Here is a 144,179-nt window from a genome sequence, read left to right on the forward strand (position 1 = left end):
TGGTTGAACGCAGTACTATTTTTTAGCGGAAGCCGATTGACATTTTATAATGTTGAGATGAAATGAAAAGCGATCAGGGTAGACCTGCAAAAATGAACGTGGTCCAACTGCAGCAATAAAAACTATATTACTCAAAATGGTATCCACATTCAGAACTGCACAATTTGTTATTCTTCAAGAGATTAGTAAGTAAATTTTAAAAAAATTATACTTTTATTAAATTAAGGTAAAAAAATTATGTAGTGAATAGAGTTGTAACGTTGCCAAACAGAGGGATGTCCAAACCTTTTCTTTTATCAACAAGCTTCAGTATCGGCCCAGTGTAACATAGCATGTACAAAAAGAGTGAGACTGGCAAGGTTGGATATTGAGGTATTTCCAAAACCACTGTGGGTAGCTTTGACTGTGTGGATACCTAAAGCAAAGCAACCACAGTTACTGCTTTTATTCCCAGACCCCAAGGTGGCAATTACAGTATGAGATGCATTTTTGCATAAAGTTTACAGACATTGAGACAAGTTACCTCTTCGGACACCAAATACACACTCAATAGGCACTGTTAATGTACACACTCAGAACTACTTTCTAGAGTTTGAGTCCTCTCACTCAGTGGAGGAACTATGTAATTGAGCTCATTGGTCAAAGAAAACCATCACTATATGGTACAATCCTGTACTTAAATCAAAGCTTTCCTCTCAGTTACCCTGTATAAAAATGGGAAAAGTTGGGGCATTCATTTCCAATAGAAAAATGGGTTGATGCCCTGGTTACGCTATTAAAAGGTATCACCTTGTACGAATCATTTTGAGATCACTTACAAAAATTGTATAGATGGTATCTTACCTGTACAATTACCAATTATGTCACCTTTATGCTGAAGAAACATTGGAATCAATGTTGTATTTCTTGTGTTCTTGTCCCAAAGTGGCCCCTATATGGATATTGGTATTTGTAAGATAATTAAAGAAAGTGTTAACAGGAATAGCACCCTTTCCAGCATCTATGCAGGTGACAAAGCCAATATATTTTGGAAAATACTAGGCTATATCTTACTGGCAGTCAAAGTAGCCATAGTGAGACAGTGGAAACAAGATGCTCCACAGTGGGCCACTGTCCCGCGCATAATAAGTTTTATTAACAAATGGCTTTCTGGTCTCGTTCAAATAATAACAGGCGAGGCACACAAGAAAACAGTCAGCCTTTTCTTTGGCACGGGCTGAACAACTATTCTAAATTCCCCGTTACTTATTTTAAGATGGTCAATGCTACACTCGCATGAGGGGTATAGACATATCTTCAAACACAAGAAGCCACGGAGAAGGATGGATATATTATCATATTTGTTTCTGTTTATGTATGTGAATGTATTGTTTTCTTAAAATACTGGTTTGTACCTAAAGATTTTTTTTTGTGTATTCCTGCACAGGGTGGGGGGAGGTGAAAACTCAATTGTAAATTAAAGGAGTACTTCTTTATGCATGTATATTGGAACTTGTAGCACATATTAATAAAATATATAAACATTAAAACACATTTAATAACCTCTTGGTTTACATAATAAGTTCCAAAAGACAATTGTACTTGCCTTGTTGGTGTTAGATACAAAAATGTAAAAGTAACATTCTCTAAAGTAAAACTTATTCCAAAATGCCATTTGTTTTTTTAATTTCTTTTAGATGTTAACATGATCATGAGAAGCCAGCATTAAATTAGAACTTTTAAATTATATATAATATTAAATGCATTGAAACAAACATTTCAAAGCATTGCACATTTCACCTCTTTGATACTGCAGGGATTAGTACATTTTATACAATTGATAAAAAAAGTTAAAAAGATTATTCAAACCATTTCATTTAACTGAAGAATATTAATTTAAATAAATACTGTCCTATTTTAAAACTGTTGAAATTTGAAAGAAGCTGTGATTAATAATAAAAATAATAATGTTCAGGAAGATTTTGTTACATAATTAATTTGTAGCTGATACGCATAATCCCATTTGATGTACGTAAGGAATGTAACTTAAATTTTATCTTTTTTTTTTTTTATTTATTTCCACGGAAGCGTTTACAAGTTTGTGTGCAGAAAGTGATGGTGAGGACTTGCTTCAAGGGAAAGAGACAATGGAAAAGGTGTTAGGACAGAAACCAGAAAGAAGCTTGTGAGGTTGATTAGGAAAACAGATGCTTTGAGGAAAGGGTGAGAAGGGAAAGGACGCCCCTGTGATTGCCAAGGACAATAGAGTTCTTTATTTTACTATAATGTTGTGGTTTCTTCCATTTTAAAATATTTCCTGTTTCTCATACAAACCAGATTATGCATATTCAATTCTTATTCATGGATTCCAAGTTCCCATTATTTTTTTTTTAATTGGCTAACAGGAGTAAAGTAACCACTGGATAGCAGGGATTTTTTTCCTAATACTTTATTTTTTACATTAACTGTACAAAAGTACATTTTACAATTTCGATTTCTGTTTACATAGAAGTATACACTATGTTATTACAATACATCTGAATTAACTTTGTATCTTTTCTGTTGCATATACTGTTTTGTCCCTAGCCTCTTCCAAACTGGCAGTAACCAAACAAGATGAAAGAAAGTGACTTCACTGTTGTGGTATTCTCTATTATTATGTTGAATGGAATGCAGTTCTAGTGTAGACAAATAACATAAATTAAGATTAACTATTGCAGCAGTTAAACAAATTAGAAACTCCGTTATATTTAATATGAATCAATAATATAGTAACCTCTTCATTGCCCTTGATAGGTCGTTTCCGCCAGTAATTGTTTTGAAAATATTTGCTAATGTGTATGGTATTCGATAACATTTAAATAAAATCGTGTTGAATGTTTCCATATAATTTATACTCCCAGTAACATTGGTGGTGGTGTACATCACCTCTTCCCAGTCTTGCAATTTTTCACTACAGCTAGTTATTTCAATTTACATCCCAGTTTTGGTGGTTTATTTATTTACATAGTATGTTATGGCAAATGGATCCTGTTCTAGCCTGGTACAGTGTCTGTGGTGTGTTCTTTGAATAAGCATGAATGCTTCACTGAGAAGCTAATGGTGAATTTAATTTGGTACATACTTAACTCTGTCCCACCATTACAATTAGCACTTGTCTCCAATAACGTAAAATAAATAGTCTGTCATGTTAGATAAGCCGTACTAGTTTCGAATTATACAAGAAAATATTACCCTGTAAACATTTTAGACTAGCTTTTTCTGAACCATTACACATTTTTGGTACATTTACTATTTACATGGAAATCATCCACTTCAAGCTTCCACATGCTTTGGTGTACAGGGTTGTCTGATAAATCTGTAATCTTCACAGCACGCAAAACAGGTTCAGGGCTGCAAGACAGCACAGACCCCATTACCATTACATATTTTCCTTTCTCGAGAAAGGGCTTGCCTTTAGGTACCTTGTCTGCCCCACACACAGTGAAGGTGTGAGTGTCATCAGTTATACGGATTGTGGTGCCACGATCTGGCCGCACCTCAGTTACACGTCCCTGCATCCACACCAGCCCAACCTCAACATCTTGTCCATGTGGGCCATCCATCCAAAAAGAGGAAGTGTCTCCAGATTTTTTTTTGCATTCCCTTAAGCACCCCGCTAGCATTTTCATTGGGGGCAAGTTCAAATGGCAGCCTCCAGATGGCCGACTGCTTACAGTTTCCTCCATAGGGCCAATTAAGAACTGCCAAAACCAGAGTTGAGAAAAGTAGTTTTATTTTCTTTTTCCACAGAGTTTATGTGATTACTGCTCGTTGTTACATCTCTATTAGACACATCTGGAAACCTGGAAGGAGAGGTAAAGGGACAGAGAAGTGATATTTAAAAATACAGTACTAAAAACGTTATAAACATATAGCAAGTTTTACAGCAATACAGTGAATCAAAACACATTTTAACAGTAAAAAAAAAAACATTTTAAAGTAAAAATGCAAAATATAACGTAAGGATTACGCATAAGGTAACAGTTTAGGTTTCCAGCTTATCCTATTGCACTATGCTAAATACGATGATAAAATATATCAGTTACGTGGAAGCTTAACACTAATACCGGAAATCAAATTACTACTGCAAGTGTCCAGAACTATCACCATATACTAGGTTAATATATTTTAATATTAAAGTCTGTATATTGTTTTAATTATTTGTATCCAATTACCTACAATACAGTGGCCCTTTAAAGCAGTTTTCTGACCCTGGCAGTAGCAGTAAAGTAAAACAGAATGCATATTAAAGTTCCCTTAAACATGTTAGAGCCTCATGCCAGTCTGACAAAGCATATGTTCTTCAGTATTACATAAATGCAGGAATGCACACATTAGATTATGCTTCTTAGTGACAAGAAGGCCTCTGCCATTCTATAAAAAAAAAAAAAGTTGGAAAACAATACTTTAGAACAAGCTACATTGTCACCACAAGATGAGCTCAACAGAGTTGGTCATATTTATGTTAGAAGTATGAAAAGAAATCTACTAAAACATCATACTGTACAGAACACATGACAAAAAGTCAGACTATATTTTTTTTAGTTCAACATCTTTTTATTGCACACATACAGAGTACATAGATATACAACAGATGTCTGCCTTGCCAGAACCTGGATCCTCGACATAGAAGAGTTAACACTATTACTTCGTAGTGGCCGAAGACAGACAACCAGGCACATAACAGTGGAAAATATACAGTTATAAAATCATCTCAGCACAAACAATGTGCATATTGTTTACTGAAGTGCAAAAAAAGTGTAACAAAATAAAACAAGTTAAAATATAACAAAATCGCAGCAGCCCTAAGTAGATCAAGAAACCTTACACAAATTCACTTCAATATGTGACACAGTACACATCACACGGATGTCCCAATCTATACCTCACTCAATTACCCCGAGCCGACATACTGACCCCAAGCCATCCACCACAGTTTGTTCTCGGCCCCAGTGCCCCTGGATGTATGGACCAAGTTTTCCATCACTTTTATTCTATCCATCTCTTCCACCTATTCCCCGAGTGCGGGAGGAGACACCTGCTTCCAGTGTCTAGTTATAACCCCCTTCGCGGCATTAAGCATGTGAATCGTCAATTACCTCTTATAATGACCTAAGGATCTAGAAGTGTGGTGCAGTAAGATTGAAGCTGGCTTTGCATCAGCAACCTCCCTCACGGCCCCAAACATCCACACCATACATGCAGATAAGTCCCACACTTCGACATACACCTCCAGCATCTATCTGACCTGGAGGGAAATATTCGATGGATATCCGCCCGATACCATCCAGTAAGGAGCTTAAATGCCGTCTCCTGACTGGCTACGGATACAGAACACTTCTGTGTAATAAGAAAAATCTTATCTCCCTCTTCCTGTGTGAATTCAATCCCCAAGTCCCTTTCCCAGAGCCCCATATAGTATGGCACCCTATCCAAAGTCCCTCCGGTGAGTACCTTGTGTATGACAGATATGGGACCCATTGCAGACCATATTATTTTGTGTGTAATCCAAACTGCTGTCCCAATGTTACCAAATATCCATCATCTTGTACAGATCAAGCATAGCAATTTCTTTATATAACTTTGTAACTCCACAGAATCATTGGCTAATGCTAACAAGGACCAGTAGAACTGGATACAGATACTACATATTCCTTATTATTTCCCGTGGCATGTGTCCTGTACGTACACAATGCATTAGTTGATAACAAGCAAGTAAGCAGAGTAATATAATGAACGAAGATGAACAACAATAGATACGATTCTCAACCTCACTGGCATAAAGACTTTTTTCAGGTCACAAAAAGGAACACAAGTTTGGGTGCCAAAGGGTTATGAATATTTCAGTGCTCATGTGCATAAACACCTGTTCCAATTACATGTTTGAAACATCATATCCTTCAGTCATCCTCAGTCTTCTCTAAACTGGCAATTCTTAGTGACACAAAATTACGAGCTATCTTTTGTTAAAATCATCACCCTGGCAACCTGTGAAAATTTCTGATCAATAGGATGTTACACCAAGTTCAACGTTTATTAGCTCTACCTTTGAAACAGACTTTACACCGGGGATCTCATAAAAAACTGAAACTGTTTAAATGCTTTCACAAACAAAATTCAGAGGTAACATAGTACAAACAGCATAATTTTTCATCTATTTTAAGTGTATAAATGGGTCATGTGGCTAGGCTTGCCTATGGGACAAAAATTATTTCTTCTTCCCCATAAGCACACAAACAGGGTCTTGTGTGTATGGAATAATTACTACACTGGGTCCAGCAGAAAAAAATGGAGCTCCACTGCTTGTTCAGGTAGATGAAATTGTATTAATACAGTTTAGACCAATGCTAAAACTGACCTAATTAACAACTAGTTTGTTGGTTTTACCTGTTGAAATAAACCTTTAATGTAGAGTTGTATTACTGGCGTGGAAACAAGGGTCATAATCAGAAACAAAGACATTTTCATTAGGCCATACAGAAAGAGGAGCAAGTATAAACCGAATCGAATAGTCAACAATTATAATGGCATGTGTTTTTTTGAGTTTAAATAGCCCTTTAAACATTGCGTAGGCTAAATGTTTTTTCTTTTGCTAAATCCTATAATTTCACCAATTCAAGCACGGCTTCTTCTTACTATAAGCACACCTAAGCACTAGAACTTACAGACTACGCATGAAACAATAATAGTTCTGCTTCTACATACTATTAATATATATCTACTGCAAAAATAAATTGGGCTTGCTGCTAAAAATACTTAAAATCTATGCCTTAGAGTCTGGGTAAAGCGGACGATAAACATTTGTTTGATGGGGTATGGATGGTCAGGTGGTGGGAGTGGTGTTTAGGGTATGCTTGATCCCCACCTAGGTTTGCACACTTTTCCTCACCGTACTGTTATACAGCTAGTACCAAACCATCAGCCCAGCTCACTTTCTGCAGCATATCATATGTTTAATTTCCAGCTCTCATATGGGATGTTCCAACATCTAAGTAGTAACAGTCTACAGTATGGTGAGCATTTGTGTCCTGTAGCAGAAAATATATAGTTCATAGTGGGCTCTTTGGACAGGAGTGCCCAAAAGCATGTTTGTCTTGAGCAAATGCCTAAACTATTGCTAATACACACCGTCTAATACGTGATCAGAGGAGCAAGTGTATTGAGTTGTTGGGATCTTCTGCCTTGTCCTCAAAATCAATCTTGATCCTTTTACACTAATAATGTTGTAGAGATTATTTCCAAACTTTTGAAATTATATTTTATGGAAGGTCTGAGCACCCTAGGAAGCCCATGTGAGCCCTGAACATGGTTAAACAAGTAACCATTTATCAAATTGTCTTCTGAATGCATTTTGAGGTAGATATTTTACAATTCTGTAGGATATTTACATACATCCTGACCCTGGTGAGAAGTGGCAACTGTAAGGTATACATAACAATGCACTTCAGGCATTGACAATAGTACCGTATTTGCTCGATTATAAGACGACCCTGATTATAAGACGACCCCCCAAAATCTAAATATTAATTTAGGAAAAAAACAAAAAGCCTGAATATAAGACTACCCTATAGGAAAAAAAGTTTTACTAGTAAATATTAATTCATGTAAACAATATTTTCATATTTAATACAAGCTATGATTGAGAAAAATATATTTTTTTTATTTCCTTTTATTTGCCAACCTGCCCCCCCCAGTTATGCACATCTGCCCCCAGGGTTGCCACTCTGCCCCCAGAAATGCCTTATACCCCCTATTTGCCACTCTGCCCCATGATGTGCCTTTTAACCCTCTATATGCCACTCTGCCTCCAGAAATGTCTTATACCCTCCTATATGCCACTCTGCCCCATGATATGCCTTTTAATCCCCTATATGCCAGAGTGGCATATAGGGGGTTAAAAGGCATATCATGGGGCAGAGTGGCATATAGGGGGTTAAAAGGCATTTCTGGAGGTGTATATATATATATATATATATATATATATATATATAAACTGCTAACAGCAATCACACTCCTATCAAGCCAAGGCAGCCAGTACATGCTGGAACCTGAGGATGATAGGAGTGTGAGTACAGCCTCCCTATGCCATGCTACCACCACCCTTACACATCAATACTAACACACACTCATTCACAAACCTTTAAATACTCATTCATTCCATTAATCTCACACACACACACACACACACACACACACACAAACCCCCCACCCCCTTACCTGAACTGCAGATCTCTCACTCGAAGACTTCTGCAGGGGGCCCGGCTGTGAGTGCAACTTCTCTGGCCCCGCCCCCAGAGGAAGGAGGGGGTAGACAGAGTTATGTGACACTCTTCTAGCTTCCTATTCTCCTGCTGCTCGCGACCTCGATTATAAGATGAGGGGTATTTTTCAGAGCATTTGCTCTGAAAAAAACCTTGTCTTATAATCGAGCAAATACGGTATTTACAAATTGACTACTGTAACAACCTGGACTAGTAAACCTCTTACAAGGACTCGGACCGTTAACAATGGTTAGACTGAGAACACTAACCTGGATACTGGCAGTTGGAATTGGCTTCTTGCATAACAAGATCATTGATGTAGACACAACAAGAAACTGGATATGGTCACATGAGGTAGTTGTATACTGTGGGGATCACCTTAGAGTCAGTAGTGTATATTAACTGACACTCCAAAACCTTGGAGCATATCCTCCCTATGGGGAAGGACCAGACAGGGCCTAGCGACAACGATGATCAGCCATCCCTGTTCTAAAGAGACTCTTAAGAGGAAATTATGCCAAAAAAGACACTGACTGGAGGAAGACCACACCTGGAGGACATGTCAGCCATGCCAGAAGCGGATCAGCACAGAGATAGCCGTTTAGGTTTATGGTGACCGCTAGCCTCCTTATCAGAGTCACGGATACCAACATGCAATCTGTAAATAAACTGCATCTGCTTTAAAAGCATAGTTATTTCCTTGTAGTAGCAGTGTGTTAACATATCAATAGTGTCATTGTACTTCTTGCTATTACTAGGTCATTGTTGGCAGAGTCGGTGACAATTCCATAGTTGGGGTGTGCTACACACATTCTCCTTCATCAATCTGGAATATTAACTTCCTGAAAATTAACAATTTTTTCCCATTTAGGTTTCTAATAGTTTGTTAATTTATCTTACATATGTACTTCATTCTACCCCTACCAGCCTGCAATCCCCAACATATGCTTTATTCATCTGAAAGTCTTCTTGACCGTTACTGTTCACATTGCTATAATTATATTTACTTTTTTTGTTACTTACGTTTTTATGCTTTAACTGGGTTCCCAGGCATTCCGAACTTATATACTTTTTCCTTGGGGCGCAACTAGCCTCAGTAGCTGAAAAGCAAGGAAATAAAACCAGGGTTAAGCAGTGAAAAATTCATACAATATTTCCCCTAATGACAAGTGTCTAAATTTACCTCATACGAGGAGTTTGGCAATGAAAGAGGTAGAGAGGTAACTTCCAATAAATGTACTTCTCCAAAAGTAAAATATCAAAAATGAAAAACCTGATTTTGTTTACCACTTCAAAACAGGTAATGTCTATAGTGACTTATATGGATTTGGCATTTATGTTACATACAAAACACAATTATCTCATGGGTAAACACATAATACTGACATTTTAATGAAGAGGACAAAGGAACAGCCCCATGCAGACAATATTTGGAGACCTATTTAAGACAATACTTAGAAATACTTTCTTACTAATTATACTTCAGAAATTTTGGTACAAAATCTGTCGCAACCTCATAACGTTGTATTAAGATTTCAGCAAGCCCAAATATAAAAAAAAAAAAAAAAAAATCTTGAAAAAAAAAAAAAATTAGATACAGAAAATAAAAGGCTGTAATCCAACGAAATAACGGATGTCGTCAATTCAGAAAGAAACGGTTTTATACAAAACAAAATATGGAATGTCATTTGGAGGCAAAAACTTGATGATATTTTCACATTTTGTGGACAAAGTGTGATTGCCTACATAAAATGTGGATGCACAAGAGATGCTGAACCTCGCAATAACATTATGGTATTACAAATCATAAGGCACCAGACCAAGATGGGTTTTCAAATATGCACAACAATGTTTTCAAAACCTAGCTGATCCTATTTTAGGCTAAAACAACATTACCTAAAAAATGGTAAAGCTTACACTTCACTTGAGAATCATGCGAACATTGTTATTTGCCACAGGTATCTCAAGATTTCCACAACTAGATTGGCTTCTATTCCGCCCTCCATGTAGGGTAACAATAAGGTAAGTTTTGTGTTGAATATACAACACCTTTCAATAACAGTAGAAAATTCATACGCCTAATCCACTTATTACCACGCAGCAAAATAGTAATATTTTATGTGGTGATTCATATGCACAAGCAAAAGAAATAGCAGCCCTGCTGAGGTTGCATCCTAAATTAAGTAAAGTGTCTTTCTTTAGACATACAGCCTTCAACAAAACATACTTCAGCAATACTGGAATATTGATCAAAGCACAGTTTAGTTTAAAAATATTTAGGGCATCTAATGCTGACATAAAAGAACACAATTCAAGACCTAATAAACAGGGACACTGAAGGGACCTGAAAAAGCAATATATTTATTTGAAAACATTATCTAAATTCCAAGACAAATGATAGCATATTTACAAATACCTTCAGGCAAGACACTATGGTAGAACAAACACAGAACTAACACAGCTATCCCTTCAGATGAGGCAGACTTTCAGCTTGTTATGCTCAAATTCCTAATTTTCATTCAGAGCATATAGGTGTAATTAAACAAAATCTACGACCCTATCATAAACTATGATATGCAATAAGGATTTGAGCAAGTGACCTCAGCCAGTCTTAAGGCAAAGGAGCCAACAAGCAGGTGACTAGGCCAAGGCTTGACAAACCTCAGGTGCCAGGTCACCATGGGGACAACAAATCATTTCCTGGCACCTAGGGTTTGGCAAGGGTGCCAATGTTGTCAAATCAGCTGATCCCTCTTCCCCCGGACCAGTCGTACCACCCTTAGTACAAGTAAGCTAGCGACTTCATTTCCCAGGGCTCAGATTCAAAGCAGCGTGTGAGGACTGCAAGGGACACCTTGTATAATAATAGCAAATAATCATATTTTCCTACTGATTATCCCACTTTTACAAGTTTGTATCAGAATTGCTCTATACATCAGCCAAACAATGGGGGGGGGGTCAAAGACAATGTTTCTTGCAGCACTAGGCACTAAAGAAGAGTCTATCAAAGAGTACAGCTCTCTACTTTCTTATGTTTAGCCCACATAAATAGGCTGCTTTAGATCGGGACAATATAGGTTTAAATATGATTGGGTTCATTTACAAGTTGATCACATTCCATGAAAAGTATTCTATTTTTAAATAGAGTGGGTCCATGTTCAAGAGTTGCAATAATACTTATTTGGAAAATGTTCTTGGTTTTTTAAAATTTATTTAACATATTTTCATTTAAACGATGATGTGGGGGGTTTTAGGTGGGGGAGGTTTAGCTCAAGGTGCCTCGTGCTTCCAGTTCATCAAAAAAATCATGAACAAAGTGCTCCAAAGTGTAGGGATACATTGGGTACCAGGTCCTCAATCTTTACCTTCTGGGGGCTGCACTCCCCACAAGGTGATATGCAGCCACTTCCTTCTCTCCTAGACCAAAGTCTTAAGAGGGCTGAATGTTTTAGGAACCCCTCGAAGAGGGACCCACTAAAATCATAAAGGAAATATTGTGGCCAATAGGCTACCCCCAAACAACAATGTGCTAAGTAAATTATGTAGCCCCTCCCCATGGCATAAAAATTCCCGTCCACCCATTAGCCAACCAGATGCTAGGGCCTAGATGCATTGAAGAGTCCAAAGTGCTGCACAGTGGTCTTACCGGCATAGCATGTGCTGTGTGTGGGTGTGCAGGTGGTCCATGAGGACCAAATTGGAGGACTCTATAAGCACCTCGTGCTTTCAAGAACCCACTCGGCGTTAAGGACAGAGGACAAAGCTTTCCCTCTCTCACAAGTACTCACTTTATATTTGCCAAAAGGCAAAGATGCAATGTATTTATCTTATGTATTTTAATTTAGACACAAATGAGGATATGCTATCTGATAACACATCTTAAAAAGATACTGATGTTACTTCAAAGCACATTAATCCTCGTGGACGGTAATGGTGAATAGTTTGCGGACTGGAAAAACAATTATTGAAGACAATCTCCCTGGGAATTGCAGCATTAAATTATGTTTAAGCCCATATTAAAATATTCTAAAATGAATTCAGTAAATTCCTAATCGACAGGCTCCAAAGAGCTGGTAAGACACTGAACGGCATTAATTAGCATCTGGGAGAATGCATCTGAATTTTAGAGACATTTGTAACAAAAGAAGTAAGTAATTATTCAAACCAAACTGAGCTACAAAGAAACTGTTCACCAACTGATTATAACTATATGTTAGAGTTACAGAATATAGTTACTATATGTGGGAGCGGTGACGTACAATGTGATTGAAGTAAAAGGTTGAATTGTTATATAAGATCTTTTAAATATAGGACTATTAATAGAAGAGACATTTTCACTTCTGGAAATCTACAACTTCTACTTAATGTAGGTTAAGGTTAAATATTTCTCAATGTTATACACTGATCTAATCTAGGTTCCCATCCCTGGTGCCAAAAATAACATTTGTCTGATGGATTTATAATCCAGGTGCTTCTGGCATTATAAAACTAGCATACAGTCATCAGGTGAGAGTTCTATTTCTGTAAACAAAAGGGGTTAGTATAAGCATTATTAACCCCTTAATGACAAGACTTTCTTACTCGTAGTACATTTTGGGACAAAGGCTCTTAACATTTTTCAGTGTTGCTGTTTAGCTGTAATTTTCTTCTCTCATTATATATTGTTTTTTTCCAAGACAAACAGGGCTTTCTTTAGATACCATTATTTTTATCATATCATCTAATTTACTATTAAAAAATGATAAAATGTGGTGATTTTTTCACTTATTTTGAAAGATCTTTCATTTCTCTGCAAAAAGTAATGAAAAAAAACTGCTAAATAGAGTCTATTTGTCCTGATTTTAGAAATGCCCAATGTTTTTTTTTTTTTTTGCTTTTTGCCATTTTTTTCCCCCAAAGCTGGTCATTCTGCCCCATGTGCTATTTTGGGTATCTTTGAAGCTGGCCAATGCAATTTACCCCATCAAACCATATATTTTTGATAATTAGACACTCCAGGGTATTTCACATGCTGGTACTTTAACCCTTTCCACGCACTAATTTACCACCAGCCTTTGTCAAACTTTATGGTAGTAAAAAAAAATATTTCACACACGTTGTACTCCATGTATAAATTCACCACTCCTGGTATATGTCATTGCCAAACAACAACCCAATATGTGTTCAGCAGTGATACCCCACATACCTAACATTAGTGAGTTCAATTAACGTTTTGCATATGTGTAAAATCACTTTGAAAATGGTATACTTAACAAGAAGCAAATGTAAAAAAAACAGCTAAGGTCCATGTGAGCAAAAAAAAAACATGGATACCAAAGTGAAGATTTTACAAGTAATATCATCCAAAGAATGATATTAATCAGATGGCTTTGATATGCAACAGGTGGGCCACCATCAGAAATCTTGGAGCCCAGTCAATGCTAAACACCCGGGCCCCGATGCCTCTCCCATTAGTCCGCTCCATGTCCCTCCCACTGTTCCATCTATCACTTCACCGTAAAATCATCCCACAACATATTGTATGAGAATGGGAGGAAGCCTAGGGTGGTGCAGTATTCCTTTAAGTCCCCCTTCAACCAACATGCAAACATGTACACAAATCCTCTCTTGCTCCTCCTCTCCCTCCCAGGTACCACTAACTCTAGTCTCACCCTTAACACTCCAACACCATACACTGACACAATAACATCATATGCTGACGTTTCCAACACCATACACTCATGCACTAACACCATAACATAACAGACACATGTTATCATACGCTCACAAACATTAACATCTTACAGTAATACCCACACAGTAACACCATATACTCGTGCATCGGCATGCTAACTCCATACATCAGCACACACACAGCACCATATGCACACACACTAACGCCACACAACACACAGCCACTATAAATATATTTATGTGTGTGTATACAGATATATATATATATATACACTCACTGGCCACTTTTAGGTACACTTTTTCAATTGCTTGGTAACACAAATAGCTAATCAGCCAATAACATGACAGCAACGCAATGCATTTAGGCATGTAGACGTGGTCAAGACAACTTGTTGAAGTTCAAGCCGAGCATCAGAATGGGGAAGAAAGGGGATCTAAGTGACTTTGAACGTGGCATGGTCCAACCAGGTATTAGCAAGGTGTACCTAATAAAGTGGTAAGTGCGTGTATATATACACACACACACACATATTATATACACTCACTGGCCACTTTATTAGGTACACCTTGCTACTATCGGGTTGGACCCCCCTTTTGCCTTCAGAACTGCTTTCATTCTTTGTGAAGGTACTGGAAACATTCCCAGAAATTTTGGCCCACATGAACGATGGCATCACGCAGTTGCAGCAGATTTGTCGGCTGCATATCCATGATGCGAATGTCCCGTTTCACCACATCCCAAAAGTGCTCTATTGGATTGAGAGCTGGTGACTGTGGAGGCCATTGGAGTACAATGAACTCATTATCATGTTCAAGAAACCGGTTTGAGATGATGTGAGCTTTGTGACATGGTGCATTATCCTGCTGGAAGTAGCCATCATAAGATGGGTACACTGTGGTCATAAATGGATGGACATGGTCAGTAATAATACTCAGGTAGGCTGTCACGTTAAAACAATGCTCAATTGTTACTAAGGGGCCCAATGTGTGCCAAGAAAATGTCCCCCACACCATTACACCACAACCAGCCTGAACCGTTGATACAAGGCAGGATGGATCCACACTTTCATGTTGTTTATGACAAAGTTTGACCCTCCCTTCTGAATGTTGCAGCTGTAATCGAGACTCATCGCACCAGGCAACGTTCTTCCAGTATTCCATTGTCCAATTTTGGTGAGCCTGTGCAAATTGTAGTCTCAGTTTCCTGTTCTTAGCTGACAGAAGTGGCACCCAGTGTGGTCTTCTGCTGCTGTAGCCCATCTGCTTCAAGGTTCGACGTATTGTGTGTTGAGAGATGGTATTCTGCATACCTTGGTTGCAAAGAGTGGTTTGCGTTACTGTTGCCTTTATATCATCTCAAACCAGTCTGCCCATTCTCCTCTGACATCAACAAAGCATTTTTGTCCACACAACTGCCACTCACGGGATATTTTCTCTTTTTTTTTCGGACTATGCCCTGTAAACCTTAGAGATAATTGTTCGTGAAAATCCCTGTAGATCAGCAGTTTCTGAAAGCCTGTCTGGCACCAACAACCATGCCACGTTCAAAGTCACTTAAATCCCTTTTCTTCCCCGTTATCATGGTATAAACTTCAGCAAGTTGTCTTTATTTAAAATTATTTAACCCCTTAACGTCCATTGCCGGGTCAGGCACGTCATGCAAAACGGTCACTTAACGACCTATGACGTGCCTGACACGTCATGAGACTTAAGCTTAGAAAGTGATCAACGATCAGGTCTCCCACAGAGTGATCCTGTAGGCTGAAACCGCGATTGCAGGAAAACCTGCAATAGCGTTTTCAGCTGCCACAGGCAGCTTCAGGAAAGGGGGTTAGTGTTGATTGGGTCCCCACACAAGTGTGGGGAGCTGACACAACACCCCGCTGCTGCCTGATCGCTCCATGAGAGCGACAGGGCAGCGTTAACCCATTCAATGCCGCGGCATTTTAGGGGTTAATTCCCGTTTTGTACAGGGCTCTGCTGCTGGTGGTCTGCCTGGTCTGCCTGGAAGCCCAGACAGGCCAGCAACAGCAAAAATTAGCCCCCCACAAGCCCTTTGATGACTCCTGTAGGCATGGAAGCCTACAGCAGTCATCAGAGAGACTCCCCCTGCAATGGCTGATCTATAGACCAGCAATTGCGTCCCAGCTGCCAGGGGCAGCTTCAGGGACAGGGGGACAGTGCTCTTCGGTCTCCACATGAGTGTGGGGACCTGACACAACACCCCCCTGCTGCCTGATCGCTCCATGAGAGCGACAGTGCAGCGTTAACCCCTTCAATGCCGCGGCATTTAGGGGTTAATTCCCGTTTTGTAAGGGGCTCTGCTGCTGGTGCCAGGCAGACCAGCAACAGCAAAAACGAGCCCCCACAAGCCCTTTGATGATTCCTATAGGCATGGAAGCCTACAGCAGTCATCAGACTCCCCCCTGCAATGGCTGGTCTATAGACCAGAAATTGCTTCCCAGCTGCCAGAGGCAGCTTCAGGGACAGGGGGAGAGGGTTCTTTGGTCTCCACATGAATGTGGAGACCAGCCCCAACACCCCCCTGCTGCCTGATCGCTCCATGAGAGCGACAGTGCAGCGTTAACCCCTTCAATTCCACAATTGTGTATAACACATTCGTGGCAATGCAGGGGTTAACATTTGTCCCCACAAGCTTGTGGGGACTAAATATCAGTCAATGCTGTGCTCCAATGGAACATCAGCATTGAAAGCGTTACAAAATATATATATCTATCAAAAAAATAATAATAATAAAAAAAAAAACAACAAAAAACAGCACTGACCTGAAAGTCCAGGGTGCTTCCTGGTCAAATGCTGTGAGTTTTGTAAGTGGGCTGATGATGATCAGATCACTCCTAACCAACTGTTAGTTTAAAAAAAAATCCTGGCTCCTAGCTTTTTTAGCTGGCGCCTAGATTCACAGCAAATTTGTCAAGCCCTGCTGTAATGCCTCGGTGTCGAGGCATTCAGCAACACCGAGATCGGCATGATGGGCCATGTCTGGCCCCTCCCTGGGGCGTCAACATCCGCCATACCTTGTATGGCGGTGGACGCCCGTTTTAAAAGCGTTTAGGAGGCGATCAACAATCACCTCCTAAACTTCAATGGTGTCGCTGGAATGCCTCGATCAGGAGGCATCCAACGACACCAAATACTTACCCCAGGGCGGGCTGTGACCACTCCAGAGAGCGGTCACAGCCGCAGCTGCACGCAGTCTTCGCCATCCGCAAGATGGCGGCGGCCCGCAAAAAAAATAATAAAGTTGAAAAAGTTCGCTTAGACGGTCTCCAGACCCTCTAGAGAACTCTGGCTCCACTTGCAGGTTGAATACAGGTACTGCATTCAACCATACAAGTCAATGGAGCCCGGCTTTCTAATCACTATGTGATTAGTAAAATATTTAAATAAAAATAAAAAACATGGTAACATTTAAAAATTATTATGCATCAGAGGATCCAGTTCCAGCAAAATGTAAAAAAAAAAGTCCAAAAAGAGTAAAATAAATAAAATTAAAAAAAAAAAATTATTATTATGAGCAAGTGCTAAAATTAGCGCTGTATCATCCCAAAAATCCTGACATGGAAAAATTTAAATAAAAGCATTTCAAATACCCAAGGGTGTCTAATTTAAAAAAATGAATGGTTTGATGGGGTAAATTGGAGTGGCCGGGCTCAAAGATAGGGCATAGGCACAGACTGACCGAAATGGGGGGGGGGAGCGCACTTCCAAAATGTGGCATTTTAACCCCAAACACCAGACAAACCCATACATGTGGAGTATTACTGAACTCGGGAGATGTTCCTGAACACATATTAGGGTGTTGTTTGATAGTGACGTATACCTGGAGCTATAAATTTATACCCAAAGTACAATTTGTGTGAAAAAAAAAAAATAAAAATACTACCACAAAGTGTGGCAAAGGCTGGTGGTAGAATCTGATGCATGTAAAGGGTTAAATACTACCATTTTAAGTACCTTGGGGTGTCTAGTTTTCAAAAAGAAAGAATTCTTACCTGGGAATTCCTTTTCCTTGTCCATTTCCAAGGTGGCACATGAGAAGAAGGCTCCGCCTACCAGGTAGGGCAGGAAACACTACAAAAAAAGGAGACCTCCCCCTTCCTCCCCAGTGTGGTTAAAAAGAAAGACTCAGACAAATAAAAGCCAAACAAAGAAAATTTAATGGGTGGGAGAAAAAGTGTGCCACCTTGGAAATGGACAAGGAAAAGGAATTCCCAGGTAAGAATTCTTTCTTTCCCTTGCCATTCCAGGTGGCACATGAGAAGAATTAGCAAGATAGGGGGGAAGGATTCCAGTCTGTAGGACACGCCGACCAAATTGAGACTCGTCTGAGAGGTGAAGATTCAGCCTGTAGTACCTTACGAACGTATGAATCGACCTCCAGGTCGCTGCCTTACAAATAAGAGACGGAGACACCCCGGAGAGTTCAGCCCAGGAAGTCGAGACGGATCTGGTCGAGTGAGCCTTCAGGCCGGAGGGAGGTACTGCAGTCCGGCAGAATCCTGAGAAAAGGTTCTACTCTGGAGAGAGCCTGGAGCTCGCTCACCCTCCTAGCAGAAGTGAGGGCTACTAGGAGGACAACCTTGTAGGTGAGCAGCTTTAGAGAGGTATCCTCTAGAGGCTCGAAGGGAGACGTGGTGAGCTGATGCAACACCAGGTTAAGGTCCCAGGGCGGGACCGACGGACGGAGCCTAGGGCGAAGTCTACACATTCCCTTAGAAAATCTGGAGATCCAAGGATGGGAAGCCAGATTGAAGTCCAAGAAGTTGCTGAGAGCTGAGATCTGGACCTTGATAGTAGCAGGTTGGAATCCTTTATCAAAGCCATCTTGAAAAAAACGCAGCACCTCACAGATAGATGGAGAGGATACTTCGTGCACATTGCACCAGACGATGAATGTTTCCCAAACCTTCTGGTACTTGGTGGTCGTAGAATTCTTGCGGCTGGAGAGAATGGTGCTCACCACTGGTGCAGCTAAGCCTTTAGAGGTCAGGATCTCCCTTTCAGAAGCCATGCGGAGAGGTTGAATCGGGAGGGATCTGGGTGGAGAACAGGACCTTGAACGAGAAGATCCTTGACCTGAGGAAGAAGCATGGGTTTGTCTATGGACAAGGTGGTAAGGTCCGAGAACCAAATTCTTCGAGGCCAGAAAGGAACAACCAGGATGACTTTTTGAGGGTTTTCCCGAATTTTCCGGAGCACTCTGGAGATAAGGGGAAGCGGAGGAAAAACGTATGCGAGATCGAAATCCCAGGCCTGCGAGAGTGCTTCCAGGCCTCGGGGACGGCCGACTGGTGAAAGAGAGAAAAACTCCTTTACCTGAGTGTTCAGATGCGTGGCCATCAGGTCTATCTGGGGAGTGCCCCATTTCTTTGTGATGAAGGTGAAGACCCTTTTGTTTAAGGACCATTCTCCCGGAGGTACTGAGTTCCTGCTGAGGTAATCCGCCTCCTGATTCAGTGATCTCCTTAAAACCCAGGAGGGAAACACCTACTTGAAAAAAGGCAATATACAATCCTTAGGCACAGGCAGGCACAAAAAAGGAGTAGAAAATGCAATAATACAGCACAGGAACGAGAGCAAGGAAAGATCTTACCCATTCTGGCGTTTTTATAGAGGCATTTAGGCGCCCAGGCCCGGAAAACGTCACATCCGGAAATTCCCCGTCAATTGACCTCTCGTGACCCCGGACGCAGCCGGGAGTAATGCAGAGAGGAAAATAATGAACAACGGGTGCCGTGAAACCGGCACAGCCGGCTATAAAGTCCCGCTCGCAGCGCCTCCGGAGCGCTCTCCTGCCGTGCCTCACGCTGAGGATTCCTCCTCCCCGGGACGGAGAGAACCGGAGCCCGGGGATGCACCTCCCAGTGAGCCTCCTGGGCTGTGGGCAGCATATACCGAGGACTGAGCCTCGAGTAACCGCGAGGACCGCGGAGTTACAGCCTCCGAGGCTGCCGCATCACCCTGGATCCACCGGGATCACTATCGGGGATCGGAGAGAAGGACGCCCCCCGGGGCTCCAAGAAAACAAAAAAGAAGAGGGAAGGTAAGCTAAAGCCTAACCGCTACCTGAGTAGGGCAGGAAACAACACTGGGGAGGAAGGGGGAGGTCTCCTTTTTTTGTAGTGTTTCCTGCCCTACCTGGTAGGCGGAGCCTTCTTCTCATGTGCCACCTGGAATGGCAAGGGAAATATATGGTTTTATGAGGTAAATTGTAGTGGCCAGGCTCAAAGATAGGGCATAGGCACAGACTGACCAAAATAGGGGGAAAAAAGCGCACTTCCCAAATGTGGCCTTTTAACCCCAAACAGCAGTCAAACCCATGCATGGGTGGTATCACTGTACTCGAGAGATGTTGTTGAACACATATTAGGGTGTTGTTTGATAGTGACGTATACCTGGAGCTATAAATGTATACCCAAAGTACAATTTGTATAAAAAAAAACACTAACACAAAGTGTGGCAAAGGCTGGTGGTAGAATCTCATGCAAGGAAAGGGTTAAAATACTAGCATTTGAAATACCTTGGGGTGTCTAGTTTTCAAAAATATATGGTTTGATGGGGCAAATTGAATTAGCCGGCTTCAAAGATGGTCCTATTAGGACATGGGGGCAGAATGACCAGATGTAAAAGTTCCAAGTTAAAAAATGTGCACTTCCTAAATGTGGCGTTTTACCTCCCAAACAACCCAACAAACCCATGCATGGGGGGTATGACTGTACTCAGGAGATGTTGCTGAACACATATTGGGGTGTTGTTTGAAAGTGATGTATTCCAGGAGCTGTAAATCCATACCTAAAGAGCAATTTTAGCGATAAAAAACACAAAATAAATTACTACCACAAAGTTTGACAAAGACTGGTGGTAGAATTAGTGCATGGAAAGAGTTAAAATTCTAGCATTTGAAATACCTTGGGGTGTCTATTTTTCAAAAATATATGATTTGATGGGGTAAATTGCATTGGCAGGCTTCAAAGATACCTGAAATGGCACATGGGGGGAAGAATTACCAGATTTGGGAAAAATGGTTTTGCAATAGTAAAACGCTACCTGTACTTATTGCCCCATAACGTGCAGAAAAAAGCAAAAAAACATAAAAACATTGGGTATTTCTAAACTCAGGACAAATAGCAGAATATATTTATTAGGTTTTTTCATTAGCTTTTTTGGATGAGTAAAAGATGTTTGGGGTAAAAGTCAGAATATTATTTTTTTATGGAAAATTAGATAATATGATTAAAACAATGGTATCCCTTCTTGTCCTGAAAAAAACAACATATAATTTGCGTGGGTTCACTAAATGAGTGAGGAGAAAATTACATCTAAACACGAACACCGCAAAAGTGTTAAAACAGCCTCGGTCCCAATGGTACAAAAGGTAAAACACAGCCTGATCTTTAAGGGGTTAATGAACAAACTGGATGTTAAAAACAAACAGGAGAAAAAACTGAGAAAAATGCATTTCTTGTTTTTAGGGTAAATCAAACTTTATTGATTTTTCAAAAGTTTTGGGGAGGGATACAAAAAGGAAAAGGAAGGAGGGAGGGGGATAAGGTACATTGCAATAAAGTACATTACAGGACAATACAGCATTCAACACAATAGCGAGCCTGAGAGGACCCGGGAAGCAACAACAAGCCCCGGAACCCCGCACAAACTAGTGGTGACAAAAAACACAGGCAGTCATGGAGAACCCACAATGTGAGAAGGCGCCCACCAACAGCAGAGGTGGCGCACACAGAGAGTCTGCGATGGAGCTCCCTACACTGGAAGCAAAGGTGACTAGGGCTACAACTAACGATTATTTTAATAATCGATTAGTTGGCCGATTATTTTTTCGATTAATCGGATAAAAAAATACATTATTTTAAATTGAAGAAAAATTGCAATAAAAAATGTACAATTTACACTTTCATCTCTTTATTGCAATGGCCTCTCTCTATTCACCTTCTTATTTTACTGACATAATAATAAAAGCTACAAGAACCCAAATACAGTGTTTCTCAAACTAGGTTTTAATACAAAGTTATTAGTAAATATTAATTCATATGTTAACTATTTTTCATATTTAATAAAAACTGAAAAAAAAGCCTTGTTTAAATTTTTTTATTTACCAAACTGCCCCCAGTTATGCACATCTGACCCCCAGCTTGCCACCCTGCCCCCATATATGCCTTATACCTCTTATATGCCAGAGATTCCACTGTGCCCCCTGATATGCCTTATACTCCTTATATGCCAGTGATATGCAACTGAGCCCCCTGATATACCTTTTACCCCCAGATTTGTTTTATGCCCCCCTGATATGCCTAATATCGATATGTCTTATACCCCCTATATGCCACTGAGCCCCCTGATATACCTTTTACCCCCAGATATGTTTATGCCCCCCTGATATGCCTAATATCCATATGCCTTATACCCCCTATATGCCCTAAAAATTCATAATACCCCCCATACACCACTATAACTCACCCATACACCACTCTGGCTCCTCCCCCTCCCATACACCACTCTGGCTCCTCCCCCCCTCATACTCCACTCTGGCTCCTCCCCCCCTCATACTCCACTCTGCCTCCTCCCCCTCCCATACACCACTCTGCCTCCTCCCCCGCCCATACATCACTTTGGCTCCTCCCCTCCCATACATCACTTTGCCTCCTCCCCCTCCCATACATCACTTTGCCTCCTCCCCCTCCCATATACCACTCTGCCTCCTCCCCTCCCATTCATCACTTTGGCTCCTCCCCTTCCTATACTCCACTCTGCCTCCTCCCATACACCACTCTGGCTACTCCCCCTCCCAAAGACCACTCTGGGGAAAACAAACGGAAGGGGCAACAGGGAGGACCAAGGAAAAACAAGGGAGAGAAGGAAAAGAAAAAAAAAAAAAAAAAAGAAAAAAAAAGGGAAGAAAGAAAAGGAGAAGAGACAGAAAAGCAGCGGAGAGGACAAGAGAGAAGAAGCAAAGGAATCAGATAAGTAGAGAACGAGCCAAGGGACCAGACACAAAGTCCAACCAATAGAACCAAGTCTTTTGGTATCTCTCAGTCGCAGAGAGGTGGAGCTCCTCAAATACCCGGGTCCGTTCCACCCGGAGAATCCATTCCTTAAGAGTAGGCGGGTCAGGGCTACCCCAATGCAAGGGGATCAGCGCCTTAGCCGCAGTGAGGAGATGGCGGAGGACCGACTTCCGGAACCAAGATGCGGAGTACTGCATGTGGAAAAGAAGAAAAAATTCCGGAGTGAACGGAATGGCCCTATCCGTAAAGTGATGCAGCTGAAGGTGAATGGAGTTCCAAAAGGGGACGATACGCGGGCAGAGCCACCACAGATGGAGAAGAGAGCCCGGGACCGCGGCACATCTCCAGCAGGTGTTTGGAACATCCGGGCGATAAGCGGAAAGGACCGAAGCAGACCGATACCAAAGGGCCAGCAATTTATAAGACATTTCTTGGTCAGTGTTACTCCTGGAGCAACGGTGAGTAAGAACACAGACCTTCTCCCACTGCTCGGTGGACAAGACAACCTGTAGGTCAGACTCCCAACGCCCCATAAAGGGGGGAGAGCCAGAGCCGAAGGCCTCAAGAAGTAGGCCATAGAGACGGGATATGCTATGGGGTGGAAGGGAGGGTGCCACACAAAGGTCCTCAAACTTAGTCAAGTCCCGTAACACATTATGTTTTTGAACCAAGGACCAATAGAAACTTCGTAGCTGAGCGTGATGGAGCACATCAGTAAGGGAAGGAGGAGAGCGCGTAGCAAGCTGAGTCAGCGGTTTGACACCCGCAGCAGTCAGGTAAGAGCGGATGTCGGACCTCACCGTAGGGGAGGAGGAAGGAAAGAGGGGGGCGCACATCCCAGGAGGGAAATCGGGGTTACTGCGAATGGACGTCAGGGGAGAGGGAATGGTGGATAACCTAGTCTGTCGCACAATGGAAAGCCATGTGTCCAATGTAGCGCGGATGAAAGGATGGGGCAACGCAGCACCCCGGGACGTCTGGGGCGAGAGCCAGGGCAACACAGCAACAGGAAGGCCCAACAAGGCGGACTCAATCCCCACCCATTGCTTATGACTAGGATGATGAGACCATTCTAAAATTCGGAGTAAGTGACAGGCCCTATAGTAAGAGCAGGGGCAAGGTAAAGCTAATCCGCCCTGAGACTTAGGGAGGATCAAAGTAGAGAAGCGGATCCGGGGGGTCCGCGAGTTCCACACAAAACGCAGAAGCGTCGACTTAAGAGTGGCAAAGAAGGTAGGGGGAACAGCGATAGGGAGGGTCTGGAACAGGTACAGTAAATGGGGCATGATGTTCATTTTAACAATATTAATCTTACCAACCCAGGAGTCCGACAACCGCCTCCAAGACCGAAGATCAGCGGTAACGGCAGCGAGAAGAGGTAAAAAATTATAGGCATAGAGTTGGGAGAAGTCAGGGGAGAGCCAAACCCCTAAGTATTTAAGTTTCGCGCCGCACCAAGCAAAAGGAAAGGAGGACCGCAGGGGGGACGAGACATCCTGGGGGAGAGTGACATTAAGAATCTCCGACTTGGAGTTATTAATTTTAAAATTGGTGAGCGTACCATAGGCCAAAAATTCCCGGACAATGTTAGGGAGGGAGACTGAAGGACAGGTGACCACAAACAAAAGGTCGTCAGCATAGCTTAATACTTTATGGTGAGCACCCCCTACGCGAAGACCGCTAACGTCAGGATTCAGCCTAATAGCCTGGAGGAGCGGCTCCAGGGCAAGCACAAAGAGAAGAGGAGAAAGCGGACAACCCTGACGGGTCCCGTTACGAATACAAAAAGGGTCGGAGAGGGTGCCATTAACGCGAACACGAGCCGTGGGGATAGTATACAGGGAGTTCACCCAGGTAAGTAGCCCAGGACCAAAGCCCATATGAGCGAGGGTGGACATCAAAAAGCCCCAGTCCACCCTGTCGAATGCCTTTTCCGCATCAGTGGACAGCAGGATGGCTGGGGTGGAGGTGTGCCTAGCATAATGCATGAGAGATAAGGCCCTGATAGTGCTATCTCTAGCTTCCCTGCCCGGAATGAATCCGGTTTGATCGGCATGAACCAGTAAAGGCATAAGAGGCTTCATTCTGTTGGCCAGGATCTTGGCAAAGAGTTTCAAGTCGGCATTCAGCAAAGAGATAGGGCGATAGCTACAGCATAATGCGGGGTCCTTACCATCTTTAGGAATCACGGCAATCGTGGCTGCCAAAGTATGTTCATGGATACGACCGCCGTCCAAAATGGAGTTGAAGGCCCTCACAAAGTGCGGACCAAAAAGCTCCTGGAACACGGCGTAATACCGCAAAGGGAACCCATCAGGGCCAGGGCATTTACCAGATTGAGAGGAGCGGAGGGCCAGCGTAAATTCCGACAAGGTAATCGGGGAATCCAGAGGAGAAGATTCCTCCGACGTCAACTTCCTACCAATTGTCCTCTCCAGATAGGAGCGGACCGGGGAGACAGCAGTGGGAGAGCGCGGAGCGCCGGCGTCCAAACGAAGGTTGTACAAGCCCTCATAATAGTCCCTAAAGCACTTGGCAACGTCCGCAGGGAGAGACCTAGCGACGCCATCAGAAGAGCGGATCTTGGAAACATAGGTAGATTTCCGACTAGCACGAAGAGCCCTAGCCAAATATTTACCCGGCTTGTTGCCATGTTCGTAAAACAAGGCCCTGGTTTTGAGAAAGGAATGTTGCATATTATAATTAAGAAGAGAGGCCAATTCACCCCACAGGGCCAGGAGGCGTTGGAGGTCATCACCCGACAATGAGGATTTGTGGGCTTGTTCAGCCACTGCTATTTGCTCATAAAGCTCCTCAATCCTCTTCGCCTCACGGCGGCGACGATGGGAACAGGCACTGATAAGGTGACCCCGAACCACACATTTGTGTGCCTCCCACACGGTCAGTAAAGTCAGCAAAGTTGTCAGCAAAGTAGCCCTCAAGGACGCGAGAAGTCTCCTCACAAAACGATAAGTCCGTGAGAACAGACTCATTAAGACGCCAGGAACGTCCCGAAGGGCGGGTCAGAGAAGAGGAAAGAGAAAGAGAGAGAGAGGGGCATGATCGGACCACGTAGTGACCCCGATAGCGGAGCCACAGAGAAGCAGGGCAAACTGACACGGAACGAAAAAATAATCAATTCTAGAGTAAGTGCAATGCGCCGTAGAAAAGAAAGTGTAGTCCTTAACAGCAGGATGAAGAGCCCTCCAGCAATCAATCAGTTTGCAGTCCATGAGAAGAGAGAGAATCTTTCGCAAGACATGACGAGGAGTGCGCGTGGATCCCGTGGAGGTGTCAAACGCAGGGTGCAGAGCCACATTAAAGTCCCCCCCCCAAAACCAGTAAACCCTCTTGGAAAAGGTCAAGTTCGCGCAGGACCATAAGAAGGGCAAGTATGGAAGTAGGTCGGTGGTATGGAAGAGGAACACCGTGATTCCCAACCACGCAACGGCCCTCGTGGACAAAAAAATAATCCAGCATTGGTGGTCCTAGCATGTTGAGTGCATCCTCAAGGGAAACCAAGGGGCACATGTAAAAAATTCATCAAGCAAGCCCAGCAAATAGAAACCTGGTCATGTTACAGAACTAGAAAATCTACAAGAGAATATCAGGTGATCCATTTGTTAGCAGATGTGCCATATGGTCATACTGCAAGACAATGATCCAAAATACACAAGCAAGTTCTGGGCCGCGCTACCTATAGGCAAGGTACGTGGGGCCAGTCCAGTCTGCTGCATTGCAGGCTCCCTTATGCAGATTTGTTGAAGTAGCAGAGTGGGCTGTATGCAGAGTGGGGTATGTTAGTGTGTGAAAATGTTTCTTTGGGTATGTTATTGCATGTGTGTGGATGTGTTGGTGTGAATGCTGAGTGTCTGGATGTGTGGGGAGAAGGGGTTAATGAGAAAAGGGAGAGAGAGAGAGATTGGATGAGAGAAATAGGAGAGATGAGATAAAGAAAAAAGCTAATGAGGAAAAGGGGATCAAAGAAAAGGGGGAGAGATAAAACAGAAAGGGGTGCTAGGAAGTTCCATGGATGCAATCTTGGTGCTGGGGAAAGTCCTGTGTGTGCAATCTGGGTGCAAGGGCTGGCCTTTGGGGTGTGCAACCTGTGATCTATGCTTGCAATGTAGGTGCTGTCAATGTGTGGGGGGGGTGAATTTTTGCCTAGGATGAGAAAAATCCTTGCACTAGCCCAGAGCAAGTCTATAACAGAATGGTTTAAAAACAAGAGACTAAATGTCTTGCAATAGCCAGACCTATACCCTGTTGAGATGTTTTGGCAGGTCCTGAGTTAAAACAGCTCTACTTGGCAGAGTAAGCCAAAATTCCGCCACAACAACGTGGGGCACTGACCAAACTAAAGGAAAGCAGTTACTGCTGCTAAAGGTGGCACAACCAGGTTTTGAGGCTAGGGAACAATCATTTTGACACACGGGCATTTGGTTTTGAATGGCATCTAAATTTTGTGTTTGTTTATCTAATATTAGGTTTTGGATTGACTACCAAAATATACTGCACATCAATGCATAAAATTGACAGATATTAGCAATTATTTTTTCACATAAGTAGATATGTCTGTGTACACATGCGTTTGGAGGTAGACAAATAATGCAAGAAAGGGCAAAAACCAAAACAATGCATTTAAGACATATATTGGATAATACGCTTCACCCATTACACTAAGCGCATTATGAACATAGACAGACGCAATCTATATGAGGTGGTTTTAACAGACAAATAAAGGGTGTTTGTAGTTTATCTCAAGCAGTTCTAAGAGGTAACGATGTTTCCCTTGTACTGCTACAGCTATTTGTTTACATTTATGTGTTGGTGTTATGTGTAGTTAAGCCTTGTTTTAAAGAAACAAAATCTCATCTACCGGTTGAAGTTATCACAATATTTACATGAGCTACATCTGTTTGTAGACCTTCCAGATTTTCCACATAATGGAAGAGCCCAGCACTGAGTAGAAATGAATACACTAATTGCAGAAGGCTATATAGTCAACATTTTGCACCAATTTTGTAGGTTTAGAGTGTTATGTGGCTGATCTGAGAACCTAAATGTTTTGCGCATGTGGCATGAAATGGTAGTACGTCACAATGTTGTACCAAACATACAATATATCAGGCTAAACACAAAAAGGCCAATTAAGGGCTGGATGTTACTTTTAAGATAGAGTTTGGAGAGAGTTTGACATAGTAAGTACTCTGTAGCAGGCTTTTCACATTGTGGTAATGTAGCAAAGCTTTCTTTGCTTTAACAATGTTGCTAAAATGCCTCGATCTTGAGGCGTTCAGCGACAACGAACACCCACCCTAGGACCTCAGGAGAGTAGTCACAACCACCACTGCGAAAGATTTTGCCACTCGCAAGATGGCAGTACATCCTTTAAAAAAAAATTAATTTCTCCAGACCCTCCTGAGAACAAGGGCTCCTCTTGCAGGTTGAAAACGGGTAAAACGTAAAAAAAAAAAAAAAAAATAAAATAAAGTTTATTATGAGCAAGTGCTAAAATTAGCACTCTGCCTTCCCAAAGATCCTGACAAGGAAAGAGTTAAAATACTAGCATTTACATGGGTGGTATCACTGTACTCAAGAAATGTTGCTAAACACATATTGGGATGTTTGACAGTGCCATATACCAGGAGTGGTAAATTTAGACCTGAAGTACAATGTATGCGGGAAAAAAAAAACACAAAAATAATAGTACCACAAATTTTAACAATGGCTAGTGGTAAAATTAGTGCATGGAAAGGGTTAAAATATATCCTGGGGTGCCTAGTTTGCAAAAATATATGGTTTGATTGGGTAAATTTAACTGACCGGCTTCAAAGATGTCCCAAATAAGACATGGTGGCAGAACAACCATATGTTAAAAAAACGTGCATTTCCCAAATGTGGCAATTTACCTCCTAAACAACCCAACAAACCCATGTACTCGGGAGATGTTGCTGAACACATTTTGGGGTGTTGTATGACCATGGCATATACCAGGAGCTGTACATCCATACCTGAAGTACAATTTGTGTAGGGCTGCAACTAACGATTATTTTCAGAATTGATTAGTAGGCCAATTATTAATTTCGATTAATGGGATAAAAAAATTAATGTACATTTTTCATTTATTTAAAATAATTTAATTAACAAACAGGATGTTAAAAACAAACATCAGAATAAAAAAACTGATAAAAATGCATTTCTTGGTTTTATTTCCCAACCTGCTCCCCCCCCCCGTTATGCACATGCCACGCTGCCTCCCCCACATATGCCTTATATAGCTTATATGCCTTATACTCCCAGATATGCCTCTGTGCCCCCTGATATGCCTTACACCCCCAGATATGCCTTATACCCCCAGATATGCCACTCCATTCTCCCCAGATATGCCTTATACCCCAGATATGCCACTCCATCCTCCCCAGATATGCCTTATACCCCCAGATATGCCACTCCGTCTCCCCAGATATGCCTTATACCCCCAGATATCCCATAGTGCCCTCATAGATTCACAGACTCGTTCACAGCACACCGACACAATAATTTCAGAAATAAATCCAGGATTAATCTTCACTGCCCCCGGGATTTAGATTCCCCTTAGTTTCCCTCTCATTACCTCTAACTGCACCTTAAGTTAACTTTATTAAATGAATGAAATGAACCCTCAGTCCTCCGCATTAAATTAACCCTAAAGACCCCATCAACCATAGCTGCCCCTAAATTAACCCTAAAGACCCCATCAACCATAGCTGCCCCTAAATTAACCCTACAGACCCCATCAACCATAGCTGCCCCTAAATTAACCCTAATTACCCCATCAACCATAGCTGCCCCTAAATTAACCCTAATTACCCCATCAACCATAGCTGCCCCTAAATTAACCCTAATTACCCCATTAACCATAACTGCCCCTAAGTTAACCTCCTGCCACCTCCCCTGACTTTCAGAAACCCAAATATTAATGTTATACTCACAGTTAGATGAGTACCCGGGCCATGTGGACGCTATAGGAAAGGGGCGGGGCCAATCTTGAGTGTGACTGCAGGGAGAGACTGGAAGAAAGGGGCGTGGCCAATTGTCACAGTGACTGCAGGGAGGAACTGTAAGTAGTAACTGCTGTGAGTCTTACTGAATGAAACGGATTATAAAACGACGGGTATTTTTCAGAGCATTTGCTCTGAAAAAACCCTAATTTTATATTTGATAAAAATCGATTCAACTAATCGATAATGAAATTTGTTGGCAATGATTTTCATTATCGATTATATCGATTAGTTGTTGCAGCCCTAAATTTGTGTGATAAAAACACAAAATAAATTATTACCACAAAGTTTGACAAAGAGTGGTAGTAGAATTAGTGCATGGAAAGTTAAAATACCCGCGCTTGAAATACCTTGGGGTGCCTAGTTTTCAAAAATATATGGTTTGATGAGGTAAATTGCATTGGACCCCTTCAAAGATACCCAAAATAGCACATGGGCAGAATTACCAGATTTGGAAAAAAAAATGGTTATGAAATAGCAAAATGATACTTGTACTTACTGCCCAATAACTTGAAGAAAAACACATAAAAACATTGGGTACTGTGCAGACCCTGCTGGGATATCTGATCTCTCCGATTAGGCACAGATCACAGACACTGCATAGAGATCACAGGGCGATCGGTGCAGGGAGGAGAGTGAGAAACCATGGTTCTCACTCTTATCCCATGCTGAAAAACGAGACAAAGAAAAAAAAATTGTTAGTGGTTGGGGAATAAAAAATACAATAAATAATAATTTAAGAAAAACAATAAAGTGAGCTAAGTGAAGTCATTGTGACATCACTGGCATTAATAACATGTTCAAGAGGTCCCTAAGGGGACTTCTAACCATACTACACTAATAACAGTACATTTAAAAAATAAAAGAAAAGAAAAATCCCTTACATCCCATTGCCTTAACACAACATCTAAAAAGTATAACCCTCCTGCCCCCGTTCACAATATAATCCGATATCATCTAACTATGGTATCAAAAGAAAGCTCATTCTCTCCTTGAAAAAACAATATATAGTTTATATGGGTATACTATTCACAGGAAAGGAGAATAATCGCTGACCGACATACCGGGCTTTGAGGTACCAAAAACCTCATAGTTCCACAGGACCTGCCCAGCACCCAGATTGGATGCATACGACTTATGTTTGCCCCACACTACACATCCATGTTAACACACACATTCATACTCTGCTTGCTGTTAAAAAAAAAAATACATAAAGGTTTGGTAATTCGGGCAAATAAATAGGTTGTGTATCATGATGCCAATTTACTATCTTGAAAAGCACAGGTGTCAGGGTCTGCACCTGGCATATCGAATATTTTGCATTATTTGACGTTTTGTATTCCCAGGATTTATGTGTCCCCTCCAGGACTGATAAAGTAAACATAAGTGCTTCAAACTATGCCAGGGTCACCTAATGATCCAGGAAACACCATTGGTTATGCGAGAGAGGTGACAGCTGCCTTTTGTGGGGACGTTCTAAACAGCATATTGGGGATGATGGGATGATGGGATGATTGGCTGCAATATTCAGCACTATCAATAGGTGTCAGTATACTTTTTACACTCATGGTAAATCACAGTATGTTCTTTTTGGTAGTTCTTGATACTAAGTTGCAACGAATACATTGCAAAAAGAAGCTGCAAATGTTTAACTATTTATTTGCTGAAATATATACAGTTTTATAACGGAATCATGGTAAATTATATAGAAATAATAGAAACATTTTAAGTAATCAACATATTGATATAATATGGTACATGTATGTACAAACACCATATTTTACCTGTTTTGATTGGCACAATATGGGAATATATATTATTATTATTTTTATATGGGGATTATGGGTGGAATATTATAGTTACACATGCTAAGGAACACATTTGACCCATTTCTGATAAGAATATGGCTATAAATATTTTTTTACATGGGGATTATGGGTGGAATATTATAGTTACACATGCTAAGGAACATATTTAACCCATTTCTGATAAGAATATGGCTATAATTATTTTTTTTACATGGGGATTATGGGTGGAATATTATAGTTTCACATGCTAAGGAACATATTTGACCCATTTCTGATAAGAATATGGCTATAAATATTTTTTTACATGGGGATTATGGGTGGAATATTATAGTTACACATGCTAAGGAACACATTTGACCCATTTCTGATAAGAATATGGCTATAAATATTTTTTTACATGGGGAATATGGGTGGAATATTATAGTTACACATGCTAAGGAACATATTTGACCCATTTCTGATAAGAATATGGCTATAAATATTTTTTTACATGGGGAATATGGGTGGAATATTATAGTTACACATGCTAATGAACATATTTGACCCATTTCTGACAAGAATATGGGAGTATTATTATTTTTATATGGGGATTATGGGTGGAATATTATAGTTTCACATGCTAAGGAACACATTTGACCCATTTCTGATAACAATATGGGTATAATTATTTTTTTACATGGGGAATATGGGTGGAATATTATTGTTACACATGCTAAGGAACATATTTGACCCATTTCTGATAAGAATATGGCTATAAATATTTTTTTACATGGGGAATATGGGTGGAATATTATAGTTACACATGCTAAGGAACACATTTGACCCATTTCTGATAAGAATATGGCTATAAATATTTTTTTACATGGGGATTATGGGTGGAATATTATAGTTACACATGCTAAGGAACACATTTGACCCATTTCTGATAAGAATATGGCTATAAATATTTTTTTACATGGGGAATATGGGTGGAATATTATAGTTACACATGCTAAGGAACATATTTGACCCATTTCTGATAAGAATATGGCTATACATATTTTTTTACATGGGGAATATGGGTGGAATATTATAGTTACACATGCTAAGGAACATATTTGACCCATTTCTGATAAGAATATGGCTATAAATATTTTTTTACATGGGGAATATGGGTGGAATATTATAGTTACACATGCTAATGAACATATTTGACCCATTTCTGACAAGAATATGGGTATAATTATTATTTTTATATGGGGATTATGGGTGGAATATTATAGTTTCACATGCTAAGGAACACATTTGACCCATTTCTGATAACAATATGGGTATAATTATTTTTTTACATGGGGAATATGGGTGGAATATTATTGTTACACATGCTAAGGAACATATTTGACCCATTTCTGATAAGAATATGGCTATAAATATTTTTTTACATGGGGATTATGGGTGGAATATTATAGTTACACATGCTAAGGAACACATTTGACCCATTTCTGATAAGAATATGGCTATAAATATTTTTTTACATGGGGAATATGGGTGGAATATTATAGTTACACATGCTAAGGAACATATTTGACCCATTTCTGATAAGAATATGGCTATAAATATTTTTTTACATGGGGAATATGGGTGGAATATTATAGTTACACATGCTAATGAACATATTTGACCCATTTCTGACAAGAATATGGGAGTATTATTATTTTTATATGGGGATTATGGGTGGAATATTATAGTTACACATGCTAAGGAACATATTTGACCCATTTCTGATAAGAATATGGCTATAAATATATATTATAGTTACACATGCTAAGGAACATATTTGACCCATTTCTGATAAGAATATGGCTATAAATATTTTTTTACATGGGGAATATGGGTGGAATATTATAGTTACACATGCTAATGAACATATTTGACCCATTTCTGACAAGAATATGGGAGTATTATTATTTTTATATGGGGATTATGGGTGGAATATTATAGTTTCACATGCTAAGGAACACATTTGACCCATTTCTGATAACAATATGGGTATAATTATTTTTTTACATGGGGAATATGGGTGGAATATTATTGTTACACATGCTAAGGAACATATTTGACCCATTTCTGATAAAAATATGGCTATAAATATTTTTTTACATGGGGATTATGGGTGGAATATTATAGTTACACATGCTAAGGAACATATTTGACCCATTTCTGACAAGAATATGGCTATAAATATTTTTTTACATGGGGATTATGGGTGGAATATTATAGTTACACATGCTTAGGAACATATTTGACCAATTTCTGATAAGAATATGGGAGTATTATTATTTTTATATGGGGATTATGGGTGGAATATTATAGTTTCACATGCTAAGGAACACAGTTGACCCATTTCTGATAACAATATGGGTATAATTATTTTTTTACATGGGGATTATGGGTGGAATATTATAGTTACACATGCTAAGGAACATATCTGACCCATTTCTGACAAGAATATGGCTATAAATATTTTTTTACATGGGGATTATGGGTGGAATATTATAGTTACATATGCTAAGGAACATATTTGACCCATTTCTGATAAGAATATGGCTATAAATATTTTTTTACATGGGGAATATGGGTGGAATATTATAGTTACACATGCTAAGGAACACATTTGACCCATTTCTGATAAGAATATGGGTATAATTATTTTTTTACATGGGGATTATGGGTGGAATATTATAGTTACACATGCTAAGGAACATATTTGACCCATGTCTGATAAGAATATGGGTATAATTATTTTTTTACATGGGGATTATGGGTGGAATATTATAGTTACACATGCTAAGTAACATATTTGACCCATTTTTGATAAGAATATGGGAGTATTATTAACTATAATATTCCACCCATAATCCCCATGTAAAAATAATAAAATGCCCATATTCTTATCAAAAATGGGTCAAATTTGTTCCTTGGCATCTGCAACCATGATATTCCACCCATATTCCCCATGTAAAAAATATTATACCCATATTCTTATCAGAAATGGGTGAAATATGTTCCTTAGCATGTGTAACTATAATATTCCACCCATATTCCCCATGTAAAAATAATAACACTCCTATATTCCTATCGGAAAAAGGTCAAATGTGTTCCTTGGCTTGTGTAACTATAATATTCCACCCATAATCCCCCCGTAAAAAAATAATTATACCCATATTCTTGTCAGAAATGGGACGAATATGTTACTTAGCATTTGTAACTATAATATTCCACCCATAATCCCCATGTAAAAAAATTATTATACCCATATTCTTATCCGAAACGGGTCAAATATGTTCCTTATCATGTGTAACTATAATATTTCACCCATAATCCCCATGTAAAAAAATAATTATACCCATATTCTTATCAGAAATGGGTCAAATATGTTACTTAGCATTTGTAACTATAATATTCCACCCATAATCCCCATGTAAAAAAATAATTATACCCATATTCTTATCAGAAATGGGTCAAATATGTTACTTAGCATGTGTATCTATAATATTCCACCCATATTCCCCATGTAAAAAATATTTATAGCCATATTCTTATCAAAAACAGGTCAAATATGTTCCTTAGCATGTGTAACTATAATATTCCACCCATAATCCCCATGTAAAAAAATAATTATACCCATATTCTTATCAGAAATGGGTCAAATATGTTACTTAGCATTTGTAACTATAATATTCCACCCATATTCCCCATGTAAAAAAATAATTATACCCATATTCTTATCCGAAACGGATCAAATATGTTCCTTAGCATGTGTAACTCTAATATTCCACCCATAATCCCCATGTAAAAATAATAATACTCCCATATTCCTGTCAGAAAAAGGTCAAATTTGTTCCTTGGCATCTGTAACCATGATATTCAACCCATAATCCCCATGCAAAAATAATAATAATATTCCCATATTATTATCAGAAATGGGTCAAATGTGTTCCTTGGAATGTGAAACTATAATATTCAACCCATAATCCCCATATAAAAATAATAATACTCCCATATTCTTATCAAAAATGGGTCAAATATGTTCCTTAGCATGTGTAACTATAATATTCCACCCATAATCCCCATGTAAAAAAATAATTATACCCATATTCTTATCAGAAATGGGTCAAATATGTTCCTTAGCATGTGTAACTATAATATTCCACCCATAATCCCCATGTAAAAAAAACATTTATAGCCATATTCTTATCAAAAACAGGTCAAATGTGTTCCTTAGCATGTGTAAATATAATATTCCACCCATAATCCCCATGTAAAAAAATGAGTATACCCAGATTCCTATCCGAAACAGGTCAAATTTGTTCCTTGGCATCTGTAACCATGATATTCCACCCATAATCCCCATGTAAAAATAATAATATTCCCATATTCTTATCAGAAATGGATCAAATGTGTTCCTTGGCATGTGAAACTCTAATATTCCACCCATAATCCCCATGTAAAAAAATTAGTATAGCCATATTCTTATCAGAAATGGGTGAAATATGTTCCTTAGCATGTGTAACTATAATATTCCACCCATATTCCCCATGTAAAAAATATTTATAGCCATATTCTTATAAAAAACAGGTCAAATATGTTCCTTAGCATGTATAACTATAATATTCCACCCATAATCCCCATGTAAAAAAATAATTATACCCATATTCTTATCAGAAACGGGTCAAATATGTTCCTTAGCATGTGTAACTATAATATTCCACCCATAATCCCCATGTAAAAAAAATATTACTCCCATATTCCTGTCAGAAAACGGTCAAATTTGTTCCTTGGCATCTGTATTTATGATATTCAACCCATAATCCCCATGTAAAAATAATAATACTCCCATATTCTTATCAGAAATGGGTCAAATATGTTCCTTAACATGTGTAACTATAATATTCCACCCATATTCCCCATATAAAAATAATAATACTCCCATATTCCTTTCAGAAAAAGGTCAAATTTGTTCCTTGGCATGTGTAACTATAATATTCCACCCATATTCCCCATGCAAAAATAATAATATTCCCATATTCTTATCAGAAACGGGTCAAATTTGTTCCTTGGCATCTGTAACCATGATATTCAACCCATAATCCCCATGCAAAAATAATATTCCCATATTCTTATCAGAAATGGGTCAAATGTTCCTTGGCATGTGAAACTATAATATTCTATCCATAATCCACATATAAAAATAATAATACTCCCATATTCTTATCAGAAATGGGTTAAATATGTTCCTTAGCATGTGGAACTATAATATTCCACCCATAATCCCCATGTAAAAAAATATTTATAGCCATATTCTTATCAAAAACAGGTCAAATGTGTTGCTTAGCATGTGTAACTATAATATTCCACCCATAATCCCCATGTAAAAAAATGAGTATACCCATATTCTTATCCGAAACAGGTCAAATTTGTTCCTTGGCATCTGTAACCATGATATTCAACCCATAATCCCCATGTAAAAATAATAATATTCCCATATTCTTATCAGAAATGGGTCAAATGTGTTCCTTGGCATGTGAAACTCAAATATTCCACCCATAATCCCCATATAAAAATAATAATAATATATATTCCCATATTGTGCCAATCAAAACAGGTAAAATATGGTGTTTGCACACACATGTACCATATTATATCAATATGTTGATTACTTAAAATGTTTCTATTATTTCTATAGAATTTACCATGATTCCGTTATAAAACTGTATATATTTCAGCAAGTAAACAGTTAAACATTTGCAGCTTCTTTTTGCAATGTATTTGTTGCAAATTAGTATCAAGAACTACCAAAAAGAACATACTGTGATTTACCATGAGTGTAAAAAGTATACTGACACCTATTGATAGTGCTGAATATTGCAGCCAATCATCCCATCATCCCATCATCCCCAATATGCTGTTTAGTACGTCCCCCTTTTGTGTGCATTGGCACTTTTTTTGCTGATGTTATCTTTGCATTCAAAGGAAACAACACGTTACACAAAATGGAGTAAGAGCACTGAGAATAAAGTATCGCATCTCACTATTTATCTTTGGAAAAATCCATCGCGATCCCATAGAGGATGATATATGAGTAATCACACGGAGTGCCATAACAATGCTAAAGAACAGAGAGGAAACCATTGACGACTTCGGTTTTCATTTCAAAGTATTCTAATCTCTAATTTTCTATTTTTATATCAGGTAGATTTTTCTGCTGTGATCGATAAGAGCGGGTTACGGGACTGGAAATGAATGACGTTATTAAAGGTTGACCTGCTGCTTTGGTTTCGTTTGCAAAAACTTAATGAAAGTGAGAATCACAACGTTTTAGGTTAAAGAAAACACAGTTGTCCAAAATACCTCGCTGGTGCAGGTTTCTCTCAGTGACAGAGCATTGGCAGAGTCTGCTGTGCCGCTCTCGTGTTATAAAAGTTTGCACAACAGAACTGCTGCCGGCTGCGTCACTTCCCGTTAGGTAGCTTACTATGCGTGTGCACTGAACCGGAAGCGATTCTAGCGGCAATCGACTAGACTTGCGCGTAGCGGGGTAGTAGGAGAGGGAGAGTTACGGTAAATGCAGGCAGATATGATGTTCCTAGGGATACGTTAGAGGGACCTGGGGCAGAAGTTCCTTTAGGGACTAATGCCCAGCCATGGCGGATAGGAGACGGAATTCATGCTCAGATATGGGCATCCAGTTATGTTTACATGTTTGTTAATGTGCATTGTGCAGTTGCTGTCTGGCTGTGATTCGAGGCATAACGTGATGTTTGATATCATTACACAAAAGTTCCTCACATTAATTTGACTTCACTGAGAAGGAGCTAGATAAGCGAAACAGTCGCCAAGAAAAAGGTAGTAGGGGTTAATACAGAGAGGGAACACAAATGGAGTACAAGGCAGGACAAAAGCTCTGCTCGTGTAAGTGCCGGCAACATTATGCAGGAGCCAAAGTCATGTGACCTGGCTGCATTATTCCAAACTGTCCTGTTTCCCTTGTGACAGTCCCAATTTATGGCCATTGTCCTGCCCAGTTGCCTCGTTGACTCTGTTCTGCAGTGGGGATCACTGGCGAGAATCAAGCATCTCCTGCCCAGGTAGCTGCAGGACAGACCTCAATTGTATCTTACACATGGCCACCTGGGGATACTCCATGACAAGTGTTCCAGTTTGGACACTTGAGACATTGTGGGTATGCTGCTGAGTGTCTGCCAGCAGGCAGCACCTAGAAAGGAGGCAGCACTGTATAGAGTAGGGGTGTCCAAGTTTTTTCTGTGGTGGGCCACTTCATCAGAATTGTATACGTGCGAGGGCCACACTAATTTTTAATTGTGGGAAAATATGGCCTTTAATAAAATATGCAGATTAAAATAAAGTAAATGACACAAAACCTTTGCTTTTCCGCTCACTGATTTCTGGGCCTAGAACGTTTTGAAACTACAAATTCAGGATTCTGGATAAGTAAAATAGTTCTTTTTATTCTAGGTATGCACCAAAATGAAAATTCTGGACCAGAACTGAAAATTTAGGGTTCACCTAGCTGAAACTAAAAATTACCCCCCACATTTAAAAATAATAAAAAATCCCACACTTAAAAATAAGTTACACACCAAAATTGTACAAAAAATTGTATATATATATTATGATAACAGCAATCTCAGGCATGCCCAGATTCCAGCATGTTCTGGTTGGCTGAGCATGATAGGAGTGTGATTGCTCTCAACAATCATATATAAATTAATATTGTTATTGTATTTTTTGTCCAATGTTGGTGTGTTAACCACACTTATTAAAAGTAAGTAACACACCACAATCGGACAAAAAAAATTCAACAATATGACTTGGCATGATAGTGCTCAATCACACTCCTATCATACCCAGGCAACCAGTAAATGCTGGAACCTAGGCATGATGGGACTGTGATTGATGTTAGCAATCACACGCCTATCATGCCAAGTCAGCCAGTACATGCTGAAACCTGGCTAGCTGCCCCCAGTATGGGGTCTGCACATCACTTACAGCCACCCTGTACCATGCCCCCCCACTTACACATCCATGCTATCACACACACACATTCATTCATTCACAGATTTATTCCCTCAATCATGCACACTCATTCAAACACCCTCCCCCACCCCTTACCTGCACTGCAGCTCTCTAGATGCCGCTCACAAACTTCAGCAGGGGATGGGCTCTGCGTTCTCTTGTACTGCACAGAGGAAGGAGGAATGGAGCAGAGTCATGTGATAACACGTTCATTCACGTGACTGTGCTGGGTTCTGCTTCCTATGTGCAGTACAAAAGACCCTCCCACAGGTAAGCAGCAGGGCTCTTGTGATCCCGGTTGTCCTGGCTGCCGATCTCACTGGCTATGTATAAGAACTGGTTAACATGTCTAGCCAGTGAAAACCTAGCTTCCAGAAAGAATAAGAAATTATTTTCTGCCACTGAGGCCTGGCACGTGGGGTTTGTTGAGCCCTGCCATAAGGCAATGCTGAACATTACACAAGGCCAAACACCAGATAAGGTTTAAGGTTTTTACAGCAGACAAAATGGGCAAAATAGATGCACCGAATGGTTCTTATGTTAGATTCTGTTTCTGTATGTGTCTGTAAGCATTGCAGAGTTTTATCTCTGGAGAAGTAAAAATTAAATAGTTCAGTAAGTAAAATGCCAGGAAACGGATGACCAAACACACAGGACAGGTTCTGCCACACAGACACCCAAGCACACACACCAGGACAGGTTCTGCCACACCGACACCCAAACACACATACCGGAACAGACTATGTCGTACAGACATCCAAACACACATAAACCCAAACACTCACACCAGAACAGGCTCTGCAACCCAAGCACACACACACCAGGACAGGCGCTGCCACACCCAAACACACACATACCAGGACAGGCTCTGACACCCAAGCGCACACACACACCAGGACAGGCTCTGCCACACCCAAACACACACATACCAGGACAGGCTGTGCTACACAGACACCCACACACCAGGTGAGGCTCTGCCACATCAACACCCAAACACGCGCACCAGGGCAGACTCTGACACCCAAGCACATACACAAGGACAGGCTCTCCCAGTCCCCATTTGTGTATTTATGCCTCTACTCAGTCCCTGACAGAGGTCGGATAATAACACTCTCAAGAGAGTGGAAGCTGTTAAAGCTGCAAAAGAGGGGACCAACTACATATTAATGTCTATGTTTTTAGAATGCAATGTCATAAAGGTCCCTGTTGGTGTAATGGTCAGGTGTAATGATCATTATTTGTATAATGACAAATAATACCCTTACCATAGTTAGCTAAGATCTATCTATATCAGCTTTGTAGTGCAAACGATAAAACAGAGAAATTATCTTCAAAACATGTCAAAATATATCATGATGTAAATGCAGGGTATTATTAATCCGTTATCAGGTATGAATTAATGGCATAAGGACCTGATACAACAGGTGAAACAGCACATTGCCTAAACATCCCAGATTCATCATTAGTTCATCATTTATATTATAAACCGTCATATGTCATATTCCCCCCACCAAAAAAAGGATCTTCTGTGTCTAAGAATACAGAATTCTCCTCTATTTAGAAAAACACAATTCTATTTACCATGTTTTGTTTCTGGTCTCCAACTTGTGATGTTGGTATAATACAAGTTCAATGAAAAAATTACCGTATTTGCTCGATTATAAGACGACCCTGATTATAAGACGACCCCCCAAAATCTGAATATTAATTTAGGAAAAAAAGAAAAAGCCTGAATATAAGACGACCCTAAAGGAAAAAAGTTTTACCAGTAAATGTTAATTCATGTAAACTATTTTTTTTAATAAAAGCTATGATTGAGAAAAATATTTTTTTTTTGTTTTTATTTCTTGTATTTTCCAACCTGTCCCCCAGTTACGCACATCTGCCCCCAGGCTTGCCACACCAATATGGCACTGTGGCCCATGATATGCCTTTTAACCCTCTATATGCCACTGTGCCCCATGGTATGCCTTTTGACCCCCTATGTGCCACTCTGCCTCCAGAAATGCCTTATACCCCTATATCCCATTCTGGCATTTAGGGGGTTAAAATGCATATTATGGGGCAGAGTGGCATATAGGGAGGTATAAGGCATTCCAGGAGGCAGAGTGGCATTAAGGGAGTTAAAAGGCATTATATAGAGCACTCTGCCTCCAGAAATGCCTTATACCCCTATATGCCACTCTGGCATTTAGGGGGTTAAAAGGCATATTATGGGGCAGAGTGGCATATAGGGAGGTATAAGGCATTTCAGGAGGCAGAGTGCACTATTAAATGCCCCCTTAACGCCACTCTGCCTCCTGAAATGCCTTATACCTCCCTATATGCCACTCTGCCCCATAATATGCCTTTTAACCCCCTAAGTGCCAGAGTGGCATATAGGGGTGTAAGGCATTCCAGAAATGCCCTACACACACACACACACACACACACACACACACACACACACACACACACTTACTTACTTACCGGTTCTTCCAATTTCCTGCTGTATTGCCGGGGCAGCGGGTTGACGTCTCATTCCGCGGCAGCCGGAAGGAGGTGGAGTTGGCAGCGGGGGTTTGTATGCGTCCGTCGCAAATACCTTCCCCGGCTGTCAGAGATCAGGAACTCTTGAACTCTGATCTCTGACAGTCGGGGAAGGTATTTGCGACGGACGCATACAAACCCCCGCTGCCAACTTCACCTCCGGAAGCACCGGTAAGTGTGTGTGTGTGTGGGGGCGACGACAGGAGGATCCAGGTCCCCTGCAGCGTGTGCGGGGGATCTGGATCTTAGTCTCCTAATCAGACCTCTATTTGAGGTCTGATTAGAAGACGACCCCGATTATAAGACGCGGGGTATTTTTCAGAGCATTTGCTCTGAAAAAAACCTCGTCTTATAATCGAGCAAATACGGTATTTCCCTCCAGCAGAAGTTGTCTACACGAATCGCGTAGAGCTCTACACGCTTCCTGGATTGAGCACCGGGGACTCAGAAGCACCAGTAAGTTGAGGGGGGGGCATAGCACAGGAGGATCCAGGTAAACTTCATCTGAGTCCCCGGTGCTTAGTCCGGGCAGCGTGTAGAGCTCTCGGCGAATCGCATAGAGCTCTACACGCTGCCCGGACTAAGCACCGGGGACTCAGAAGCACCGGTAAGTGGGGGGGGGGTATAGCTGCAGGGGATCTGGATCTTAATCTCATAGTCAGACCTATTTGAGGTATGATTATAAGACGAGCAAATACGGTAACAATTTCTTTACTTTGAAACAATATTTTTATTTGCAGATCTGAGGAACAGTCATGTGGCCACATGCACTCCCACCTATGGATGCCTCCTTTGGGGTATTGAAAGAAACAGATTGGATTTAATGGAGCTGGTAAATTGTTTTGGGGTTCAGGTGGCCTTAGTTTCATACCAAAGGTGATATATCTCCTATACCAGATAAGGAAGAGTTATTACGTATATTGCTAATCAGGATTCTGTTCAGATGCATAAATATGTGCTACAGTTTATCTTGGAGAAATTTACAGATTTCACTTTCACATTTTATGTGATGTGAACATTAATGCAGGAATCATTATTATTTATTGTTTTATATAGCGCCATCAAATTTCGTAGCACTGTACAATGGGTAGACAGGACATAACAAGTAGCATGTAACATAACAAATTGACTTACAGAGACAACAGGTGAGGAGGGCCCTGCTCAAAGGAGCTTACATATCTGTTCATTAATTCAGGTACTCATTCTGTTCAGGTATTTTTTTTGTGGCCTTTCATTTATTACATCTATTTTACCTGTGTGCTGAAGCTAAGGGTTGTTATATGATGAAGACACCATATATGCTGGTGTGATTTGCATTGTGTAAATAGTCGCAACATCTCAAATCAAACCAAACAAGACATTTTAATGGTGTCTGTGGTACAGAACAGGCAACATCTTAACTTACAATATTAGTGTTTGTCAGGCCTGTTTATGATAAAGAACAAAGTGAGACAAAAAGGGGAAATTGTAAAACCACAAAGAATATTAACAGAAAATATCTGTACCCCTCTTATAAGACTGTTTGGGAATCTACTCCACCATTGTTGCTATATTCTTTTAGGTATTAGTCATTGGGATTACCTGAGACCATCATTTATTCAGCTACAGTTAAATAAATTACTCTTACCGTTTAGGGACAATTTTTAGTATGCGGATGATTAATTAGATGCAGGAAAGTAGTCCTTAGTGCATTACAAGACAAGTGCATGAGGACTCATGAATGAGATGCCAAATTAGGGGTCTAGTTCAGTGTGCGCACTCCCTTCTGGGAGAATCTATCAAGCACTGGAATGGTGGAACCTGTTAAAACAAGTCACTTTTATGGCACTTTAGTTTTCTGCAGGTGGTGGGACATCCCGGTGTAGTCCGAGTATGGTGCAGTGTGGTAGTATCAGCACTCAACCTATAGTAGGTCTATCTTAGTATTCTGAGGATGATGACCCCACCATTGCTTAGAAGAGATACTTTTCCCCCCAAGGGTTTTCTAATGCACCCACCAGCCTTACCCAATACCAAGAACAATCCAAAAATGGTTCATTTTTAAATTATTTTTTAAATAAATACATCTACACATACCAGGACAGATTACACTTTCCATGTCATGAGAGCTCTCCATTAAACCCCAGACAGCACATAATTCAATTCAATGTTGTCAGCAAAATGGTTTCCTACCGACATGTTCCATCTATATATCTCATTTTGTACAGTATTAAAGAAAAGAAAAAAAAAAAAGGCAAATATATTGACTGACAGAATTTATTGCACGAAAGGTTCCCTGTAAAATTGGGAATGGTTAATATAGTACAGTGCATGTTATGGAAAAATTATTTACAAAACAACTCGGAAGACTGATCTACATATTATTACAGAACTCAGCTAAATAATTTAAAATACAGAACAAACATCTTTTTCCACAGCAAACCAGGAAGATCAGAAAAAAAACCACATGGTTTCAGTTTATGTTTTGAGAGATATTTAAGACATATAATGGTTTGATATCACAACTTTGGTCTAACACACTTTTTTTCTATTTTTGTAAAAGTAGATTTAGAATTGGCGTTTAAAATCCATTGTGAGTCACAGATAAAAAAGCGAAGCAAAGTATTTGCTTTACTGTATGTAAATTAGAAGCCTAATCTTATGTCTGGTCTACAGAAAATCCTATGCCTCGCCAGGTTTTTTTGTTTGTTGTTTTTTTCATCTGTAATACAGCACATGTCGACAGATTTTTTTTACATTTTTTTCTAAAAAGCCCCTTTTTGTTAAAACTTATGATAAAACGCGAAGTAAGGGGTGGTCACAAATTAGCTTGAAAATCTGTTAATGGTGTTCTGTTTTAACAGACTGTAGAAAATGTTTAAATATGCAGTGCCTTTAATATATAAAATACAGTTGCTTACTCCATTTGATTCTGCAATGAAATAAAAACCAAAATATCGGTTTCCTTCATTTGTTTTAGCGCAGTATTTACAATTTTGTACAAAAGTTTTGGGTATATACATATCAATGCAAAATAGAAAACGAACACCGTTGCATGCTTGTTAGACTTCTGTGTAAACGGTCTGCATTTTAATAAAATCATGCAGCTCTGATTTCTGCAACACAGCATATATTTAAAGTTCTGATTTAAACTTTTTCCAGTTTTTTTCTTTGTATCAACAAAAAATGTCCCAGGAGCCTGACATCCATGGTTTCAGTGAAGATATTACCCAGTATTTTTCTTTCTGCATAATAACCAATAGTGAAACCTACATCCTCCTACTAGCTGCTCCTGGTCACCATATACTATCCTCAGTACCTTCAAACTTCAAAGCATTTTACACTTAGCCTCCCACTGATGTGAATCAAGCCAAAGCAAATATTTTATTGTGAAGCAGAGTTTTCTAACTGTTCAGCTTGCATAAAATGAGCACTTTTTAAAAAGTATTAAAGAAAGAACGTGGTTGCCCAGCTTGAGGCCTCTGGCCTGGATTTAGCCCTCAAGATTTTGTTTTGCTGCATTTTTCATATTGCTTCTGAAATGTTTGCTATTATAACTTCTTTTGAAACGGTAAAATCCAGCAATGTAAAAAAAAAAAAAAAAGTTACATTGTTTAAGCCAACGTTGACATATTTGTTATTTTTCCCCATACACTGCTAATTACAAAAAACAAAAAGACAAAAAAAGATCTCCAAATTCTCCAGGATCAAAAGGGATGGTGCGACAAATCTAAGTAATATGTATATTTTTTTGTGGAGTCTTCTTTCATCTTCTTAGTTCCATACAAAGACAACTTGTAGATGTTTCTTTTGTGATTATCTTATTTCAAAATCTCTGCGATGGGGGATAGAAATCTTGCAGATACAGTGTGTACTACTTGGCTTCAGAAAAGTGGCGGTAGAGGTTTGATACATAAATGCAATGTACACTTTTTACATTTTTCTTTTTTTTTTTTTTTTTTACCCCATTCCATTTACAGAAGAATTTGTGCAACATATGGAGAGTGGGTGCTTGCAACGGCAGCCAACAAAGGAAGATCACTCGATTCAATTCTGGGGGGAAAAATCAAGACATAAAACGTCAGTCGAAATGAACTTTGCCAATCATTTTACTGAAAATGGTTATACAAATAAAGTTGCACTATTCATAACTAGCGGCAATAAAACCCTTCACTAGGGGAACTGACTTCTAGACATCACAACAGGAAATATGGAGTAAACAGTAGAACGATTAGTGCTCTTACCCTAGAACCTCACTGAGCTCCTTGACGTGTACTCTGGTCTGCCCTTTAAGATATTCTGACAACATCTTGCTTTTAAAGTAGAGTTCCTGCAGCCGATCTTCCAAATGCATGATGCACTAGGGGAAAAGGAAAGCACTGTCAATTCTGAAACATGGAGTGTAAACCATTTTTTATCTTTTTAGTTTTAAATACCGTATTTGCTCGATTATAAGACGACCCTGATTATAAGACGACCCCCCAAAATCTGAATATTAACTTAGGAAAAAAAAGAAAAAGCCTGAATATAAGACGACCCTAAAGGAAAAAAGTTTTACCAGTAAATGTTAATTCATATAAACTATTTTTTTTAATAAAAGCTATGATTGAGAAAAATATTTTTTTTGTTTTTATTTCCTTATATTTTCCAACCTGTCCCCCAGTTACGCACATCTGCCCCCAGGCTTGCCACTCCAATATGGCACTGTGGCCCATGATATGCCTTTTAACCCTCTATATGCCACTGTGCCCCATGGTATGCCTTTTGACCCCCTATGTGCCACTCTGCCTCCAGAAATGCCTTATACCCCTATATCCCATTCTGGCATTTAGGGGGTTAAAATGCATATTATGGGACAGAGTGGCATATAGGGAGGTATAAGGCATTCCAGGAGGCAGAGTGGCATTAAGGGAGTTAAAAGGCATTGTATAGAGCACTCTGCCTCCAGAAATGCCTTATACCCCTATATGCCACTCTGGCATTTAGGGGTTAAAAGGCATATTATGGGTCAGAGTGGCATATAGGGAGGTATAAGGCATTTCAGGAGGCAGAGTGCTCTATTAAATGCCCCCTTAACGCCACTCTGCCTCCTGAAATGCCTTATACCTCCCTATATGCCACTCTGACCCATAATATGCCTTTTAACCCCCTAAGTGCCAGAGTGGCATATAGGGGTATAAGGCATTCCAGAAATGCCCTATGCCCCCGTTTAACACACACACTTACCGGAGCTTCCAATTTCCTGCTGTATAGCCGGGGCAGCGGGTTGACGTCTCCTTCCGCTGCAGCCGGAAGGAGGTGGAGTTGGCAGCGGGGGTTTGTCTGTGTCCGTCGCGCATACCTTCCCCGGCTGTCAGAGTGCGGGGAACTCTGATCTCTGACAGTCGGGGAAGGTATGCGCGACGGACGCAGACAACGCCCGCTGCTAGCCACACCTCCTTCCGGCTGCAGCGGACGTTGTCTACGCTGCCCTGGCAATACAGCAGGAAGCACCGGTAAGTGTGTGTGTGGGGGTGTTAAATGGGGGGGAGACGGGAGGATCCAGGTCCCCTGCAGCGGTGCGGGGGATCTGGATCTTAGTCTCATAATCAGACCTCTATTTGAGGTCTGATTAGAAGACGACCCCGATTAGAAGACGAGGGGTATTTTTCAGAGGAATGTCCGTGGAATGTCACATTGTGATTAGAAAGCTGGACCCCGGTTTAATGCAGTACCTGTAGTCAATCTGCAAGTGGAGCCAGAGTTCTCAGGAGGGTCTGAGGAGACCCTTTTGGAAACTTCCCCAACTCATTTATTTTTTGAAAGAACGCACCACTATCTTGCGAGTGGCAAAGTCACTCGCAGTGGCGTTGGTGACAGCACGTCCTGGGGTGGGTGTTCAGTGTTGCTAAATGCCTCACCATCGAGGCATTTCAGCAACACCATTGAAGTTTAGGAGGTGATCGTTGATTGCCTCCTAAACTCTTTTTAATCGGGCTGAACTCACTAATAGGCAATTCAGATGCTAGAATTATTGTTCTATAGTACACTATATGACCAAGGGTATATGGACGCCCCTCCTAATTATAGGCGTTTCTGCCACACCCATAGCTAACAACTATATAAAACCAAGCACATAGAAATGCCACCTCCATAGAAAAACATTGGCTAGTAGAATGAGTAATACTGAAGAGCTCAGTGACTTGAAATGTGGCACTGGCAAAGCATCACTCATTAGGGGCTTCCATGCCCGATCAGCTGCGCACAAGCCGAAGATTACTACGGAATGCCAAATGTTGACTGGAGTGGTGTAAAGCACACAACCACTGGACTCCAAAATGCTGCAGCTTATCAGGTACATTAAATTATGTGGATACTCACAAAGTTTGCAGACAAATTGTGTCTGTACAGCTGGAGAGTGGAATGAAGTAAACTGGAGACAAGACTGGATACCAGCACCTCCTTGCCAAGTTTGTTATCTGTTGTCCGTCTCTGGCTACTGGCCACTTGTACTGTCCATTTATCCACGTCTGCAAGAATGCAGACAGCCTCCGCAATGGGCTCATCCAATACTGGATGCTTTAAAACAAACAAAAAAAATAGTATGGGTAGAAACTGTACAACATTCTATGTCCAATTTCTTTAACTACTCATTTGTTTTCCATTCCTATAAAAACACATATTTACTATATTGTTCTGGGAGTTGAAGCTCAGTGGTAACGTGAATAAAAAGACATCCTGGTGCAAAGCTTTAAGTGTGTCCGTATTGCCATAGCATCCTATGGAATTACCCTGCTGATAAGAGCATTCTGTTGGTAGCTATGGTGATGTTTCAAAATCTGCAAATATTAAATCACCATACTTCTCGTACACAACACACACTCATATCAGCCTAGCCTTACAAAAAAGCATGTAAACAGTGAATGAATGAGCATACCGAGCCATATTAACAAATTCTTTAAACTCCGCAATAAAAATAAAAAAACTAAACTGGAAAACCGTATTGTACATTAAGTGTTTCCTTGCTTATCAGCATAGTATTAAAACCTTTTTCTAATTCCGTTCTATTAAATTTCGTGTAACATCTACCTGTACGGCATGCGACAAATCCGACACCAGGCACTGCCTTAGCTTGTCCTCACTCCCTATCCCTTGCAGAACAAAGTCTGGTACATAGGATGAGCAGTAGCCAGCTAACAATGATCTCCCAAAATTGGCAATGTTGGGTTTCACAGCATTCACTTCAACCAGTTTTGACCTGCAAGATCAATAATGTTAGGACATTTGTTATACACACACAAGTGATTAGTGGGACTTAAATGTCAAATGAAAAGATACATTTGTCCTGTATTTTTATTTAATTTTCAGATCTTTCTGAAGTGGATAGTCTCCCATTAAATCAGCAACGGAAGGCAACTCAACAGCAGACACAACAAGCTAATATATATATATATTTGAAAAACAAAACGCTGTCAAAATACAATCCCGATCTGGAGAGCAAACAGACACTGACGATTAAGTCCAAGTAGGGGGAAACACGTCAGGTGTCTGATGTTAATTGTATTGCTCTCCATGAATTCACTTTTTCTGTTAACCTACAAATAAATGAAGAATTGTATTTACCACATTGTATCTTATTGGAACGTGAATTGGCAACGTTTGTCTTTCTTTATTCTGCTTTCTCTCGGAAACACATGGATGTCTCAGTCTCTTCCGTCTTGCCTCCTGACCTGTTATATATACATTAGTGTTTTCCCTATGCTGTCAGTGTAGAGACTAGCAGTGGTTTTCTTAGCGTGATGAACGACACGCACCATTGAGATATGCTGGGTTTTTGTGAGAGAGGCGTTTATAGGTTGCTTATTATATTCTTTCTAGTACATTGTCATTGAGTCACTGTGAATTTATAAAATTAAAGACTAAGAGCAATCAACAGCATTTTCTGGTTCCTCATCTGCACACCTTTCTAACGTAAACATATAAATTATATGTTCTTACCCTGGAAAAGCAACTTCTTCCTCCTCCATCCAATCTTCATGCTCAGCCCCATAATAGTTTATGGTTGGTCTGTGGACCTCTTGGCCCGTGTCCTCACTTTCACTGTCACCCAAGGCACTGTCTGAACTCTCGTTCCGTGGAATGTCCCAGTCAGTGCCCACGGCAGCTTGAGAACTCTGTTTATCCCCATGGGGGACAGATGCAGAGACTTTGTCTCTTTGGTCCTGCTCAGCAAAACAGTTTTTACAGAGATTTGGTGGAGCAAAATTAATTAAACTGCAAGTACTTGTGTTATCATTTGTGCACAGTCCATTAGAAAATCCTAAACTGCTGTCACTATTTGATCTGTCTTTGACATCTTCTTGTGGAATATCTTCGATAATCCGTGCTTCAATCGACTCATCAAAATATTCATCAAACACGCTAAGGTTTTCTGTATGGAACAGGTTCCAGTTCTGAAATTTGCTTGTGACTCTATGAAGTTTTTCACTTGACCCATCACTGTTTCTTTGGTCCTCGCTACTTTGTTTTATTTCACCTTGTTGTGCAACAGGAAACCTTTTCTGTTCTTGCTCTGGGTTCAATTTGTGCTTAGAAATCTGATTCACTACTGCTTGGCTTTTAATCTCTAAATCTGAGTCAGGTGACATGGAGTCACCAATCAAAAATGTCACCTTGTTCAGAGGATGGCCTGAACCACAAGGCATCGATGCTGAAGGGGTCTTGTCTGGTGGCTTTTTTTCTACAGATGTTTCATTGCATTTCATTCCTTTGACAGCCAAGCTTTCAAGACCAAGTAGTCCCTCTCCCTTTTCTGCCTTTACTCCTGGCGCAATGCCTGCTACAGACATTACATATTTATCAGCTGGAGCTGCCCCTGTGCTAACCACTGTCTCTATTTTGGGGTTCAAGTAAGATCTTGACTTGTTCTTGTACAGTTCTGTGATCGGTGTTTCTTCGGGACAAAGTTCAAGAGGAGGCATCTGACTTTCTTCCGATAAAAGTGCTTCTGTAAATTCTTTAGATGTGCTTTGCACATCAATATTTTCTGGTACTGAAGTTTTGCTATTTTGTGTATCCGTAAGTGGGCAATGACAACACTGGCATGTATTTCCACATGTCTGTGTTTCATCCACGTCCCTGTTTAGCAAACATCCCTTGTTTTTGTGCATTGTTATGAGTACATAGTCAGATTCCTCTATCTCTCCTTTCTGAAGCATAGTGGTGATGACTGTCCCAGGCATTACAATGGCCTCATCTTCTCCACTTTCCAGAAGATGTGTCTCTTGGAGTTCAGAACACCGTATAAAATAGGTAAGAATATAGAGTAACCGTTGTACAAGGTCTTGCCGTTTGCCAATGACCACTGTTCGTGCTGACCGAACAGGAGATCCAATTGCTCCGTATAGGTCACCTATAATAATAGATATAAGTTAAAATGATGGCAACTACACGGATGCGATCAAACACAAATTGTATTAATGTTTGCTTTCTATATAGCTATTACAATGCTATTCGAACAACGCGGTTATGTTTAGTTCTCAGTTTTGTTCATTCTCCATAATTTACAATAGGTGGCAGCAAACCTACATGGATGCAAATCATCCGCCACACCCCACAAAACTTACTTATCTGTAACTTAGTGTCAAGTTAGTTAAAATGATGCATATCATAAAGCCATACTTCATTATAAAACCAAAAGATAGATGCATGTAGACAAAACCCCACATTATAAATTGGAGCATATTTTAAAAAAAAAAATAAAAAAAAAAAAATGTTAGCGTTTAAGAATAATGTTTGCCAGGATGCAATTCTGGCTTTCAGTATATCCCTGTGTCAATACAGGCTGTTCCGCTCAATTAACCACTAGGCCCTCGCAACAGTTAACCACTAGGCCCTCGCAATAGTTAACCACTAGGCCCTCACACTACTTGTGCCAGTTTTGGGAGAAATTGGCTGCTGTTAACCATCATGCTCCCCCCCTTAGCAAAGGCAGAAACGGGTAACAACCCAAATACTGTACAGCTGATGTGCTGAGTGTCATGGAAGTTATAGCACCTCAACATCTGTGAAGTTACCCAAGGACCGTACAGAAAAATGACTGTGCTAACATGAATAGTAACACTAAAATGGGCACTGGAAGGAGAGTTTGCGGGTAAACTGCTGTGAGATGAACCACCGTAACTTCACTATGCCTTATAACGTCCCCCATCTGCTGCCAGCAAGCCCCCCCCAAGTTAGATGGTACCAGCAAATTGTAAACATCAAATAAAAGAAAACTGTATATATATATTTTTTTTTCTTTTACATACCAGCACTTCCAGATTATGTGCAATGCATATGTACCATGTTCGCGAATGCACGCACATACACTTCTGTGTGGCCTCAGGCTTTACTGTATATGAGAGAACATGGATTATCTTACCCAGTTGTGCCCAGAGAGGGTTATACGGGTGAGTCTTTGCCAGCATGTCCACACTTTGTGATGAATGCTTCTCCAAGAAGATTTTAATGGGTGGTTGTCCATTGGGCATAACCGTAGGGACCCAAGCCAAGTGATTTGTGAGAACAGCGGTAAGAAGAGCTGGAAGAAACCTGTAGAACAAAAAGACAGTGTGTTAAATAGCATCAGTGAGTTCTTAAGGGAGTTAACCTTCAGAAAGAGTTTAAGTCAAACACCAAACCTCACCATAAAGTGGAAGGTAAGACCTGCTGCTTGACTTTACAGACAGACCGCTCTCTGCAGCATAAAGTTTTCATTTACAAAATATTTACAAAAAATATTATTTGTGCGGTTACCCAAAGAAAAGCTAACAATGCAAGTCATTGTGTAGCTAATAAATGGTGTAAAATAAATAATTTGCCCATTCTGTGTAATATATATTTGGTTTAAAAAAAAACAAAAAAACAAAAAAAAAAAAAAAAACACAGGTCCTTCCGATTAATGTGTTAAATACATTTAGCCAAAAACAAAGCACACAATTAGTTAATATTTGGCTAACAGGCACCCCAGGCTACATTTAGTACTGTTAACAAATGGATTACCTTATGAAAGTGCATTATGGGCGTAAAGGAGAAAAATATTAAGCAAAAATAGTAGATGGAGCATGGCACATATACGTGAAATAAGACTGTTAATGAGTTTTCAGATTTTCCTGCTATTTAATGTGCCACAAAAAATACACATTTGTTTGGTTACTTTCAACAGCGGGTACTAAATAATACAATACTCCATAGAGATGACAACTCCTGCACCTGCAAGTGGGCAAGAGGACCGGCATTTTTGTACTTAAGTATTTGATTGACAGGTCAATGTCCCTGATCATGGAATTACTCCAATGGGGGTTTTTACTGTAAAACATACTTAATGTGTGTTACTTTTTAAAGTATGTCAGATGATCCAAATCACAAGCCCCATGATGGCATAACTGGGCCAGCAGCAATCTGGATTATATCTGATACATTTATATGTCTAAATTGGGAAGCAGGTACTCTGTAAACACAGTGCATGTGACACTGACAGTAAGCTTATTTATATATCCCACAGAATTCTTCATCACTTCACAGCTCCCATGACTGTTCCTTTTGATTATGATGTTGAGTGGCATGAAAGCTCCAGGTTAACATAAATAGCTTTTCAAGTTGTTTTTTGTTATGCCATACTATATAGAGGCATTTTGCACAGATAAGTTGTTTCAAGATATTTCCGGTTAGTTTTCTAGATTTTCCATAACATTCAAAAATGGAATAAAACAGGTAATATTTTATTTATATAGAACCAACAACTTATGTTGTCAGGATATGACAGAACTAGAACTGACAGACTAAGTCCAAACGGTGCCACTTTAGCATTTGCTCTACTGGCTTTTGGGCTTTACAATCTGAAGCAGCTCTGGTGCCACTTTAATGTTGGCAGCCATTATTGTCCTTTTAAAACAATGTTACCGTTGGCAGCAAAGAGACTGCAGCTACCAACACCACAACCAAACCAGCTTCTTCCCTGTTCCTCTGCCCGACCCGTTACAGAGGGCTATGCCATTATGGACCAGCTACTTACAAAATGTGACTGTCCAACTACGAAGTCTTGTAGTTGAGAAGGAGCTCTCAACTCTGTGGCAGACCTGTGCTTTAAATCATTATTTCCTATATTTCCTATTTAATAAGTGCTATGTGTTCCCAAATTGGGGGAGTTTAGTTGAAAATGCAGCCTTCTGGCTTTGACTTGTCTCGATGGGGTCCCATTTTTCAAACACAGCAGCTGAACGCAGTTCTGAAGAATGCTAGCGCACATGCGCCCTGTTAAAGTGGCACACAAACATGGTGCACCCATGAGCATTGCCATGGATCACCTGTGGGTATGAGAAGTTCCAATTGGTAATCATATAAACGATATGATGGTCACTATTACATTTTAAAATGTCATTCACATAGTGGGTTTTCGAGTTTTATTTATTTTTTAAAATAATTTAAGGTCACAATAGCTGGACAAAGTACTCTGGACTTTGGTTTGCATTTACCACGTTGAACATTTGTGAAACCTCCAATGTTGGAATTACTCCCATATCTACAAATATTCTTGTTTGAGACAATTTTGACAGAATTTGTTCATTTAAAGGGCACCTCATGCAAAACTAGCAAGGGTGCAGAATTAACTAGTGGACAGGTGGAGGAATTGGTGTTTCTGAACAATACCCTGAAAATCTATAATGCTGGGTTACAAAGAATGGTTTTACCTAAATAAGTAGACAATTTTATCTGTGGCTAGACGCCCTAGTTAGTGTGACCTAGTTAGTTTAAAATGAACAATTCTGATGCGTGGTTTAGGTGGTGACCTCAGCACAGCAACCAACAGATTGTCCCAATGGATTTGGATAATTCCGTTGTGTTGCTATGATGATAAAGCAACTTTTTGAATTTTATGTATGATATATTTATTAATAAAAATGTGATGCAATGGAGTAAGGGAAGTTAAAGGTTGATGGAATAATGTTTGCATTACTATATGTTTAATGTTAATTTGTAAGAATTCCTGTCATACGCTTAAGCACAGATGTTTACTGTACAAAGTCCAAACTGACCACAGGCAAAGTATTTTTTAGTATGCAAGCGGTAACTGCTATGCTAAAACACATTAGAACTGCTTCTAACGGAGGCAAAAGAGAAATCCAATGCACAGGCTTTATATTGCCTATAGGCAAGCTACAGAGATTGGGTCAAGGACCTTGTGCTTTAATGTTATTTGAGCCCCCCCCCCAAAAAAGATTTTTCTTTACTCTAAACTTTGAAGAAACTGGAAATGTCCAATACAAGGGTGTTTTTGTAGATACTTTGCGTGAACTTCAGTCACCATGTTATTTTACTGATTAAGTAATACCACTGATAAAGAAAAAAATATGGTTCAAGTAATTATATGTTAGGGAAACAAACAATTACACATTGTCAGTTATCACTATTACACCTAGATGCCACATCACTGGTTGCTACATAAGGATATAAGGAAATGGATACATTACTGGCTCTTGGATGTGTATTCCATAAGGAAGGCAAACTCCTTCATAAAGCGGTGACAGAGGTTATTTTTCTCTGGTGCTCCAGACATCATGGTAAGCCAAACAGGCTCAGAAATCCTTGGCATGGTGTACAAGTTACAGATTGTTGTCCTGCAATATTGAAATTACGTTATATGCACTTTGTGCACTTTGTGACTACATTAAAAGAAAGCTATAACATTATATTCTGTTTACATGCATCCTCAAATATACACACTTTCCCATTGTGACACTATAAATCTCGGTTTCGTATAGAACAGCCTAATATTGCAAAGGAAGAAAACAAGAAGCGGGAAGTAACCTGTTTGTTGTTCTAAATATCTATTATAGTAAATGTATATGTGCACAAATAACAAATTAAAGGTGCTGTTCCACTTAGACATAACAATATGGGCAATGCACCAAGCAAATAATGTTTTGCAGATCTGCCATCGCATTCTTTCATATGAAAATTAAATCACATGAGAAGCCTTTTCAGTTTCTAAATGTGAATCACCGGACAAAAAAAAGTTACTTGAAAAAAAAAAAAAAAAAAAAAAAAATTGAATCCGTAAAGATTACATCATTACTTAAAACTATGTTTCTAATGCTGCATTAAGTTACCAAAGTGTTATATTATAGAATGGAATAATGCCATTAATATAGAGTGGTATTTTCCTAACTAAATTCGGAATAAAATCACTACCATAACCCCCCTCCCCGTGTATTTTGCAAGTAATAACTAGTTACGGGTAACTATACAGTGCACCAATCTGTCTTAACCCCTTAATGACAATTGACAGTCACGAAGGGGTTAATCCATGATTCCATTTAATGGATAGGTGGGGTGTTCCTTTCTGGCGTGGAAGTCAATTCTTCTAAACAGCTGCATGTGCACACAACAGGTTAAAGCTTTTCCTTTCCAGAAGGTGTTAAAATATGTTTGCCCTGAGCAGATAGACTGGGTCTTGTGATACATTATTTACTATTCTGGTAGCTCCTGGCTCACTTCATGCCTGATAGTGTTTCCTCCAAGAGAGATCAGATTCCAATGGCTGTCTTCCAGCAGACATGTGACTGCAATAAAGGGAACCCTCCATACCACAAATAAGAGTATTAATGGCAATCCAAGGCAAGCAGCTAGGGGTATACAAGCTCACATGCCTCATTTCAATCCCCCCCTTCTTCAAGCAGATTGTTAACCCCTACTACGCCACAGAAACTGGAAAAACATAATAAAAATATCAGGAAAATAATTCTTTTTCACAATTATATTTAAAACAGATGACAGAACATAGTTTTACAGGAAGTAGGACTTAAATTACACATAAGTGTAAACAGCTGATTACTGTTCAAAATCAAAATGGAGGGATCATAATCCTAGTGTCCCTCTTTACAAAAATATAAATACCGTATTTGCTCGATTATAAGAAGAGGTTTTTTTCAGAGCAAATGCTCTGAAAAATACCCCTCGTCTTCTAATCGGGGTCGTCTTCTAATCAGACCTCAAATAGCACCGCTGCAGGGGACCTGGATCCTCCTGTCTCACCCCCCCATCATACACACACTTACCGGTGCTTACTGCTGTGTTGCCGGGGCAGCGGGTTGACGTCTACGCGATCCGCGTAGACAACGTCCGCTGCAGCCGGAAGGAGGTGTGGCTAGCAGCGGGGGTTGTCTGCGTCCGTCGCGTAAACCTTCCCCGACTGTCAGAGATCTGATCTCTGACAGCCGGGGAAAGTATACGCGACGGACGCATACAAACCCCCGCTGCCAACTCCACCTCCTTCCGGCTGCAGTGGAAGGCGACGTCAACTCGCTGCCCCGGCTGGAAGCACCGGTAAGAGAGGGCTGAGAGGGGTGAGAGAGGGGGGGGGGGAGAGAGTGTGTGTGTGTGTGTTAAATGGGGGCATAGGGCATTTCTGGAGTGGCGTTAAGGGGGCATTTAATAGAGCACTCTGCCTCCTGAAATGCCTTATACCTCCCTATATGCCACTCTGCCCCATAATATGCCTTTTAACCCCCTAAATGCCAGAGTGGCATATAGGGGTATAAGGCATTTCTGGAGGCAGAGTGCTCTACATAATGCCTTTTAACTCCCTTAATGCCACTCTGCCTCCTGAAATGCCTTATACCTCCCTATATGCCACTCTGCCCCATAATATGCATTTTAACCCCCTTAATGCCAGAATGGGATATAGGGGTATAAGGCATTTCTGGAGGCAGAGTGGCACATAGGGGGTCAAAAGGCATACCATGGGGCACAGTGGCATATCATGGGCCACAGTGCCATATTGGAGTGGCAAGCCTGGGGGCAGATGTGCGTAACTGGGGGACAGGTTGGAAAATACAAGAAATAAAAACAAAAAAAATATTTTTCTCAATCATAGCTTTTATTAAAAAAAATAGTTTACATGAATTAACATTTACTGGTAAAACTTTTTTCCTTTGGGGTCGTCTTATTTTCAGGCTTTTTCTTTTTTCCTAAGTTAATATTCAGATTTTGGGGGGTCGTCTTATAATCAGGGTCGTCTTATAATCGAGCAAATACGGTATATTGATGACACATACGTGCGGTAAACAAAAAAAAGAGTCTGGATATAAATCCCTGCTTTATCACAGTCTGGCAATGGGCCAAATGGGATGACTGTAGCTCCCAGCTATTAAATTAACTCCCCGAGGGTACCTCGGGTTATTAGCTCCATTAGGATGTGCCTGTTTATACATTTTGGTAAAGAAAAATGGGCATTCAAAAACCTTGTAAGAAAGAGCTCAATTCCTGATAAACACTATGTGGCCAAATTACTGCTGAGGTGTGTATGCCCCAGAACATCAAGCATCCACCTCCTATCTCCTGTTAGGGGCATTTCTTGCTCAGTCTGTCGCCAGGGTTCAGTGACCTTGACCATGCAAACAGAATGCCAAAAAGCTAAGCTAGTTTGAGATCACTATTTTTTCACTAGAGGTCATACATGAAACTGGTTTAAATTTAGAGACAGATTATGGGAAACAGAACCCACAAGGCTGGCATTTACCAACATAAAAGAATGTAAATTTAATCTGAGAAATGTATGCACCTGCTAAGCATGGAAGAAAAACCCATAATACTGTAGAGGATTCAATAACACAAATAAAGCATAAGTATTTTTACGGTCTCAATAACAGCCCATCACCTACTTGTGGCACATGACATTTAAGGATTCCCTGCAAGAATTAACAATGTAAAAGTTTACATGACTAAACAATTATGTCTTGGTAGGTTCTGGACATTGAACTACACTAGAAAGGATTTTTAAAGTTGTATTTTAGTTATAAAACTGTTAAGTTCTGCAGAGTATGTGGAAGAGCTCCTTTGAACCAGAAACATTATTTTGTTATGCTGTAATGGAAAGATAACTGGGGGTTTTCTTTGTCTCTACACTCTATTTTAATCTAATAAATCAAATGTCGTTACTATGCGACTAAGACTGCATATTTACTATATCCCGTGACTCGAGAAACACTTTTTTCTGCTTTCAAAGCAAGAAAAATATTGGAAGGAAAGAAAACACATCTATCTCTTTCCCCAACACTCAAACACACTCCCACATAGATGTACTGTAAGTGACCTTGTATTCACAACTTCCACACACACTGACTGGTCTTGGCTGTTCTCTTTAACACAAACCTTTTTCAAGCTGAACAAAAACTCAACAAAAAGACCTTAAACTCCACTAGCGCTTAGCGGCATCTGCAAAGGTAAAATCATGTGGTCCCCATGCAAATGCTCGGAGCGGTTCGGTGGCCGTGCCCACATGACGTACTCACTACACGTAATATATATATTTTTTACACATTGAAGAATGCAATGGTAACACCTGGAATAACCGTTTGAGTGGAAAGTAATATGGAAAGAGTATATCCCAGTAGCACTTACCGGAATTCATTTAGGGCATCTACAATCTTAATGTATGCTAAACTTCTCTGGCTGGCATCATTTGATCGGCGGCTCATCTTCATAGCCTTTAAAAAAACAAAAAAGTTTAAACAAATAAATCATATGGACCGTATTCAGTATAATCACTAGGTTTCAACATATAAACTAGAATAGACATAAATGGTTACAGAATGTAAGGGTGACTTCTGGGCTATTCTAGACATAAGGTAATAACCGAGACTAAAACTGGGCATAGCTGGGCCAAGTGGTCTAAAATACAAAGCAGAAATGTGGAACATTTTTTTCATTTTCAAATGTAGAACAATATGGTACGTTGTTGGGTTGCTTTGGAGTAAGAGGATAGGACTTGGTATATCAGATAATTTTCATTTGATTGTGTTGTTCAACCCTACCTGCTCTATTGCACTTTTTAGCTTGTTCATGTGACTCTCAAAGAGTGGAAAGTGAGAAAAGAAGAACTCATGGAATTTGTTATTTTCATCTTCTTCCTTTGACAAGGAGAAAATTACTCCAATGGCTATTTTCTTCTTTCGGGCTACTCCCAGATTAGCCCCACATCCTTCATCAGACATGTTAAAGCTTTCTTCTACAGACCTGTGCAAAACAAAAAAAAGATCCAAACCATCTATTGTAAACATCATGTTACAGTGTAAACAGGCAGTCACAAGCATGTTACATTTGGTTAGGAATGAAGCTACAGTGGCCTCACCCGGCTGGCTATCAGTGTAAATCTCCATCACATCTCCCCCTCTTACAGGTACAATATTTCACTGCAACTGATCTACCCCTGACACCCTCGTCTCCTGCTTTAACCCCCTGTTTTCACCTGGTATGTCTCACTTCTATCTTGGTATAGCCTGCTGATTATAAAGGGTTAACTTTAGAGCCCTCTTGTCAAGCTTCCTTGCAATTGTTAAGACTAGGTTTGAAACATCTGCTTCTTCTATGCAATTATCTTAAGTGACCACTTGTGAAGTGGTCCTAAAAATTCTTAGGCCTCACTTGAAAATGTAGCTGCAGTGGTCTACACTGGAGTTACACTGCAGGGAACTGCCACAAATCTCCTTTGCAATCATCTGGTAACCCACCTAATCTTTTGTCCCATTCATCTTTATGCTCACTATGACCCCCTACTTAATTTTACTTTTCTTCTCCCCTACTTTTTTAACACATTTGCTTCCCTTTTTTTTTAGAGTGTGATCCTGCACCCACACAGGGTACCAAACAGCACGGTCCTCTAGGGTATTAACGCCACATCTCAATTAGGTAATCACCCACGATTTATTTGTAGTCCACGTATGAAGATATTTACAGGATTACATAGAACACAAATTCTCTACAAACAAAAGCCTAGCTCGTCTGAGCGCTTACTAACATATAACTCCCCTCACTACACAGGGTCTAAAACTAAACAAAACGTAATCCCACCAACCTTTTTTGATGGTCTCTCTTGTGCAAAGCAAGCCCTGCTGCTTCCAAACAAACTCTCTCTCTTCTGTCCAACACGTCAGGTTATATTGCAGCCAGTGCAGCTAATTACCTGCAGCTGACCAGTGCATTGGAGTCAGCTTAAACTCCTGGCCTGGATCCTGGGTCAGTCCAGGTGCATGTAAACTGCAGGGCGGAGCACCAGCCTGCCCTATATGTCATAGAAAACCCTGCAAAATCGAGGGGGAATGTATACCCCTTCCACAACAACACCCCGCACCTTGTTACAAGAGCAACCCTTCCTTTACGTCTTTCCTTCTCTTATGCATCACCCCACTTAAACACACATGGCCTTCTTTCCTTTCCCACTACTAACCAGTTGAGTAAAAGCATCTCATCCTCATAAAATCCCAATCTCATTTATTAAAAACCAGGCCTTGCAATTCCAACCTGCTCCTTCCGTAAAAAAAAATAAAAAACACAAAAACCTAAATCCTCCCAATCTCAAACTACTCCATTGTAATCCTGGTTCCCCCCTTCTCTGGAGCCATCTGAAATGCATGCTCTCTGTCCAAAAAAACTCACCGTCCTTCACAACCTTTTCATCTCTAATCACCTCAACCTCCTTGCACTCGCTAAACCATAGATAACACCCTCCAAAACTACTTTTCCTGCTGCTCTCACTTATGGTGTTCTACATTTTAGCCACACACCAAGACCTTGAGACATACAGGGGGGAGGTGTTGGAATCCTCCAGCTCCATTCTTATACATCAGTCCTCCACCTTCATAAACCCATTTTATTTCATTAATCTCCTCCCTCTCCCATAACCTTAAAGATCTGTTCTCCATATTTAACACCCTTCTCTGTACTCCCTCACTTTCCAACTTCTCTTCCCAAGATCTCGCTGCCATTTTAAGAATAACATACACTACCACGCATAACATCCTGCCTCATGGTGTTAATCATATGGTACCTCAACCCCCTTCCTTGTCACAAGCCAACCTTTAACTGCTTTAATACAGTCACCAGTACTGAGGTTTCTGATGTCCTCTCATCCTCCCACCTGCCCCTTCACCCTCACAACTCCTACCATCTTGTTCTGGCATCCCCAACTCTAACCAATCTCTTTAATATCTCTCTTTCCTCTGATGTATTCCCATCCCCCATTAAAGGATAGGGAATCATCTCTCCTATCCTAAAGAAATATTCCCTTGATCTCACATTCCATCAACCTACTGTCAACCTTCCCTTCTTTCTAAGACAATTACCGTATTTGCTCGATTATAAGACGAAGTTTTTTTCAGAGCAAATGCTCTGAAAAATACCCCTCGTCTTCTAATCGGGGTCGTCTTCTAATCAGACCTCAAATAGAGGTCTGATTAGGAGACTAAGATCCAGATCCCCCGCACTGCTGCAGGGGACCTGGATCCTCCTGTCTCCCCCCCCCCATCATACACACACTTACCGGTGCTTACTGCTGTGTTGCCGGGGCAGCGGGTTGACGTCTACGCGATCCGCGCAGACAACGTCCGCTGCAGCCGGAAGGAGGTGTGGCTAGCAGCGGGGGTTGTCTGCGTCCGTCGCGTAGACCTTCCCCGACTGTCAGAGACCAGAGTTCCCCGCACCGGTGCGGGGAACTCTGATCTCTGACAGCCGGGGAAAGTATACGCGACGGACGCATACAAACCCCCGCTGCCAACTCCACCTCCTTGCGGCTGCAGCGGAAGGCGACGTCAACCCGCTGCCCCGGCTGGAAGCACCGGTAAGAGAGGGCTGAGAGGGTAGAGAGGGGGGGAGAGAGGGGTGAGAGAGGGGGAAGGGGGGAGAGAGAGATTGTGTGTGTGTGTGTGTTAGTTAAATGGGGGTATAGGGTATGTGTGTGTGTGTGTTAAATGGGGGCATAGGGCATTTCTGGAGTGGCGTTAAGGGGGCATTTAATAGAGCACTCTGCCTCCTGAAATGCCTTATACCTCCCTATATGCCACTCTGCCTCATAATATGCGTTTTAACCCCCTAAATGCCAGAGTGGCATATAGGGGTATAAGGCATTTCTGGAGTCAGAGTGGCACATAGGGGGTCAAAAGGCATACCATGGGGCACAGTGGCATATAGAGGGTTAAAAGGCATATCATGGGCCACAGTGTCATATTGGGGTGGCAAGCCTGGGGGCAGATGTGCGTAACTGGGGGACAGGTTGGAAAACACAAGAAATAAAAACAAAAAAAATATTTTTCTCAATCATAGCTTTTATTAAAAAAAATAGTTTACATGAATTAACATTTACTGGTAAAACTTTTCCTTTGGGGTCGTCTTATATTCAGGCTTTTTCTTTTTTTCCTAAGTTAATATTCAGATTTTGGGGGGGCCTCTTATAATCAGGGTTGTCTTATAATCGAGCAAATACGGTAAGTTATAATTAACAAACCAAGTTTCCATCCACAGCATTTCACCAAGACACCACTACTACAATTACTAACAAACAATCTCCTTGCAGCTAAAACAAAACGTCACTTCTCACTGCTTATACTCTTGCACCTCTCAGCTGCCTTTAAAACAGCCGACCACCCCTTCCTTATCTGACATAGCTCTTTCCTGGCTCAAATCATGCCACCCTGACTGTACCTTTAGAGTCTCTTTCGTTGTAACTTGTTCCTTTCCCTTGCTATTATCTGTCGGTGTTCCTCAGGGCTCAGTCCTTGGGCCTATACTCTTCTCCATCTACACCTCTTCCCTTGGACAACCGGTCTAATACCACCTATATGCAGACGACCCTAATCTACATCTCCTCTATACCTTTCATCAGCTCTTCTAACTCGACTCATCGACTGTTTTTCTAGAATTGAATCGTGGGTGGCATTCCTTTACCAGAGACTCAACATTTCCAAGACTGAGCTTATGGTTATTCCATCATTCCCTCTGTTCACAACGTCTGACATTATTATTGTTGTTGACAACTCCACTATCCAACCAACAGGCCAGATTTGCTGTCTTGCTCGCACTTGACTCTATTATCTCCTTCATCCCACACAACAAGTCTCACCAAATCTTGTAATCTATTTATTCGTCACACAAGAAAATTATCCGACCGTGACCTACAGAGCCCTTACCAACTCTGCACCCCCTACATCTCCACCTACTTGTTTACATGCACCCATGACTGCCTTCATCAGTTCTCTCATGACTTGTGTCTTTCTTCTACCGTCATTGCCTCTTCCCAGTCCCATAAACAAAATTTCACACATTCTGTACCCTTTCTCTGGAATTCCCTAGCCTGTAGCATTAGACTTTCTTCCGTGTACGTGAATTTCAAAAGCTAAAAACCCACCTTTTTCGACCTCTACAGATCATCCTTGATTCAATCATCTCACCTTTATCCAAACAGTCCTCTCCTACTTCACTTCTCAACCAATGACTAGATTGTAAGCTCTTTTCTATATGTACCAGTATGTGTTAATGTGTGTTATTATTTGTGATTCCTACCATCAAGGTTCTCCTTTATTTGACCCATGCAATAGATAAAATAAAAGCTCCATGGACACAAATCTTACCATCTGGGAAAAACTCCGTTCTCCAAGCTTGTTGTCTGACTACGACGCCAACGCCTTTGGTAGCTGCTGGCACAGCTGCTGTTGAGTGAAGAACTTGGTGAGGGGAACGGAGTGATAAGCAGGCTGCTCAATGAGGCTGTGGGCAAAGAAAGTTAAGAATGAGCCATGCATGTTACCAAACAACAAGGGTTCTTTTCCTAAACCTCCACATTGCCACTAACAGGAAAACTTTAGTGGGCCATAAAGCACCAATCTGATAAAGTGATCTCACCAGATCTTGCTATGCCACTGTCTCTGTCATCATTGATGCCCCGTCCTGGCATATCCATTGGGTTACTGTGAACTGAAACACAACAAAATATACCCATAAATATTAGATGTTATCACATTATGACATTTTATGTTTAGAGATTGTTTACAAAACAATTAAAACCTTCATTAGCCCAGTGCATGCTAGATGTGGCGCTCAATGGTTTAATAGTGCACTATTACTCAGAGATCTGGAGTCTACAGTGAACACAAATTAAAATAGATTACTTAAGTGGCAAACAAAGATTTTAAGTGCAAATACTTCATGCAAACCATCACCAAAAGCTTTCCCTCAGCTGAACAAGAGCATAAGAAGAGTGTCACTGACTTGGAAAGTCATGAGCGCTCAATTAAAGGGAACATGGCTTCTTGTAATTACAACAGAAAAATATTGTCTGGCTTTAATCTCAATAACCCTATAGGAGTATGGTCCTATGACCCATTGGGTTAGCCACTGATGACTAAGGCACCCCACTAGTACTCAGTATGACAGTGTTCTCATGTAACAAGGGGGGTGAAGAATTAAAAGCAATAATAGGTCTTGTTCAGCTGGGTTTAATTAACAGTCCATGTGCTTGTGTGTAAATCAAGAGTTCAAACTGTTCCAATTATGAAACCGTCATGCAATTGTTTCCCTTGTATTTACAAAAATTGGGCTCAGCTCTGGAAATAAGGTAAATGCCCCCCACCCCCAAACAAACAAGATTAAAGTTGTTCGCGCCACTAGGGGTCAAAGTTTCACCATCTCTGCTCCAACTTCTGTCCCATAAGTCCACTTGACATCTGAGGCAAAAGTAGGAGAGGAGGCTGCACCAAGAATGAAATAACAACTGCATGGTTAGTTCACAGAAGCCATTGCTACATATACCTTAAAGATCAGAATATAAACATTATCTAGTAAAACTAAGAATGTAAAAATGTACAGGTTTCAAAATCTCTGTAGCATTTTGAGTAGACATTTGAACATAAGAAAGCCGGAAACGCCTGTAGAGACACAAGTTAAATACACATGACTTGTGGCTTAAGATTTGTGCAAGTTATTTTGTGTCAGTTGTTTTCCCTAACTTGTTCTTATGACTATAAAAAATCCTTTCTAAACATAATTTCATGTTATCGTATCTTGCTTTTTCCCAAGCCCCTATTACAGACAAGTTTCAATGAGACTGAAGGAATTTCAAATTTTAGAACTATGGAATGCCAAGAAATGTCCCCCAGCTCCCCTTATTTCCACAGCGGAGCTCCTAGTTAACATGCATTTGGACACACGGACTACACTAAAGCGCACACGGCACGCAGCACACCTGCAAAGAAAGAGGCACTCCGGATCAGACGGAGCGGGCCTTGCTCAGAGAATGCCCGCCTGGGGCTGCAAAGCTGAGACAGACCTACATGTTGAGACGTACAATATACATGTAAAACAATAAAGTTAGCAGAGTTGCACATAGCCTGCAGAAGGGAAAAAGCATAGAAATAAGACAATGGCAGTAACTTAGCAAAAGTTTCCCATTAATCTAGTTTGCTCTTAAAATGAGAACCCATTAACTGTACAAAAATGTTTTGAAATAACATTACTGTTCAGCAGACTATGGGATGTCACTTTCTTGACTATGTGAACTGATGTATGACAAACCGTGCAAAAGAAAAGTGTCCCCTCTTATTATATATATATATATTATATATATATCAAACATATAAATTGAAATATATAAAACATTGAAGTTTTTTTTAACACAGTGTGAGCAAAAATATTGAAACAATTCCTTTTTTTTTTTTTTTTTTTTTTACAAATAAAGGTCAATAAAACAAATGTAATTTAAATATTTTATACCCTATAGGGAGACAAAGCCACTATCTGATGGTTAAGTATACTGCTTAACTAATTTCACTAAAAAAAAAAAAAAAAAAAAAAAAGCCATTTTTTAAACTTCCACCGCATTTTTTTATTTTTTACTTTTACCTCCTTTTCTGTAGCTGCCTGACTGACAGCTGATAGTTGTCAATATGCATAAAAAAGACAAACTTGTAATCTCTCACTGGTCCTGCCACAACGAATGCTTATTTTGGGTTGGATATGGTAGAGCAATTATGGTCCTTCTTTTGATCTAGATTACAAGTCTGCATGTAATAGCGAAAGCAGCCTGGGTTTTTTTTTGAATATTAGGGAGCTTTTGAGTTTTGTTAAACTGGGTGTTGGTGGGCTTATCTAACTTAGCAGCTGTATAATAAGTCAGAACTGGTATCTCCACAGTTAACTCACCACTGATGAAAGTAGAATAGGGTCCTACACCTGACAGTTAAGGAAAAAGATTTGTTTCTAGGGGGTAAAAGTACATGTATTTCTAGGGGGACGTTATACATTAGTTACAATTTTAGTAACAACAATTACATGCATTAAGGTTCGTACTCTTGCACATAAAAAAGGAAGGAAAAATTATGCATTTTGGCAATGGTTTATATGGTTTGCCAATTTCGAATATGCTTTTTATGTGAAAGAAAATCCCAGTCGGTATTAAATGTACTACTAGAGAGCTACTGGGCTACTGTAGTTTTTACTCATGTGACAAGGAAAAAGGAAAATTGAGTTGAATTCAGAAATATATAGCCAATTCTTGTAAACAAATTATAAAGCTGACAACACAAAATCTGAAACTCATGAAAAATAGATAAAAATAAATTAATGGATATAGAAAAAAATCAATACCTGCAACGAAATAGTTAAGACTATTATTCTTAAAAAGACACACACATTACACTACGGGGACCAGAGACAAAACATTTGATTCAAAAGAATCAAAAATGTGGCCTATGGGCATTTAGGCAGCATTTAGTCCCCAGACCAGTGTTACCATAGGCAGACATTCAATTTATTAAATCATAGACAATATCATGCAATCACTATACCTATGTTTCCAAAGAGTCCATTCATGATGGTGCTGTTGTCTGGCTTCGAGATGTTGTTGTCGTGATTAATGAACTCCAAGCTATCTTGCAGTCTGTAAAAGTCAAAAAGTTTAACAAAGTCTAATATAACAGTGCGTGCCAGTCTATGTAAAGACTCCCGAGACTTTTAGGGCTGCAACTAACGGTTATTTTCATATTCGATTAGTGGGCCAATAATTTTTTTGATTAATCAGATAATAAAAATGTAAATTTTTCATTTATTTAAAATAATTTAGTGAACAAACTGGATGTTAAAAATAAGAAATGCATATTTCTCAGTCTTTTTTTATTCTGCTGTTTGTTTTTATTTCCCAACCTGCCCGCCCAGTTATGCCCATTTGAGCCCAGGTTTGCCATACTGCCTCACAGATATGCCACTGTGCCCCTGATATGCCACTCTGCACCACCCCCATACTTACCATAGTACTCCATACTGCCTGGTATCTAGTAGGGGCAGTCGGTGGGAGTCTATGCGATGCGCGTAGACAAACCTTTGCTGCTGGCCGGCACTTCCCCTGGAGCTTCTATGACTGAGCACCAGAAGGTCATGCGACGCCGGTGCTCCATAATAGAAGCCCCAGCGGAAGTGCCGGCAGTAGCAGAGGTTGTCTGCGCACATCGCACAGACGCCAACGGCTGCCAGAGGGGAAGATCCAGGTCCCCTGCAGCGCATCGTCCTCCCTGGCAGCGGGCGAACGTTGCACAACGCGTGCAGACAACCTCCACCGCTACTGGCCAGTACTTCCGCAGGGGCCTCTATGGTGGAGCACTGGAAGGTCATGTCACGCTGGTGCTCCAGCATAGAAGCCCCAGTGGAAGTGGAGGAGAGTAGCGGAGCCCGCTGGCTGCCAGAGGTGGATCCAGGTCCCCTGCAGCGCTGTGGGGGATCTGGATCTTAGTCTTATAGCGCAATCCCTATCTGAGGTTGGATTATAACACGAAGGGTAATTTTTTTTTTTTATAGAGCATTTGCTTTGAAAAAAACCCTCATCTTATATTCAATAAAAACGATTTTCATTATCGATTATCGACTTTTTTGATTAGTTGTTGCAGCCCTAGAGACTTACAAATTAACGTGATTAATGTGATTAATTTGAATTGTACTTTTTTAGTTTGTTTTTGCATAGTTTTTTCTGGTTTCACTCTATTAGGCATCTGTATGCGTTACAGCTCTGTAATCTTAGCTCAATCTACCAGACAAACATAATGACTCCTTATCACACTGCCTGTAGTAAACAATATAATGGTTGAGTTTCAATGACCCACCTGGAAACTCTGACTAATAAAATCCTATGGAGGAACAGAGTACTTAGAACATAGAAAGTAACGGCAGATAAGAGCCATTCAGCCCATGCAGTCTGCCCAACATCTGAATACTTTCCTTAGTCCCTGGCTTTATCTTATATCTAGCTTAGCCTTATATATATAACCTTTAACCTTTCCTGGGTTTTTATCCTGTAATCCATGAACCATTTAGTAGCTCTCCTCTGAACTTTCTCCAAAGTGTCTACATCCTTCTGGAGATACGGTCTCCAGTACTGTACACAATACTCCAAGCGAGGTCTCACTAGTGATCTGTACAACGGCATGAGCACTTCCCACTGCTCTACTGCATTGTCTAACTACCTTTAAATCCTCAGAAATAATTACCCCTAAATCCTTTTCCTCACACGTTGAGGTGAGGAAGTGTCAACCATTATGACCTAGATGCATTACTTTGCATTTATCCACGTTAGATGTCAGTTGCCACAGCTCTGACCATTTTTCCAGTTTACCTAAATAATTTTCCATTTGGTTTATCTCTCTACATAGGGTTTCCGTAAAGAATCTGCTAAGTAAAGAAATAGCTGCCATTATATTATACAAAAACGAAAACTTAATACTTTTTAAAAGATATTTAGAGTTCCCCTTTACAAATAAGCAGATCTCCTCAAACCTAGGAAATGTAATCTGATTCACAGGGCATATAAAGTCAACTTTATACTCACGTGTTAAGACTTCCATAGATACTGCTTCCAGTCCGTGCTGTAAATACTTTGCTAAGCATTAGCTGAGGAGGTGATCTAGATAAATACAAGGAATACGGGAAGGGTATTATGCTACCTGTGATTTGTTCCTAAAAACATGTATATTCACACGTGTTTGCTTAATATACATTTAGATAATTCTATGATTGTAGAGACCTACACACTAAACGTGTGGTCATGTTTATTGATTGCAAGAGTTTTAGTTTATAACGCATTATAACACTATTTGTTACATATATATTTTGGTCTCTCTCGATCTACATAATTGCTTCTCTGTACTGAACATGTCTCCTGTCTCTTCACGCCCCTTACTAAGGCTGCTGGATTCAACTGAATTAAACAAAAGGGGAGGAAAAAACTACATAGGATACTCTTTCCACTAAGTCTTCTATTCAAGTAAATGCATTATTAATATATTGTAAATGTATGATCTGGTAAAGTTACAGGTTGCGATTAGAATGTAGCTTACCGTATCTGGTGAATTTTAAGAGTTGACCCCTTGTAACTCATGGCCACAGATCCAAACATCATCTCTCCAAGCATGTTGGCATCAGAGGAGCATCGAGAACCCTGCTAAGTAAAATCATTTAAAGTTGAAAGACACCTGCAGGTTTCAAGTTTATTGTCTACTTCATGACGCTTCAAATAAGTGTGCATAAATGTACAGCATACAGCTGAATGTAGTTTTCACAACATAAAGTAATTAGAAAACGTAACTTCTAAAAAAGTTGGTTAAGCAATACTCCACAAGTTATCACAATGTAATTTCTAATTTTATGAACCAGGGGTAATATGAAACACAGTATACAGGAGGTAGCCATTAGTTTTTTTCTGCATTTTCTGGTTGGTGTCCTTACAGTTCAGTTTTTCTTGGATTCTTTTTTGCATCTAACAGTTCAAGACTATTTCAACTTCTCAATTTAATTTGTAATTTAAAGAAAGCATCAAGTTAAAAAAAAATGCATAGATCATCATCAAAAGGATATCAAGACTGTAAACTTGCGAGCAGGGCTCTCTCCACCTAATGTATCTGTTTGTCAATTATCGTCTTGTCCTACCCCTTGAATATGTATTGTATTAAGCGCTGCGTAAATTGTTGGCGCTATATAAATAAAAGACAATAGTAATAAAATATCAGGTTTATTGTATAATTTCCTACCATTTTAAGCAGAAAAACATAAATCACTACAAATCATGTAAAAATAAAGATGAACCGTGTTCTCTAAAATTAAACAGAAGAGCGCAACAATAACACGATTTTAAATCGTTTATAAAGAAATTTTTCTTTTAGAATGTACTTATACACATGCACACACATATTAAACATACATACATACGTATATATATACACACTATATATATATATATATATATACACACAGTACTGTTCTAAAGTTTTAGGCAGGTGTGAAAAAATGCTGTAAAGTGAGAATGCTTTCAAAAATAGACATGTTAATACCATTTGCTTGATTATAAATGTCAACTGAAACTTTGGATCTTTTAATGAATGAAAAAAAAAGAAAAGGCCTGAATATAAGCTGACCCTATTGGCGATGAATGCAAAAACAGTATTTTTTATCCCCCCCCCCACAATCTGGCTCACTCATTTTTTCTATCACTTTCTCTCTCACATTCCCTATCAATGTTTCCCTACCTTTCCCACCAATCCCTCCCTTGTCTCCTTTCTAGCAGCTCCGATTCTTCCTTTGGCTCCTCACGTTCTTCTATCTTCTTCCGTGTCTTTGTTTTTCACCCGCTTCTCCATAAACCAGCCCTCCTGAAGCACTTCTGCAGAGGGACAAAGCCACGTGGCATACATTCTTCTGTGGCTGGAGGAACAGGGATAGGCTGCCTCCGTGGCTCTACCCATTTGCGGAAGTATTCAGAGGACAGTATAACGAAGGCCTATTTGCGAAGTAAAAGAAGTGTTTCTGCACTTCTTTCTCTGTGATTCTGGATTCACAGAGAAGCGGGTGAAAAAAAGAAGACACAGAAAGAAGCTGATGAGGAAAGAAAACAGAAAAACAAGAAGAGACAAGAGAAGAAGCGTAGGTGCTGGAAAGGAGACATGGACGTAGAAGCGGTCAGCACTGTGGAGAATCTAGGGAGACTTTGAGTGAGAGTGAATGGAAGCGTGAGTGAAAGTGAGTGACAAAACCCTAGACTTGGTTTATTTTTAATACATTTAACAAAATACAAAGCAAACAAAAGAAATGTCTAAATCAAATCAATATTATGTGAGAACATCCTTTGCCTTCAACGTCACATTAATTCTTCTAGATACACCTGCACACATTTTTCTAAGAAGCTTGGCTGGTAGATTGTTCTCAACATCTTGGAGAACTAACCACATTTCTTCTGTGGATTTAGGCTGCCTCAGTTGCTTCTCTCTCCATGTAATCCCAGTAATTTTGAGATCAGGGCTCTGTGATGGCCATTCCATCAATTTCACTGAAAATAGTTCTTAATGCAACATTGCCCGTTTTCCTTGTGCTTCTTCAAAAGAGCAGAACATCAGGAAACCCCTGTCTGCCTTGAAATCTGCGCCTGGGAGAGACCTTGCTGATGCAGTGTAACTAGCTTGTGTCTTGTTGCTGTGCTCAGTCTTGCCATGGTGAATGACTTTTGACATTAAGTATTTTATTTATAAGCATAATAAAGCATTCCTCTGGGCTAATTCTGAATTCTTAAGAAGAAAATTACACAGTAAATGAGAAGGCAGTTAAAATACCTATGTAACAGTTTGTTGTGGTATGTGGTAGGTCACTGCTAAGTCGTGGTTTAGTTAAAATATAAACTTTTGATGAGGATTGTCTGCTTTTCGAGTACCTTTATGACTATTTTGCACATCCACTTTATGACTTTATTTTGCATATCCACATCCATACATAACTTTTTATAAGAATTCTGGGCAGAAGGGCAAAGTGACAGTAAATGGTACTGCCTGTATCCACAGTAAGCAACCCCTTTAAATCAATTAAAGTCCACATGTACCATAATTACTAAACCACAAGTACCGGTATCAATGACAATTCTAAATTGCTGTGCTGGTTTATATCGATCACTATGGATGTGTAGTCTACTAAACATGTCTGTATGGCTCCTTCTACATAAATGTCTCTGCCTGGCCCAGTTCTGAGTCCTGAGTCATGTTTTCAGAACATCGCTTTGTCATATCATTTAGAGCAGATATCCGCTAAAAGTACTATGCACACTTTTTAAACTTTTTTTTTTTTTTGAGGGAAAAGAAAAGAGGAACCTTTATAATTATATAATGTATAAGATCAATCACTTTAAAATATTAAGTTTGCTAGCGATTCTTCAATAATCTGTAGCATAATAAAGAAATAAAATTCTGGTTTACTTGGTATGTTTGCTGGAGCCAAGGCCTATATACTATTTATGTTTCTTTGAGAGCAAGAAAACGTAACTCAATCCAAGCGAGGAGATCCCAGTTCAACACTTAGTGGAATTTTAGAATCACATGTACTTGCTCTTTTTTGCTGATGGGAAGGAGGAAACATATGACAAAATGCAAGGTTCATGACAAATCTGGTAACTAGACAAGAGACAGCCCAAGGGCACAAAAGAAGGAAGGTCACTGAGGATTTCAAATTAAAAATGTTACATGTAGATACACTGATAGAAGGCAAACGTAAAGCACCTGGAGTTTTGAACATTGCTCTTTCATGTCGGAAGCCAGAGAATTTGATGAGCTGTCCAGAGAAGTGGAGCTGTCCCCTCCTGGTCTAAGCTGACAGCATTTTCCGAACACCCTAACCGGGGCATCACTTACAAGTTTCTGCAGATACAAAAAAAAAATCTGAATTAAATTTATCGGTTTAGTTTAAAAAATAAACCTATATTAAAAATATGTTAAATCATAAAAAAAAAAAAATCTCTGGCAACAACACTTGTGCCTGACAAAGCAAAATTTTACATGACTAAACAATTATTTCAGTGAAAGGTTCAGACACTTGACAGAATAATATTTTTAATGGTGCATTTAGTATTCATATATGAGGGACGTTCGAAAATTTTCCACGCTTTTAAATTTTCATTGGAAATGGTGAAGGCGGTTAGAGTAGCAATTGGTTGTGTATTACTGTGTCATGTGACTAGTTCTGTCTGGCAAGCCAGCTGCCCTTGCAGTTTAATATAAGAGTTTTCACCCTGGGGTGAAGATGGCTGCAAAACTTATAAGTTGCACCAAAGAGAGTTCTGTCATACACTTTTTGTGGGTGAAAGAAGTGCTGGTAAAACAGAAAAATAAAAGTTGAAGAGGTTGCAGCAAAGCTGAATGTGAGTGTTGGATCTGCCTACGCCCTGATTCATGAGAGCCTTAAGTTCAGTAAAGTGTGTGCCAGGTGAGTGTCTAAGCAGCTAACAGCGCAAGCGCGTAGACGTTTATTCCCAACACATGGCCCGTTGTCGTGAAGAAGGTGATGATTTTATGCAGAACATATCCACTAGTGATGAAACGTGGGTTCACAAGCCCGAAAGCACGCCGCAGAGTATGCAGTGGAAGCATCCGTCATCTCCTGTAGCAAAGAAATTCAAGACGCAACCACTGAACGTTGATGTTGACCGTCTTCTGGGAAAAAGTTGGTACAACGTTGGGAAAATTGTATCGCAAAGGAAGGTGACTATGTAGAAAAGTTTTGAACGTCCCTTGTATGTATGTAATGTATATCACAAACAATGCTGTATATAAACATACTGTACACACACACACTTAAGAATGAAGCTACGTAATAATGAAATTGACACATCTGTTTGCACCACAAAAGTCAATATCTCCTCTAGTCACTGAGTAGCCAAATTCTGTTTCTACTGTCTCGCTTTTAAGATCAATAGGCCTTGGATGCCATTGATACTATCTAGGCTCTTCTTACATCCCTAATAAAAATTACGTGACTAACTAAGCCAGGGGTCCTCAAACTTTTTAAACAGGGGGCCAGTTCACGGTCCCTCAGACCGTTGGAGGGCCGGACTATAGTTAAAAAAAAAAAACTATGAACAAATACCTATGCACACATATACACCAATCCACACACATACCAATCCACACACATACCCCAATCCACACACATACCCCAATCCACACACATACCCCAATCCACACACATACCCCAATCCACACACATACCCCAATCCACACACATACACCAATCCACACATATACTAATTCACACACACCAATCCACACACACATACTAATCCACACACATACACCAATCCACACACGCACACCGATCCACACACGCACACCGATCCACACACGCACACCGATCCACACACGCACACCGATCCACACACGCACACCGATCCACACACATACACCAATCCACTCTCACTGTATGCTTTCCTACCTTTCCTCTTTTCTCCTTACAGCTCCTTTTCCTGCTCTTCGCTCCTCTTCTTCTTCAGTCTTCTTCCGAGGGCACGGGGTTCAGAGGGCACGGAGAGCGGTGGGCGCGGCTTCAGTGTTGTGCGCCGGGATCTGACAACAAACCCCGGCGCACAACAGCTGTTGCCGCGCGGATCACAAGGGAGCGGTATCGGAGGTCTTTAACAGACCTCCGGCTCCCTTGAGTGATTTTAAGCCGGGTTCAAGGGAAATCCTTGAACCGGCTTAAAATCACTCAAGGGAGCCGGTGGTCTGTTAAAGACCTCCGATACCGCTCCCTTGCGAGCCTGCTCCTCCAGCGGCGGACATTACTGTCCGTCTCTGGAGGGGTGCCGGGTGCGCCCCCCCCGCTAGGTACGCTACTGCATCCTTGTGTTCCGAAAGCATCTTTCGGAACACATGGATGTCCTGAGGCAAAAACACCTGGCGGGCCGGGTAAATGCGCTCCGCGGGCCGCATGTGGCCCGCGGGCCGTAGTTTGAGGACCCCTGAACTAAGCCTTTGAAAGCAACTGAAATAGCACACTTTCTTGGTATTGAATGGATAAGATAGTAACTCGCAATTTATAACATTTTTAATTTTTATGTTTTTGTCTCTTCCTCTCAAAGATGGGGTAGGAGGAGGAATCAGCAACCATAAATTTTTTTTTTTTTTTTAAAAATTCACATTACATTTTCAGTTTCCAAACCCATGCATTTTTAGTGTGTCACACACTGTCACAAATGAGGGTCAAAAAGTTTTTGTGCGCAATTGGTGCCTGCAACCCCTATAAAGGAACAGGTGCACTTAAAATTAACTTTCTAGTATGCTGTCGATGAAATGTGTAAATGTACACGCATACGTTTATACACGCAGTTTCCATAATTAGCTCTGTAAGATGGATCCTGCACAGCAACATCACAGTGAAGATTCAGTTTACAAAAGAATTCACACAACTGCTCCAAGGTTACAGTGTGGTCGATCTTGGCAGCATTAGCAAATAATTCTGAATATTTATTTTATCAATGTAACATGCTTAAATGCATTCATAAGTGGTCTCTGATGGTTGGCAGATTTTTTTTTTTATTCTAAAAACTACATGGTACATTGGGGAAAAAATCCCTTTGCCCTCTACCCCATTTTGGAAATGTCCATGCTTTGTTGTGGAAAAGAGTATTCATAACTGTCCTGGGTCCTAACTCACATTAAATGGCAAGTACAACTAATATTTGTGCACCTTAAGGACTTGCTTCTGCGTTCAAAGTTAAACATTTATCATCTAAAATATTTTTTTTAAAAAATAAAATGTAATGATTTAAGTTTAGCTCTGAATTTGGCCACTGGGAGAATTGTTTCACCCATATTTTGCCAATACCTGATACAAACCACAGGTAAACAGGTATGTTTTGTTTTTTTTACTACATGTCCTTCAATGGATTAGACATCTAAAAAACGTCTCTCTAAATGTTTTCCCAGCTGAGTCACGAGATATCTGGCAGCTGCTTAATGCGAATCTGGACACCATTTGGCCAGGGCACTTAGGATCAAACCTAGCATTGCAAAAACACAAACATTTATTTTCTTTCCTTTGGCTTTCACAGAAATAGGTTTTTACATAATGCCAAGGCTGACTGGTTAATAAAATGTTAGTGGAGTCTAAAAACTCCTGGTATGACATCCCTGCTCAAGGAAAAGCATGGAGGGATTTAGATAAAAAAAAATAAAAAAACTAAGGTTTAAAAAAAAAAAAATGAGGATTGAGTTCGGTCTGACTGCCAGTTTCACATATGAAGTGCTTCACAGGGCTGTGTTTTAAAAGTCTGGATAAAGCTGTGCAGAGTTTTTCCATTCACTGCAGTGGAGTACAAAAGACTTTAATGTTTTAGGGCCCTACAAAGTGATTGTGCCGTAAGCAGCTGCCACTTTAGTTCTGTGTTAAATTCAGTCCTTAGTGGACCCATTTCAACGCAAATATGAAGTTACGCACAAACTCAAAGAACTTCTCTAAAGCAGGGAACACATCTTTATTCTGCATAACTGCAGTATTTTTCACGTTTATGAAGCAATTTAGATGAATAAAGTAACTTAAAGAAGTTAAAAACTCTCAAACGAATATACAAGAAAATGCTCTTCCATCTTCAGAATTTTTTGTCAGACACCAGGGTGGAGTCCTTGTAAGAAATTCATATCTCAGCTGAAACTCGTAAGCTACAATTGCAATTTATCTCTGACCCAACAAAGTTCCAGGCTATGCGCACCAAGCATGTGACTGACTCGGCCAGCAACCAACAACTCTTACATGCAAAACCACACACACCATGTGTCCAAAGTCAGTCCCTCTGCTTCTGCCTTCTTTTGGACAACTGCTTACTTGTAACCCTAGGGACTTTATAAAGCATGCTGAGCTGAGCTTCTCATTACCCTGCGCAACTTTTCTTTCATGAGCATGTAACCTTTAAATAGCCCTGTTCCTCAAGTCTAGATCATGAATATATTCCATGATGAACACTATGGACTTTTTTCATATTTACCTCCTAACTATAATTACGCTTACTGTTAGATATAAAAAAAACTGGTAACTTTTTTTAAATGAAGAATGAACCAGAGTACCATATAACCACCATAAATAATTGAGTGTGTATGTGTACAAGAGACCTGTGAATGGGAGATCAGATACATACACAGTGGCGTCTCCAGCTTTCATATTTAGGGGGGGCACATGGGGGGCCAGGGACCAAAGTAGGGGGGCCAATTATAAAACGGTACATATACACTATATATATATATATATATATATATATATATATATATATATATATATATATATATATACACACACACACGTTAGACGTGCATTTCTAACTACATAATATGCACTTATCTCTTTGAAGTTAGCCCCTGCTGACAATATATATAAATATTAGACCCTGCTGCCGATATATAGAAATATTACACCCTGCTTCTGATATATATTAATATTAACCCCTGCTGGGGATATATGTTGATATTAGCCCCTGCTGTGGATATATACTTATATTATACCCTGCTGCTGATATACATAAACCATTCACTAAACCATACCGCTCTTTTACTTACACCCTGTAGTTCAGGTATAGATCAAATAAACAACACATGGAAACAGCACACGCAACTAAATGAGATATAAAAAAAAACAACTTGTATTTGCAGGTATACATAAATAATGTATGGAAACATAGCATTGCAGTTATAAACCAACAGAACACACAAACCCAGCATTGCAGGTATAGATCAACTGGAAATCACATGTACACTCAGCACTGAAGGTATAGATCAAATAAACAGCACATGGAAACAGCACTCCAGGTATTGATCAACTGAATAAGACATACAAATCCTATATTTGCAGGTAAAAATAATGTATGGAAATATAGCCGATACAGATGAACAGAATGACACAAAACCCAGCTTTGCAGGTATATATCAATTGGAAATTACATATAAACTCTGCATTAAAGGTATAGATAAAACACCCTAAATTACAGACATAGATCACTGGTCACACACCCCAAAGCCAACCCTGGTGTCCACACTGCCCACATAAAACCCGACCAGCACCCAAATTACATATTGTGTCAACTTTGTCCCCAAACAGCTGAACGTACGCCAAGTTTGTCCCATAAACACTTCTTCCTCCTAATCTATCCTATCTACCCCCTCTCCCTCCCAATCTATCCTATCTACCCCCTCTCCCTCCCTATCTATCCTATCTACCCCCTCTCCCTCCCTATCTACCACCTCTCCCTCCCTATCTACCACCTCTGCCTCCCTATATACCTACTCTCCCTCCCAATCTTTCCTATGTACCCCCCTCTCCCTCCCAATCTATCCTATCTACCCCCCTCTCCCTCCCAATCTATCCTATGTACCCCCCTCTCCCTCCCAATCTATCCTATCTACCCCCCTCTCCCTCCCAATCTATCCTATCTACCCCCTCTCCCTCCCAATATATCCCATCTACCCCCTCTCCCTCCCAATCTATCCCATCTACCCCCATCTCCCTCCGTATCTATCATATCTATCCCATCTACCCCCTCTCCCTCCCAATCTATCCCATCTACCCCCTCTCCCTCCCAATCTATCCCATCTATCCCCTCTCCCTCCCAATCTATACCTATCTACCCCTTTTCACTTCCTATCTACCTCTTCTGACTCTCTAACCCCCTCCTAACTTTCTACCCCCCCCTTTGAAGTTCACTTACCTTGGGCTTGTCCAGCGGTGAGATCGCGAGGTCTCTGTATCCCTGGTTCTGCAGTGTGCGCGGCTTCACTGCCGGGCGCCGGATATGACGACATATACCGGCGCCCGGCTTGAAACGCCGGCACTGCGACCAAGGCAGAGGCCTCGCGGTCGCGGAGAAGAGTGAGAGGCGCCGAACGGTTGCTGAGAACTTAATCCTCAGCGACCGCTCGGCGCCTCTCTTTCTCTCCTCCGGGTCTATAAAAAAAAAAGCCGGCGTTTCAATTGGGGGGGCACACCGGGGGGCACAGCATGATTTTGGGGGGGCCATGGCCCCCTCTGGCCCCCCCCTGCCGACGCCACTGTACATACATGACGTACACATTCTGAGACGTACAAATGTATCATTTTGCCAAAAAAGCAAACCCCAAAAGCCATTTAAAGAAGGATTATTTTATTTAAGCTATAAAATGTATTTTTTCTTTTTTAGTACAACAATTTTAACTTGAAATACAGCACGGTTTGGGGACTTTTTAATTTGGTTGCCCTTTTTAGCAAAGGGTTGTATTAATTATGGCGTGTACGAATTACATCAGACTAGGGCTGAAACAACTAATCGATAAAATCGATAATAATCGATAATGAAAATCGTTGTCAACGATTTTCATTATCGATTAATCAAATAGATTTTTATCGATTATAAAAAGAGGTTTTTTTCAGAGCAAATGCTCTGAAAAACTCCTCTCCTTATATAATCCGACCTCAAACAGAGATCGGATTATAACACTAGAATCCAGATCCCCCGCAACGCTGCAGGGGACCTGGATTCCCCTCACTGTCGGCCGGTCTCTCACTTCCGTCTCTCTCCCCCCTCCCATCTGCCTCCTCCCCCCTCCCATACATCACTCTGCCTCTCTACCCGGCTCCATTACTGACAGGCACTTTCCCTGCAGCTTCATAGAAGCCTCAGTGTAAGTGAAGGTGAGTAACGGAGTTTGTCTGTGCGATGCAGACCCCCACCGGCTGACAGAGAATCATCCTCTGTGTCAGCCAGTGAAGGTCTGCATCGCACAGACAGCCTCCATTACTGCCCTTCACTTACACTGAGGCTTCTATGAAGCTGCAGTGAAAGTGCCTGTCAGTAACGGAGCCGGGTAGAGAGGCAGAGTGATGTATGGGAGGGGGGAGGAGTCAGAGGGTTGTATGGGAGCCACCCTCCCATACACCACTCTGGCTCCTCCCCCTCCCATACGCCACTCTGCCTCTCTACCCGGCTCCCTGGTGTCTTGTCAGCAACTGAGGTTCACAGGAGGCAGAGTGGAGTATGGGAGGGGGGAGGAGGCAGAGTGGAGTATGGGAGGGGGAGGAGGCAGAGTGGTATATGGGAGGGGGAGGAGGCAAAGTGATGTATGGGAGGGGAGGAGCCAAAGTGATGTATGGGAGGGGGAGGAGGCAGAGTGGTGTGTGGGAGGGGGAGGAGGCAGAGTGGAGTATCAGAGGGGGAGGAGCCAGAGTGGTGTATGGGAGGGGGAGGAGCCAGAGTGGTGTATGGGTGAGTTATAGTGGTGTATGGGGGGTATTATGAATTTCAGGGCATATAGGGGGTATAAGGCATATCGATATTAGGCATATCAGGGGGTAAAAGGTATATCAGGGGGCTCAGCTGCATATCACTGGCATATAAGGAGTATAAGGCATAGCACAGTGGAATCTGGCATATAAGAGGTATAAGGCATATATGGGGGCAGAGCGGCAAGCTGGGGGTCAGATGTGCATAACTGGGGGCAGTTTGGTAAATAAAAAAAATTTAAACAAGGCTTTTTTCTCAGATTTTATTAAATATGAAAAATAGTTAACATATGAATTAATATTTACTAATAACTTTGTATTAAAACCTAGTTTGAGAAACACCGTGTTTGGGTTCTTGTAGCTTTTATTATTATGTCAGTAAAATAAGAAGGTGAATAGAGAGAGGCCATTGCAATAAATAGATGAAAGTGTAAATTGTACGTTTTTTATTGCAATTTTTCTTCAATTTAAAATAATGTATTTTTTTATCCGATTAATCGAAAAAATAATCGGCCAACTAATCGATTATTAAAATAATCGTTAGTTGCAGCCCTACATCAGACAACAAACATGGATGATCTTGAAAAAACTCAAAACCAACCAACATTTTAAAGAGATTATATATATATTAAACACATACCTATTGTTTATGCTATATCTTTAAAAAAGAATAAGCACAGTTACACGGAATATATTAATGCAGCATAGGAGCTTTCATTTAAGGGTAAGGTCATAGTAAACAGCCAATGAAAAAAAAATCAAGGGACGGGTCGGACAAATCCCTGGAACTAGGCAGCAAAGGATCCAAAAACTCTACTGCTGATGTTAAAATGTCCATACTATTTCATATTGATGTCAATTGAGATCTCTATCCCCACTGTCTAAGAACTCCAAGAATTTTTTTACCTGGCTCCTAAAATTGACCTAAGAATAGGCAGAGTGACAGGCACTAAGTCAAAGAGCACAAATGAGCGCTCTTGAATCATGTCTGCAGAACTGTTGTGAAAACACTGAGAATATAGGTTTTTTTTATACATCAAACCATGTTTTTTCACATGGAAATCATTTTCACTAGATAACTGTTAGGAGATAATTCCAAAAGAAAAGAAAATCATTACAAATAATGAAAACACTTTTTCAACCACTCTTGCAATGCCTGTGGAGTGAGCAAGCCACCTATTTCAGATGTCTTTACATGTGCCAACTAATTTCATATTTAATTTATGTGAAACTTGCCCATTTTGCATGTGTGTGTTTCTGTGTGTAATTAAAAATGGCCAGCATGGATCTGGCTACCAGGAACTGTGAATATCTGGAAGTTAAGTCTGGGTTATAAATAAGTTTTTAAAAACAGATTTAGTCTAGTCAGGGAGAAGGAGATCATATGTCTTGACAAGGTCACAAGGTGTGATCTGCCACTTACGAGGTCAGTGCATAAACCACTTAACTGCTCCTCCTACACCATGCACATGATCTTTAGTGTAAATACTTGAACCCCAGCAGAACTGCTGTCAGCATATTCTGGATACCACATGTCAGCGACTTTCAAGTAACAAATCACCCTAAAATGCAGAGTACTGGCAAGAAACAAGTAGCATGTGACTGAGAGGCAAAGCATTATGTGCCAAAGTCCCATTAGTTTTATGCTTTTATAAACAAAAAGAAAAAAAAAAGAAAAAAAAACAAAAAAAACATGCACAGCTGCGAAAATGACCATATTTGTAAAGAAACAAAAATAAAAAAAATAGCAAGACACACTTTGTATTTTTCTACAACACTACCCTAAAAATTAAACTTGATTAAAAACGTTGGGTCACTTCTAGTTTACCTCAACTGCCCGAACCAATAACCAACAAGAATCAGCAACATAACAATAGGGATTATCATGATGATGCAGAGAACAGGAGCCTAAAATGGTTGCTCCCATGATACACAATAGGTGGGGTTTTAATAAATATTACTTAATTTAATCTGTAAATAAATGTACATGAGGAAAGTAAAAGGTATGAGAACTGCAGCCATAACCGTATCTCCAACCAGAGCTGCACCTAGGCGGGTGAATGGGGTGCACCCCACCAAGGGACTCTGAGTAGCCTTATTTAGAATTTATGAAGATACTTTCTTCGCTAGGTAATGATCATTCACAATTGTTACCGCTAAAGAAAAAAAATCACTTTTTGGTAGAGCAGATCTCCAATTTGTACTTCCTGCTAGTGAAGTAGTTATAATATATTTTTACTTAAACTAGTGAACATTTTGAGATCAACTAAATCACTCACAACTTACCGACACCGAAAGATCATCTGTCTTGCGTTTGGAACTGGAGTCAAACAAGACATTTCGTCCTCGTTTTTCACAGTCCTGATAAACAATCAGGCGGATTTGGCTTGTATCAAATTCATGGGAAGGCCAACTGTGGAAATAAAGACAGGACTGCTTATCTGGCATGGCAATCTTTACACAAGATGAATCCAAATTAATTTTCAAAACATGATAGCGCTGATCCAAGAGTTAAATATAAGTTTCTTATTTCATACTTTAAAGGAAACTTAATTAAGGTATACACTGTTGCCGACTATGACCCGATAGGAATGACTTGCACTATGCATACTTAGGCATTTTGTACTTTATAGATGATCTGCTCCCATTTAAATATACAAAACATAAATTTACAGCCGCAGAAGAACCCATGTGACATTTCTGTCAATAGTATATATTAAGTACAGGTCTTTATATAAAGTTGTGCACTAACACAGAAAATGGGCTACTATATAAAAGTGTGATGTGTATATTTCAAATATGTCCCCCCGGCCATGGTTCCCCTGCTCACCTACCATATAAAAACTTCACAGAATACCCCTTTGCCTTAGCCTGGTAAAATCAATTTACACAACACTATGTATCTAAACAATTGTTCCACATATAGACATAGGAAATAAAGTATAAAATAAAGCCAAAACTATGTGTGGTGGCCACGGGGTGGAAAAAACCCACTAAAGGCAATGTTTTTGCAATCACTGGGTGGCAAGAATGTGCTAAACCACAATTTGTGTCTCATAAGTGGCCATGTTGGAAGATATTTTGAAGAGGATTACTTTTTTTCTCATATGGTACTGCACATTGTGTTGAGTTTACCTAATGTGGCAAACAGCCATTGGGAAAAGTGAAGGACTTACTGCTCATCTGGAGTATACATTATCGAAAGCTAGATAAGTACAGTTTTCGTGACAGTACAAACCTTGCTTAAAATAGCCTGAATACTGACACCAGCAGTCACATCTATAACCAATGTATCAAAATGAAAAACAGAGCTGGCTTATCTCTGGAACTTCAGCAATACAATGTGGTATTTACAGTGTGTGTGTGTGTGTGTGTGTGTGTGTGTTATAAACGTGTGTACGTGTGTGTGTGTTATAAACACTGCTTTAGTATTCACTATTACCAAAGGGGCTCTCCTTGCAAACATCACAAACTTATTTTCTGAAGCAGCTTCGGGCCAGGCCTAAAAAGTGTGTGCTGAAACACAGTAACCCCTAGTGGCTAGGTTTAGAATTGCAACTAGCTGTCACCTTTGCAAACCTACTGAAAATATGTAAAATATTAAAAAAGAGAAAACAAAACACAGGTAACATACACCTGTTATATAAGGTTCTTAGAAAAGAAAAATACAAAAGTAAAATATCTACCCAAAAGTAGATTTATTTACTAGTTATCAAATGGCATTAAGGGATCCTACTGACTGACTGTTCACAGTTTTACTGATATGTCCCTGCAAACATGTAGTGTTACAGTTACCTAGGGTCAGGAGTAAGCTAGGTGTGTCTGTCACATGGCTTATGACAAAGAAGCAAGCCACTATGCACATGGGTCATTTACATGACCATTAAAAAGACTGATGTTACTAGGGCTGCAACAACTAATTGATAAAATCGATAATGAAAATTGTTGCAATTTCATTATCGTTTAGTTGAATCGATTTTTATTGATTATAAAACAAGCACAAATGCTCTGAAAAATACCTCTCGTTTTATAATCCGTTTCAGTGTGACTCAGAGCAGTTCCTACTTACCAGTCCCTCCCTGCAGTCACTGACGATTGGCTGCAAGGGGGACAGAGAGCAAGAAAGGGGTGGGGCCAAATTGCTGTTTGGCCCCGCCCATTTCCTATAGCGTCCAGATGGCTCAGGAACTCATCTGAGTATAAAATTAATATTTGGGCTGCTGAAAGTTAGGGGAGGTGGGGGCTAATTTAGGGGCAGTTATAGTTAATGGGGTGTTTAGGGTTAATTTAGGGGCAGTTAAGGTTAATGGGGTGTTTAGGGTCAATTTAGAAGCAGTTGTGGTTGATGGGGTCTTCAGGATTAATTTAATGCTGAGGACTGAGGTTAATTTAATTAATTTAATAAGGTTTACTTAAGGTGCAGTTAGAGGGAAAGGGGAGCAAACTGAGGGGAATCTAAATCCTGGGGGCAGTGAAGATTAACCCTGTATTCATTTATAAAAGAATTGTGTCTGTGAATGAGTCTGTAAATCTATGAGTGCACTATGGCATATCAGGGGGTATACGGCATATCTGGCTAGGACATTTTTTTTCGAGTAAATATAGTCATGAAACCTATAGTGAATACATCACCCAGAATGCCTGCTGTACTTTCTTTTTTTTTTTTAATTTATATTTTTTATTATTGTTTTTTAAAACACACAACAAAAAACTTTAAACAATATTACATTAATTGGCACGTATATTACCATATAAAAGAAAAAGACAAAAAAAGGACTTTACATATACAAAACAAGACATATATTGGATCCGGTACTTATGTATCTAAATAATTAAGATATAATACTAGAATAATTAGAATAAATATCATTACATATATTAAGACAATTATGTAGCAATTAATATAGTATTACAAAATATTTCTAAAAACTATAAAATACCAAGGACTGAACATATTATCAATCTAATTTTCCCTCTTGGAGAATTTTGATCCATTTTTCCCAATGTTTTTGGTATACATAAGTTCTTCTTTCTTGGGAAAGGATCAGTTTCTCCATATGGCATTGATATAAAAGCTGGGTTTTAATTTTTTCCCAAAGAATTGGTTCTGACGATCTCCAATTTCTAGCTATTGTTATTTTAATAGCAGTCAGCAGGTGTAATAAAAATTTCCTTTCTTGAGTAGACACTTTAGGAAGGTTTAGGTGCAATAAAGCTCTGTCTGGAGTCAGATTCCAATGGGTGCCAAATAAATCTATAAGTTTGGATGAGACTTTCATCCATACTTTCTTTAGTGGAAGGCAATTCCACCATATATGTAAAAAATCACCTTTAGTGCAACCACATCTCCAACAATTAGATATATTCTTAGAAGAAATTTTCATTAATATTGTTGGCACAAGGTACCAGCGGTTCATTACTTTGTATTGCAACTCGTTCAGGTTTAAACAGTGGATATCTTTATAAGTTAAATTCAGTGCTTTATTCCATTCCTCTTCCATTATTAGTCTTCCTAAATCATTCTCCCATTTTTTTAATGCCGGAGGACCATAGGTCTTTTTTAAGTAGGGAAATCAATTTTAATGCTTTTGCAAGTAATTTTTTTTGAGAGTTTCCTGTAATTATATAAGAAAATAATTCTTGTGTTTTTGGGATCAGATTCCAATTTCTTAAATATTTTTTTAAAAAAATACATTACAGTAACCCTAAATAGCAAACTATTCATTTTGCCCAATTATAGAGAAGCTTCCTTTTTAACTGTATTCAGGAAAATATAAAACATAAAGCAGCTGTATGACAACTCGGTTAAGCAGGAAAGTGATGGTAAGTTTTATCAAGTTCCAAGCACAATATATAGGTAAACAAAGCCAACACTAATCATTAGAAGAAACCACTTTATTAAAAGTGCAAAAAAAAATTCTAAGTCCAATTTCATAAGACAATATTAAAATATAAAATACAGTTATTACAAAAAGAAAAACGACCTCTTGTTTTAAATAATAATTTAACCTATTAAAGTTTATTACATATGCTTTCAGCGATTTAAAAATAAATCGAAAGTTATTGTACGGTACCTGGACTGCATCCTGGTTTGATCTGCAGCTCCACTTTTTCCAGAAACCACCTTTTTTTTTTAAATAATAAAAAAAAAAAAGAGACCCAAAATGTGCAGCCAGTTGTTAAAAATAGCAATAAACCATGCTCAGCTGAAACCACAAGGTTGTCAGGTGATGCACGAGGAGCTGTAATCTGAACAATACTCTGTCCAGGCTGTGTTTCAAAGTGCTCAATGCAATCCAGACCAGAATAGCCACCTTAAGCATATCATGTGCCAGGGGCAAAAGCTGTACTTTCGTACAGGGATCCATTTAACCAAAGCTGACTCTTGAGAGTCTGGAAACAGCCCTTTCCTTCTAAAGGTTGGTGATTTATCTAACAGTAAGCTAAAGCCTGTGCTAATTATCAGGAAAGCGCAGTCTGTGATGACAGTGCTGTGCACCAGCAGAGTTTTGATCCCTTCTTAAATAAGTATCATATCACCTGACTATACTCTCCTGACAACTGTGACCATGCATCTCGTGGGCCACAAAGTGTCAAGTTGATCAATGTGAAGGGGGGCAGAGAGGCTGCAAAATGAAGATGCCTTTTGCTATAAATCAGTCCTGGCTGTTAATTCCACACCTTCCTGGGTGACATTCTTGGGAGCAGCAGGATGCCTGCGTTCAATACCACTGTGAAACAATGTGGTGAAGCAGGCAGAGCCACCATGTGACATGGAGCTGTCCGTGCCACCTGGATCTGCAGCATAAGGGCCAACCAATGGCAGCGCTGCTTTCTCTTCTATTTTCGGCTATAAATTGGAGCAAGCAGCCGTCAGCTGACAGTTACTAACTCACATAATACTAGAGGGAGGGCCAGGAGCATATCTACAGCTTGTATGCACAAATACTTGCATGATCTGAGGTTCTATCATTTATATGGTACTAATTGTTGTTTTGCAATAGCAGTTAGTGCTTAAAACGGGTTAGATACATAAACAATTACTTGGGGTCTCACAGACACTAAAATCTTACTAATTATATTCACATACCCATAATCACTTCAAGCTTCCATTTCTTATATGCAGTATGTGTGGTAGACATAAGATTATTAGCCAAGGTGGTGGGATTTAGATCCCAAATCTCTGAGCTGTCCTACAGGAACAAGGAAAGCTACAGGTAGATATACAGAGCTCCTGTTTTTTGGAGGCCTCATGCAAGGAAGTTTAATGTGGCAGTTTATTATTTTACGCTGTTATTAAGTACCTAAATATACATTCTTCCAAACTAAAAATACACATAACATCACCTATCTAGACTTTTAATGTTCAACAACCCTATCCTTTAACATAGTTTCCATTAATTCCTTGTAAATGGGCACAGCATTCGCTAATTTCCAAATTTCTGGGACTACTACCGTTTATAATTCCTTAAATAAATCAGTTAACAGTTTTGCTAGTACACCACCAAGCTCTTTCAATATGTCTTATTTATCTTTACCTTAGGCAGCTTAAGTAGAAACTATATAACACTGTATATAGTGTAAATTTGCTGTCCCCTCAAATATAACAACACACAACACGAAAAGTGGAAATGTCCAAATCTGGCGTAAAATGTGTCAATATTTTGTGCGGCCACCATTATTTTCCAGCACTGCCTTAACCCTCTTGGGCATGGAGTTCACCAGAGCTTCACAGGTTGCCACTGGAGTCCTCGTCCACTCCTCCATGACAACATCACGGAGCTGGTGGATGTTGGAGACCTTGCGCTCACCCACCTTCCGTTTGAGGACGCCCCACAGATGCTCAATAGGGTTTAGGTCTGGAGACATGCTTGGCCAGTCCATCACCTTTACCCTCAGCTTCTTTAGCAAGGCAGTGGTCATCTTGGAGGTGTGTTTGGGGTCGTTATGTTGGAATACTGCCCTGCAGGCCAGCCTCCAAAGGGAGGGGATCATGCTCTGCTTCAGTATGTTCACAGCACATGTTGGCATTCATTGTTCCCTCAATGAACTCTAGCCCCCCAGTGCCAGCAGCACTCATGCAGGCCAGACCAAGACACTCCCACCACCTGAACCAAATAAGTTTATCTTGGTCTCATCAGACCACAGGACATGGTTCCAGTAATCCATGTCCTTAGTCTTGTTATCTTCAGCAAACGGTTTGCAAACTTGTGCATCATCTTAGAAGACGCTTCCTTCTGGGACGACCAATTTGATGCAGTGTGCGGCATATAGTCTGAGCACTGACAGGCTGACCCCCCCACCCCACCTCTTCAACCTCTGCAGCAATGCTGGCAGCACTCGTACATCTATTTCCCAAAGATAACCTCTGTATATGACGCTGAGCATGTGTACTCAACTTCTTTGGTCGACCATGGCGAGGCCTGTTCTGAGTGGAACTTGTCCTGTGAATCTGCTGTATGGTCTTGCCCACCGTGCTGCAGCTCAGTTTCAGGGTCTTGGCAATCTTTATGTAGAACAACAATTCTTTTTTTCAGATCCTCACAGTTATTTGCCATGAGGTGCCATGTTAAACTTCCAGTGACCAGTATGAGAGAGAGTGAGAGCAATAACACCAAATTTAACACACCCGCTCCCCATTCACACCTAAGACCTTGTAACACTAACAAGTCCCATGACACAGGGGAGGGAAAATGGCTAATAGGGCCCAATTTGGGCATTTCCACTTAGGGGGTGTACTCACTTTTGTTGCCAAGGTTTAGACATTAATGGTTGTGTGTGGAGTTATTTTGAGGGGACGGCAAATTTACACTGTTATACAGGCTGTACACACTACTTTACATTGTAGCAGAGTGTAATTTATTCAGTGTTCTCACATGAAAAAATATAATAAAATATTCACAAAAATGTGAGGGGTGTACTTTTGAGAGATACTGTATATCTAAAATGTTTTATCTCCCCTTTTTCTACCGACTGCGGGTAATTCTCTATTCTGCGTGTGTTTTGGCAGCTCTTATGACTTGCTTTGCCTCTTTCTGCTTAATCTTACACATCTATCCATCTTCCTCACTTTACTAATTTACCAATACTAACTTCTTGTGGTTTACTATTTTGGCCACTTCTGCCAAGTGCCACAGTGGTTTCTTTAATTGTTTGCTCTTACTGACCAGCCTAATTAAATTTTCTGCTACCTTCAATTATTTTAATAATCGATTAGTTGGCCGATTTTTTTTCCATTAATCGATTAATCGGATAAAAAATGCAAATTTTCTTTATTTAAAATAATGTAATAAAAAAACTTACAATTTATACTTTCATCTCTTTATCACAATGGCATTTCTCTATTCACTTTCTTATTTTACTGACATAGAACCCAAACACAGTGTTTTTCAAACTAGGTTTTAGTTATTAGTAAATATTAATTCATATGTTAACTATGTTAAACTATGAGAAAAAAGCCTTGTTTATATTTTCTTTTATGTGCAGCCCTACCTTCAATAATTCAACTTTTAAATAATCCAATTTCTCCTAGACCCCATTTAAATTGCCCCAGCCTGATAATGACTCCTCTACACATATTCTCATTTTATAAAAGTCAGCTTTTCTAAAACTTTTGTTTTTGTGTAGTGTGACTCAGTCACTGTTAAACCACACAGACTGATGATCACTAGATCCCAAACTTTCACCTACAGAAATGTCCTACAATATGCCCTCCTTAAGAATTTGCTCCTCAACTACTTGTTTTAAAAATAATCCCAGAAGGGAGATATGTGCAAACCGGGCACAACCTGCTACTTCGGTTTTCCCGTTCACATCAGGAAGATTAAAGTTACTTCCCCCTTTGCTGTCATTTTAGCTATTTCCTCAATTAGTAGATTATCTAGCTCTTTGGGTACACTAGACATGGAAGATGCGCTAAAAATGGCAACAAAAAGCTACAGTCATGAAATGGTTAAACACAAACCGTGCAGTCGCAGCAATAGGCATTCATCACAGAAAAATTGAGAAAACCTGCGCCTATTCATTAGTTGAGAATGCTAAATAAAATAAGCACTGTGATCACAAGGTGCCCTGACCACTATCCCAGCTTTCTGGAAAATAAGAGGAAGTCCTTTTGCATTAAGATGGCTGTTGTAACTTTAGCAAAGCCGCAAGTGAACATGAGACAATTAACTGACAAGTGATGAAAACATCACATGCACAAACCACTAACTAGCCCAGGGGCGTCCAAGTTTTTTCTGCAGTGGGCCACTTCATCAGAATTGTATACGTGCGAGGGCCGCACTCATTTTTCACTGTGAGAAAATATGGCCTTTAATAAGATATGCAGATTAAAATAAAGTAAATGACAAAAAACCTTTACTTTTCCTCTCACTGATTTCTGGGCCTAGAAAGTTTTGTGACTACAAATTCAGGATTCTGGATAAGTTAAAATGAAATAGTTTATTTATTTTAGGGATACACCGAAATTAAAAAGTCTGGACCAAAACTGAAAATTCAGGGTTCACTTAGCCAAAACTATTACCCCCCCACACACACACACACACACTTTTAATAAAAATAAGTCACACACCAAAATTGTACAAAAAAAATTATATATTATGATTGTTAACAGCAATCTCAGGCATACCCAGATTCCAGCATGTACTGGTTGGCTGGGCATTGTATTTTTTGTCCAATTTTAGGGTTAACCACACTTTTATTAAAAGTAACACACCACAATTGGATTAAAAAAATCAACAATATGACTTGACATGATAGGAGTGTGATTGCTAACAGCAAACACACTCTTTTTATACCCAGGCAACCAGTAAATGCTGGAACCTAGGCATGATGAAACTGTGATTGCTGCTAGCAGATTGCTGTTAGCAATCACACTCCTATCATCCCAAGTCAGCCAGTACATGCTGGTACAGGGTGGCTGTAAGTGCAGACCCCATACTGCTGGCAGCATCAATACACAAGGGGGCAGCTAGCCAGGTTTCAGCATATACTGGCTGACTTGGCATGATAGGAGCGTGATTGCTAACAGCAAACACACTCTTTTTATGCCCAGGCAACCAGTAAATGCTGGAACCTAGGCATGATGAAACTGTGATTGCTGCTAGCAGATTGCTGTTAGCAATCACACTCCTATCATCCCAAGTCAGCCAGTACATGCTGGTACAGGGTGGCTGTAAGTGCAGACCCCATACTGCTGGCAGCATCAATACACAAGGGGGGCAGCTAGCCAGGTTTCAGCATATACTGGCTGACTTGGCATGATAGGAGTGTGATTGCTAACAGCAAACACACTCTTTTTATACCCAGACAACCAGTAAATGCTGGAACCTAGGCATGATGGGACTGTGATTGCTGTTAGATTGCTGGTAGCTGTTAGCAATCACACTCTTATCATGCCAAGTCAGCCAGTACATGCTGGTACAGGATGGCTGTAAGTGCAGACCCCATACTGCTGGTAGCATCAATACACAAGGGGGCAGCTAGCCAGGTTTCAGCATGTACTGGCTGACTTGGCATGATAGGTGTGTGATTGCCAACAGCAATCACAGTCACATCATGCCTAGGTTCCAGCACTTACACATCCATGCTATCACACACACACAAATTCATTCATTCACAGATTCATTCCCTCACAGGCGTACTCATTCAAACCACCTCCCCCACCACCTTACCTTCACTACAGCTCTTGATGCCGCTCACAGCCTTCAGCAGGGGGCGCGGCCTCCCTCGTTCTCCCCACAGAGGAAGCAGAACTGGAGCAGTGAATAGACCCTCCCACAAGTAAGCAGCAGGGCTTGTGATCTTGGCTGCCGATCTTACGCGGGCCGCACCTCGAGGTCACGTGGGCCGCATTTGGCCCGTGGGCCGCATGTTGGACGCCCCTGAACTAGCCTGTACCCACGACACAGAGTTTCAGAGACACTCGTAAAAGGAGTTAAACTAAAGACAAAAACCTTACTTTAGATTCCACCTGCTTTAACCGCTTGACTGCTAACGACGGCATGGTGCCGTCGCTAGCAGTCCCAGTCAGGTGCTAACGACGGCACCATGCTGTCACTAGCACTACCCTACCTTGATGGGGGTCTGTGGACCTCCATCACCACCTACCCCGGCGATCTGCCCCTCACATTGAAGGGCATCACCGGGACCACCCGATCGGGCAGGTGACATCGCGCGTAATGATGCGATGACGTCACCGCGCAACTTTATTGAAAACTGACAATTGTCAGCTAAAGAGGTATGGGGGCATGCTGCTTAGATGCCTGTACCACATATACCGTTGGAAAGGTAATCGCCTTACCTTTACAACGGTATACGGCTTGTGAAAGAAGGAATAAAAGATATTAAGTTAAAAAACAACAATATTAAAAAAAGTAAAAAAAAATGATTTGGGGGTTTCTAAAGGCAGATAAATAAAGATCAAAATTGCCTAAACACCCCCAAATTAAAATTACCTAAACATAAACTAGTTTAACTTTAAAAAAAGTAAGTATTCTAGCTAAATGATCACTGTGGTAGCCAATGTTACCATAGTGATCATATAGCTATGAAAAGTCACATTCCCTTTTTAAAAATGGCCGATACTAACTTTTAACCCCATGATCCCTTTGATCATGGGGTTAAATTTAGCCAATGGTAGAGGGAGGCAACTTTTGAAATCTTGATAAACTGTAAATTAACTGCAAATATTATTAAAATCAGCCATTTAGCCCGTGCGGTACGTGAGTAACCATATCATCCCTGAAACTTATTTTTTGCTGTAAAAGTGATTTTTTTTTCTCCCTTTACCATAATTTCTTTGGGATTGTAAGGGGAAAGAATGGTGTGTGCTTCTGCAAGTGAATGTATGGAAAGTATGGTGTGTGCTTCTGCGAGTGAATGGAGATATGAAAGGCGTGTGAATGGTCAGTAATTAGGGTTGAAGCCTTGATGTGGCATTACTGCTTATGTAAGAAGTAAAATTTGGGCACAAAAAGTACACATTTGCAAAAACTACACCCCTTGGCGCATCAAATGAGGGGCTGCATGTGTTTCTAGTACAAACCTGGAGTGCGCAAGACATAAATGAACTTGTCGCTTTTAATTTAAAGTTTTCTTGTTTTTTTTTTTTAGAAGTGTGAAAGTCACTTATTTGTTGTGCACATCAGATTTCTGATACAAATACAAATAAGACCTCATTTGCTGCAGCTGGGGGTGTAGTTTCTAAAAATATATAGTTTTGTTGGCATATTTTAACATCCCAGGCAGCTAGAGCTGTTTAATTGACGGCAGCCATGCATTAAATTTAAAGATGTCTTTTGTGATAGTCTAATAAATTTAACTTTTAGCAATAAAATATTAGAAAAACGCAGTCTACTGTTGTCAATTTCTGTTTATTTTAGACCGGTTACCCACTACAAATATTTAGCAACACAGCTTTTGATATTAGAGTTTAGAAAAATAAAATTACAAACTAGTTTTTATTGAGTCGGAAGTGAAAAATTACACTTTTTTCACATTTTTGGCTTTATTTTGCAAAACTAATGGGACATACACATATGAAAATGGGATATTGGGAATCAGCTGGGTGTGCTGAAAAAAACAATATATAGTTTGTATAGTTTATTCCCAAGAAATGTACTTCTAAACGCATTTAAACGTGAGATGCACCAAAATCTTAGCGTTTTGCTTTCACATTGCTTAGCGTTTTGATTTCACATTGCAGGCAAAGACTACAGAAACCGGCACACATCAGTTTTTCTTGTTTGTTGTTTTCCTAGTAGGGAATAATGCTGTCAAGCACATACCACGACAAAAAAAAAGAAAGGAAATAAATGAAAGCATTTTTTTTTAGCTTTGCTCAGCAACGTCCCACATTTTTAAAACTATGCATTTGAGGCATTCCTATACCAGGCCCCCCAACTGTCCCGATTTAGGCGGGACAGTCCCGATTTTGAGACTCTGTCCCGCCTAACTCTACTGTGCCAGTGGAGCACAGAAATTGCGCAATTTAATGCAGCTGCACGCCCACCTCCAATTGCCATTCAAAGTTCTTGTGCGTGCCATGCCCCTTATGCTTCGCTGAGGCCCTTCGTCCCGCCCCCTTGAAGACGTGGCACGATGCTGGAGGGGGTGGGCTCACAGAGTCAATAGAGTTCCTTGTGTGGCAGTCAGTCCCGTGGAGGAGATCACAGAGCAGGCGGGAAAGTCAGAAAAAAAGTAATTATTATGGTACTAAAAAAAAAAATAGGGGCTGGCTGGGGGGCATGAGTACTCAGGGCAATGGTGCATTAATACACCAAGGAGAGAAGGCTGGGGCCTTATATAAATCAAGACTAAAGGGGCTGCTGACTGGGGGCATACATACACAATGGTGGAAGGCAAGGGACACAAGGTTGTGGGGGCATTAATACACAAGGGGGGCTGGCATCATTTACATATATACTAAAGGGGGGCTGTTTGGTGGTATAAATACACAATGGGGGCATCACACAAATCAATACTAAAAGGAGGGCTGGCTGGGGACAATACACAAGGCTGTGGGGTCACCAATACACAAGGGGGGGCAGCTGGGGCCATTACATGATAAATCAATAGTAAAGGGAGGGGCTGGCTGGGAGAAATTCACAAGCGGGCAAAACACAAAAGGGGGGTTAATGACAAAGCGGTGTGGCAAATACATTTTTATTTGTTGTAACTTAGCCCGTCCAGAGGTGGGTGTCAGCGTGGCAGAGCCTGCCCTGGTGTGTATGTGTGTGTTTGGGTGTCGGTGTGTCAGAGCCTGTCCTGGTGTGTGTGTGTGTGTGTTTGGGTGTCGGTGTGGCAGAGCCTGTCCTGGTGTGTGTGTTTGGGTGCCGGTGTGGCTGAGCCTGTCCTGGTTCTTTGTCCTGGACAAAACTTTCAAGGCCCAGAAAACAGTGAGAGGAAAAGTAAAGGTTTTGTGTTATTTACTCTATTTAAATCTGCATATTTTATTAACCCCTTAAGGACCGGGCTTACTTTTTCTTTTTGTACCCTTTGGGACTGAGGCTGTAATTCTCTCCTCACCCATTCAGTGTACCCACACAAGTTAAATGTTTTTTTCAGGACAAGATGGGCTTTCTTCAGATGTTGCTGAACACAAATCCTAGGCATATGAGGTACCATATTGGCTCGCTTTTAGGCCGCACCCGAATAAAGGCCGCACCCTAAAAGTTAGGTGCTTTTCTAAAGAAAAAAAATTTCTTAGTAAAAAAAACAGAATGGATATGCTGCCACTCTGCCCTCATCCCCCAATATATATACTGCCACACTGCCTCCCCCCCTGATATATACTGCCACTCTGCCCTCCCCCGATATATAACTGCCACTCTGCCCTCCCCCGATATATACTGCCACTCTGCCCTCCCCCCAATATATACTGCCCTCCCCCCCAATATATACTGCCACTCTGTCCGTTCCCCCCCCGGGATATGCTGCCACTCTGCCCCCCAATTTACCAAAGCAGACTCCCGGGTGCCTTGCACGGCCGGCCGGGGACATCTACGCAATACGCATAGACAACTTCCGGTGCCAGCACTACCGCCGCGGGAAGTGCCAGCAAAGGAGATTGTTAAAGCGCATCGTGTAGACGTTCACCGGCTGTGGTGATGCAGCGTAAACGACCTCCGCTGCCGGCAAGTCTGCACGATGTGCTTCAACAATCTCCCTTGCCGGGACTCTCCTGTGGGAATTCCCAGCAAGGGAAATTGTTAATGGGTTTTTATTTCTCATTTTCATGAGCTGTAAAAAGGTGGACTGTAAAACAATGATGGGCTGTACATGAAAACTGTCAAAAGATATAAAAAAAATATTAAAATAAGGTAAAATAAATGAAAAAGAGAAAATTAATGTTGAACAATGCTGAAAAAGCCTTTGTCCTTCGGCCATTTTACCAATAGAAAATTCGAGACAATCCTTGATAATCTGAAACTTGCCTTAACACTATTTTGCACTTGTGATTTATTTGAAATGAGCCACTGGGTAGCAAACAAACATACATAATACTAGCTGGTACCGTGAGACAATGGGACATTTTTCCTGGCACACTGAGGCAAGCATTTAGACGAGTCTATAGCTGCAGGGCCCTCAGTGACCTTTCACACATGTACTCATTTCTTGTACTTTTCAGGCAGGGCAATGATGGCACCGCTATAATTAAACACGTCCATGTAGTAGCATGTGCCTTTAAAAGACAAGTTGAATCACAAGAAAAATATCAAAAGCAAATATTTTCTTGGGGGGGGGGTAAGATACTGCAGTTTACAATATTAAGCAAGTACATGGTTTTATACTCAACAAAATGTGTATGTGTTAAGCATATATAAATACATTTACTGAAGATTCTCGCAACTTGTATGTTTTGTCAAATTAGTGTAATTGTTTTGGAAATATTTACTTTAAAAGTTCACCAGCTAAGGAAGATAGTAGTAGTTCTTCTCACTCCACCCTGAACTCTAAACAACAATGAAGAAATGATCTGGAGTAACTAAATTAAAAGGGGAGACGCAATCATCCAGATCCTGAGAACCAGAAAAAAAAAGTCTTGGAGAAATGGTCAGCATGTATCTCTCTTTTGGGGAAGACATTTTTCACACTGTTCTAAGAAACAAAGCCCTGGCCATGAAAGAAAAAAAAATAACCCAAAACACACAAGCTATAGGACTTTTAAAAACATGCTTTTAACGATCTAAAAAGCTATGGTGACTAATTAATTTAACTACAATACAGGCATGGCTACCAGAAATTGTGTGTGACTAATCATAACTAAAGTCATAAAAAATACTGACTTATGGTCATAATTTGTGGTCACGTTTTCCTTAAAATCTGGGCTCCATAGCTTCGGAGGTTTGCAGGAGATTGTAAATTCATCTCCCTTGACTTCACTGTCAGTGCCCATCTAATATAAGAAGGGCTGAACTAGCTCTGTATGATGTATATCACATACACACTGTAAGGAGAATAAAAAGTAAGCCCAATCAATCAGACTTCTGGTGATGTCCTAAGCTTGATCCAGGGCAGTACCCCAAGCTGCCCCCTCTGTGGCTGCAATCCTCACTACAGAACTCCCATGATATGTCTTTTAATCCCCTTTATGCCAGAGTGGCATATAAAAGGGTATAAGACATTTCTGGAGGCAGTGGCATACTTTACGTGAATATTTACTAGTAAAACTTTTTTCCTATAGGGTCATCTTATATTCAGGCTTTTTCTTTTTTTCCCTAAATTAATATTCAGATTTTGAAGGGTCGTCTTATAAATCGAGCAAATACGGTAATAATTAAGTACTCAGACTGGGTGGAGACAATTTGGACAGGCCTTGACTATGCAACCTACATCTGTGTGTCGATCAAATAAAAATTAAGTAATATGCTCACATGGAACTTAGTCATTATTGTTAATACCAGGTTTATTAATCACTGTGACGATCATTTTAGTTTACCACAGCTTTGCATTAAAAGCTTACTACTAGGGCTGCAACTAACGATTATTTTAATAATCGATTAATCGGCCGATTATTTTTTCGATTAATCGATTAATCGGATAAAAAAAAACAATATGCAAATTTTTCGTTTATTTAAAAGAATTTAATGAACTGGATGTTAAAAAACAACTTAAAATTTACATTAACATTCTTATTTTGTTATGATGTAATAAAAAACAATATTTTCAAAGTACAAGAACCCAAACACAATATTTATGAAACAAAATAACCCCAAACATTCTGAAAAGAGGTGGACTATTACTGTTCAAGAAACTTTGCCCCAGCACTTTGCACTTTGCACCCAGCACTTTGCACCCAGCACTTTGCACCCAGCCCTGGCACTTTGCACCCAGCACTTTGCACCCAGCACTTTGCACCCAGCACTTTGCCCCAGCCCTGGCACTTTGCATCCAGCACTTTGCACCCAGCATTCAGCACTTTGCACCAGCACTTTGCACTTTGCACCCAGCCCTGGCACTTTGCACCCAGCACTTTGCACCCAGCCCTGGCACTTTGCACCCAGCACTGGCACTTTGCACCCAGCACTTTGCACTGTGCCCCTGCACCCAGTCTCTAACTCTGCCCTGCACCCAGCCCTGCCCCCACATTCTGCCCTGCCCCCACACTCACACTCTGCCCTGCACCCACTCTGCCCTGCACCCACACTCACACCCTGCCCTGCATCCCCACCCCCACTCTGCCCTGCACCCAGTCTCCCACTCTGCTCTGCACCCACACTCACACCCTGCATCCCCACCCCCACTCTGCCCTGCACCCAGTCTCCTGCCCTGCACCCCCCACCCCCACTCTGCCCTGCACCCCCACCCCCACTCTGCCCTGCACCCCCACCCCCACTCTGCCCTGCACCCCCACCCCCACTCTGCCCTGCACCCACACTCACGAACCGCTCTGTGCGAATGGAGCCACTCGCACAGAGCGAACCGCTCTGTGCGAATGGAGCCACTCGCACAGAGCGAACCGCTCTGTGCGAATGGAGCCACTCGCACAGAGCGAACCGCTCTGTGCGAATGGAGCCACTCGCACAGAGCGAACCGCTCTGTGCGAATGGAGCCACTCGCACAGAGCGAACCGCTCTGTGCGAGTGGAGCCACTCGCACAGAGCGAACCGCTCTGTGCGAATGGAGCCACTCGCACAGAGCGAACCGCTCTGTGCGAGTGGAGCCACTCGCACAGAGCGAACCGCTCTGTGCGAGTGGCTCCATTCGCACAGAGCGATTCGCTCTGTGCGAGTGGCTCTGTGCGATCCGTGCACATAGACATGAAGAATACTTACCTCCGGAACGCGTCACATCCGTCACGTAGCTAAAAGAAGGCGGAGACTGCAGAGCGTGTAGCAGAAGCGGGGAACGCTCGCGGAGGTAAGTAAAAGGAGCCGAGTGCTCCAACAACGAATTGATCACTCGATTAATCGATAACGGAAATCGTTATCGATGATTTCCGTTATCGATTATTATCGATTTTATCGATTCGTTGTTTCAGCTCTACTTACTACGATGCCTTATATATACGTAAGGGACATACAACATGGGCGAAATACACTCACGGCTATTATCCCAGGAATTTGTCATTAGGCTGTGAACAGCTTCCTATTCTGCCTGACATGTGACCTGCTAACTTGGATGTTGATTCATTCAGTCATGAGACACCAATTGTGTGTGAGTAAATTAGGACACAAAGATCTACACACGAAGGAAACACGAAACAACGATTCTGTCTTCCCAGCAGCAGAACAGGGAAGTTTCATAAAAAAAACAAATTCACAACTAACCGTTGTGACCCCCCCCCTTTACAAGCTACATTTGAGATGGTCTTAAATTGTTTAACAAGCATTTTAAGCAAATTAAGTTTCTACTTTAATCACAAATGAACAAGTGTGATCATCTCCCTTCATATGATAGCTCTGTCCCTTAGATCATACACCTGCCCCCCAAATATTGGCATAACAGACTCCACAGAACCACTGTAACAAATAATGGCTGCAACTGCCCAATGCAAACATGACTGCACAAGGCAATAAATTGGGAGATAAAGAAGTCTAGGTAACTAAGTTTTACGAGCTTCACTATCACGATCCACCAGTAGCCAAAACTGAACATTTAACCTGTGTATTTGCCTTTTATACTTCCTACTAAATGGCAACTAGAATACCACTACCTCAAGTTAAGGGCCTGCCATTCTATAGTGGTCCAAAACTGCATCTCTCTATAGCAATGTGTTTATCTCCATTCGTGGATTATCAACCCTGTATAGCTGAAAATTTACAATAATGAGAAAGCTTTAGGAGGTACAAGTAATGCTGCTCTAAAAGCTGCCACAAAAACATCATAGAAACTGTTCCAAAAGCAGAACTTCCCATGATAGTAGGAAACATTGGGGATTTTCAAAAATAAGTCATTTTATAAAAAATAAAAAAAAGTTTAGTTTTATCTTGCATAAAAAAAAGCAGGAAACGGCTATCACAATATAACCATAGTTGATACTTTTCACAGTTACGAAAAAGGAATGTGATGTAGAATATTCACTAAAATTTGGCATTGGAAGGAGACTGGATGATGGAATAGAATGGTATCTGCTTCCACAGTTAACCCCAGAAGTGTCTTACCTAGTAGGAAAAAGTACAGTTAAACGACGACTGACAAAGTGCCGCTTTGTCTTTCTGTGTTGAAGAAAGAAAAAACAAATTCTAATCGTTTAACTTGGGCCATACAACACAGAAATCTCACTGTGTGGAAGACTGGACAAACTTCCTGTTTACAGACAAATCAAAGTTTTACATTTTTACACCAGAGGTGGCATTCCTCCACAGGTACATGGGAGATTAGGCATTAGACAGCCTGTAGTCTCCCCTGTCAGCAGGAGGTAGCATATCTGACAGATCTGATTTCACAGTGCTTCTCTTGAGCACCTATAACATCGGAACACCGGAGAATGCCCGAATGCAAGTTCTGGCTTCCTTTGCCGGTGTTGTCAGACCTGGGAAGAAGAAGAAGGTTCCCAGTGGTTCTATCTAGCCCCATCTGAAACCTGGGGGAACAAATTGAAAGAAACAAAGTATTGATTTTTTTTTTATTTTTTTTTAAATAGTATTAAAATATAAAAATAATGACAGCATAAGGAATACCACCTAGTTCCACACAGATCTCAGCAAATAAATACAATAAGGAACAAAAAATGTGTATGCATTCTATTCAGGGGATGCTGTTGAACATAAATCAGTAGGATCTTATTTGTGGAAGAAATCCCAAGTACCAAGGGTACGACATGTACCCATTTGCTATCTTTTCTAAAGTATCCCACAGCTCTCAATCTTGCTTCATTCAAATGCAATGCTGAAATAGAGAACAAAACGGGGCATGCCTCATGTGGTTACAAAGTTTTGTTAGTCATTGAACCTTCACTACTCATTTCTTCATGTTCAAGACTACAAATATGACTCTTTCACTACAGAAAGTGTGATGAATGGAAGGTTTCAGAATTACATCACACCAAGCATCCCTCTAGATAAGTTATACCGGCCTATTTAATGGCCTCTGTACTTTAGGGGATCCTTACGCCATGTTAAACAAAGCTACGTGAGAGCCACCCATGTATCCAAATTGAAGGCCCCGTTATAGAGAATTCTAATAATAATAATTCACTAATAGGCCCCTCAGTGTGTTAACAGTAGTTTATAAACTGTAATTTGTAAAATAAATCTAGAGTGCACGTACATTATTTTATTCACAGAAATGTCAGAAAATAATAGAATTTAATTATGCCAAGATATGACAACACTCAATAGAGAGCCAATTTAAGTGAGAACAGAATGTAACCATATTTACCGGTAAGCGTATGTACATAATTCCAGGCTTACCACTGTTTGTTAATGTGTACAGCAGAGATCTGGTATCTGACGGGAACACAAAGTTCACACTAGTGGAACTATTCTTGTTTATAAACACACACACTGTAAACCAGCAGTTTATCCATCCAATATTTGTTAACAAATCATATTTTTATTTAGCATTGGGATGACCTGTGTTTTGGATATATGATCATTAAGAATTCATGTTTGGACAGCATATATTCTGCTGTGGTTATAACCAAACCTTAGAACTCTCCAGGTTTAGTGGCACACCCCACTTCCTGCCTACTTCCCCTCCAACAATAGTGTCAGCAGGGCCTTCTACTGGCAAGGTAGCTCAGTAGCTGGATCCAGAAAATTCCCAGGCATGGCTATAACCCTAGACCTTAAGTGTTCTTATTATACATCTTTCTGCAATGCATCCAGCCCATAAAAAACGTTCTATGTATGCACACGTATCATTTTGGCCTGCACAAGTAAAATACATAGAGCGGTTTCAGCCTAAGAGAAGATGTATTCTGTAGTCGAGTTAGTACCTTTTGTTGGGCCAAAGAGGAAAAAGATGTAAAGCCACATACAGCGGCAAGAATAAATAAATGAACCCTTTGAAAAATTACCTGGTTTTCTAAATTGTGTTTTAAAGGTGATCTAATCTACATCCAACTCTAGACAAACACAATGTGCTTAAGCTAATAAAACATACAAAACGATGATAATCTTAGATGTCTTTATTGAACACATCCATTAAACATTCACAGTGCTGGTGGAAAAACGAAGTGAACCGGTTGGATTTAATAAATGGTCGAACCTCTTGTTTGACCCTTGGTAGCTGCCAATCAGACCTGCACAATGTTCAGGAGGAATTTGAGGTAATTACATAGCATTAGGGCTGCAACTAACGATTATTTTCATAATCGATTAGTAGGCCGATAATTAATTATTTAATTAATCGATTAATCGGATAAAAAAAATTAAATTTTTCATTTATTTAAAATAATTTAATAAAGTAACAGAGGATGTAAAACACAAACCGCAGAATAAAAAAAACTGATAAAAACGCATTTCTTGTTTTTATTTCCCAACCTGCCCCCCCCCCCAGTTATGCACATTTGAGCCCAGGCTTGCCACACTACCTCCCACATATGCCACATACCCTCAGACATGCCACACTGCCCTCCCCACATATGCCTTATATACCCTATATGCTATATATACCCAATATGCCTTATACCCCCAGATATGTCACTCCGTCCTCCCCAGGTATGCCGTATACCCCCCTGATATGTCACTCCGTCCTCCCCAGGTATGCCGTATACCCCCTGATATGCCATAGTGCCCTCATAGATTTGCAGACTCGTTCACAGACAAAATACTTTTATAAATATAGGGTTAATCTTCACTGCCCCAGGATTTAGATTCCCCTCAGTTTGCCCCCCCTTTCCCTCTAACTGCACCTTAAGTTAACATCATTAAATTAATTAAATTAACCCTCAGCCCTCAGCATTAAATTAACCCTGAAGAGAAGACCCCATTAACCACAACTGCCCCTAAATAAACCCTAAACACCCCATTAACTATAACCGACCCTAAATTAACCCTAAACACCCCATCAACCACAACTGCCCCTAAATTAACCCTAAACCACAATTAACCCTAAACACCCCACTAACTATAACTGCCCCTAAATTAACCCTAAAACACCCCATTAACCATAACTGCCCCTAACTTTCAGCAGTCCAAATATAAATTTTATACTCACCAGTTAGATGACTTCTTGAGCCATGTAGACAGTATAGGAAATGGGCGGGGCCAATCAGCACTTTGGCCCGCCCCTTTCTTTCTCCCTGCATCCACTGCCGATTGGCTCCGTCCCTTTCTCTCTGTCCCTCCTTGCAGCCAATCGCAGTGACTGCAGGGAGGGACTGGAAGAAGGAAGTGGGTGGGCCAATCGGCAGTGACTACTGGGAGGAACTGTAAGTAGGAGCTGCTGCTGTGAGTCAGACTAAATGGATTATAAAACGAGGGGTATTTTTCAGAGCATTTGCTCTGAAAAAAACCTTATTTTATAATCGATAAAAAATCGATTCAATTAATCAATAATGAAATTCGTTGGCAACGATTTTCATTATCGATTAGTTGTTGCAGCCCTACATAGCATTGCTAATGGGTTAAGGTGTGGGCTCTGTACATTTATTGTAATGTTTAGGGTCATTATCCTTCTGCGTCACCCAACTTCTACTGAGCTTCAGCTGATGGACAGCCATCTTGACATTATGCTGTATGATCCCTTGATAAACATGGGAATTCATTGTCCCCTCGATTATGCAAAGCAGCCCCAAATCATGATGCCCTCTCCACCGTACGTTGGGGTGATGTTTTCATAACCAGAGATTTTAATCAGTTCCAATAATTCCTTGAAGCCTTTAGCTGTTACTCTAGGATTCTTTTTTAACGTATCATTCAGCTTTGTGCCCTTGGAGTTATCTTGGCTCTCCCCTTTCTAGGCAGAGTAGCCACAATTCTAAATAATGTGCATTTATAAACAATTGGTCTGACTGTGGACTGATGAATATGTAAACTCTTTGACTCTTAAACTCTTTGTAACCCTTTCTATCTTTATGCAAATGAACAATGCTTGATCGTAGGTCTTCTGAGATTTCTTCTTGTGAGGCATGGTTCAGATCAGCAGATCCTTCTTGAAAATAGCAAACTCAAAAAATCCTGTTTCATTGATAGACTCCAGGTTTGCTAAGTCCCGACGCCAATTAGCTTTTGTTGAAGTGATCAGCCTAGTGCTTCACATACTTTTTCCAACCCAATGTGAATGTTAGAATGATTTATTTAATATGGACAATAACAAAACAATAATTTGAGAGGTTAAAACAGATTGTATTTTGTTCATTAGTGTGAGCTTTTAGGTCTCAGATTCCTACCAAGAAAGAATCATTTGAGGTCCTGAAAGCTTATACAACGTTATTTATTTTTCTACATTGGCTCAATAAAAGCCAAAATAAAACCAACTTGACTAAAATGATACATCTTCTTGTTGCCTCATATGAGTAACCTACGTCTTTGTCATACAATATGAAACATCTGAGAAACAAAGCTCTAAACACTAAACTGTGGGTGTTTAAACACCATTTTGTGAAATCACATTCTAACACCCCAATACACTGCACGTATAGCTGACATACAGCTTTAAATCTGTTGATCAACAGTAGATGTTTAAATAAAAAAGTTGCATGCACAATATCTGAAACTGAATTATGCAGGCACAATTTGTATAGATAATTGTGCATGGTCTACTCATTAAAAGTAGAAGGTTTAAGATTTCAAAGTGGTGTTAACGAAAAAGAATCCAAGTCAGATGCCAAATTTCTAGGTTGCAAGCAAGGGCATATATCGCACCCCATGTTTAATAATAGCCACATTAGTTATTTAAACACAACAACCTGACAGAAACAAACAAAACTGTATGGACCTGAGGAAAAAATGTTTTGTATCAATGCCAAACCGTGACTTATCAATATGGATGAACAAGCTTGTCAGACCCTAAAATCCCTTTACCTCGTACTCTATTACATCAGCTGACTTGATCAGTTGACATAAGCCCTTGCCTAAACACGTACTTCAATGTCATTTTTTTGAATCTGCTTAACAATAATAGCCCAGCATTAATCCCCTTGGAACTCAACCAGTAATTCTACACTGTAAAATGTTCCACTAATCTCTGTGCTTTGTCAGATACAATCACGTGTGTGTGTTACTAAACATGTATTCCAATTTTAATTTATAAAATTATAAAACTCAGTTTAAGTTACAACTGCACTGGTGTAAAAAATAGAGTTTAGCACAGCTGCCTCTACAAAGTGGTTTATTCACTAGTTACACGTCACATGCTAGCTATACATTATTAAAACCCACTTATCCTTGAGGATACAACTCACCAGGTTTGACCTTTAATGATGCATACTTAACATTGTGAAATGAGATGTTTCATCTCTCCTTAACTCATCTACAATTCAATATTTAGTGAAGAGTCACAACAAAGATTATGTATAAAAAGTGATTCTGGTCTAACCATCCACAATCAGTGGCCGTCCAACCTCCCCTGGTAAAGCTGCACAAGACAATACAACATTGATCACCACAGCAACCAACAGAATGGTCCAATTAGCAGAAAAACCTAAATATGTTAACTCCAGTGATATGATCCCTTTTCAAACTAGAATCACATTTTATACAAACCTTAGTAATAATGCAACTAAAACCATTTGTTAAATTTACTGTGATTGCCACTACACAGTGATGTGATATAATTTATAAATATACACACAAATATATATAAAAGACAGGTATTGGTGGTGCAACCCACCAACAGTGAGCGGAGTGACAGAAGTAAATATAAATGTAACTCACCCTCACCCCAATGGGTTATATAGGATAAATGACATGAAGAAAAAAAAAATAATAGTGCACTCTTGTATGATAAAATATAGCAAAAATATTTAAAAAAATGTATAAAAAAAACTTACATTCTGATGAGTCAGACAAAGACGGACTCAAATCATCAACGCCTGGTGTGATTAGGGATCACACACCCGACTGTATTTGAATGGAGATATCTACAAATGGATAAAATCACATAGAGCGGTATTGCAACACATCCAAAATGGACCAGAAACAGGTGGCTACAGTTAGCCTCTCACTTTGCCTATGCAATATTCAACAAGCCTAAATGAACTGTTATGGGAACATTATGGGATCCCATTACTTGTAGCGCTTACTATCGAAGGAGAAGGATTTGGCACATGAGGTTGAAATCTTGTGTTCAAGAGCTTGTTTGACCTGACGGTATAATTTAGGGCTGCAACAACTAATCGATAAAATCGATAATAATAGATAATGAAAATCGTTGCCAACGAATTTCATTATCGATTAGTTGAATCGATTTTTATTGATTATAAAATGAGGGTTTTTTCAGAGCAAACTCTCTGAAAAATACCCCTCATTATATAAACCGTTTCAGTGACTCACAGCAGCAGCTCCTACTTCCCAGTCCCTCCCTGTAATCACTGTGACAACTGGCCCCACCCCTTCCTTCTTCAGAACCACATGGCTGTGACACTCATCTAACTAAGTATAAAATTAATTAGGGCTGCAACTAACGATTATTTTAATAATCGATTAGTTGGCCGATTATTTTTTCGATTAATCGGATAAAAAAAATGAATGTAAATTTTTCATTTATTTAAAATAATTTACTAAACAAATGATGTTAAATACAAACAGCAGAATAAAAAAAATTTGATAATACATTTCTTGTCTTTATTTCCCAACCAGCCCCCCAATATATGCACATTTGAGCCCAGGCTTGCTACGCTGCCTCCCAGACATGCCATGCTGCCCCCCCACATATGCCACGCTGCCTACCACAGCACTCCACGCTGCCTCCCACATATGCCACTCCACGCTGCCTCCCACATCTGCCACGCCACGCTGCCTCCCACATCTGCCACGCCACCTCCCACATCTGCCACTCCACGCTGCCTCCCACATCTGCCACTCCACTCTACCCCCCACATGCCACTGTGCCTGATACGCCTTATACCCCCTGAAACACCACTCCATCCTCCCCAGACATGCCACCCTGCCCTCCCCACATATGCCACGCCATGCTGCCTCCCACATCTGCCACTCCACAATGCCTCCCACATATGCCACGCTGCCTCCCATATCTGCCACTCCACGCTGCCTCCCATATCTGCCACTCCACGCTGCCTCCCACATCTGCCACTGTGCCTGATACGCCTTATATCCCCTGATACCCCACTCCATCCTCCCCAGACATGCCACCCTGCCTCCCAGACATGCCACTTCTCTACCCCCAGATATGCCACTCTACCCCCAGATATGCCTTATACACCCTGATACACCACTCCGTCCTCCCCAGACATGCCACACTGCCCTCCCCACATATGCCTTATATACTGTATATGCCTTATACCCCCAGATATGTCACTTCACTGCCCCCAGGATTTAGATTCCCCTAAATTAACCCTAAACTCCCCATTAACCATAACTTCCCCTAAATTAACCCTTAACACACCCTTAACCACAGCATCCCCTAAATTAACCCTAAAGACCCCATCAACCACAGCATCCCCTAAATTAACCCTAAACACACCATTAACCACAACTGCCTCAAATTAACCCCAAACACCCCATTAACCACAGCTGCTCCTAAATTAACCCTAAACACCCTATTAACATAACTGCCCCTAAATTAACCCTAAACACCCAATTAACCATAACTGCCCCTAAATTAACCCTAAACACCCCACTAACCATAACTGCCCCTAAATTAACCCCCACCTCCCCTAACTTTCAGTAGCCCAAATATATATATATATATATACATACATACATATACTTACAGTTAGATGAGTGTCACAGCCTTGTGGTTCTGGCCTGGAGAAGGAAGGGGCGGGGCCAGTTGTCACAGTGATTACAGGGAGGGGGAGTAAGTAGGAGCTTTTAAAAAAATTTTTTTATTGTATTGTACTGTAAATAGATACAAAATTGAAATCTAATAAAGTGCCAGCTTTATCTTCAAAAATGGAAATTCTAAGAAATATCTTACATTTTGTAAACAGCTCCATCCACATTCTGTTCCCCAGGTCAAGTTCATTATCAACCTTTTATTTACACTAGTAACTAATTCCACTTGCCCAGCATCTAGAAGAATTAAATATAATATTATCAAGCTATGTCAAATTGTCTTGTTGCCCTTTTTAACGGAACATATTCCCAAAATAAATAAAACAGAAAGACCACATCAATAGTGTAAAAAAAAAAACAGACTTATTAAAACAAAAAACACACTCATAAAATAAATATATTTAAGACAAAATGCACTTCTCTTGTGAGTGTGTTTTTATTTTTAATAAATTTAAGGTTTTTAACTTTTTACACTATGGAAAATTTCTGTTTTATCTCTTTCCAAAATAAGTTCCACTGAAAACGGATCTAGGAGCAACAAGAAAGTTTGAGTTTACTACAGTGGAATCTTCCCTTGGGCCACATACATTACCCAGGAAGTACATTTTCTACAGGTTTATGTCTTTGTTGCATCAAATATAAAGTACAACGCTAGATCAAGGAATAAGCAATGAAATGTACCATATAAGGACACGGTTGGATGCCATTCTCAAAAGCAAATTCTGGTTATGTCAATCACATTTAAAATTTTATTTTAACTTGTTCTCTTTACCCACAGTGAGTATAGTCTATCCAAACATAATCAAAGCCATCAGGTGGGTATGGTACTGGTGCTTTCTCACCTGCAAGAGTAGGGAGGCCAGGCCCTCTTGCTTAGCTGCAGGGAAACACCTAGTAGAGTCATGTTACAGGTAGTTGAGATAAATGAGGCACCCAAGCACCAGCTTTGCCAAACCGCCCCTCTTCGGCATCATGCCAACGGGTGTGTGTAAGCTTACGTTGTTGGATAGTGCAGATATAAAAGTGTGGTGTTAGGATGTGTGCCCGTATGAGACTGGCATTAGCATGAGTGTGTATATCGCATGTAGTGTTAGAGTGTGTGTGTGTTACCGTTAGGTGTTAATGTTTGCATGCGTGTCTCTATTAGGATATGGTGTTAGATTGTTTAAGTGTATATGCATTAGTATTTGGTCAGCATGTGTGTCTCAGTGTCAGAGTAAGAAGTTATCGTGGGTGTGTGTGTGTGTCCGGGTATGGTGCTGGTGTGTCATGAGTGAAGGGTTAGTGGTGCCTGGGAGGGTGAGCAGGAGAAGGAATGCATATGTAAGTGTACAATGGTAGGAGGAGTGGGTGTTAATGTTAGTATGTATGCATTTTAATTACAGGGGGGCCTTGAAGACACACTGCACCCAGATGCCACTAACCTTAGACTTGTCCCTGTTCTTATAAAGGTGTGATGGGTGGAGTAAAGGGTGCTATACCCATCACTCATGACACACCAGCACCATACCCTGACACACACACACCCACGATAACTTCTTACTCTGACACTGAGACATGGAGAGCTCATGGGAAGGGTATGGGGGCCCTGGAATTAAGCATATACAGGGTGACATAATTTCTGATGGTGACGCTGATGAAAGCTTAAGCATTTTGAATTGCTGTATCATCTTTTTGTTAACTGGGGGAAAAAAAACATTAAACTAAAATATAAATCACTAAAATTCACATAATCTAATGTAAGATGCTATTGACAGCCAAGCCAGTTTTCTGTTGTTGTGCCTGCCACGCAGTCTAAGCAACCAGCCCAAAACCGTACAATCTGGCAGCAGGTGCTGCTAACGCCATCAACAACATGTTTTATGGTGAGAGATACACATGCCGTGACCAGGACGCAAGGAAATGCAACATTCTAGTGAAAATCTAAATGGAAAAAAACCAAGCAGACCACCTTCATATAAATCAATGCTAACAAAATATCACAATAACCCATTTAAATGGTTTTATTAAGGTGCTAACTACTAAAAGACATATGAAACTCTGCAAACTTTAACCCTGATAATACTCAGCCATCCAAGGAGTCATATTATATAACTGGGATTCCCAATGTTTCTTACTGAATTCACCAAAACACTAGTTGCCCACAACTGACAGTTAAAAAGTCCACAGTGTGTACATGACTGCCTTGTGCAAATATGGGTTTGCAGCCACAAGCCACCTGACCAAACCAAAACAAAGCTGTAAACACTAGTTTCGCAGCCAGCAGATGCCCGTCGCATTGCGTAGCTGAGCAAATCACTGGGCATCATACATCGCTGCGGAATATGATGGCGCTATAGAAATCCATAAATTATAATACCTCCTGCTGGCCCTGAATCAGATACTGTAAAGCCATGGCGCTTCTCGTTTCTTCAAAGCATTGCAAAAAAAAAAGGACACAAAGGAAGAAGACACTTAAAGAGTTTCAGTACCTGAAGACATAATCGTCCCTTGGGTCTCTGCTGAGAGAGAGCTGCCCGTTTCGCTTGTTGAAGAGCTTCTGGAAAAGCGTGGGTGGCATGATGTAGAAAAAAAGCCAGCAGTTGGTGACATTAACTCCCCGTGCAAGGCATCTAGCCTGGCACCCTGCTCCCACCGCGCACCTAACGCTGACAGCCTACCTCCATCACTGCCACAGTCATATGACTAAACCGAAAGAACCCACCGCTGTCAGCTGGGAGGCGCTCGGCGGGCGGGGCCTCCGATCTTACGCCAAGTGTATACTCCCCTCCCATAATATGCCAGCCACTTCCTGGACTAGGGGAACCATAAAAGCAGGTTGTGATTGGTCAGGAGGCCGACTCCGCCCGATTGGGAGGTTAGTTTCTGATGTATTGTATGTGCGTGAGTGCACGATCTGTGAATCATGTGCAGAGAGGGAGTGGGGGTGAGAAGGGGGCCCCCACGAGAGGCACGTGACTCTGAGGCGGCAGAATCTGTGTTTAGGATTTTCCTTGTGCGTGGGAGAAAAAGTGACGAAAGACACCGTGTTATATGGTATAGCTTGTAAATACTATCTGAAACAGTTTGCAACCAGAAAAGCCAGATGCTTGGCGATACTTATGTGTATTGCATGCATGTGCTAAGAACTCATAAAAATATTAACATTTTGGTCTCAAAACAGAGCTTTATCAAACTTTCTCAAAGCTTATCACTGAGCTACAGAATCTGTTGGCGCTATTACTATAAGGTATCTTGATATGTCAAGATTTACTGCAAAATAATCCAGGTACCGTTGGCACGAATATAGACCGCACCGGATTATAGCACCCTTAAAGTTTGGTGCTATTTTAAAGAAAAAAATACCTATTAGTGGAATGGTAAAAAAGTATTTTATCTGATGTAATGGAATACATGCATTTTAACATGTCATATACAAACAGAAAACCAATAGCCATTTTAAGGTCCCCCTATTTCATAATGCACCTTAATAGATATGCCCACCTGCCCCCCCAAATAAGCTTTATGCCTCCTAGAACTGCCACCCCCTCGATTTACCAATACACCCCTAGACTCCCTGGTGTCTAGCGGGACCGGCTGGTGGACATCTGCGCGTTGCGTGCAGACAACCTCAGCTGCCGGCACTGCCGCTGGGGCTTCTATGGTGGTGCACTGGAAGGTTATGCCACGCTGGTGCACCACCATAGAAGCCCCGACGGAAGTGCCGGCAGCAGAGGCTGTCTACGCGCATCCTGACCGTTGGCATCTGGTTTCAGCCGAGTTCCAGGAGGTCATAGAAGTCCCCTGCAGACAAAAAGAAGGTACAACTGCACAGTGGGTTATATGCTGCAGCTTCTCCTTAACGGAAGTGCTGCTGTTTTTTTCTATAGGTTCAACAAATGCATACAAAAGTATTGTCCTCACCCCATTCCCATAAGATTCTAAGCTTGCGAGCAGGGCTCTCTCCACTTAATGTTATCGGTTTGTCTTAGTCTGTTAATTCTAGTCTTGTCATGCCACTTGAATATACGTATTGTATGAAATTGTTGGTGCTATATAAAGAAAAGATAATAATTTTACTATGCATTCTTCATTGGTGGGGTGTAGGGGAAACTGGGCTTATTGGCTGGGCTATGTACTTTGTCCACAGGCTATTAAACATTGATGTTTTTGTTTTTGCACGTCTGTTCACATCTTATTCCCTTACAAAAAAAATACTGCAGTTTTTCTGAAGTAATACTGCAGTTTTTTGGACATGAAAAAACTGCAATACTGCACTTTTACTGCAGTATTACTGCACATTTACTGCACTTTTACAGCATTTGTACTTCACTGTACTGCAGTTTTACTGCACATTTACTGCACTTTTTTTATATTGCAAACCTACAGCTGTACTTCAATGTACTGCAGCTTTATTGCATTTGTACTTCCGTACAAAAATAACTGCAGTAAAACTGAAGTACTAAATGCAGTAAATGTGCAGTAATACTGCAGTAAAAGTGCAGTATTGCAGTTTTTTCATGTCCAAAAAACTGCAGTATTACTTCAGAAAAACTGCAGTGTTTTTTTCGTAAGGGTTGCCTCTTACGATTTTGAGAAAGCACTTTTAGCAAATGAGATAGTACGTCATACTGTACATCAGTATGTACAGTATTTAACTTGGCTGCCATACCTGTGGGCATGCAACATATAATTTAATTCACCTGCTCCTCACTTATAGACACATCTAGCTAGAAGTGCTTTCTGTTTTACCAGAAAGTAGGTGCTACTGCTGAACAATGATCCAGTTTCTATTCAACAACATCCCTGATCCCCCCCCCCTTTTTTTTTTTACTTGTAGGGATAGGGCAATATATTGAATAAAAGTTTTGCAGGTAGAGCATGAAAAATAAACATTTTCTTCTCTCCGGATCTATACATCAGCTAATAGTTCTCCTAAGATTATATGATAACCTTATATAAATATATGCAGGGCCACTATAACGAGCTCTTCAGTGACCTGTTCATTAACAGAAATGTACAAAGAACAAGAGGTCACCCTCTGAGACTGGAAGGGCGCAGGTTTCATAGATGACAAAGGAAGGGATTCTTTACAGTGGGGACAATAAAGGTATGGAATTCACTGCCAAGGAAGGTGGTGTTATCAAATACACTAGATGCCTTCAAAAGGGGTCTGGATATTTTTTTAGAAAGGCATCACATACAGGGCTATAAACAGAATAACATTAATAGTTTAGAGCTTCTTGATCCAAGGAGAAATCCGATTGCCTCTTGGAGTCAAGAAGGAATTTTCCCCTGATGGCAGAATTCGAAGTAGCTTAATTAGGTTTTTTTTTGCCTTCTTTTGGATCAAGAATAGGAAGGTTAGGTGGAAGGGTTGAACTTGATGGTCTTTTTTTCAACCCTATTTACTATGTAACTATGCAACTATGTAGATAAGTATAAAGCTTACAGTTATGCATACTGTCCCTATTAATTTGTAGGCAATAATAGTTTTGATATATATATACACTGCTACCAATATTTTTTGTTCACTCCTTCAAAGTTTGAAACTCTAAGCAGATGTCATAAATTGTCAGAATATATAAACATTAAATGTACCGTATTTGCTCGAGTATAAGACTAGGAATTTTTAGAGCAAATGCTCTGAAAAATATCCCTCGTCTTATATTCAAGGTCATGTTATAATCAGACCTCAAATAGAGGTCTGACTACAAGACTAAGATCCAGATCCCCCGCAGAGCTGCAGGAGACCTAGAGCCTCCTCTCTGGCAGCCGATGAACGTCTTCAAGATGCGCGTAAACAACCTCCGCTGCTGTCATAGAAGCCCCGGCGAAAGTCCATGGTAGCAGCGTAGGTTGTCTGCGTGAATCGCACAGATGTCCACCAGCTGCCCCACTTGACAAGGCTAGGGATGTATCGTTAAGTCGGAGGGAGGTATATAGCGGGAATAAGTCATATCTGGGGGCAGAGTGGCATATAGGGGGGTATAAGGCTTATCTGGGGGGCAGAGTAGCTGTGAGGCAGATGTGCATAATTGCGGGTCAGGTTGGCAAATAAAAGGAAATAAAAACAATGCATTTTTCTCAATCAAACTTTTTATTAAATGTGGAAAAATTGTTTACATGTTAATATTTACTAATAAAACTTTTTTCTTATAGGGTAGTCTTTTTTTCAGGCTTTCTTTTTTTTTCTAAATTAATATTCAAATTGTAGGGGGTCATCTTATAATACGGTATGTTATCTTAATTCTTCTGAATTGCATGACATCTACTACAGCGAACCGTACTTTGATCAGAGTAATTTTTCCAAGATAATGTGGAGTAAAATTGCATCTTCCAGATAAAGTGATTATAAACTAAACATTATCTAAACATTGCTTATTAGAGACAGACCTTTATGCTATTGAATATTTTTCTACTAAGTAAGATGCAAATGCAAATGAGTGAGCCTATGTAGCAGTGGGTAATAAAGGGTAATGAAAAGGAATATACCTTATTAGCATACATCCCCCTAGGATTTGTAGAGTGGTTTGGAAACTGCATTTTTGTTAATTGAGAGAAGGACGTGATCGGTTCTACAGCCAATCACAAACAGTGCTTGCAAGCTCTACTTATATGTTTGTTCTCTGCCTCTCTCCTTAACTTTCATCTACACTACTGTTCAAATGTTCAAATGTTTGGGGGTCACCTAGAAATGTCCTTATTTTTGAAAGAAAAGCAAATTGTGTCCATTAAAATATTAGATCAGATATACAGTGAACACATACATTGATCATTCAGAACATTATGACCACCTGCCTAATATTGTGTAGGTCCCTCTTTTGTCGCAAAAACAGCCCTGACCCATCGAGGCATGGATTCCACTATACCTCTGAAGGTGTGCTGTGGTATCTGTCACCAAGACATACGCAGAAAATCCATTATGTCATGTAAGTTGCAAAGTGGGGCCTCCATGGATGCATCCCGGTGCCATCTCCAGTTAAGCGACACACACGCACACACACGTGAGGTAAAAGAATGTGACTCATCAGACCAGGCCACCATCATCCATTGCTCTGTGGTCCAGTTCTTATGCTCACGTGCCCATTGTAGAAGCTTTCAGCAGCGGACAGCAGTCAACATGGGCACCCTGACTAGTCTGCGGCTACGCAGCCCCAAACACAACAAACTGCAATGCTCTGTGTTTTCTGACACCTTTCTATCAGCACCATCATTAACTTTTTCAGGGCAAATTTGAGCTACACTGGTAGTAGTGTTTCAATGAGCCTTGGCCTCCCATGACCCTGTCGTGGGTTCACCCTTTTTCGTTCCTTGGACCACTTACTGACCACTGCTGGGCCAAACATTACAGTTTGGCCCTTGTCAAAGATGCATAGATCCTTACCCTTACCCATTTTCTCTGCTCCTAACACATCAACTTTGAGCAGGAAATGTTCACTTGCTGCCTAATATATCCCACCCACTGACAGGTGCAGGGCCAGCCTTAGGGGTGTGTCGAGCTGTGCCGTCCCATCACCAACGCAAGCGGCAGGGAGAGGAATGGTTGGTCGCACAGGAAAATGTTTTTAGCAACCGCTTGGCCCTTTTGTCTCCTTAGTTCCCTACCGCTGCCCTGACTGTGGTGGTGGGAGCTCCAGGCCTTGGTCACGGTGCTTCATGATGAGCGCCGTAATATGACATCATATCCTGACGCTCAGCAGTGAAGCTGCCCGCTCCGCGGCAGGACCGAGAGACTGAGGCCTCACGCTCCCACCACAGGAATTCACCAGGGTAAGTGAACTGCAAGGGGAGGGAAAAGGGGGTATATAGTAAGGAGGGGGTAGACAGTAAGAAGGAGGGTAGAGGGGATAGATAGTGAGAAGGGAGAGGAGATTGTGAGAAAGGAAGGTTGTAAGAATCTTGAAACAGAGTGAGAATGAGTAAGAGAATTAATCAATTAATTTGTGGATGAATTGTGTGAATGCGTGAGGATGAATGAATTGGTGTGTGGATGAATTTTGCGTTTGTGTGACAGAAAAAATTAATGAATGTGTGGATGCATTGTGTGAAAGCATGAGATAATTAATTAATATCTACAAATTGTGTGAATGAGGAAGATAATGAATGAATGTGTAGATTAATTGTGTAAATGAGCGAGAGTATAAATTAACGTGTGGATAAATTGTGTGAATGAGAGAGAATTAATGAATTAATGTGTGGACGAATCGTGAGAATGCATTAATGAATGTGTAAGTGATTTGTGTGAATGAATGGGAAAATAAATAATTGTGTAAATGACAGATTGAATTAGTGACTGTATAAGTGTTTTGTGTGTACTATTGATGTATAAGTGATTTGGGGAAAGGCAAAGATAGCACAAGCAGGGTGTTTGAGCTCTGGGGACCAAGATGGCACTAGCAGGGTGTCTATGGGACAAAGATGGCACAGGCAGGGTGTTTATGGGACAAAGATGGCACAAGCAGGGTGTTTGAGCTTTGGGGACCAAGATGGCACGGACAGGGTGTTTATGGGAGAAAGATGGCACAGACAGGGTGTTTATGGGACAAAGATGGCACAGTCAGGGCCTTTGGAGACAAAGATGGCTCAGACTGGGCTGTAATTTGTGTGTGTAATCTGGGTGCTGGTCAAATTCAATGTGGACACCAGGGCTGGCTTTAGGGTGTGCAACCTGTGTTTAAATGTGACTTCCAGTGCATCTGTACCTGCAAAGCCGGATTTGTGTTATTCTGTTGATCTATGCTATGTTTCCATACATTATTTATGTATACCTGCAAATACAGGGTTTTTAGATCTTATTTAGTTGATCTATACCTTCAGTGCTGAGTTTGCATGTGATCCCCAGTTGATCTATACCTGCAAAGCTTTGTGTGCTAATCTGTTTACTCTCACAGTCTTCCCCTAATCTGCAGTAAGTGTGGAGCGGGGTGCAAAGGAAATACCGTATTTGCTCGATTATAAGACGACCCCGATTATAAGACGACCCCCCAAAATCAAAATATTAATTTAGGAAAAAAACAAAAAGCCTGAATATAAGACGACCCTATAGGAAAAAAGTTTTACCAGTAAATATTAATTCATGTAAATTATTTTTTCATGTTTAATAAAAGCTATGATTGAGAAAAATATATTTTTTAAATTTCCTTTTATTTGCCAACCTGCCCCCCCCAGTTATGCCACTCTGCCCCCAGAAATGCTTTATACCCCCCTATTTGCCACTCTGCCCCATGATATGCCTTATACCCCTATATGCCACTCTGGCATATAGGGGGTTAAAAGGCATATCATGGGGCTGAGTGGCATATAGGGGGTTAAAATGCATTTCTGGAGGTATATAGGCATATCATGGGGCTGAGTGGCATATAGGGGGTTAAAATGCATTTCTGGAGGTCCAGAAATGCATTTTAACCCCCTATATGCTACTCAGCCCCATGATATGCCTTTTAACCCAGCATGTACTGGCTGCCTTGGCTTGATAGGAGTGTGATTGCTGTTAGCAGTTTGATATATATATATCAAACTGCTAACAGCAATCACACTCCTATCAAGCCAAGGCAGCCAGTACATGCTGGAACCTGGGGATGATAGTAGTGGGATTACAGCCTCCCTATGCCATGCTACAACCCCCACCCCCCTTACACATCCATGCTATCACACACAAACACATTTAAATACTCATTCATTCCATTAATCACACATACTTCACACATTAAACACACATTAATCACACATACTTACCCAAAAACCCTCCCCCACCCCCTTACCTGAACTGCAGATCTCTCACTCGAAGACTTCTGCAGGGGACCGGCTGTAGAGAAACTTCTCTGGCCCCGCCCCCAGAGGAGGGAGGGGGAGATAGAGCTCTGTGAGGACGCTGCAAGCTTCCTGTCCTGCTTCTAACAGAAGAGACGCTGCTCGCGACCGGTAAGCAGCATGGCCCCAGCAGACATTTTTTGGGGGGTCTGAGAAGACGACCCCGATTATAAGACGAGGGGTATTTTTCAGAGCATTTGCTCTGGAAAAAACCTCGTCTTATAATCGAGCAAATACGGTAATTGCTTAGGGCCCAATTTTTTCAATATTTAAAGGGAAAATGTTTTTGTTACAAAGCTGTTTTAGCTGTTTTTTTCCCTATATTTAATGTATTTAACTCTTTAACTCTTCCCCGTGCTGTCCGACTCTCACCAACTCGATTCTCCTTCAAACGCTCTCTAAAAACTTTTCTCTTCAGGGAAGCCTACCACTGACATAAACATCAAAACGTATCTCTCACCCACTTCTAACCATTATCTCGCCCTAAATTAACATCATTAACTACCCTCACCTCCTGTTTCTTACTCCCTTATACACCTAGATGGTAAATTCCTGAGGAAACAGGGCCCTTCCTTCCTCTTGTATTTGTATGCCAATTGCTGTATTGTACTTGTCGTTAACTTTAACATTTTCATCTTTGTACAGCGCTGCACAATCTGTCGGCGCTTTATAAATAAAGTATAATAATAATAATTTAAGATACATTATTGTTACCAGTGTTTCCAGTTATATATAATTGTGCTTGTTTGCACTTGCACATAAATAATCTCTAATTAAAGCTAGATGTTTTCCCTTTCTTTTTTGTCGAGGGGGGCACCAGAGAAGTAGTCCACACAGGGCGCCTGAACACCTATGGCTGGCCCTGGACAGGTGCCATGATAACAAGATCATCAGTGTTATTCACTTCATCTGTCAGTGGTCATAATGTTATGGCTGATCAGTTTATAAGAAAATCCACTTTTAATTTTGCACATGTTCAATTTGCCAATGTTTGAAATCCATGAAAAGGCTAACTACCGTATTTGCTCGATTATAAGACGAGGTTTTTTCCAGAAAAATACCCCTCGTCTTATAATCGGGGTCGTCTTATAATCAGACCTCAACTAGGTCTGACTATGAGACTAAGATCCAGATTCCCCACAGCGATGCAGGGGACCTGGATCCTCCTGTCTCTCCCCTCCCCCCAACTTACACAACTTCCGCTGCAGCCGGGAGGAGGTGCGGTTAACAGCGGGATTTGTCTGCGTCCATCGTGCAGACCTTCCCCGGCTGTCAGAGAAAAGAGTTCCCCGTGATCTCTGACAGCCGGGGAAAATCTGCGCGATGGACGCAGACAACCTCCGCTGCTAGCCCCACCTCCTCTCGGCTGGAGCGGAAGTTGTGTACGAGAATCGCGTAGAGCTCTACATGCTGCCCGGATTACTTACCGGGGACTCAGAAGCTCCAGTAAGTTTGGAGGAGGGAGGGGGATGGAGTGTTAAATGGGGGGCATAAGGCATTTCTGGAGGCAGAGTGCTCTGTGAAATGCCTTTTAACCCCCTTAATGCCACTCTGCCTCCAGAAATGCCTTTTAACCCTCTATACGACACTCTGCCTCCTGAAATGCCGTATACCTCCCTATATGCCACTTGCCCCATAATATGCCTTTTAACCCCCTAAATGCCAGAGTGGCATATAGGGGTATAAGGCAATTCTGGAGGCAGAGTGGCACATAGAGGGTCAAAAGGCATATCATGGGACACAGTGGCATATAGAGGGTTAAAAGGCATATCATGGGGCTCAGTGGAATATAGAGGGTATAAGGCATTTCTGGGGCAAAGTGGCAAGCCTGGGGGCAGATGTGCATAACTGGGGGGAGGGCAGGTTGGAAAAAAAAGGAAATAAAAACAAAATATTTTTCTCAATCATAGCTTTTATTAAAAAAAAATGTTCACATAGTTTACATGAATTAACATTTACTGGTACATTGTCTTATATAGGGTTGTCTTATATTCAGGCTTTTTCTTTTTTTAATAAATTAATATTCAGATTTTGGAGGGTCGTCTTATAATCGTGCAAATACGGTACATTTACTATGAATCTGTGCTGCCACCTGCAGTCTTATTGGTGCCAGTCTCAATATCAACCTGCTGTATAATGTGGTTTGTGTTTGTATGTACAAGAAGTTTATCACATGCCTCAAGACACAAGTGTGCTCAGCCCTTAGTTCATTTAGTAAATACTGTTTTCCCCTAAGCATTCAGTATTCTTCTACAACTACAGTGACATTCTCCTCACAGTACACCCCCCTCCCAGCTGGTGACATAAAAAGCACATTTAGAGAAAAACTTTATAAGCTGCACCAGAATAAACTTTTGAAAGTATACTTCAATAAGTCAGTTTGGTTCAAGTAGACCTGCCCATAATCTGTCTCCTGAACAACACATGTGTGTAATTAGAGATTATGATAGCCTTGGTGCGTATATAATCTAGATTTTAATAAAGACAGGAGGCTTTGCATAACATCTTTACCGCCAGTAGCAGCAAAGTGACAAACAGGAAAATCAAAATATATAACCAATCAACATAAAACAGAGACTAAAGCCTGAACAGGAGGTTATAACGAAACAGCTATGCTCGACAGGTTAAACCAACAACATCCACCTCAAAGCCACAGAAAGGGCATGATTAAACTGAAAGAAAAAGGGAACAGTGACAGTAACTGTGATCCTATAACAAGGTTGATAACATAGACAGTAATAAAAACAACAAGGCAGAAAAATACACCACAACCCCCAAGATAAAGAAGAAGCAGGAAGGGAAGGGAGGGAAATTATTCGCCTCCTGTCTATTAAAACTTAGATTATATATGCACCAAGGCTATTATAATCTCTAAATTTATAGCAAGACAGGAGGCTTCATGATTTCAATTTTTAACGCTAAACCAACGCAAAGGCAGCATGGGGAGCCGGGCGAAAATAAAAGGTACGGAAAGTAGAAGCCCTGGACCAGTCAACGGAGAGCAGGATGTCTGACAGGGAGGTGCCTAGAGACACAGCACCTAAAGCTGCCGTCCTTCTGACTGAATGACCCCCGAAACTGGGGTCAATCCCTTCCAGACCCAAAAGCCAGCACACCGATCTAGAAATGGTAGGAGATGATACCGGACGGAACGGAGAAACATACAAGGGAAGCAGCTGACGGGAACCCCTCAGACGATGTGAGGCCGTGGACAGAAGATACTGCTGAGAACAGTGAGCCACACACAAAAGCGGCTGCTCCGCATAGTATGGGTAGGATACAGCTAAAGAAAAAGGTTTGGTGCGACGAGAGAGCGCCCGAGACCGGAGCCTAGTTGGCATTCAGGGTAGGGTAAGACTTCACATGAGAGAATAGCTGAGAGAGAAAGTTGAGAACAGCAGTTACAGGGGCCGAGAATGGATCATCCTGCCCTTCCAGACACCAAGACACCCAGGACCTCCAAGCATAAGTCTAGTGCCTGGTGCAAGGGCATCTCGGAGGAGCATTAAGCATCCTCTGAAAGTTGGAACAAATCTCTGGGTCGCCGGAGAGGCTCCACGCTATCAAGGTCCTCACAGACAGTTCCAGGAGTGACGGGAACCAGGGTTGAGCTGGCCATAGGGGTGTGATTAGAAGCACCGATACCCGCTGGAGCCGGATCATGCGAAGCGCAGAGGAATCAGAGAGAAGGGGGGGAAAGCGTAAGCCCCTGATGGAGCCCAAGTCTGTAGGCGAATGCCACACAGGAGAAACGCCACACGTGGAGTGATGGCGGGGAGGCGTGATGAGAAGGTCCTGGCTAGGGGCGGGATGAGTAGTGATTGACAATCACTACTCCATTGGACATATTGAGGAGGGATGGGTCTCTGTTATTGGCGGGGAGGAGCTGGTTCCTAGAGGGCTATTTAAACCCACAGCACCTATGCCTCATTACTTGATTGTTCAAGTCCCTGCATACCTGTTTGCTGATACCCCTTTTGGATTTACTGGACTTTTGACCTCGGCTTGTTTATGGACTTTGATATACTTCTCCTACCCTTGACCTCGGCTTGTTTATGGACTTTGATATACTTCTCCTACCCTTGACCTCAGGATTGCTACACGGTACCGTTTATGCCTTTTAATACTCATTGGAATAAACTTGCTGATATTCCTTATATTGCCTGTTTGCCTCTATTGCATATCTGGTGTCTCACTGTGCTACGCTCCAAACCCTGCATACCTTACACATACATTGGCCCTGCACTTGACTGCCTTTACACATACCTGCCCATTAACACGCATATACACATACACTGCCCTTACATACACACCAGCTTCCAAACATACAAATACCTACACTGCTCTTACATACAAACTGTGCATACACACTGCCTTTACGTACACGCGTGCCCATAAACACACGTATGCACATACACTGCCCTTACACAAGCCTGTCCAGACACACATGTATACACTGCCCTCACACTCCCCTACCTTCACACACACACACACACACTGGCTTACAAACACTGCCCATACACACACTAGGGTGACCGCATTTTATTTCTGCCATTGAGGGAAGTGCAAAGACTGTGACTGAACAGCTTAACTGGCAGTTAGTTTTCATTATTTAATATTAGATCCTGCTGTTGATGTATATTAATGTTGACAATATATACTATTAGCCCCTGCTGACAATATATAAATATTAGACAATTGCTGACAATTTTATATTGAAATAATTGGACCCTATGCAAGCATTTCTTTGGGCCCCACTCCCTAGCATGCAATAATTCTCTCCACTACAACACCATGAAAAATATTTGCCACACTCACTACAAATTAGGGGTAGACTGAGAGTCAGTGCAGTCTTCCCTCCTTCTGACTCTACCATGACATGGAGAGGTTCCTCTCCCCCCGTAATCACCCCCAGAATCTCTTTGTCCCCTTATTCACTAAGCCATACCTCTCTTTTACTTACTCTCTGTAGTTCAGGTATAGATCAAATAAACACATAAAACAGCACTTGCATGTATAGATCAACTGAATAAGACATATAAACCCCTTATTTGCAGGTACACATAAATAATGTATGGAAACATTGCCGGTACAGATCAACACATAAACATACAAACCCAGCTTTGAATGTATAGATCAACTGAAATTCTCCTGTGAACTCGGCAGTTAAGGTATAGATCAAATAAACAGAATCAGACATACAAATGCTGTATTTGCAGGTATACAATGATAATGCATGGAAACATTGCATTGCAAGTATTGATCAACAGAACACACAAACCCAGCATTGCAGGTATAGATCACCTGGAAATCACATGTAAACTCAGCATTGCGGGTATAGATGAAATAAAAAAACACACGGAAACAGCTTTGCAGGTATTGATCAACTGAATAAGACATACTAACCCTATATTTACAGGTATACATAAATAATGAATTGAATCATAGCATAGCAGATATGGACCAGCTTTGCAGGTATAGATCAATTGGAATTCACATAACAAACTTAGCATGAAAGGTAAAGATAAAACCCCCTAAATTACAGGTATACCTCACAAATTGCACACCCCAAAGCCAGCCCTGGCGTCCATGCTGCCCACACAGAAACTGACCAGCACCCAGATTACACACATAGGACTTGCCATCTTGGTCCCCAAACATCCCACCATGAGTTAACTTTGTCCCCAAACAGCCTGCCCTGTGCCATCTTGGTCCCCAAGGCTCAAACACCCTGCTTGTGTGATCTTTGCCTTTCTGTTATACATCTATGCTACATACAAAACATTTTACAGTCACTCACTAATTCACACTTTCACATAATTCATTCACACAATAATACATTCTTTCACTCATTCACACTATTCATCAACACATTAATTCCTCACTCACTCTTTATTTCAGTATTTTTATGACCCCCTTTCTCCCTCGCTACCTCTCCTCCCTTTTCTATACCCCTTTTTCTTACTATCTACCCCCTCTCACTATCTACATACTATCTATCTACCGTATTTGCTCGATTATAAGACGACCCTGATTATAAGACGACCCCCCAAAATCTAAATATTAATTTAGGAAAAAAACAAAAAGCCTGAATATAAGACTACCCTATAGGAAAACAAGTTTTACTTTTATTTGCCAACCTGCCCCCCCAGTTATGCACATCTGCCCCCAAGGTTGCCACTCTGCCCCCAGAAATGCCTTAATCCCCCTTTATTTGCCACTCTGCCCCATGATGTGCCTTTTAACCCTCTATATGCCACTCTGCCTCCAGAAATGTCTTATGCCCTCCTATATGCCACTCTGCCCCATGATATGCCAGAGTGGCATATAGGGGGTTAACAGCAATCAAACTCCTATCAAGCCAAGGCAGCCAGTACATGCTGGAACCTTGGGATGATAGGAGTTTGAGTACAGCCTCCCTATGCCATGCTACCCCCCCTTACACATCCATGCTATCACACACACACTCATTCACAAACATTTAAATACTCATTCATTCCATTAATCACACATACACACACTCAAACCCCCCACCCCCTTACCTGAACTGCAGATCTCCCACTCGCAGACTTCTGCAGAGGCCCGGCTGTGCGAGCAACTTCTCTGGCCCCGCCCCCAGAGGAAGGAGGGGGAGGCAGAATTATGTGAGGACTGTGCTAGCTTCCTGCTGCTAAAAGAAGAGACGCTGCTCGGGACCGAAGCACCGGTAAGCAGCCTGGCCCCAGCAGACATTTTTTTGAGGTCTAATTAGAAGACGACCTCGATTATAAGACGAGGGGTATTTTTCAGAGCATTTGCTCTGAAAAAAACCTCGTCTTATAATCGAGCAAATACGGTATATATGTTATATATATATGTTATATATATATATATGTTATATATATATATATATATATATATATATATATATACATACACAGTCCTTTCTCCCCATGTCTTACCTTTCTCATCATCTTCCATCATCCTGCATCATACATAATCTGCTTTCTTCCATTCTGTCATGGGAGCGTAAGCTCTGTCACTCCAGGCCTCTGCTTTAATGCTCATCACTATGCGCTGGCTATTTATGCAAAGCGCCGGGGTGACGTCATATCCCCGCGCTCTGCATCATTTGCCAGCGAGTAGCGGTTAGGGAGCACGGAAGCCGAGGTCTGAATTGACAGACCCCATGCTCCCTAATACTGGGCAGGTTAGAGGGGGATTGTGACCTCCCTAACCAGCCCTGCTCATCGGACACCTCACACCCAGACCAGTGCAATGCCCACAGGGCGCCCGATGAGCGCGGCTAGTTGGGGACAGCACAATCTACACGCCGCTGTCTCTGCGCGCTTCTGAAGACCGCCCCAGGGTAGGTGGTCTCTCTGATCGCCCCTCCCCTATATATACCCTGCTATTTTTTAGGGGCTTTGTGGTGAATCACTTTGCTGGCAGCAATGTGATTCACCACGGGGCCCCTAGAACACTGGAATGGTTTTCCCAAATGTTGGGCTGGTTTGGGAGATCTGTTATCTCCCCAACCAGTCCTGGAGGCTGCAGCTGCTGATCGGGCGGCTGTGCGCTCCCTCGCAGCTGCACCCAAGGCGAGTGCCTCACTCGCCTCACCCTGGCTACGGCCCTGCATATGAAGATGTTGACACCAGAGATCTGTAAGAGATCAGTAATAAATATGCAAGGCACAGTATAAATAAAACCACAAGGTGGCAGTAGAGGCTAGTAGTGTAGTAATGGTAAGGTCCCAGGTGTTGTAAACACGTCACCCAAATGGGGGCAGGGACCAATCTGAAGGGAGGCCCATATCTGGTATGCCTCCCTGAATCACCCTGTATAGCAATATGTCCTTTTTAGTATTAAAACAGGGGACCAAATGAGAAAATGTGCAAGCATGTCAAAAATAATTTAACAAATCGTTTAAATAAATAAAAAAATCGAAAAAACAGAAAAAAGAAGCAAGATTCCATGAAAGAACAATTAGGCCTAGAGAGACCACCTAGAAACTGGAAGAAAAATAAAAGCGCAAACGTGTAAGAGAGAGAAGGAGCCGAACGGGAAACTGACACCACAAGGGAGGAGGGCAGAGAAGCGGAACACGGAGAGCAAGGGAAGCAGCTTACTGCTACAGCCAGGTAAGAGAAAACCTGTTAGAGAGAAAATAAAAGGGGAAAATAAAGCGAGACACGCACACGAAGAGGGTTTATGGCCTAAAGAGAGTGCCCTAAAAGCAGTCTCTATGCAGGAAGCAGAGATAGGGAACACATAGCGGTGATGATAATAATTACAATAATAATAATAATCAGCAAATAACGATAACAAAAAATTAATAATAGAAACGATCAATATAGGAAAATTAAATGGATAGCTGATCTGACCTGTTGGCGGGAGCAGCAAAGAAGAGGAGGAGGAGAGTCTTCAGGCTTTATAGTCCCTGTTTTATGTTGATTGGTTATATATTATATATTTTCAAGTTTGTCACTTTGCTGCTATTGGTGGCAAAAAATGAAGCCTCATGTCTTGTTATAAAATTAATGTAATAGTGTGATCCCTTCTGTCATCCACATTTGGTAATTACTATACATGTGAATCACCTTTGGTGGTGTACATCCTGAAGTGTCCATGTGGCCTACTATATATAGGAAAGACCATGAAACTAATTAAAAAACTTAATTCACAGCACAGAGATGGGGGTAGTGTGACCAAATTCCGTGCAGCCAAACATTTTAAAGCGCTGGGACACAATGTGAACAGCTCCTTTTTTAGATTATTGACAGTGTCAACCCTCTTCGGAGAGGGGGCAATTGTGAAAAAAATAGGATGTTGGAGGTATGATGTCAGTTTTCTGTCTTGCCAGCCAGGAATATGTCATAATTATAACACATCATGTTTCCTTGCAACCTCTAGAGGGCACTCTCCGTTACGTGGAACCTGGAATTCATATGTCCCGGCCAGCTGCACCTGCTTACGGGAGTGTTACTCTATCTCCATAAGTACCTGCTCAGCTACTGCTATGGCTCTCTACTTGGTTCTGTACTTATGCTACAAAATTCCTACGTGATCTTCTGGTTCTGATCAGGGGTGTTTTTGACAATTCTCCTTGATTCCTGATTTGGCTTTTATGACTCTCTGTTACCGACCACGTTTGTTTTTTGACCACATCTTATTGTCTGAGGGCTTCCTGCCTTGTGCCCTCCCTAAGTATTTCCATTCCCCCGTCACTCCAGCTGCAGAGTCCTGGCCGTGGTGCCTGTCCCCTCTGTTCCTCAGAAGACTTCAGCTGTGTTCTCAGCCAGAGCGCCCTATCAAGAGACTTCCAACCCATGTGCTAACTACCACCTGCATCCCGTTCATGCCACAGCACCGTCAAGAGATTTTCCAACCCGTGTATTACCTACAGCCTGTATCCTGTCCAATATAGTCTTTTCTTATAAACCAGTCTTGTTTGTTACTTTATTATCTTGTCTGTACTTACTTGTATGTCACTATGTATCACAGGGAGCCTCAGATATTCCCCTGCAACTAGGCTCCTAACTGACTTGCTTACCCGAGCCAAGACATATGATGATGTTCAGGGCCACCTCTACACTAACACATACATACGGTCTTTTTAACACCATACACAAACATACCCAATAACACTTTACACATACATTCATACATAATATTTGCATACAATTATGCATTCATACACACAGCCCCTCCAACACCACACACTTATACATGCAAACACAGCCATTTAAACACTATACACATATAAACATACATACACAGACAGTCTAAAGTCATACACTTACATACAGACAGCCACTCTAACAATGCACACTTACACATTCACTCTCTAATAATCTATGCAGGTCTCGCACTGTGTTTACAGTAATTCATTTTTGTTTGTTTTTTTAACATTTTATATAGCAGTGTCTCTCGGCTGGTCCCAACTATAATATAACTGAGGGTAGATACAATTTGAATAATACATCAAAGTTGCCCTTCCATTTTGTTTTAGACCATCCTACTGCAACTTCTCTGATCTGCTATAAAATTATGTGGGCAGTTAAAAAGCTTGCTATGGTCTTCTTCTACAAATACTATTGTGTTACTACAGGGCAGTTTTATATTCTTTTGTACCCTTTGTGACAATGGCTGTAATATTTCTGTGGTGCTAGTGTTGAACTGTAATTTATTAAAGTCACATTTATCAAAGCCATACAAATGATATATTGTCTTTTTTCAGGTCAAGTAGGGGTTTGGTCAGCTACTATTATTAGTTTAATCATATAATATTTAATTTACTATAATTATATATATATATATATATATATATATATATATAAAATGAAGAAATTAAAGCTTTTTTTTTACGTCAGGTTTTCCACATCAAGGATACAAAAGAAAAATAAGGATGGGGGGGGGGTGACACACACCATATCCACATATCCAGACCAAATCCTTGTATACGACACCATTGCCACAATCTACAGGAAAGCATGTACATTTGTTACATCATGATCACAACCAGGAGCACATGGAGAGTATACTTTTTTAATAAATACAACAGCGGTATAATGCTTCTTCTGTGTCACAATTGATTCCTAGAGTGTGCAGGCATACTATAATGTATATGACATCAAATCCACATTGTGTTAGTATGTTCACCAGGATGCTAAAACTTTAAATGTCATGGTCAATGTTGAAAATATGTGGTGAAAAAAAAGGGGGAAAAGGAAGGAAACCGTTAGTGGCCACACAACAATCATATCAATCCTAGTTAATAGCAAGTGTAAGGGCCATCATCTTCGTGAAGACATCTACCAATGTATACCTATGAGTGTAGAAGTAGAGATACAATCCAGCAAACACAACAATTCAAACAAAGGAAAGAGAGAAACACTGATTTTAGAAATAACAAACAATCTGCCTTCCATGCGTGGAGTCCAAAGATGTATGAGAGTATGAAAGTTTGCCCATTCTGTTGCAACCTAGCGTAAACTTCCCTGTGTCAAGTCTGCGTAATAGTAATTGGGGACCTACCCTGTAATAGGCTATACCATGAGGTATGCTGAAAAGGCAGATAGGATCAACAATTGCATATCGGCTTCCAGAGTGGTTATGTATGTACCCCATGTTTCAAAATATTTTACCAGTGGATTTTTTTTTCTTGCTAAGCATGGATTCCACCCAATCCAGTGGGCGTTTGCAGGTGGATCCAATAGTGTAGTATACACAAAAATAAAGCATTTTTCTAACTTTTGAAAAATCTTTCTCATCTACTGTCACACACTGGGTAAGCAGGTTAGTGAGGGGCCTCGGTGCAGGGATAGTGTTGTCTGTTTGTACACTGCGATTCATGGTGCAAGGTAGACAGGCACACAGCAGACAAAAGAGCAGAACTGGCTGATGCTGAAATAGAAGCCCACCGGAAGGGCACAAGACTGGACACGCTGCTGGAAGCACTCAGGCAGGGCACAGGACAGGAAGCCCACTGGCAGGGCACAGGACAGGAAGCCCACTGGCAGGGCACAGGACAGGAAGCCCACTGGCAGGGCACACGACAGGAAGCCCACTGGCAGGGCACACGACAGGAAGCCCACTGGCAGGGTTGAAGGCAGGAGCAATACAGGATCAGGTACAAAAGGAAGCCAGGAACAATTCAGGAACAGGGCCAGGCAAAACGGTCCTATTACTACAATGCCAAGGCCCAGTTTGCAGGAAGCTACAGCCCTTTATACTGCAGGGCAGCAGGTAACGAGGCCAGGTGGCAACAATAGGAGGAGAGCAGAAACATAGGCAGAGCAGCCACTAGAGGCTGAACTAGGAACAGTCCAAAAACCTGAATGCACAATACAGGAGCCAGGAAACCAGGGCAGAATGTCACACGGAGAGTGTTTTTTACGGGTTGCAGCTGGGTATCCGGTCAAGCAATATAAAGGGAAGTATATTGATCATTTTTTTCTCTATATACTCTCTCATACTGGTCTTCATTACTCTTTTCTGGCACAGAATGTCACATCTACAGAAGCTAATGAAAAACCTGCTAAATAGATTCTACTATTTGCCTAGACTAGAGTTTAGAAATACCCATTTTTTACGTTTTTTCCCTCGCTTTTCAGTGGAGTTTTGCCATTCTGCCACCATGTGCTATTTGAGATGTTTTTGAAACCTGTCAAATTTACCCCAATCAAACCATATATTTTTGAAAATTAGACACCCAAATTTGGTGGTAGTACCGTATTTGCTCGATTATAAGACGAGGTTTTTTTCAGAGCAAATGCTCTGAAAAATACCCCTCGTCTTCTAATCGGGGTCGTCTTCTAATCAGACCTCAAATAGAGGTCTGATTATGAGACTAAGATCCAGATCCCCCGCACCGCTGCAGGGGACCTGGATCCTCCTGTCCCCCCCCCATTTACCCCCCCACACACTTACCGGTGCTTCCTGCTGTATTGCCGAGGCAGCGGGTTGACGTCTACGCGATCCGCGTAGACAACGTCCGCTGCAGCCAAAACGGGGGTTGTCTGCGTTCGTCGCACCGGTGCGGGGAACTCTAATCTCCGACAGCCGGGGAAGTTATGCGCGACGGACGCAGACAACCTCCCTCTGCCAACTCCACCTCCTTCCGGCTGCAGCGGAAGGAGACGTCAACCCGCTGCCCCGGCAATACAGCAGGAAATTGGAAGCACCGGTAAGTGTGTGTGTAGTGTGTGTGTGTGTGTTAAATGGGGGCATAGGGCATTTCTGGAATGCCTTATACCCCTATATGCCACTCTGGCACTTAGGGGGTTAAAAGGCATATTATGGGGCAGAGTGGCATATAGGGAGGTATAAGGCATTTCAGGAGGCAGAGTGGTGTTAAGAGGGCATTTAATAGTGCACTCTGCCTCCTGAAATGCCTTTTAACCCCCTAAATGCCAGAGTGGCATATAGGGGTATAAGGCATTTCTGGAGGCAGAGTGCTCTATACAATGCCTTTTAACTCCCTTAATGCCACTCTGCCTCCTGGAATGCCTTATACCTCCCTATATGCCACTCTGCCCCATAATATGCATTTTAACCCCCTAAATGCCAGAATGGGATATAGGGGTATAAGGCATTTCTGGAGGCAGAGTGGCACATAGGGGGTCAAAAGGCATACCACGGGGCACAGTGGCATATAGAGGGTTAAAAGGCATATCATGGGCCACAGTGCCAGATTGGTGTGGCAAGCCTGGGGGCAGATGTGCGTAACTGGGGGACAGATTGGAAAATACAAGGAAATAAAAACAAAAAAAATATTTTTCTCAATCATAGCTTTTATTAAAAAAATAGTTTACATGAATTAACATTTACTGGTAAAACTTTTTTCCTTTAGGGTCGTCTTATATTCAGGCTTTTTCTTTTTTTCCTCAGTTAATATTCAGATTTTGGGGGGTCGTCTTATAATCGGGGTCGTCTTATAATCGAGCAAATACGGTAATTTGTTTGTGGTTTTTCACACACATTTTACTTCAGGTATGAATTTACAGCTCCTGGTATAGGTCACTGCCAACATATATTCAGCAACACCTCGTGAATACAGTGATACAACCCATGCATATATATTTGCCTGTTTTTTGGCAAAATCTCTGGAAATACCGTAATCAATTCTATACCTTGCAAAATAAAGGTACATGGGATACAGAGTTACATTGCCATAATACCACAGCAAGCATAGTTTCAAGGCATCAAATAAATACAGTACAAGTATAAAGATACCATGGGCGTGGAACATTAATATGGGTAATAGCACAACTCCGATCATCGCAAAGATACAATGAAAGTATAACAAAAATACAGGGGCATTGACAACGTACATTATACGATACATCACAGAGGATTGATACAGTGCAGAACTGAAAACACTCAGTCATGAGTCATTAAGGTATGATAGTACCCAGGAGGTCTCGGTGAACAGGAGAACCCTAACACCATGTGTCAGAGTGTAGTGGAGAACATGTGTTTAAGATATAACAAATAAAGAAATAAAACAAAGTAACATTGCGATCTGGTGGTGAGAGCTCAAAGAACAGTGAACTAAATGAGAGAAAAATGCAAAAAAGATCTATAGTATGGGGAATGCATGGTGGTAGGCCTTGGGTGAACTAAGGGGAGATGGAACCAGGATACTTTCCTGTTTTTTTGTACTTGTTTTTTGTTTTTACATTTTGCTATTCCCATTACTGGGGAATTATTTTTACATGTAGCCACTTTTTTTTTTTTAATTAATTAGGGAAAGGGAAGATGCAAAAAAGTATTTTAAAAAAGCCCAAAATCCAGAGGAGGACAAGGATCATGTGTGCAAGACAAAGGAAATCCTGATATTCATCCTATCTGCAAGAAATGTGAAAACGTAGAAGAAAAAAACTAAATCTCCAGTGTTCTGTTAAGATTGGTGGTTATGTCGGTCCGCATAAAAAAGTAAGGGGGTGACTGAGGTCCTTGGACACTGTGCTTTCAGAAAATATTATAGTTTATATTTTTTTTTTGTTTGTTTCAAGATCTGGGATGTCTTGTGATGCTGTAACGCTCACATTCTACAGGAGAAGTGAGAGATTATTTGTGTTTTTTTTAATACAGATATCAGGGCATGCAGTACCATTCATGCATGGCAAAAAATAATTTTTTGTTACATGTATATATATATATATATATATATATATATATATATATATATATATATATATATATATATATATACACACACACATAAAAAGTATACATGGTATACTATTTTTAGATTACAAACATCCCAATTCATTAAATAATCATACATGTGAAATACAAATAATACCACCTAATAATGTATGTAATTCAAAATAATAGCCTACATTCCATTGTGAATTCAGTCCTTTTCTAAATGAAAAATCCAATATGAGCCAATAATTCCTGTAGACCACCTCTTTTAGGTTTAGTAATTAATTATGTTACTGTGTCACAAAGATAAGGAAGGACAAAGAGGAACTTGGAGGCAATCAATACTCCACCGAACTGTCATCAAGTGCTGCCTACTGCTTATTGTTTTTCCTCCACCACCATTCCATTCCCATTACCATTTTTCTCCAAATACCATGTTCACAATTCTCTTGTTCCTCTTTTCTCTTTCCTCTGTTGTTAGTAAAACAGTTATCTCTCTCCAGCCGCCAACACCTCCACACTATATCTGTATTGCACCATCATTACTTTCTTCTCCCCTTCTCTCATCCCACCTCCTCCCTTTCCCCCACTCCCAGTAATCTCTCCACTCACACAGGTCCTATTCCCATCTTCTCTCACTCTCTCTTCTACTTCTTTTAGCAGCTGGGGATGTTGCCCCCAAATCCTGGCCCTCCTTTGGTTCTCTCTTCCTCATCCTTTCCCAGTCAACATTCTAGAAACGCCAATAACCTTGTCCACATACCCTGCCGCACCTCCTACCCCCATTTTCCTTTGCACTCTGGAATGCACGCCTTACACAGCCTTACACGACCACTTTGCCTCTAGTTCCCTGCACCTTCTCGCTCTAACTGAAACCTGGAAAACCTCTTGTAACACCGCTTCTCCTGCTGCTCTTTCCTATTGTGGCCTTCACCTCATTCACACTCCCCGGTTTGATGACAGGAATGGTGGTGGGGCAGGCTTCCTACTCTCCCCAACTTGTACTTTTCAACCTATTCCTTCTGCTCCATCACTCTCTTTCTCCTCTATTGAAGTCTATGCTATCCGACTATTTAATCCCATATCCTTACGCCTAGCTGTTATATATACCATGCCCCTTGCCTGGTTAACATCTTTCTTGACCACTTCTCCTCATGGCTGCCCCTCTTTCTTCTGATATTCCCTCTGTTGTCCTTGGGGACTTTAACATCTCAGTTGACACCCCATTAAGTCCCATGGCTTAAAAATTTCTATTACCTCCTATTTTGATCTCACACAACATATTAACTCCCCTACTCTGTCTCTACCTGGATGCCTGCTAGTTTCCTGAAACTCAATCTCTCCAAAACCAAACTTGAACCTTATTTTTTCTAGCATGTGCTCTCTCAATAACTTCTCCAGTTTTCATTTCCCCCTCTCTGACCACCACTTATTTTCCTGCTCTCCGACCTTGCTTCCTACTCACTCCCCTGCACCGTTTCCTCGCCTAACCAGAGACCTCAGCTCTATTAACCTTCAGAAGTTTGTTATACTCCCTCTCCTCTCTCTAACATGTTGTGCCCTAACAACGCTACCTCTCTCTATAACTCCACTCTCACATCTGCTCTTGAGGATGTAGCCCCAGTTACTACTCGCTCTTCACGGCGCTCACATTTCCAACCCTGGTACACGACTGTAACCCGACACCTACAATGTTGTTCCCGCACTTCTGAGCATAGTTGGCAAAAGTCTCATTCCATGGCTGACTTTCTGCACTACAAATTTATGCTACGTTCTTACTACTCAGCTCTCAACCTTGCTAAAGAAACCTACTTCACCTCCCTCATCTCTTCCCTATCTCATAACCCTAAATGACTCTTTAGCACTTTCAATTCCCTTCTTTGACCTATCCCTACTACCCCTTCCACTAACCTTAATCCCTCTGACTTTGCCACATACATCAATACTAAAATCGATACTATCAGATATGATATATCTGTACAGTCACCACCCTGCCCTCACCCTCTGACTACGCGCCCTCCTACCCACTGACCTCTTCTCCTTTCGCTACATTACATCAATTTCCTGCTGTCACTGAAGAGGAGGTACGTTCTCCTCTTCTTTCCTCTTGTTCAATCACATGCCCCCTTGACCCGATCCCTTCCCATCTCATCCAGTCTCTTTCATCCACTCTTGTCCCTACTCTAGCTCACATCTTCAACCTCTCCCTCACTACTGGATACGTCCCATCCTCTTTCAGGCATGCTACCATTACTCCAATCTTGAAAGAGCACTCCCTTAAACCGACTGATCGGTCCAATTACCATCCCATCTACTTCCTCTCACCTCTAAGCTTCTTGAAAGAATTGTTTATACCCAATTAACTTGACCCTCTTCAATCTGGTTTTCTTCCTTGACACTACTGAGACCGCCCTTACTAAAGTTACAAATGACCTACTAACTGCCAAATCAAAGGGCCACTACTCCATACTAATCCTACTGGACCTGTCTGCTGCTTTTGACACTGTGGACCATACTCTTCTCCTTCAAACTCGTCATGCTCTTGGTCTCTATGACACTGCTCTCTCCTGGTTCACGTCCTACCTCTCTGATCGTACCTTCAGCGTCTCTGTCTCCAGTAACACTTCCCCCTCCCCCTCTCAGTGAAGGTACCCCAAGGCTCAGTTCTAGGACCCCTTCTGTTCTCTCTCTCTACACTTCCTCACTTGGCAAGCTGATGGCATCCTTTGGCTTTCAATACCACCTTTATGCTGATGACACCCAGATCTCTACCTGGATGCCTGCACGTTTCCTGAAACTCAATCTCTCCAAAACCAAACTTCTCATCTTCCCTCCCTCCAACGCTAAGATTCCACCATCAGTTTCCCTCAAATGTTAATGGTGCTATCATCTCTCCGTCTACTCATGCCTGCTGTCGTGGTGTCACGACATTGCCTGCATCCATCCCTTCCTAACTCAGGATGCCACTAAGGCTCTCGTCCATGCCCTTATTATCTCCTGCCTTGGTCTATCCGCCTTTCTCTGTGCCTTTATTTCTTCAAAAAAAAAAAAAAAAAAAAAAAAAAAGACCCACTTCTTTAAGGACACTTACAACATAGCACATTAACGCCCTACCATATTCCTTTAGCTCACCTTTCCTAGTCCCTCTCCTGCAATACTTTTACTAGTGTGGCTGGTCTATCCCTAACAACGGCACTTTTACCTATTGTGTAATACACCCTAAATCCCTCTAGATTGTAAAATCGTTTGAGCAGGGCCCTCCTCACCATTTTATGTTTACTTTTTTAACCTCTTTAACGAGGTAACCCTTTTCTGCTAACCATTATTTAAGAGCTTGAATTTGACATCTAGTCTCTGTAGAGCAATTTCTCTTCAATCGTTTAAATTGGCCTTCTAATAGGCTTTTTTGGAAATGCTTTGGATGGCATGATGTAGCTTGCAATGGAGTATTGCTTGCGTTAGGCTTATAAAATGTCTTATTATACCATTTAATTCCCAATCAAACTAAGATGTAAATAACTGATAACATTTTCATGGTAGTTAAAAGTAAATTTAAGGTTTAATGCATTGGTATGTAAAAAATTCTACAATTACAATCTTTTGCAATATAATCCTTCTGTCCCCACCAGAGGAGTATAAGGTTGCCTATATAACAATAATATAAGTTAGTATCTAATTTAAAGATGTTTTTATCGACAAAGATATAGGAGACTTCCCACCAACTCAAAAATAGATTGGAAATAAAGGAGAACCAATAGCAGTCCCACATCATTGGACATAAAAAGTGTCTTCAAATTTTAAAAAGTGTGTGTTAATAAAAATTCAACACATTATAGAAAAAAAAATCAATTGGTTCTGAAGAATAATCAGAAAAAGCCTCTAGCATATACTTCAGTATTAATAAACCTAAACCGTGGGGAATACAAGAGTATAAAAATGCTACATCCAATGCGACGCAAAAATAATATGACTGCCGTTTTTGGTTTCCTAAAATGTTTAATAAATGTTTAGAGTTTCTAAGATACCCTGGTAAATTAATTACTAATGTTTTGTAAGTGAAAATCAATCCACATGGAAAGATTCTCTCCTAACGACCCTACCCCTCACACTATGGGTCAGCTAAGAGGATTAGTTAATGTTTTGTGAGTTTAAGGCAAATAAAAAAATCTTGAAATGAATGGATTAGTAGAAACAAGAAATCGAACTGCCGTAGAATCAAACAGAACCAAAAGAACTCCAGTGTCAATTAACCCCTTCACGACAGCAGATGTACCTGGTCCAAAATAAAATCACCCCACATCGCCACAATCGTGAAGATCGCGGGGGCGCTGCTGGTGTGTGTGTGTTTGGGTGTCGGTGTGGCAGAGCCTGTCCTGGTGTGTGTGTGTTTGGGTGTCGGTGTGGCAGAGCCTGTCCTGGTGTGTGTGTTTGGGTGTCGGTGTTGCAGAGCTTGTACTGGTGTCAGTGCGGGCTGTCTGGGGACAAATTTAGCTCACGCTGGGCTGTTTGGGGACAAAGTTGGCTCACTCTGGACTGTTATTTGTTAATGTTATCTTGGTGCTGGTCGGGTTCTATGTGGGCAGTGTGGACACCAGGGCTGGCTTTGGGGGTGTGCATCCTGTGATCTATGCCTGTAATTTAGGGGGTTTTATCTATACCTTTAATGCTTAGTTGTTATGTGATTTCCATTTGATCTGTACCTGCAAAGCTGGGTTTGTGTGTTTATTCTGTTGATCTGTATCTACTATGCTATGTTTCCATACATTATTTATGTATACCTGCAAATACAGGGATTGTATTTCATATTCAGTTGATCTATACATGCACGTGCTGTTTACATGTGTTGTTTATTTGATCTATACCTGAACTACAGGGAGTAAGTAAAACAGAGGTGTGGCTTAGTGAATGAGGGACAAAGGGACTCTGGGGATGATTACAGACAGGGGCCCAAGGAAATGCCTAGGGTCCAATTTTTCCATATTTACATTTTATTTTGTTACAAAGATTAGCTGTTTTTTAATGTATTAAACATAAGTTTTTTTACTCCCAGTCCCATCACATTACATCAATATGCTTTAGAAAATCAGGAAAAGGTGGGCATGGATGGTGTGCTGATTCGGTGGTGCAACGGGCCACTTGACTAGACTTGCCCCTCACGCCTTAGGCTGCCAGCCCTCCCCTGATGAGTGATTAGTAAAAAAAAAAAAAAAAAAAAAAAAAAATTTACAAAATGTTTTAACATTTTTTTTTTAAATATGGTAACATGTAAAAATCCCCACTGTCACCAAAACAAACAAAGTTTTTAATAAGCAAGTCCTAAAATTCTTTATTTTTACAAAAATTCCAGCATGGAAAGAGTTAAAATATTGGCATTACAAATGCCCATAGGGTGTCTCGTATTAAAAAATGCATGAGTGGATGGGATAAATTGAATTGGCCGGGTTCAAAGATGTCCCAAATATGGGACATGGGGGCAGTAGGATCAGATGTCTAAATGGCATAAAAATACACATCTCACAAAGGCGGCCTTTTACCTCCCAAATAACCCTACAAACCCATGCATGTGGGGTATCACTGCACTCAGGAGATATTACTGAACACATATTGGGGTGTTTGACATGGACATATACCAGGAGCGATAAATTTATACCTGAAGTACAACATGTGTGAAAAAAATACAAAAAAAATGTACTACCATAAAGTTTCACAAAGGCTGGTGGTAAAATTAGTGCATGGAAAGGGTTCAAATCCCAGCATTTCAAATACCTTGGGGTGTCTAGTTTTTAAAAATATATGATTTCATGGGGTAAATTGCATTGGCCGGCTTCAAAGATACCCGAAATGGCACATGGGGGGAAGAATTACCGGATTTGGAAAAAATGGTTTTGAAATAGCAAAACGCTACCTGTACTTATTGCCCCATAACGTGCAGAAAAAAGCAAAAAAACATAAAAACATTGGGTATTTCTAAACTCAGGACAAATAGTAGAATCTATTTAGCAGGTTTTTTCATTCGTTTTTGCAGATGAGAAAAAGTTTTTTGTTTAAAAAGTGAGAAAAAGTACATTTTTAACAAAAAATCCCCATATTTTATAAAAAAAAATTTAATGGTAAATTAGATATGATAAAATTAATGGTATCTAAAGAAAGCCCTGTTTGTCTTGAAAAAAACAATATATAACATGTGTGGGAGCACGAAATGAGAAAGAAGAAAATCACAGCTAAACAGTAACACTGAAAAACGTTAAGAGCCATTGTCCCGCAATATACTACGAGTAAAAACCCCTATTGTCCTTAACCCCTTAACGTCCATTGCCGGGTCAGGCACGTCATGCAAAACGGTCACTTAACGACCTATGACGTGCCTGACACGTCATGAGACTTAAACAAGCTTAGAAAGTGATCAACGATCACGTTCTAAGCTTAAACGGTGTTGCTGTAATGCCTCGATGTCGAGGCATTCAGCAACACCGAGATCGGCATGATGGGCCATGTCTGGCCCCTCCCCGGGGGGTCAACAGCCGCCATACATTGTATGGCCGCGGACGCCCGTTTTAAAAGCGTTTAGGAGGCGATCAACGATCACCTCCTAAACGTCAATGGTGTCGCTGGAATGCCTCGATCAGGAGGCATCCAGCGACACCAAACACTTACCTCTGGGTGGGCTGTGACCGCTCCAGAGAGCGGTCACAGCCGCAGCTGCACGCTGTCTTCGCCATCCGCAAGATGGCGGCGGCCCGGGAAAAAGAATAATAAAGTTTTAAAAGTTGGCTAGACGGTCTCCAGACCCTCTAGAGAACTCTGGCTCCACTTGCAGGTTGAATACAGGTACTGCATTCAACCATACAAGTCAATGGAGCCCAGCTTTCTAATCACTATGTGATTAGTAAAATATTAAAAAAAAAAAAATATTAAAAAAAAAGGAAAAAAAGAAAAAGCTTAAAAAAAACATGGTAACATTTAAAAATTATTATGCTTTAGAGGAACTATCCAGTTCCAGCAAAATGCAAAAAAAAAGTCCAAAAAGAGTAAAATAAATAAAATAAAAAAATAAAGTTTATTATTATGAGCAAGTGCTAAAATTAGCGCTGTATCTTCCCAAAAATCCTGACATGGAAAAATTTAAATAAAAGCATTTTAAATACCCAAGGGGTGTCTAATTTAAAAAAATGAATGGTTTGATGGGGTAAATTGGAGTGGCCGGGCTCAAAGATAGGGCATAGGCACAGACTGACCGAAATGGGGGGAAAAAAAGCACACTTCCAAAATTTGGCATTTTAACCCCAAACACCAGACAAACCCATACATGTGGGGTATGACTGAACTCGGGAGATGTTCCTGAACACATATTAGGGTGTTGTTTGATAGTGACGTATACCTAGAGCTATAAATTGATACCCAAAGTACAATTTGTGTGAAAAAATACAGAAAAAAAAAATACTACCACAAAGTGTGGCAAAGGCTGGTGGTAGAATCTGATGCATGAAAAGGGTTAAATACTACCATTTTAAGTACCTTGGGGTGTCTAGTTTTTAAAAATATATGGTTTTGTGAGGTAAATTGTAGTGGCCAGGCTCAAAGATAGGGCATAGGCACAGACTGACCAAAATAGGGGAAAAAAAAGCGCACTTCCCAAATGTGGCCTTTTAACCCCAAACAGCAGTCAAACCCATGCATGGGTGGTATCACTGTACTCGAGAGATGTTGTTGAACACATATTAGGGTGTTGTTTGATAGTGACGTATACCTGGAGCTATAAATGTATACCCAAAGTACAATTTGTGTAAAAAAAAAATACCAAAAAAATACTAACACAAAGTGTGGCAAAGGCTGGTGGTAGAATCTCAAGCATGGAAAGGGTTAAAATACTAGCATTTGAAATACCTTGGGGTGTCTAGTTTTCAAAAATATATGGTTTGATGGGGTAAATTGAATTAGCCGGCTTCAAAGATACCCGAAATGGCACATGAGGGGAAGAATTACCAGATTTGGAAAAAATGGTTTTGAAATAGCAAAACGCTACTTGTACTTAATGCTCCATAACGTGCATAAAAAAGCAAAAAAAACATAAAAACATTGGGTATTTCTAAACTCAGGACAAATAGTAGAATATATTTAGTAGGTTTTTTCATTAGCTTTTTTGGATGAGTAAAAGATTTTTGGGGTAAAAGTCAGAAAATGTGGGGTTGTTTTACATTTTTCATCATATTTTATTATTTTTTTTATGGGAAATTAGATAATATGATTAAAACAATGGTATCTGAAGAAAGCCCTTCTTGTCCTGAAAAAAACAACATATAATTTGTGTGGGTTCACTAAATGAGTGAAGAGAAAATTACATCTAAACACGAACACCGCAAAAGTGTTAAAACAGCCTCGGTCCCAATGGTACAAAAGGTAAAACACAGCCTGGTCCTTAAGGGGTTAAATATGAAAAAAATTGTTTACATGAATATTTACTACTAAAACTTTTTTCCTATAGGGTAGTGTTATAGTCAGGCGTTTTTTTTCCCCCCCTATAATATAATCTTATAATCGAGCAAATACGGTATATAATTTTATGAGGTTAAATTGAAAAATATGGGACCTCTACATAGACCTAGCAAACTGATCTGTCAAAATTCCATGTTTGAAAACAAATGCACATATTCTAAGTTTAAACTTGCAGTGCCAAAAAAACATGCCATACCCATGCATATGGGGTATTTTAGCACTTGGGGTTGTTGCTGACTATAAATCACAAGTTGTTTCCGTAATTGAGTGTACGCGGAGAAAGAACGGTACTGAAGTACTGTGTTTATATATAAAGTGTGTTAAAATAAGATTTATTTTTCTATTGCAATGTCTGGGACAGACTGGAGCTAAAATGGTGAAATAAAAAGTGTTAAAATGCCCTTAGTAATTGAGAGACACTGTATAGTGGGCCATGTTTGGAGGAAAAAAAAACTTCAACAAAAAAAACAAAGCCACAAACAAGTTAAATGATTTAAAATATTAGTATACATTTCAAATATTAAACTTAAATACACATTTAGAATACTTCCAAATCAAAATGTATTCAAAAAAACATTAACTATTAGGTTTGAACACAGTTATTTGGAACAACATCTATGAATAAAAAAGGAATGATATAGAACCTCTACTGAACATTTAGAACATCTATAGAACATGTACTGATTCATCTGCTTGGGCACTTGAAATTATGCAGGCATCATCAATGTTTCATATTTTTTGTTCAATTCTTTCCATGCTGTATAGTCATTACTTCAACGCAAGCAGGTAAAATTATGTAACCTAACAGGTAAGAATGAAATCTACAAAAAGATAAAAGTCATTTAAATAAATGTTTGGTTTTTTTTTTTGTAAAAATAAATAATAAAAGTCACTATTAGTCTCAGGTTAGTTTTCCATTTTCATAACCACCCCCAACATTTTTTTCATACTTAAGTTTCCATTTACATTTCTCTTAAATATCAAGAAAAAGTATAGTAAAAAGAGTTACCCATCTGCACTTTGTCTCTAGGTGGCAATTTGCATATAACACCCTGTAATCCTTTTTCAGGGTATATTTGAGTAATCAATGGAGCTGTGATTATGCAGCATACTGGCTTTCCATTAAGTGTAAACTGAAACCAAAAGATACAGTTCAAATGCTTCCAGATGGATACGGACTGTCAGGCTGTTTAAATTGTTACATTAAATTTAAACATTTTAGTAGACTAGGTATTTAATCTATATTTTTTTCCAGACTTCTTAAAGGAAACCTCATACTCTCAAAACTAGTTTTACAACGTAAACTTGTGTCCAAAAAAAAAAAAAAAAGTGTTACAACATACTACAATATTTTTTTGTCATGCCATTAGACTTACACTGCTATTTCCAACAATGCACACTTTAGTTAAAAAATTACTGACAGTTAAGCATAAAAACTGTTGCCGCAAAACTCAAGATAAGACAAGATACATTACTATTGTGGTATTGTCTTACATCACGGGAAACTGGGGTATCCCTCGTGTATCTGACAGAATTAATGTGCTCCAGGATCCTCCTAAATTCGCTAAATGTTTTACCAATGTCTTTTTCCGCAGGTGCAGTCGATCATATACACAACTCCCGTACCAAGACAATTTATAAAGGACAAGATGCAAAATATTTTGTGACCTGTTGAAGCCTTAAAATAATGGGTAGATATAATATATTGACAGGCCCTGCATCTCCCACATTTATACATGCCTTCAGGTTTCTTTCTGAGCCAAGTAGAGGACTCACTGGTTGGTGGTGGGAGATAACTATGAACCAATATATCTGAGGTTTTTGGACCTTCTCGTGGTGATCGTTGGATACGGCAATAGTGTCTTTGTCTTAAAGATCCTCTGAATATCCCTCCATGATGCATCATATGTGCCGATACGTCCAACAGTACTCGCAGAGACTGGACAAAAGTGATTCTTGGTAAACGTCTAATGCCCTCTGGAATGCTTTTTTGAGGAGTTTATGAGGATACCCCCTTTCTCGAAAGCGCTTTCTTACACAGTCAGCTTGGATTTTAAAGTTGCCCATAGTAGTGCATGTCACACCAACTTGTGTAGTG

At 40.6% G+C, this 144,179-nt stretch overlaps 2 protein-coding genes and 1 long non-coding RNA gene across 8 annotated transcripts; all 3 read right to left on the bottom strand.

The window, feature by feature from the left end:
- Window positions 1-2,935: 2,935 nt before the first annotated feature.
- On the bottom strand, window positions 2,936-30,596 carry RMI2 (RecQ mediated genome instability 2). Of its 2 annotated transcripts, XM_053461951.1 has the most exons (3): window positions 30,542-30,596; window positions 9,306-9,382; window positions 2,936-3,824 (listed from the first exon to the last, which is right to left on the bottom strand). In XM_053461951.1, the coding sequence occupies exon 3, from the start codon at window positions 3,705-3,707 to the stop codon at window positions 3,249-3,251; it is 459 nt and encodes a 152-aa protein (XP_053317926.1). In that variant the 5' UTR covers window positions 3,708-3,824; window positions 9,306-9,382; window positions 30,542-30,596; the 3' UTR covers window positions 2,936-3,248. The 2 variants fall into 2 exon arrangements, with proteins under 2 accessions (XP_053317926.1, XP_053317927.1); XM_053461952.1 differs by lacking the exon at window positions 30,542-30,596 and having other exon boundaries at window positions 9,306-9,445.
- Window positions 30,597-46,057: 15,461 nt separating this feature from the next.
- FNIP1 (folliculin interacting protein 1) lies at window positions 46,058-111,859 on the bottom strand. Of its 5 annotated transcripts, none has more exons than XM_053461936.1 (18): window positions 111,631-111,859; window positions 83,595-83,721; window positions 73,796-73,933; window positions 70,601-70,701; window positions 70,093-70,167; window positions 68,066-68,157; window positions 66,466-66,549; window positions 65,127-65,198; window positions 64,856-64,991; window positions 60,269-60,470; window positions 59,856-59,941; window positions 55,925-56,071; window positions 52,837-53,006; window positions 50,412-51,825; window positions 49,503-49,671; window positions 48,795-48,992; window positions 46,679-46,794; window positions 46,058-46,487 (listed from the first exon to the last, which is right to left on the bottom strand). In XM_053461936.1, the coding sequence occupies exons 1-18, from the start codon at window positions 111,717-111,719 to the stop codon at window positions 46,409-46,411; spliced, it is 3,495 nt and encodes a 1,164-aa protein (XP_053317911.1). In that variant the 5' UTR covers window positions 111,720-111,859; the 3' UTR covers window positions 46,058-46,408. The 5 variants fall into 5 exon arrangements, with proteins under 5 accessions (XP_053317911.1, XP_053317910.1, XP_053317912.1 ...); XM_053461935.1 differs by having other exon boundaries at window positions 70,601-70,704; XM_053461937.1 differs by lacking the exon at window positions 111,631-111,859 and adding an exon at window positions 87,383-87,446 and having other exon boundaries at window positions 70,601-70,704.
- Window positions 90,299-90,989, bottom strand: LOC128490185 (uncharacterized). The gene is made up of 2 exons (XR_008353931.1): window positions 90,801-90,989; window positions 90,299-90,499 (listed from the first exon to the last, which is right to left on the bottom strand). It is a non-coding gene; the product is annotated as an uncharacterized LOC128490185 (long non-coding RNA).
- Window positions 111,860-144,179: the final 32,320 nt, after the last annotated feature.

This window comes from Spea bombifrons, chromosome 4 (assembly GCF_027358695.1).
Source record: "Spea bombifrons isolate aSpeBom1 chromosome 4, aSpeBom1.2.pri, whole genome shotgun sequence".
NCBI lineage: Eukaryota > Metazoa > Chordata > Amphibia > Anura > Pelobatidae > Spea > Spea bombifrons.

What these genes read in the sequence shown, in the direction of transcription:
- RMI2 (XM_053461951.1), bottom strand. Translation starts at nt 3,707, where the DNA reads ATGGAGGAAACTGTAAGCAGTCGGCCATCTGGAGGCTGCCATTTGAAC.
- FNIP1 (XM_053461935.1), bottom strand. Translation starts at nt 111,719, where the DNA reads ATGCCACCCACGCTTTTCCAGAAGCTCTTCAACAAGCGAAACGGGCAG. An exon ending in AGCAATGTTCAAAACTCCAG is followed by an intron (nt 70,705 to 73,795) that starts GTGCTTTACGTT and finishes GATTTTACTTAG; the next exon opens with CAGGGTTCTCGATGCTCCTC. An exon ending in TAAAAAGTGCAATAGAGCAG is followed by an intron (nt 59,942 to 60,268) that starts GTAGGGTTGAAC and finishes GTTTTTTTAAAG; the next exon opens with GCTATGAAGATGAGCCGCCG.